Source organism: Oncorhynchus tshawytscha, linkage group LG13, assembly GCF_018296145.1.
Source record: "Oncorhynchus tshawytscha isolate Ot180627B linkage group LG13, Otsh_v2.0, whole genome shotgun sequence".
Classification (NCBI taxonomy): domain Eukaryota; kingdom Metazoa; phylum Chordata; class Actinopteri; order Salmoniformes; family Salmonidae; genus Oncorhynchus; species Oncorhynchus tshawytscha.
In genome coordinates, this window is record NC_056441.1 from 92,840,127 (window position 1) to 92,948,850 (window position 108,724).

At 45.0% G+C, this 108,724-nt stretch overlaps 2 protein-coding genes across 6 annotated transcripts in view; one reads left to right on the plus strand and one right to left on the minus strand.

The window, feature by feature from the left end:
* LOC112236611 (rho GTPase-activating protein 42-like) overlaps positions 1-20,626 on the plus strand; it is a 202,715-nt gene extending 182,089 nt beyond the window's left edge. For all 4 annotated transcript variants that reach the window (XM_042296537.1, XM_042296538.1, XM_042296539.1 and 1 more), the window contains 4 exons: positions 4,178-4,376; positions 7,958-8,023; positions 13,242-13,321; positions 19,928-20,626. In XM_042296537.1, coding sequence (XP_042152471.1) covers positions 4,178-4,376; positions 7,958-8,023; positions 13,242-13,321; positions 19,928-20,016 — 434 coding nt within the window. In that variant the 3' untranslated portion in view covers positions 20,017-20,626. The remainder of the gene's footprint in view (positions 1-4,177; positions 4,377-7,957; positions 8,024-13,241; positions 13,322-19,927) is intronic.
* Positions 20,627-34,597: 13,971 nt separating this feature from the next.
* pgr (progesterone receptor) lies at positions 34,598-91,587 on the minus strand. Of its 2 annotated transcripts, XR_002951249.2 has the most exons (10): positions 90,026-91,587; positions 89,665-89,774; positions 58,901-59,017; positions 57,654-57,880; positions 57,309-57,429; positions 39,913-40,057; positions 39,645-39,775; positions 37,589-37,746; positions 35,540-35,917; positions 34,598-35,499 (listed from the first exon to the last, which is right to left on the minus strand). XR_002951249.2 is itself a non-coding variant. In XM_024405203.2 (9 exons), the coding sequence occupies exons 1-9, from the start codon at positions 91,021-91,023 to the stop codon at positions 35,762-35,764; spliced, it is 2,163 nt and encodes a 720-aa protein (XP_024260971.1). In that variant the 5' UTR covers positions 91,024-91,587; the 3' UTR covers positions 34,598-35,761. The 2 variants fall into 2 exon arrangements, 1 of the variants encoding a protein (XP_024260971.1); XM_024405203.2 differs by having other exon boundaries at positions 34,598-35,917.
* Positions 91,588-108,724: the final 17,137 nt, after the last annotated feature.

The following is a 108,724-nucleotide window of genomic DNA, read 5'->3' on the forward strand; positions in this document are numbered from 1 at the left end:
CAGGTGGGCCTGAAGGAATGGGCCTGCTCCAGGACCGCAGAGCAGACAGCGTCAGGCACAAACATCTGGTTATCAGAGTTCGGTTGGGACCACTGCGCCTCCCGGACCTGTTTCCTGATACCCCAGCTGAGTGCCGTTGCCAGGCACGAGGTGGGAAGGATGGTCTCAGGCTCCGGGGTGGTAACCTTGGGGTTATAGCAGCGAGACAGGGCATCCAGCTTGACGTTCTTGGCCCCCGGCCAGTAGGAGAGGGAAAAGTTGAACCGGGTAAACAGCACGGCCCATCTTTCCTAACTGGAGTTGAGACACTTGGCGATGTGGAGAACCTCCAGGTTTTTGTGGTTGGTCCACACAATGAACGGATGTTCCGTCCCTTCGAGCCAGTGCCTCCATTCCTCCATTGCCATTGCGAGAAGCTCCCGATTCTCCACATCGTAATTTCTCTCCTTGGCGGTGAGGCGGTAGAAGAAGAAGGCGCAGGGATGCAGCTTAGGGTCCAGGGCAGAACGTTGGGACAGAACAGGCCCCACTCCGAAATCCGAAGTAACGGTCTCCACCACGAACTGACGGGAAGGGTCCGGATGAAACAGGATCGGAGCCGTGGTGAAGCGGTGTTTAAGGTCCTTGGTAGAGTTGAGGACAAACAGGGGAGAAGCCAAGGGTGATGATAACCCCAGATAAAGCAACAATAAAAGTTGACGAACCCCAAGAAGCGTTGCAGCTGCACCCTGGATGTAGGCTGTGGCCAATCCACCACCACTTACACTTTTCACCGTGATGCTCCCAGCAGAGAGGATGTAGTCCAGAAAGGGAATGATGGAGCGATGGAATTCACACTTTTCACCGTGATGCTCCCAGCAGAGATGATGTAGTCCAGAAAGGGAATGATGGAGCGATGGAATTCACACTTTTCACCGTGATGCTCCCAGCAGAGATGATGTAGTCCAGAAAGGGAATGATGGAGCGATGGAATTCACACTTTTCACCGTGATGCTCCCAGCAGAGATGATGTAGACCAGAAAGGGAATGATGGAGCGATGGAATTCACACTTTTCACCGTGATGCTCCCAGCAGAGATGATGTAGTCCAGAAAGGGAATGATGGAGCGATGGAATTCACACTTTTCACCGTGATGCTCCCAGCAGAGATGATGTAGTCCAGAAAGGGAATGATGGAGCGATGGAATTCACACTTTTCACCTTGATGCTCCCAGCAGAGATGATGTAGTCCAGAAAGGGAATGATGGAGCGATGGAATTCACACTTTTCACCTTGATGCTCCCAGCAGAGATGATGTAGTCCAGAAAGGGAATGATGGAGCGATGGAATTCACACTTTTCACCGTGATGCTCCCAGCAGAGATGATGTAATCCAGAAAGGGAATGATGGAGCGATGGAATTCACACTTTTCACCTTGATGCTCCCAGCAGAGATGATGTAGTCCAGAAAGGGAATGATGGAGCGATGGAATTCACACTTTTCACCTTGATGCTCCCAGCAGAGATGATGTAGTCCAGAAAGGGAATGATGGAGCGATGGAATTCACACTTTTCACCTTGATGCTCCCAGCAGAGATGATGTAGTCCAGAAAGGGAATGATGGAGCGATGGAATTCACACTTTTCACCTTGATGCTCCCAGCAGAGATGATGTAGTCCAGAAAGGGAATGATGGAGCGATGGAATTCACACTTTTCACCTTGATGCTCCCAGCAGAGATGATGTAGTCCAGAAAGGGAATGATGGAGCGATGGAATTCACACTTTTCACCTTGATGCTCCCAGCAGAGATGATGTAGTCCAGAAAGGGAATGATGGAGCGATGGAATTCACACTTTTCCACCTTAATGAACAACTGGTTCTCCAGAAGGTGCTGGAGAACCTGCCGGACATGGAGCATGTGTTCTTGGGGGAAGCGGGAGAAGACAAAGTCATCAATGTAGACCAAGACGAACCGGTTCAGCATGTCGCGGAGAACGTCATTCACCAGAGCCTGGAACACGGCAGGGGAGTTGGTGAGGCCAAAGGGCATGACCAGATATTCGTAGTGGCCGCTGGCCGTGTTGAAGGCGGTCTTCCACTCGTCCCCATCTCATATCCGCACCAGGTGGTAGGCGTTACATAGATCCAGCTTGGAGAACACAGTGGCCAGTCAGTACAGGATGGTACCTGGCAGGGTCATTGTAAGGCAGAGGTGGGTAATCCAGTCAGTACAGGATGGTACCAGGCAGGGTCAGGGTAAGGCAGAGGTGGGTAATCCAGTCAGTACAGGATGATACCAGGCAGGGTCAGGGTAAGGCAGAGGTGGGTAATCCAGTCAGTACAGGATTGTACCAGGCAGGGTCAGGGTAAGGCAGAGGTGGGTAATCCAGTCAGTACAGGATTGTACCAGGCAGGGTCAGGGTAAGGCAGAGGTGGGTAATCCAGTCAGTACAGGATGATACCAGGCAGGGTCATTGTAAGGCAGAGGTCGGTAATCCAGTCAGTACAGGATGATACCAGGCAGGGTCATTGTAAGGCAGAGGTCGGTAATCCAGTCAGTACAGGATGGTACCAGGCAGGGTCATTGTAAGGCAGAGGTCGGTAATCCAGTCAGTACAGGATTGTACCAGGCAGGGTCAGGGTAAGGCAGAGGTGGGTAATCCAGTCAGTACAGGATTGTACCAGGCAGGGTCAGGGTAAGGCAGAGGTCGGTAATCCTGAAGGGGACAAAGAAAAGTTTATCTTTGATGCAGAATTTGTAACAGGAATGAATCAGTGCCACCTGGTGAGGTTAGCATAGGGCTAAATGTGCCAGGTTATGTCATGGGAAAGGCTAACATGTAGCCTTTGATCATGTGCAACTATACGTCAACGACTTTAATCGGCTGATGTTGAATCTTTTTTCGAATGTTCTCAAGTGTGGCCCCTCTATGACTCTTTGAAGTAGGACATATCTCTGTGGAAGTTATATATTCCTCCATTGAGATACAGAGGGTTTTGACTTCTTTCACGGTTTTGTTTTCCATTATTCATTCAAGTGTTTTGCCTGCAGTAATATCATCAAATCTTCAAGCCTCGCATGCTACTACCATTAGCAATAGTACTATTTCAAAAACGCCTTTATAGCATTCCATTCTCTTCACGGTCCTTTGACTCATGAGGATTCATGCTTGCAGTCACTAAGATTAGTTTTTCTGTCCTGTTAGAAAACAAAAAAATGAAATTCCAAAGCAAAGGAAAACTATTCATATTCTCTTCACAACAGAGACAGCGGTCCTACATTATTACTGTACTCCTCCACAGATAAAGATGACCATCGTGTTCCCATTGAATACTCATCGTGATCAATATGATAAACCTTTCTTTGACAGTCTAGTGCTTGGCTGTGTCCCAAATTGCACCCTATTAGGGCAGTTAAAAACCTTGGGCCTATAGTAGTGTAGTAGACTAGGCCTATAGTAGTGTAGTAGACAGGGCCTGTAGTAGTGTAGTAGACAGGACCTATAGTAGTGTAGTAGACAGGACCTATAGTAGTGTAGTAGACTAGGCCTATAGTAGTGTAGTAGACAGGGCCTGTAGTAGTGTAGTAGACAGGACCTATAGTAGTGTAGTAGACAGGACCTATAGTAGTGTAGTAGACAGGACCTATAGTAGTGTAGTAGACAGGACCTATAGTAGTGTAGTAGACAGGACCTATAGTAGGGTAGTAGACAGGACCTATAGTAGTGTAGTAGACAGGAACTATAGTAGTGTAGTAGACAGGACCTATAGTAGTGTAGTAGACAGGGCCTGTAGTAGTGTAGTAGACAGGACCTATAGTAGTGTAGTAGACAGGACCTATAGTAGTGTAGTAGACAGGACCTATAGTAGTGTAGTAGACAGGACCTATAGTAGTGTAGTAGACAGGACCTATAGTAGTGTAGTAGACAGGACCTATAGTAGTGTAGTAGACAGGGCCTATAGTAGTGTAGTAGACAGGGCCTATAGTAGTGTATTAGACAGGACCTATAGTAGTGTAGTAGACAGGACCTATAGTAGTGTAGTAGACAGGACCTATAGTAGTGTAGTAGACAGGGCCTATAGTGTAGTAGACAGGGCCTATAGTAGTGTAGTAGACAGGGCCTATAATAGTGTAGTATTGCACCATAGGGAATTGGGATCCATTTTGGACTCACTGAGGTGCTTATCTCTTCCCCAAGGCCGTAGGAGTCTGGCAGGTTCAGTCCAGAGTCTGTCTGCCGTGACGCTGGACCAGAAAGACCAACAGAAGGATCGGAAGGAGAGTGTAGAGTCTACAGACCCCCCAGACCGCCCTCCTAAACTAGTCACCCGTCGGAGATTGGACAGACCGGACAAGATGGAGTCCTCCAGCAACGGATACCAGAGACCAGGATCAGTGTAATGGACATGACGCTACTACAATACACACACACACACACACACACACACACACACACACACACACACACACACAAAATAAACAGCCCTTAAAACACACAGTTTTTCTCTGCGAGACAGATCTTACTGTGAACCTTCCTCCTGCTGTGTGTGTGTGTGTGTGTGTGTTTGTGTGTGTGTGTGTGTGTGTGTGCTGTGAGATTTATGTGTTTTTCCTATCAGTTGGAGAGTCCGTCTGGTTTTGTTCCACTCTGCCTGCTGCTGGGTTGATGTGACCCAGCTCTCCCCCTCTCTGTCTTCTGCCTCCTTCTCTCTCTCTCACGGGGAGGGAAACATGGGAAGGGACACAGGGAGGGGCATGGGGAGGGACACAGGGAAGGAAACATGGGGAGGGACACAGGGAGGGGCATGGGGAGGGACACAGGGAAAGAAACATGGGGAGGGACACAGGGAGGGGCATGGGGAGGGACACAGGGAAAGAAACATGGGGAGGGACACAGGGAAGGAAAATGGGGAGGGACACAGGGAAGGAAAAATGGGGAGGGACACAGGGAAGGAAACATGGGGAGGGACACAGGGAAGGAAAAATGGGGAGGGACACAGGGAGGGACACATGGGGAGGGGCACAGGGAGGGGCATGGGGAGGGACACAGGGAGGGGCATGGGGAGGGACACAGGGAAGGAAACATGGGGGGAGGGACACAGGGAAGGAAACATGGGGAGGGGCACAGGGGAGGGGCATGGGGAGGGACACAGGGAAGGAAACATGGGGAGGGACACAGGGAAGGAAACATGGGGAGGGACACAGGGAGGGGCATGGGGAGGGACACAGGGAGGGGCATGGGGAGGGGGCACGGGGAGGGACACAGGGAAGGAAACATGGGGAGGGACACAGGGAGGGGCATGGGGAGGGACACAGGGAAGGAAACATGGGGAGGGACACAGGGAAGGAAACATGGGGAGGGGGGAGGGACACGGAGGGGACACAGGGAAGGGGGAGGGACACAGGGAAGGACACATGGGGAGGGACACAGGGAGGGACACAGGGATGGGCACGGGGATGGACACAGGGAAGGAAACATGGGGAGGGACACAGGGAGGGGCATGGGGAGGGACACAGGGAGGGGCATGGGGAGGGACACAGGGAGGGATACTGGAAGGACACAGGGGGGAGGGACACGGGAGAGACACGGGGAGGGACACAGGGAGGGATAGTGGAAGGACACGGGAGAGACACAGGAAGAGATACTGGAAGGACACGGGAGAGACACTGGGAGGGATACTGGAAGGACACGGGAGGACACGGGGAGGGACACAGGGAGGGTTACTGGAAGGACACGGGGAGGGACATGGGAAAGACATGGGAGGGACACAGGGAGGGATACTGGAAGGACACAGGGGGAGGGACACAGGGAGAGACACAGGGAGGGACACAGGGAGGGACATGGGAGGGACACAGGGAGGGGAGGGATACAGGGAAGGACACGGGGAGGGACACAGGGAGAGACACAGGGAGGGGGGAGGGACACAGGGAGGGACACAGGGAGGGACACAGGGAGGGATACTGGAGGGACACAGGGAGGGACATGGGAGGGACACAGGGAAGGGGAGGGATACTGGGAAGGACACGGGGAGGGACACAGGAGAGACACGGGGAGGGACACAGGGAGGGACACGGGGAGGGGCACAGGGAAGGAAACATGGGGAGGGACACGGGGAGGGGGATACTGGAAGGACACGGGGAGGGACATGGGAGAGACATGGGGAGGGACACAGGGAGGGATACTGGAAGGACACGGGGAGGGACATGGGAGAGACACAGGGAGGGACATGGGAGAGACACAGGGGGGGGGACACAGGGAGGGTTACTGGAAGGACACGGGGAGGGACACAGGGAGGAGACATGGGGAGGGACACAGGAAGGGACATGGGAGAGACACGGGGGGGAGGGACACAGGAAGGGATACTGGAAGGACACGGGGAGAGACACAGGGAGGGGAGGGACACAGGGAGGGACATGGGGAGGGACACAGGGAAGGAAACACAGGGAGGGACACAGGGAGGGACACAGGGAAGGACACATGGGGAGGGACACAGGGAGGGACACAGGGAGGGGCATGGGGATGGACACAGGGAAGGAAACATGGGAGGGGGCATGGGGAGGGACACAGGGAGGGGCATGGGGAGGGACACAGGGAGGGATACTGGAAGGACACGGGGAGGGACACAGGGAGGGATACTGGAAGGACACGGAGAGACACGGGGAGGGACACAGGGAGGGATACTGGAAGGACACGGGAGAGGGACACGGGAGGGATACTGGAAGGACACGGGAGGGACACAGGGAAGGACACGGGAGGGATACTGGAAGGACATGGGGGAGGGATACTGGAAGGACACGGGGAGGGATACTGGAAGGACACGGAGAGGGACACAGGAGGGGATACTGGACAAGGACACGGGGAGGGACACAGGGAAGGACACGGGAGGGATACTGGAAGGACACGGGGAGGGACACAGGGAAGGACACGGGGAGGGACACAGGGAGGGATACTGGAATGACACGGGGAGAGACACGGGGAGGGACACAGGGAGGGATACTGGAAGGACACGGGAGAGACTCGGGGAGCGACACAGGGAGGGTCACGGGGAGCGACACAGGGAAGTGTTCAGCAGTCTGATGGCTTGTACATTGAAACTGTGTCTGAGCCTGTTGATATCAAACCTCATGCTCCGAGACCGTCTGCCCCATGGTAAGGGAGAGAACAGCTCGTGGCTGAGGTGGTTGCCATCCCTGATGATGCTGTGGGCCTTCCTCAGGCACCTCCTAAGGGCCTCCTCTCCTGTGTCTCCAGTTGTCCTGTAGGGTAAAGCCTCCTCTCCTGTGTCTCCAGTTGTCCTGTAGGTTAAAGCCTCCTCTCCTGTGTCTTCAGTTGTCCTGTAGGGTAAAGCCTCCTCTCCTGTGTCTACAGTTGTCCTGTAGGGTAAAGCCTCCTCTCCTGTGTCTTCAGTTGTCCTGTAGGGTAAAGCCTCCTCTCCTGTGTCTTCAGTTGTCCTGTAGGGTAAAGCCTCCTCTCCTGTGTCTTCAGTTGTCCTGTAGGGTAAAGCCTCCTCTCCTGTGTCGTCAGTGGGTCGAGAGCCGGTTCTACACCTTGGAGGGGAAGGCAGAGGAGGGGGAAGGGAGGGGAGGCGGAAGGGAGGGGAAGGGAGGGGAGGGGAAGGAAGAGGAGGGGGAAGGAAGGGGAGGGGAGGGGAAGGCAGGCCTCTTGCCTGCCTGGTAACGGAAGGGAAGGAAGCCTCCCCTATTGTGTGTCTTATTGTGTAGCTGAAGCCGTTTCGCTGACTTCACACTTAACAATAAGACATGCTGTGACTTCACACTCAAAAATGAGGAACACTGGCCGCTCTGAATGAAAGTGCACTTACCCCTGTGTGCAGGGTCAAAATGACTCAAGACAACCTTTTGAACATAAAATAATTCACACACTTGCATGTAATTAGCATGAGATTTCAGGCCATTGGTATATAGATTTGAGAGATAATTGGCAAATGGGACTGAATTGTTCCTGTCTGTATTTCAGGGTTGCTGCAAGAGCCATGCTGTTCGAAAACTGCCCTTCAGCGGCTCAGACCACACCTGTTGGAAGGTAGAATGTCTTATCCCAAATGTCTGACCTACTCTATATGCAGCCTGCTCTCTCCTCCATTTGGTGGTGTAACCTACCTTTAAAACATGTTAAACTTCTGATTCCTCATTCTTCAATCTGTTCATTGTGTTATTGCCTGTTATTCACCTGTTATTCACCTTATTCACCTGTTATTCACCTGTTATTCACCTGGTATTCACCTGTTATTCACCTGTTATTCACCTGTTATTCACCTGTTATTTACCTGTTATTTACCTGTTATTCACCTGTTATTCACCTGTTATTCACCTGTTATTCACCTGTTATTCACCTGTTATTCACCTGTTATTTACCTGTTATTTACCTGTTAGTCACCTGTTAGTCACCTGTTATTTACCTGTTATTTACCTGTTATTCACCTGTTATTCACCTGGTATTCACCTGTTATTCACCTGTTATTCACCTGTTATTCACCTGTTATTCACCTGTTATTCACCTGTTATTCACCTGTTATTCACATGTTATTTACCTGTTATTCACCTGTTTGTCACCTCTTATTCACCTGTTAGTCACCTCTTATTCACCTGTTAGTCACCTGTTATTCACCTGTTTGTCACCTGTTATTCACCTGTTTGTCACCTGTTTGTCACCTGTTATTCACCTGTTATTCACCTGTTATTCACCTGTTAGTCACCTGTTTGTCACCTGTTTGTCACCTGTTATTCACCCGTTGGTCACCTCTTATTCACCTGTTGGTCACCTGTTGGTCACCTGTTAGTCACCTGTTGGTCACCTTTTGGTCACCTGTTAGTCACCTGTTGGTCACCTGTTGGTCACCTGTTAGTCGACTGTTAGTCACCTGTTGGTCACCTGTTAGTCGACTGTTAGTCACCTGTTGGTCACATGTTAGTCGACTGTTAGTCACCTGTTGGTCGACTGTTAGTCACCTGTTGGTCACCTGTTAGTCGACTGTTAGTCACCTGTTGGTCACCTGTTAGTCGACTGTTAGTCACCTGTTAGTCGACTGTTAGTCACCTGTTGGTCACCTGTTGGTCACCTGTTAGTCGACTGTTAGTCACCTGTTAGTCGACTGTTAGTCACCTGTTAGTCACCTGTTAGTCACCTGTTGGTCACCTGTTGGTCACCTGTTAGTCACCTGTTAGTCACCTGTTAGTCACCTGTTGGTCACCTGTTGGTCACCTGTTAGTCACCTGTTAGTCACCTGTTGGTCACCTGTTGGTCACCTGTTGGTCAACTGTTAGTCGACTGTTAGTCACCTGTTGGTCGACTGTTAGTCGACTGTTAGTCACCTGTTGGTCACCTGTTAGTCGACTGTTAGTCACCTGTTAGTCACCTGTTGGTCACCTGTTAGTCGACTGTTAGTCACCTGTTGGTCACCTGTTAGTCACCTGTTAGTCACCTGTTGGTCACCTGTTGGTCACCTGTTAGTCGACTGTTAGTCACCTGTTGGTCACCTGTTAGTCACCTGTTGGTCACCTGTTGGTCACCTGTTAGTCACCTGTTGGTCACCTGTTAGTCGACTGTTAGTCACCTGTTGGTCACCTGTTGGTCACCTGTTAGTCGACTGTTAGTCACCTGTTGGTCACCTGTTGGTCACCTGTTGGTCACCTGTTAGTCACCTGTTGGTCACCTGTCACCTGTCACCTGTTGGTCACCTGTTAGTCGACTGTTAGTCACCTGTTGGTCACCTGTTGGTCACCTGTTAGTCGACTGTTAGTCACCTGTTAGTCGACTGTTAGTCACCTGTTAGTCACCTGTTAGTCGACTGTTAGTCACCTGTTAGTCACCTGTTAGTCACCTGTTAGTCACCTGTTGGTCACCTGTTAGTCGACTGTTAGTCACCTGTTAGTCACCTGTTGGCCACCTGTTAGTCGACTGTTAGTCGCCTGTTAGTCACCTGTTAGTCACCTGTTGGTCACCTGTTGGTCGACTGTTAGTCGACTGTTAGTCGACTGTTAGTCACCTGTTGGTCACCTGTTGGTCGACTGTTAGTCACCTGTTAGTCACCTGTTGGTCACCTGTTAGTCGACTGTTAGTCACCTGTTGGTCACCTGTTAGTCACCTGTTGGTCACCTGTTAGTCAACTGTTAGTCACCTGTTAGTCACCTGTTAGTCACCTGTTAGTCACCTGTTAGTCGACTGTTGGTCACCTGTTGGTCACCTGTTAGTCGACTGTTAGTCACCTGTTAGTCACCTGTTAGTCACCTGTTGGTCACCTGTTAGTCGACTGTTAGTCACCTGTTAGTCACCTGTTAGTCACCTGTTAGTCACCTGTTGGTCACCTGTTGGTCACCTGTTAGTCACCTGTTAGTCACCTGTTGGTCACCTGTTGGTCACCTGTTAGTCACCTGTTAGTCACCTGTTAGTCACCTGTTAGTCACCTGTTGGTCACCTGTTAGTCAACTGTTAGTCACCTGTTAGTCACCTGTTAGTCACCTGTTGGTCACCTGTTGGTCACCTGTTAGTCACCTGTTGGACACCTGTTGGTCACCTGTTGGTCACCTGTTAGTCACCTGTTAGTCACCTGTTAGTCACCTGTTAGTCACCTGTTAATCACCTGTTAGTCACCTGTTAGTCACCTGTTAGTCACCTGTTAGTCACCTGTTGGTCACCTGTTAGTCGACTGTTAGTCGACTGTTAGTCACCTGTTGGTCACCTGTTGGTCGACTGTTAGTCACCTGTTAGTCACCTGTTGGTCACCTGTTAGTCGACTGTTAGTCACCTGTTGGTCACCTGTTAGTCACCTGTTGGTCACCTGTTAGTCAACTGTTAGTCACCTGTTAGTCACCTGTTAGTCACCTGTTAGTCACCTGTTAGTCGACTGTTGGTCACCTGTTGGTCACCTGTTAGTCGACTGTTAGTCACCTGTTAGTCACCTGTTAGTCACCTGTTGGTCACCTGTTAGTCGACTGTTAGTCACCTGTTAGTCACCTGTTAGTCACCTGTTAGTCACCTGTTGGTCACCTGTTGGTCACCTGTTAGTCACCTGTTAGTCACCTGTTGGTCACCTGTTGGTCACCTGTTGGTCACCTGTTAGTCACCTGTTAGTCACCTGTTAGTCACCTGTTGGTCACCTGTTAGTCAACTGTTAGTCACCTGTTAGTCACCTGTTAGTCACCTGTTGGTCACCTGTTAGTCACCTGTTGGTCACCTGTTAGTCAACTGTTAGTCACCTGTTAGTCACCTGTTAGTCACCTGTTGGTCACCTGTTGGTCACCTGTTGGTCACCTGTTAGTCACCTGTTGGACACCTGTTGGTCACCTGTTGGTCACCTGTTAGTCACCTGTTAGTCACCTGTTAGTCACCTGTTAGTCACCTGTTAATCACCTGTTAGTCGACTGTTAGTCACCTGTTAGTCACCTGTTAGTCACCTGTTAGTCACCTGTTGGTCACCTGTTAGTCGACTGTTAGTCACCTGTTAGTCACCTGTTAGTCGACTGTTAGTCACCTGTTAGTCGACTGTTAGTCACCTGTTAGTCACCTGTTAGTCACCTGTTAGTCGACTGTTGGTCACCTGTTCGTCGACTGTTAGTCACCTGTTGGTCACCTGTTGGTCACCTGTTAGTCACCTGTTGGTCACCTGTTGGTCACCTGTTGGTCACCTGTTAGTCACCTGTTGGTCACCTGTTGGTCACCTGTTGGTCACCTGTTAGTCACCTGTTGGTCACCTGTTAGTCGACTGTTAGTCACCTGTTAGTCACCTGTTAGTCACCTGTTGGTCACCTGTTAATCACCTGTTAGTCGACTGTTAGTCACCTGTTAGTCACCTGTTAGTCACCTGTTAGTCACCTGTTAGTCACCTGTTGGTCACCTGTTAATCACCTGTTAGTCGACTGTTAGTCACCTGTTAGTCACCTGTTAGTCACCTGTTGGTCACCTGTTGGTCACCTGTTAGTCACCTGTTGGTCACCTGTTGGTCACCTGTTAGTCGACTGTTAGTCACCTGTTAGTCACCTGTTGGTCACCTGTTGGTCACCTGTTGGTCACCTGTTGGTCACCTGTTAGTCACCTGTTAGTCACCTGTTAGTCACCTGTTAGTCACCTGTTAGTCGACTGTTAGTCACCTGTTAGTCACCTGTTAGTCACCTGTTAGTCACCTGTTGGTCACCTGTTAATCACCTGTTAGTCGACTGTTAGTCACCTGTTAGTCACCTGTTAGTCACCTGTTAGTCACCTGTTAGTCGACTGTTAGTCACCTGTTAGTCACCTGTTAGTCACCTGTTAGTCACTTGTTAGTCACCTGTTAGTCACCTGTTAGTCACCTGTTAGTCGACTGTTAGTCACCTGTTAGTCACCTGTTAGTCACCTGTTAGTCACCTGTTAGTCACCTGTTACGTGTCGTTGTATGTATCCGGTTTGTTTAATTTATCATCTGTTGTTGCAGAGATATTTAACTGTCATGTGTCAGTCTTTATCCCTCTTTATAGAGATGTATCTGTCTGTCTTTATCCCTCTTTATAGAGATGTATCTGTCTGTCTTTATCCCTCTTTATAGAGATGTATCTGTCTGTCTTTATCCATCTTTATAGAGACGTAGCTGTCTGTCTTTATCCCTCCATCCCTCTTTATAGAGATGTATCTGTCTGTCTTTATCCATCTGTCCATCTTTATAGAGATGTATCTGTCTGTCTTTATCCATCTTTATAGAGATGTATCTGTCTGTCTTTATCCCTCTTTATAGAGATGTATCTGTCTGTCTTTATCCCTCTTTATAGAGATGTATCTGTCTGTCTTTATCCCTCTTTATAGAGATGTATCTGTCTGTCTTTATCCCTCTTTATAGAGATGTAGCTGTCTGTCTTTATCCATCTGTCCATCTTTATAGAGACGTAGCTGTCTGTCTTTATCCCTCCATCCCTCTTTATAGAGATGTATCTGTCTGTCTTTATCCATCTGTCCATCTTTATAGAGACGTAGCTGTCTGTCTTTATCCCTCCATCCATCTTCATAGAGATGTATCTGTCTGTCTTTATCCCTCTTTATAGAGATGTAGCTGTCTGTCTTTATCCATCTGTCCATCTTTATAGAGACGTAGCTGTCTGTCTTTATCCCTCCATCCCTCTTTATAGAGATGTATCTGTCTGTCTTTATCCCTCTTTATAGAGATGTATCTGTCTGTCTCTCTGTCCATCCATATCCAAAGAGACACCAATGCCATAGACGTACAGTATGTCTGTTGACTTTGTAATGTCTCCTGTGTCTCCTGTGTTGGTTCCAGAGACGCCAAGGCCATGTACTCCTGTGAGGCAGAACACAGCCATGAGCTCAGCTTCCCACAGGGGGCTCTCTTCTCAAACGGTGAGACACTCACTCAGTTAACACACACACACACACACACACAGACAGACAGCTAATGCTGTGTGTCTACTGTTAAACAGAATGGGTCCATTTGTTCCTGTATACAGAAGATATTCCTCAGCTATGTATTTTGCCCAGGTCTGGTCTATAGAAGGAACCATCTGTAGGTTGTCCTGCATACAGACAGGGAACACCCCAACTTGGTAGGCCTCAGTGATGACTTGGCAGTTTCCAAGTGTTGTGTGTACAGACAGTGGAAGCATAGCGACCTTGCTTTTAGCTTGACGCTATCCTCTCTCTAAACACCAAGATAGCCTAGCCTCAGAGAGATGTTATTACCTATCCTCTCTCTAAACACCCAGATAGCCTAGCCTCAGAGGGATGTTATTACCTATCCTCTCTCTAAACACCCAGATAGCCTAGCCTCAGAGAGATGTTAATACCTATCCTCTCTCTAAACACCCAGATAGCCTAGCCTCAGAGGGATGTTATTACCTATCCTCTCTCTAAACACCCAGATGGCCAGCCTCAGAGGGATGTTATTACCTATCCTCTCTCTAAACACCCAGATAGCCTAGCCTCAGAGGGATGTTATTGCCTATCCTCTCTCTAAACACCCAGATAGCCTAGCCTCAGAGAGATGTTATTACCTATCCTCTCTCTAAACCCCCAGATAGCCTAGCCTTAGAGAGATGTTATTACCTATCCTCTCTCTAAACACCCAGATAGCCTAGCCTCAGAGGGATGTTATTACCTATCCTCTCTCTAAACACCCAGATAGCCAGCCTCAGAGAGATGTTAATACCTATCCTCTCTCTAAACACCCAGATAGCCTAGCCTCAGAGGGATGTTATTACCTATCCTCTCTCTAAACACCCAGATAGCCTAGCCTCAGAGGGATGTTATTACCTATCCTCTCTCTAAACACCCAGATAGCCAGCCTCAGAGGGATGTTATTACCTATCCTCTCTCTAAACACCCAGATAGCCTAGCCTCAGAGGGATGTTATTACCTATCCTCTCTCTAAACACCCAGATAGCCTAGCCTCAGAGAGATGTTATTACCTATCCTCTCTCTAAACACCCAGATAGCCTAGCCTCAGAGGGATGTTATTACCTATCCTCTCTCTAAACACCCAGATAGCCTAGCCTCAGAGAGATGTTATTACCTATCCTCTCTCTAAACCCCCAGATAGCCTAGCCTCAGAGGGATGTTATTACCTATCCTCTCTCTAAACACCCAGATAGCCTAGCCTCAGAGAGATGTTATTACCTATCCTCTCTCTAAACACCCAGATAGCCTAGCCTCAGAGAGATGTTATTACCTATCCTCTCTCTAAACACCCAGATAGCCTAGCCTCAGAGAGATGTTATTACCTATCCTCTCTCTAAACACCCAGATAGCCTAGCCTCAGAGAGATGTTATTACCTATCATCTCTCCAAACACCCAGATAGCCTAGCCTCAGAGAGATGTTATTACCTATCCTCTCTCTAAACACCCAGATAGCCAGCCTAGCCTCAGAGGGATGTTATTACCTATCCTCTCTCTAAACACCCAGATAGCCAGCCTCAGAGAGATGTTATTACCTATCCAGCCTCAGAGGGATGTTATTACCTATCCAGCCTCAGAGAGATGTTATTACCTATCCAGCCTCAGAGAGATGTTATTACCTATCCAGTCTGAGAGATGTTATTACCTATCCAGCCTCAGAGGGATGTTATTACCTATCCAGCCTCAGAGGGATGTTATTACCTATCCAGCCTCAGAGAGATGTTATTACCTATCCAGCCTCAGAGGGATGTTATTACCTATCCAGCTCCTACCTATCCAGCCTCAGAGGGATGTTATTACCTATCCAGCCTCAGAGGGATGTTATTACCTATCCAGCCTCAGAGGGATGTTATTACCTATCCAGCCTCAGAGGGATGTTATTACCTATCCAGCCTCAGAGGGATGTTATTACCTATCCAGCCTCAGAGGGATGTTATTACCTATCCAGCCTCAGAGGGATGTTATTACCTATCCAGCCTCAGAGGGATGTTATTACCTATCCAGCCTCAGAGAGATGTTATTACCTATCCAGCCTCAGAGGGATGTTATTACCTATCCAGCCTCAGAGGGATGTTATTACCTATCCAGCCTCAGAGGGATGTTATTACCTATCCAGCCTCAGAGAGATGTTATTACCTATCCAGCCTCAGAGAGATGTTATTACCTATCCAGCCTCAGAGGGATGTTATTACCTATCCAGCCTCAGAGGGATGTTATTACCTATCCAGCCTCAGAGGGATGTTATTACCTATCCAGCCTCAGAGGGATGTTATTACCTATCCAGCCTCAGAGGGATGTTATTACCTATCCAGCCTCAGAGGGATGTTATTACCTATCCAGCCTCAGAGGGATGTTATTACCTATCCAGCCTCAGAGGGATGTTATTACCTATCCAGCCTCAGAGGGATGTTATTACCTATCCAGCCTCAGAGGGATGTTATTACCTATCCAGCCTCAGAGGGATGTTATTACCTATCCAGCCTCAGAGGGATGTTATTACCTATCCAGCCTCAGAGGGATGTTATTACCTATCCAGCCTCAGAGGGATGTTATTACCTATCCAGCCTCAGAGGGATGTTACCTATCCAGCCTCAGAGGGATGTTATTCCATCCTCCTCAGAGGGATGTTATTACCTATCCAGCCTCAGAGGGATGTTATTACCTATCCATCCTCAGAGGGATGTTATTACCTATCCAGCCTCAGAGGGATGTTATTACCTATCCAGCCTCAGAGGGATGTTATTACCTATCCATCCTCAGAGGGATGTTATTACCTATCCAGCCTCAGAGAGATGTTATTACCTATCCAGCCTCAGAGGGATGTTATTACCTATCCAGCCTCAGAGGGATGTTATTACCTATCCAGCCTCAGAGGGATGTTATTACCTATCCAGCCTCAGAGGGATGTTATTACCTATCCAGCCTCAGAGGGATGTTATTACCTATCCAGCCTCAGAGGGATGTTATTACCTATCCAGCCTCAGAGGGATGTTATTACCTATCCAGCCTCAGAGGGATGTTATTACCTATCCAGCCTCAGAGGGATGTTATTACCTATCCAGCCTCAGAGGGATGTTATTACCTATCCAGCCTCAGAGGGATGTTATTACCTATCCAGCCTCAGAGGGATGTTATTACCTATCCAGCCTCAGAGGGATGTTATTACCTATCCAGCCTCAGAGGGATGTTATTACCTACCCAGCCTCAGAGGGATGTTATTACCTACCCAGCCTCAGAGGGATGTTATTACCTATCCATCCTCAGAGGGATGTTATTACCTATCCAGCCTCAGAGGGATGTTATTACCTACCCAGCCTCAGAGGGATGTTATTACCTATCCATCCTCAGAGGGATGTTATTACCTACCCAGCCTCAGAGGGATGTTATTTTGCCTCTTGCCATGTGTTTGGCTCAGTCCCAGGGCAGCAGCCTTACAGCAGGTCACAGTAACCTCGTAGTGATGGAAAGCTGTGGAGCAGCTTAGCTGGATCTCATCCGTTCAGCTGACAGAGCCAGCATATACTAGCAGTCGCCAGCAGAGATAAGGTTAACATTCGCAGCCTCTGCAGCAGTTATTTTACTGTGTAAGAGGATCCGTTCCTATTCCCTATAAAGTACGATGGGGAGGAGGTGGGGAAGAGAGGGGGAGGGAAGAGAGGGGGAGGCTGAGGAAAGAGAGGGGGAGGGAAGAGAGGGGGAGGCTGAGGGAAGAGAGGGGGAGGGAAGAGAGTGGGAGGCTGAGGAAAGAGAGGGGGAGGCTGAGGAAAGAGAGGGGGAGGGAAGAGAGCTGGAGGCTGAGGAAAGAGAGGGGGAGGCTGAGGAAAGAGAGGGGAGGCTGAGGAAAGAGAGGGGGAGGGAAGAGAGCTGGAGGCTGAGGAAAGAGAGGGGGAGGGAAGAGAGCTGGAGGCTGAGGAAAGAGAGGGGGAGGCTGAGGAAAGAGAGGGGGAGGCTGAGGAAAGAGAGGGGGAGGAAAGAGAGGGGGAGGCTGAGGAAAGAGAGGGGGAGGAAAGAGAGCTGGAGGCTGAGGAAAGAGAGGGGGAGGCTGAGGAAAGAGAGGGGGAGGGAAGAGAGCTGGGGAGGCTGAGGAAAGAGAGGGGGAGGGAAGAGAGCTGGAGGCTGAGGAAAGAGAGGGGAGGGAAGAGAGGGGGAGGCTGAGGGAAGAGAGGAGGAGGGAAGAGAGGGGGAGGCTGAGGAAAGAGGGGGAGGGAAGAGAGTGGGAGGCTGAGGAAAGAGGGGGAGGGAAAGAGGGGGAGGCTGAGGGAAGAGAGGAGAGAGGCTGAGGGGAGAGGGGGAGGCTGAGGAAAGAGAGGGGGAGGCTGAGGGAAGAGAGGGGGAGGGAAGAGCGGGGAGGCTGAGGAAAGAGAGGGGGGAAGAGAGGGGGCTGAGGAAGAGAGGGGGAGGGAAGGGAGGGGAGGCTGAGGAAAGAAGGGGGAGGGAAGAGAGGGGGAGGCTGAGGAAAGAGAGGGGGAGGGAAGAGAGCTGGAGGCTGAGGAAAGAGAGGGGGAAGGAAGAGAGGGGGAGGCTGAGGGAAGAGAGGGGGAGGCTGAGGGGGAGGGAAGAGAGGGGGAGGGAAGAGAGGGGAGGCTGAGGAAAGAGGGGGAGGGAAGAGAGGGGGAGGCTGAGGAAAGAGAGGGGGAGGGAAGAGAGGGGGAGGCTGAGGAAAGAGAGGGGAGGGAAGAGAGGGGGAGGCTGAGGGAAGAGAGGGGGAGGCTGAGGGAAAGAGGGGGAGGGAAGAGAGGGGGAGGGAAGAGAGTGGGAGGCTGAGGAAAGAGAGGGGGAGGGAAGAGAGGGGGAGGCTGAGGGAAGAGAGGAGAGAGGCTGAGGGGAGGGAAGAGAGGCTGAGGAAAGAGAGGAGGAGAGGGGTGAACCTGAGGGGAGATGGGGGAGACAGGAGGAGAGGGGTGAGGCTGATTGGATGGGGAGGAGAGGGGAGGAGAGGGAGGTTGAGGGGTGAACCTGAGGGGAGATGGGGGAGACAGGAGGAGAGGGGTGAGGCTGATTGGATGGGGAGGAGAGGGAGGTTGAGGGGTAAACCTGAGGGAGAGGAGCGGCGAAAAGAGGGAAGGTGAGGGGAGTTTGTGTAAATCAAAAATAACAGACTGACCTGGAGGCTGCCTTGATCGTTAATGCTAATTATTCTAGCCTAGTACTATAAGGGCACAGGGCGACACAGACGGTTTGAGTCTCTGATATTTATTATAATCCAAGTGGCAGGGAAGTGAATGGTCGTGGACAGGCCAAATATCATAAACAAGGTCAGAGTCCAGGAGGTACAGAGTGGCAGGCAGGCTCGAGGTCAGGGCAGACAGTATAGTCAGACAGGCTCGAGGTCAGGGCAGACAGTATGGTCAGACAGGCTCGAGGTCAGGGCAGACAGTATGGTCAGACAGGCTCGAGGTCAGGGCAGGCAGTATGGTCAGACAGGCTCGAGGTCAGGCAGACAGTATGGTCAGACAGGCTCGAGGTCAGGGCAGACAGTATGGTCAGACAGGCTCGAGGTCAGGGCAGGCAGTATGGTCAGACAGGCTCGAGGTCAGGGCAGACAGGCTCGAGGTCAGGGCAGGCAGTATGGTCAGACAGGCTCGAGGTCAAGGCAGGCAGTATGGTCAGACAGGCTCGAGGTCAGGGCAGACAGTATGGTCAGACAGGCTCGAGGTCAGGGCAGGCAGTATGGTCAGACAGGCTCGAGGTCAGGGCAGGCAGTATGGTCAGACAGGCTCGAGGTCAGGGCAGACAGTATAGTCAGACAGGCTCGAGGTCAGGGCAGACAGTATGGTCAGACAGGCTCGAGGTCAGGGCAGGCAGTATGGTCAGACAGGCTCGAGGTCAGGGCAGACAGTATGGTCAGACAGGCTCGAGGTCAGGGCAGACAGTATGGTCAGACAGGCTCGAGGTCAAGGCAGGCAGTATGGTCAGACAGGCTCGAGGTCAGGGCAGACAGTATGGTCAGACAGGCTCGAGGTCAGGGCAGACAGTATGGTCAGACAGGCTCGAGGTCAGGGCAGGCAGTATGGTCAGACAGGCTCGAGGTCAGGGCAGACAGTATGGTCAGACAGGCTTGAGGTCAGGGCAGGCAGTATGGTCAGACAGGCTCGAGGTCAGGGCAGGCAGTATGGTCAGACAGGCTCGAGGTCAGGGCAGGCAGTATGGTCAGACAGGCTTGAGGTCACGGCAGGCAGTATGGTCAGACAGGCTCGAGGTCAGGGCAGGCAGTATGGTCAGACAGGCTCGAGGTCAGGGCAGGCAGAATTATCTGACATTAATGCTAATTATTCTAGCCTAGTGGGGTTTTATCTGTCGTTAATGCTAATTATTCTAGCCTAGTGAGGTTTTATCTGTCGTTAATGCTAATTATTCTAGCCTAGTGAGGTTTTATCTGTCGTTAATGCTAATTATTCTAGCCTAGTGAGGTTTTATCTGTCGTTAATGCTAATTATTCTAGCCTAGTGGGATTTGCTCTCCATGTTTCATTGAACCTGGCTGGATCCAAGCAACCTTCCTCTCTCTCCTCTCTTTGACTGACAGATGCTCTCTCTTTGTCTCTCCATCCTCAGTGTATCCATCTATTGAACCTGGCTGGATCCAAGCAACGTTCCAGGGAAAGACTGGCCTGATCCCTGAGAACTATGTGGTTTATCTCTAACAACAAACTGACTGCTCCAAGACCTAAACATCCCAAACGAACCTTGATCATTTCATGGTATCCATGGTAACAATAATCTGTAACGTGATTGATGTGATTGTTGTGAAGGCCAAGTTTCCCCATTGATCAGACATGTAGATATGAGAACGTTGAGTATCGTTCATATGCAGTAGAAGGAGCAGATGTGTGTTTTTAATCACCTGAATGATATACCTACCTACCGTATCTACACCCTTATCAAGATGAATACTTCTGGTCATGTCATGCTGCTGGTCCTATTCTTATAGGTTAGTGTTGATATACTGTATGTTCCAGGTGGGATATGCAGTAAAAACATACATGATTGATAATATACACTGAACAAGAAATATAAACTCAACATGTAAAGTGTTAGTCCCGTGTTTCAGGAGCTGAAATAAACAACATCCCTGAAATGTTTCATACGCAAACACATTCTGTGTTTACATCCCTGAGCATTACTCCTTTGCCATGATCATTCACCTGACAGGTGTGGCATATCAAGAAGCTGATTAAACGACATCATTACACAGGTGCACCTTGTGCTGGGGGACATTAAAAGGCCACTCTAAAATGTGCAGTTTTGTCACACCACACAATGCCACAGATGTCAAAATGTTTGAGGGGGCATGCAAATGGCATGCTGACTGCAGGAATGTCCACCAGAGCGGTTGCCAGAGAATTGAATGTTAATTTATTTTTCTACCATAAGCCACCTCCAACGTTGCTTTAGAGAATTTGTCAGTACATCCAACCGGCCTCAAAACCGCAGACCACGTATAAGGTGTTTTCTGATGTCAGTGTGAACCGAGCGCCCCATGATGGCAGTGGGGTTATGGTATGGGGAAGGCATAAACTATGTACAACCAACACCATTGCATTTTATCGGTGGCAATTTTAATGCACAGAAATCCAGAGACGAGTACCTGAGGCCCATCGTGAGGCCCATTTTGTTAAGGTATCTGTGACCAACAGATGCATATCTGTATTCCCAGTCATGTGAAATACATAGATTAGGGCCTAATGGATTTATTTACATTAATTGATTTCCTCATATGAACTGCATGTTGCGTTTATATTTTTGTTCAGTATAATATGAAAAAACGTCCCGGATTTAATTGCGATTTTGTCGGCTATGCACCATATACAGTGCCTTGCGAAAGTATTCGGCCCCCTTGAACTTTGCGAACTTTTGCCACATTTCAGGCTTCAAACATAAAGATATAAAACTGTATTTTTTTGTGAAGAATCAACAACAAGTGGGACACAATCATGAAGTGGAACGACATTTATTGGATATTTCAAACTTTTTTAACAAATCAAAAACTGAAAAATTGGGCGTGCAAAATTATTCAGCCCCCTTAAGTTAATACTTTGTAGCGCCACCTTTTGCTGCGATTACAGCTGTAAGTCGCTTGGGGTATGTCTCTATCAGTTTTGCACATCGAGAGACTGAAATTTTTTCCCATTCCTCCTTGCAAAACAGCAGTTTTCAGTTCTTTCCACAGATTCTCGATTGGATTCAGGTCTGGACTTTGACTTGGCCATTCTAACACCTGGATATGTTTAGTTTTGAACCATTCCATTGTAGATTTTGCTTTATGTTTTGGATCATTGTCTTGTTGGAAGACAAATCTCCGTCCCAGTCTCAGGTCTTTTGCAGACTCCATCAGGTTTTCTTCCAGAATGGTCCTGTATTTGGCTCCATCCATCTTCCCATCAATTTTAACCATCTTCCCTGTCCCTGCTGAAGAAAAGCAGGCCCAAACCATGATGCTGCCACCACCATGTTTGACAGTGGGGATGGTGTGTTCAGGGTGATGAGCTGTGTTGCTTTTACGCCAAACATAACATTTTGCATTGTTGCCAAAAAGTTCAATTTTGGTGTCATCTGACCTTCTTCCACATGTTTGGTGTGTCTCCCAGGTGGCTTGTGGCAAACTTTAAACGACACTTTTTATGGATATCTTTAAGAAATGTCTTTCTTCTTGCCATTCTTCCATAATGGCCAGATTTGTGCAATATACGACTGATTGTTGTCCTATGGACAGAGTCTCCCACCTCAGCTGTAGATCTCTGCAGTTCATCCAGAGTGATCATGGGCCTCTTGGCTGCATCTCTGATCAGTCTTCTCCTTGTATGAGCTGAAAGTTTAGAGGGACGGCCAGGTCTTGGTAGATTTGCAGTGGTCTGATACTCCTTCCATTTCAATATTATCGCTTGCACAGTGCTCCTTGGGATGTTTAAAGCTTGGGAAATCTTTTTGTATCCAAATCCGGCTTTAAACTTCTTCACAACAGTATCTTGGACCTGCCTGGTGTGTTCCTTGTTCTTCATGATGCTCTCTGCGCTTTTAACGGACCTCTGAGACTATCACAGTGCAGGTGCATTTATACGGAGACTTGATTACACACAGGTGGATTGTATTTATCATCATTAGTCATTTAGGTCAACATTGGATCATTCAGAGATACTCACTGAACTTCTGGAGAGAGTTTGCTGCACTGAAAGTAAAGGGGCTGAATAATTTTGCACGCCCAATTTTTCAGTTTTTGATTTGTTAAAAAAGTTTGAAATATCCAATAAATGTCGTTCCACTTCATGATTGTGTCCCACTTGTTGTTGATTCTTCACAAAAAAATACAGTTTTATATCTTTATGTTTGACGCCTGAAATGTGGCAAAAGGTCGCAAAGTTCAAAGGGGCCGAATACTTTCGCAAGGCACTGTAGAAGTAAAATATCTGAACGAGCTGACAGGTTGACTGTGAATGCCATCTCAGCAGAAGAACATTGCCTTTAAAAGGTGCATAGCAGACACAGCGTGGACTAAATCCTACTAATAAATACCCACAGGTGTAAAGATATATAGGTATGTTACCCATAGACCTGCTGGTTGTCTGTCTGTAGTGTTGTGGTACTAGTTTAGTTCCAGTATTACGTCTGTCTCGTTTAGATGACAGGTAGGATTCCCTTCTTAGATCAAACCCACACATCTTTCTGAATCTCTAAACAAAATGTAGATATCGTACATTTCAATGTTCATGGCAATAGTCAGTGCGCCGGCTGTGGTTGTTGTTCCAACATAGAACCCAGAGCGCCTTGCTTCAAGGGCACATCGACAGGTGCTTTTACCCAGTTGGCTCGGGGATTCGATCCAACTGACTACGTGGCGCACTACTTTTGACCAGGACTCATTGGGGATGTATTTTCTACTAGTAAATCACTCAAGGTTTTTTCCTAACTAGTAAATCACTCAAGGTTTTTTCCTAACTAGTAAATCACTCAAGTGTTTTTCCTAACTAGTAAATCACTCAAGTGTTTTTCCTAACTAGTAAATTTTGTAAATCACCAGGTTTTTCCTAACTAGTAAATCATCAAGTGTTTTTCCTAACTAGGGATGTAGTGTTTTTTAACTAGTAAATCACTAGTGTTTTTCCTAACTAGTAAATCACTCAAGGTTTTTTCCTAACTAGTAAATCACTCAAGTGTTTTTCCTAACTAGTAAATCACTCAAGTGTTTTTCCTAACTAGTAAATCACTCAAGTGTTTTTCCTAACTAGTAAATCACTCAAGTGTTTTTCCTAACTAGTAAATCACTCAAGTGTTTTTCCTAACTAGTAAATCACTCAAGTGTTTTTCCTAACTAGTAAATCACTCAAGTGTTTTTCCTAACTAGTAAATCACTCAAGTGCACTTTTGTTTAAATATATGGTACCTGCATGTCCCACACCCAGGAGCTCTTCCTCTGTTTGGTACTAGTAATGTATTCAGCCTTTTAATCTTCACTGTGTAAAGAAATGATCACTTAAATGCCAGGATTCGATCCGATCCCTCTTTGTCAGCTATGCACATTTTAAAGCCAACGTTCCTGTGTTCGTAGAGACCACGGAAATGACCTTTAAATGGTGTATGATCCATATCGTCGATCGGCTTGAATCTTGTTTTATGTATCGTTACGTCTAAATGATGAATTAGAATACTGAATGTTTGTCTAATGTCCGATATATTACTCTCTAGTCTAGTACGCTGGTGTACTAGCAACGTCAGCGGTGAATTATATCAACTCAGACTAAACATGTATAATATGAGGCTACGTCCCAAATTGCACCCTTTAGCCTACATAGTGCACTACTTTAGACCAGAGCCCTATGTCCTATATAGTGCACTACTTTAGACCAGAGCCATATGGACCCTATGCCCTATATAGTGCACTACTTTAGACAGGAGCCCTATGGACCCTATTCCCTATACAGTACACTACTTTAGACAGGAGCCCTATGGACCCTATTCCCTATATAGTGCACTACTTTAGACAGGAGCCCTATGGACCCTATTCCCTATATAGTGCACTACTTTAGACAGGAGCCCTATGGACCCTGGTGAAAAGAGGTGCACTATGAATGGAAGAGGGTGCCATTTGGGACGTATCCTCCGATTCTATTTTTTATTAAAGATGGTGTTTGATATTTAATTTTGTCACAAAAAACTAAAGACTCAAGTAATAAATGTGTAACTTGTGTACAACAGAATGTCTTATTATTTCTCTTCAGTCTAACTGCACTGCAAAATAAATATAGATAAAAGATTTTCAATTGGGACGTTGTTGACCTAATATCTACTAAAGTAAAACTGTTTTTGAAGAAGTGAAAACAGAGAAGAGGAGATTGATTCAAATTCAACACAGGACTTTGTCAGAGTGAACCGAAAAGAGGCATAAAGAAGGAATTCACCACTGAGGTATTTGGGCTTCTAGTGGTTCAGTTGGCAAGATCTTGGTGTTCCTTTCCATTTAAAGCCATCAGGATGTTCAGTGACCTTGAACAATGGTTCTGGAATGATACTCCCTAACGTTAGAACAAGGAAATGATCGGAGCACTTCTCTGTATTCTCTAGTGAACACTCATGTTACATTTTAATAACCCACTGTCTAGTCCTCTAGTCAGGCTAACTGATACCTTTTAATAACCCACTGTCTAGTCCTCTAGTCAGGCTAACTGATACCTTTTAATAACCCACTGTCTAGTCCTCTAGTCAGGCTAACTGATACCTTTTAATAACCCACTGTCTAGTCCTCTAGTCAGGCTAACTGATACCTTTTAATAACCCACTGTCTAGTCCTCTAGTCAGGCTAACTGATACCTTTTAATAACCCACTGTCTAGTCCTCTAGTCAGGCTAACTGATACCTTTTAATAACCCACTGTCTAGTCCTCTAGTCAGGCTAACTGATACCTTTTAATAACCCACTGTCTAGTCCTCTAGTCAGGTCAACTGATACCTTTTAATAGCCCACTGTCTAGTCCTCTAGTCAGGCTAACTGATACATTTTAATAACCCACTGTCTAGTCAGGCAAACTGATACATTTTAATAACCCACTGTCTAGTCAGGCCGATTAATAACCCACTCTCTGGTCCTCTAGTCAGGCCGATTAATAACCCACTCTCTGGTCCTCTAGTCAGGCCGTCTGTTGCTTAAATGATAATGCCCTCGAAGCCAGTGTTTGGAAAATATATAGGCACTGGTGTTGTTTGTCCCAAGAGGGCCCGCAAACCGTGCCACTATATCCTCCAAACACTGGCTTCGAGGGCATTATCAGTTTTATTCAATAGGTTACCAACATATTTAAATAATGATTTACATATTTAATAAAACCTTGATTTTGATTAATTCATATAGATATAAGATATCGTTCTGACACAAATCTAGGGTTGATACCCAAGCCGTTTGGTTGTTCGTTCTATCGGTGCGATGGCCAGTGGTTCAGTCTTTTTGTTCTGCATCTATGGATTAGAACCAGTCGTTTGTTCTAAATGTTCCACACTGGCTGGCAAAGTTGTTAACCCTTTTTTGCTAGCCAACTACCGCTAACTTACAGTCACGTCAAACAATGCAGCCAGGATAACAGCAAAGTAGCTGCCTTTGCATTTTTTTGTACGTTGTTTTCTAGTGATTATTTATTAGGATACTTCCATAACAATGAGCTACGATTTCGCCTGACATAGAAAATGTGCTCCCTCGTCAGGACATTGTTGTTCAGAGGAGCTAGCCAACAGCACAGCTAACACAATCACTTCAAACTGAAGCTGGACACTGTTGTTCAGAGGAGCTAGCCAACAGCACAGCTAACACAATCACTTCAAACTGAAGCTGGACACTGTTGTTCAGAGGAGCTAGCCAACAACACAGTTAACACAATCACTTCAAACTGAAGCTGGACACTGTTGTTCAGAGGAGCTAGCCAACAACACAGCTAACACAATCACTTCAAACTGAAGCTGGACACTGTTGTTCAGAGGAGCTAGCCAACAACACAGTTAACACAATCACTTCAAACTGAAGCTGGACACTGTTGTTCAGAGGAGCTAGCCAACAACACAGTTAACACAATCACTTCAAACTGAAGCTGGACACTGTTGTTCAGAGGAGCTAGCCAACAACACAGTTAACACAATCACTTCAAACTGAAGCTGGACATTGTTGTCCAAAGGAGCTAGCCAACAACACAGTTAACACAATCACTTCAAACTGAAGCTGGACACTGTTGTTCAGAGGAGCTAGCCAACAACACAGCTAACACAATCACTTCAAACTGAAGCTGGACACTGTTGTCCAGAGGAGCTAGCCAACAACACAGCTAACACAATCACTTCAAACTGAAGCTGGACACTGTTGTTCAGAGGAGCTAGTGTAATGAAGTGTTATTTCCTATGCAAATGACCAGCTTACTGCTATTGCATTGCTATAACTGAGACAACACATAGCAACGTATTTTCACAGTAAAACATGGTAGGGTCCATACAGGATATCTCTCACACACACACTCACTGAAAAGACACACAGACTTGCCAAGACAGGAACGCACACACCTACACACACGCAGCCCCTCCCCTTCTGGATGGGCTCCAAAGACAAAGAACTCTGTCGAGAACCAATGGGATACTGACACCAGGCTGGAGGAGACTGTCTATCATCTACGAACAACCTACCAGGAGCCAGGACTACCAGAATCTACCTACGTCATTTCAATGTATAAAATGAACTGTACGATATGTGTCCGCCCTCTTTTTCCAATGGTTCGCTTGAGAACTTGACGAAATGGAGCCGTGCACATAATTGCCAGATATCATTACTCTTGAATAAACGGCCTTTACTATACCGTATCCGCCTTGTCCAGCGTCTCGACTTGGTCTCGTTTCTCATATACCTATTCATCAACACTAGCCAACAACACAGCTAACACAATCACTTCAAACTGAAGCTGGACACTGTTGTTCAGAGGAGCTAGCCAACAACACAGCTAACACAATCACTTCAAACTGAAGCTGGACACTGTTGTTCAGAGGAGCTAGCCAACAACACAGTTAACACAATCACTTCAAACTGAAGCTGGACACTGTTGTTCAGAGGAGCTAGCCAACAACACAGCTAACACATAACACAATCACTTCAAACTGAAGCTGGACACTGTTGTTCAGAGGAGCTAGCCAACAACACAGTTAACACAATCACTTCAAACTGAAGCTGGACACTGTTGTACAGAGGAGCTAGCCAACAACACAGTTAACACAATCACTTCAAACTGAAGCTGGACACTGTTGTTCAGAGGAGCTAGCCAACAACACAGTTAACACAATCACTTCAAACTGAAGCTGGACACTGTTGTTCAGAGGAGCTAGCCAACAACACAGCTAACACAATCACTTCAAACTGAAGCTGGACACTGTTGTACAGAGGAGCTAGCCAACAACACAGTTAACACAATCACTTCAAACTGAAGCTGGACACTGTTGTTCAGAGGAGCTAGCCAACAACACAGTTAACACAACCACTTCAAACTGAAGCTGGACACTGTTGTTCAGAGGAGCTAGCCAACAACACAGTTAACACAATCACTTCAAACTGAAGCTGGACACTGTTGTTCAGAGGAGCTAGCCAACAACACAGTTAACACAATCACTTCAAACTGAAGCAGGACACTGTTGTACAGAGGAGCTAGCCAACAACACAGTTAACACAACCACTTCAAACTGAAGCTGGACACTGTTGTTCAGAGGAGCTAGCCAACAACACAGTTAACACAATCACTTCAAACTGAAGCTGGACACTGTTGTTCAGAGGAGCTAGCCAACAACACAGTTAACACAATCACTTCAAACTGAAGCTGGACACTGTTGTTCAGAGGAGCTAGCCAACAACACAGTTAACACAATCACTTCAAACTGAAGCTGGACACTGTTGTTCAGAGGAGCTAGCCAACAACACAGTTAACACAATCACTTCAAACTGAAGCTGGACACTGTTGTTCAGAGGAGCTAGCCAACAACACAGTTAACACAATCACTTCACACTGAGGCAGGACACTGTTGTTCAGAGGAGCTAGCCAACAACACAGTTAACACAATCACTTCACACTGAGGCAGGACACTGTTGTTCAGAGGAGCTAGCCAACAACACAGTTAACACAATCACTTCACACTGAGGCAGGACACTGTTGTTCAGAGGAGCTAGCCAACAACACAGTTAACACAATCACTTCAAACTGAAGCTGGACACTGTTGTTCAGAGGAGCTAGCCAACAACACAGTTAACACAATCACTTCACACTGAGGCAGGACACTGTTGTTCAGAGGAGCTAGCCAACAACACAGTTAACACAATCACTTCACACTGAGGCTGGACACTGTTGTTCAGAGGAGCTAGCCAACAACACAGTTAACACAATCACTTCACACTGAGGCTGGACACTGTTGTTCAGAGGAGCTAGCCAACAACACAGTTAACACAATCACTTCACACTGAGGCAGGACACTGTTGTTCAGAGGAGCTAGCCAACAACACAGTTAACACAATCACTTCACACTGAGGCAGGACACTGTTGTTCAGAGGAGCTAGCCAACAACACAGCTAACACAACCACTTCAAACTGAAGCTGGACACTGTTGTTCAGAGGAGCTAGCCAACAACACAGCTAACACAATCACTTCAAACTGAAGCTGGACACTGTTGTTCAGAGGAGCTAGCCAACAACACAGCTAACACAATCACTTCAAACTGAAGCTGGACACTGTTGTTCAGAGGAGCTAGCCAACAACACAGTTAACACAACCACTTCAAACTGAAGCAGGACACTGTTGTTCAGAGGAGCTAGCCAACAACACATCTAACACAATCACTTCAAACTGAATCAGGAGACTGTTGTTCAGAGGAGCTAGCCAACAACACAGCTAACACAATCACTTCAAACTGAATCAGGAGACTGTTGTTCAGAGGAGCTAGCCAACAACACAGCTAACACAACCACTTCAAACTGAAGCTGGACACTGTTGTTCAGAGGAGCTAGCCAACAACACAGTTAACACAATCACTTCAAACTGAATCAGGACACTGTTGTTGAGAGGAGCTAGCCAACAACACAGCTAACACATAACACAATCACTTCAAACTGAAGCTGGACACTGTTGTTGAGAGGAGCTAGCCAACAACACAGCTAAACATAACACAATCACTTCAAACTGAAGCTGGACACTGTTGTTCAGAGGAGCTAGCCAACAACACAGCTAACACAATCACTTCAAACTGAAGCTGGACACTGTTGTTCAGAGGAGCTAGCCAACAACACAGCTAACACAATCACTTCAAACTGAATCAGGACACTGTTGTTGAGAGGAGCTAGCCAACAACACAGTTAACACAATCACTTCAAACTGAATCAGGACACTGTTGTTGAGAGGAGCTAGCCAACAACACAGCTAACACATAACACAATCACTTCAAACTGAAGCTGGACACTGTTGTTGAGAGGAGCTAGCCAACAACACAGCTAACACATAACACAATCACTTCAAACTGAAGCTGGACACTGTTGTTCAGAGGAGCTAGCCAACAACACAGCTAACACAATCACTTCAAACTGAAGCTGGACACTGTTGTTCAGAGGAGCTAGCCAACAACACAGCTAACACAACCACTTCAAACTGAAGCTGGACACTGTTGTTCAGAGGAGCTAGCCAACAACACAGCTAACACAACCACTTCAAACTGAAGCTGGACACTGTTGTTCAGAGGAGCTAGCCAACAACACAGCTAACACAACCACTTCAAACTGAAGCTGGACACTGTTGTTCAGAGGAGCTAGCCAACAACACAGCTAACACAACCACTTCAAACTGAAGCTGGACACTGTTGTTCAGAGGAGCTAGCCAACAACACAGCTAACACAACCACTTCAAACTGAAGCAGGACACTGTTGTTCAGAGGAGCTAGCCAACAACACAGCTAACACAATCACTTCAAACTGAAGCTGGACACTGTTGTTCAGAGGAGCTAGCCAACAACACAGCTAACACAATCACTGTTGTTCAGAGGAGCTAGCCAACAACACAGCTAACACAATCACTGTTGTTCAGAGGATCTAGCCAACAACACAGCTAACACAATCACTTCAAACTGAAGCTGGACACTGTTGTTCAGAGGAGCTAGCCAACAACACAGCTAACACAATCACTTCAAACTGAATCAGGACACTGTTGTTGAGAGGAGCTAGCCAACAACACAGCTAACACATAACACAATCACTTCAAACTGAAGCTGGACACTGTTGTTCAGAGGAGCTAGCCAACAACACAGCTAACACAATCACTTCAAACTGAAGCTGGACACTGTTGTTCAGAGGAGCTAGCCAACAACACAGCTAACACAACCACTTCAAACTGAAGCTGGACACTGTTGTTCAGAGGAGCTAGCCAACAACACAGCTAACACAACCACTTCAAACTGAAGCTGGACACTGTTGTTCAGAGGAGCTAGCCAACAACACAGCTAACACAACCACTTCAAACTGAAGCTGGACACTGTTGTTCAGAGGAGCTAGCCAACAACACAGCTAACACAACCACTTCAAACTGAAGCTGGACACTGTTGTTCAGAGGAGCTAGCCAACAACACAGCTAACACAACCACTTCAAACTGAAGCAGGACACTGTTGTTCAGAGGAGCTAGCCAACAACACAGCTAACACAATCACTTCAAACTGAAGCTGGACACTGTTGTTCAGAGGAGCTAGCCAACAACACAGCTAACACAATCACTGTTGTTCAGAGGATCTAGCCAACAACACAGCTAACACAATCACTGTTGTTCAGAGGATCTAGCCAACAACACAGCTAACACAATCACTTCAAACTGAAGCTGGACACTGTTGTTCAGAGGAGCTAGCCAACAACACAGCTAACACAATCACTGTTGTTCAGAGGAGCTAGCCAACAACACAGCTAACACAATCACTTCAAACTGGAGCTGGAAAGACTGTAAACTAGCTGCACTTTGTTTCGTTTTACCTGTTTTGTATTGATATTTCTTTGTATCCATAAACATTATGCTGATTCGTGAGAAAAGCTGCCTGCCTGTCGTCCCGACAACCGACGTGTTCATTACTATGGGACAGCTGGAGATCGAATTTGAATATTGAAACAATGTTGCAAATGTCGGAGAGACAGAAAGCGAGGTTTAAAGAAATCTCAGCTGTTGAAAACGAATTGTTAGTCTGAAAGAAATGTGAGATAATGTCTAGATTGTTTTTATAGTGGAGATCAAGTTTATACATTGCCTGGCTGGGCTGATGAGACAGTGGATTACAGTCAAATGGAACAGAGTAAATAGGCATTTTAACATCATAGATTTAGCCAGTGGTAACTTGTGGAATAGACACCAGCTGGAATGCAGTTTAAACCAATCAGCATTCAGGATTCTAACCACCCATTGTATAATTAAGAACAAAATAAAAGAAAGCACATGGAATGAGTGGAAATGTGTTGTATTAATTTAACATCTACAGTAGAGTATACGTTGAGAAGAAATTCACCAATACAAAAAAACAAACACATTTCTGTCATTGTACTGTATACTGTACTGGACACACAACACGACCTGACAATTCCCTACATAGTGCACTACTTTTGACCACAACCCATAGTATAGTGCCCTATAAAGGGAATGGGGTGCCAGTTGGGATGCACACTTGAATAATTCTACCTTTACGCTGGCTGGCTGCAGTTTAACATAAACAGATTCGGTCTGATATATTGGCACCCTAGCATAATGTTCAGTTTCCTCATTTTAAAACTGGTTGAAGGGCTCCTTTTACCCTGTAGGAACCTGCAACGTACCACAGGTTAGATCATTTGCACACTAAATGACAATCATTGCCTCCAACCAAATTCAAATGAATTTTACATTTCTAAAACTTCAACTTATTCCAGAAGAAATAGTGAATCATGCAAGAGTGCCAATATATTTGACCCCGACTGTAATACGTCATTAAAACCAGGATGGTTTGATGTCAGTGCCAACAGTATCAATGTATTTGATAGCACGTCATCAGCTGACGTAGTACCGTGGATGTCATAATAAATTAATGGAGGTTTAAGGTCAAGGAAAGCAAGGAGACCTGGCCATGAAGTTAGGGCCTCTGTACACTACACTACTAAAACTAGGTCCAGGATAGATAGTTGTGATCTGATGTTGATAGATCTCACCAGACATATTTTACTATAAATCCAACAGGTACAAATTCTCCTCCCTCTTTCTCTTTCTCTCTCAATTGATCCTTTCTCTCAGTGTCTCTCTTTCCTTTCTCACTCTTTCTCTGCTCTTCTTTCTCTCTCTCTCGCTCTCTCCTTTCTCTCTCTCTCTCTCTTTCTGTCTCTCGCTCTCTCCTCTTTCTCTCTCTCTCCTTTCCCTTTCTCTCCTTTCCCCTTCTCTCTCCCTCTCTCCTTTCTCTCTCTGTCTCACTCTCTCCTTTCCCCTTCTCTCTCCCTCTCTCTCTCCTTTCTCTCTCTCTCTCTCTCCTTTCTCTGTATCTCTTTCTCTCTCCTTTCCCTTTCTCTCTCCCTCTTTCTCACTCTCTCTCTCCTTTCATCTCTCTTTTTCTGTCTCTCTCTCTCTCTTTCTGTCTCTTTCTCCTCTCCACTCTCTTTCTTTCTCTTTCTCCTTTCCTCCCTCCTCTCTCGCTCCATTCCTCTCTCTCTCATTTCCTCTCTCGCTCTCTCTCTCCCCCTCTCGCTCTCTTTTTCTATCTCCTCCCTCCCTCCCTCTCTCTCCTTTCCTTCCTCTCTATTTCTCCTCTACTCTCTCTTGATCTCTCTCCTCCCACCATCTCTCTCTCTTTATCTCTCTCCTCCCTCCCTCTCTCATATCTCTTTTTCCTCCCTTTATCTTTCTCATCTCTCTCCTCTCTCTTTTTCCTCCCTTTATCTCTCTCTTTTCCTCCCTTTTTCTCTCTCCTCTCTTTTCCTCCCTTTATCTCTCTCCTCTCTCTCTTTTCCTCCCTTTATCTCTCTCCTCTCTCTCTTTTCCTCCCTTTATCTCTCTCCTCTCTTTTTCCTCCCTTTATCTCTCTCCTCTCTTTTTCCTCCCTTTATCTCTCTCCTCTCTTTTTCCTCCCTTTATCTCTCCCCCCTCTCTCTTTTCCTCCCTTTATCTCTCTCCTCTCTCTCTTTTTCCTCCCTTTATCTCTCTCTCTCTCTCTCCTCTCTCTCTTTTTCCTCCCTTTATCTCTCTCCTCTCTCTTTTTTCCTCCCTTTATCCCTCTCTCTCTCTCTTTTTCCTCCCTTTATCTTTCTCCTCTTTCTCTCTCTCTCTTTTTCCTCCCTTTATCTCTCTCCTCTCTCTCTTTTCCTCCCTTTTTTCTCTCTCCTCTCTTTTCCTCCCTTTATCTCTCTCCTCTCTCTCTTTTCCTCCCTTTATCTCTCTCCTCTCTCTCTTTTCCTCCCTTTATCTCTCTCCTCTCTTTTTCCTCCCTTTATCTCTCTCCTCTCTTTTTCCTCCCTTTATCTCTCTCCTCTCTTTTTCCTCCCTTTATCTCTCCCCTCTCTCTTTTCCTCCCTTTATCTCTCTCCTCTCTCTCTCTTTTTCCTCCCTTTATCTCTCTCCTCTCTCTCTTTTTCCTCCCTTGATCTCTCCCCTCTCTCTCTTTTCCTCCCTTTATCTCTCTCATCTCTCTCTTTTTCCTCCCTTTATCTTTCTCATCTCTCTCCTCTCTCTCTTTTTCCACCCTTTATCTCTCTCCTCTCTCTCTTTTTCCACCCTTTATCTCTCTCCTCTCTTTTTCCTCTCTTTTCCTCCCTTATCTCTCCCATCTCTCTCTTTTTCCTCCCTTTATCTCTCTCCTCTCTCTCTTTTTCCTCCCTTTATCCCTCTCCTCCCTCTCTTTTTCCTCCCTTTATCTCTCTCCTCTCTCTCTTTTTCCTCCCCTTTCCTCTCTCTCCTCTCTCTCTCTCCTCTCTTTTTCCACCCTTTATCTCTCTCCTCTCTCTCTTTATCTCTTTTTCCTCCCTTTATCTCTCTCCTCTCTCTCTTTTTCCTCCCTTTATCTCTCTCCTCTCTCTCTTTTTTTTTCCTCCCTTTATCTCTCTCTCCTCTCTCTCTTTTTCCTCCCTTTATCTCTCTCCTCTCTCTCTTTTTCCACCCTTTATCTCTCTCCTCTCTCTCTTTTTCCTCCCTTTATCTCTCTCCTCTCTCTCATCTCTCTCTTTGTCCTCCCACTATCACTCTCCTCTTTTTCTCTTTTTATCTCTCTCGCTCTATATGTCTTTATCTTGAGGATCGGGGAGGAGGTTCAGATGGTATTTCCTTATCGCAGCGCAATGGAACATTTATTTTTCCACATTTCTGCGAATAGCAATGGCATTGAAATAACATCATTCCCCTTGTGCTCAGGTCTCTCTTTTAAAATATATTTTAACTCAATGAGATAAAAAAATACAGTGGTTATGTAATTTAATGGTACATGAAATAGAATGGCATTGTGTATTTTGTACGAAAATGTAAGTTGCGGAACATGAGATATATAAGTGCCTGCCCAGCCATGAAGCAGGGAGTGTGACATGTACGTAACTGAAAACAAACGCAAAAAGCTAAACTTGGTATACCAGTTTTAAGGTTGCATCTCAAACAGCACCCTATTCCCTACATAGTGCACTACTTTCAACCAGAGCCCATGGCACTCTGGTCAAAAGCAGTGCACTGTTGGGAATAGGGTTCCATTTGGGATGTAACCTAGCTCTCTTACAAGTCTTGTAAAAACAGTAATTCTCACAAATTAAAAATGCAAACACAACTTCTATATATAAAATTCCACCACCTCAAAAGATAAGAGTGAATTGAAGGGAGGCACCGTTACAGTATCTTTGATGGATTCACCACAGAGGTCTGACTGGAGGACATATCTGGACTATTGGACATCAGACAGGGCAAACAGACCTTGGAGAAGGAATCATTCTGCCACAAACATAAACCCAACTAATTCCTCCCCAAAACCTTCACATATAAGTTGGTCCAAATATCACCTCCCCAAAACCTTCATGTTTAACTTGGTCCAAATATCACCTCCCTAAAACCTTCATGTTTAACTTGGTCCAAATATCACCTCCCTAAAACCTTCACGTTTAACTTGGTCCAAATATCACCTCCCTAAAACCTTCACGTTTAACTTGGTCCAAATATCACCTCTCCAAAACCTTCACGTTTAACTTACATTTTCTTAGTTTCAAAGATATGATACACCCACCGGACAAAGACCTATTTTCAAATCAACATAACATTTTCTCGATATTTGATTTGATATATGATGACGTTTATAAAATATTTATTCAACTCTTGCTCTTTGGGTATATTCTATTCTTCCATGGTGCTTTGCGCGGTGCAGGTTTGGTTGTCTCCTGTGATTGGTCACTTGGCGTGGAAGAGGAGGGTCTTGACCATGCCGGCCAGGACCTTGGGGAGCTGGGAGGAGATGACCTCTGACATCATTTCAGGGAACTCAACCTTCATGGCGTCAGCCTGGATGTAGGTACTAAGACAGTACAGGTTCACTTTCTTCACAATCTGGTGGAGGGGGAGAGATGGGGAGGAGGGAGAGATGGGGGAGGAGGGAGAGATGGAGGGGGAGGGGGAGAGATGGAGGAGGAGGGTGAGATGGGGGAGGGGGAGAGATGGGGGAGGAGGGAGAGATGGGGGATGAGGGAGAGATGGGGGATGAGGGAGAGATGGGGGAGAGATGGAGGAGAGATGGAGGGAGAGATGGGGGAGGGAGGGAGAGATGGGGGAGGAGAGAGAGATGGGGGAGGGGGGGAGAGATGGGGGGAGGAGGGATAGATGGGGGAGGAGGGATAGATGGGGAGGAGGGAGAGATGGGGGAGGAGGGATAGATGGGGAGGGGGGGGATGTGGGAGGGGGAGAGATGGGGAGGGGGAGGGAGGGAGAGATGGGGAGGAGGGAGAGATGGGGAGGGGGAGGGAGGGAGAGATGGGGAGGGGGAGAGATGGGGAGGGGGAGGGAGGGAGAGATGGGGAGGGAGGGAGAGATGGGGAGGAGAGAGAGATGGGGGAGGGGGAGAGATGGGGGAGGAGGGATAGATGGGGGAGGAGGGAGAGATGGGGGAGGAGGGATAGATGGGGGAGGAGGGAGAGATGGGGGAGGAGGGATAGATGGGGAGGGGGGATGTGGGAGGGGAATAGATGTGGGAGGAGGGATAGATGGGGAGGAGGGAAGAGGGAGGAGGGATAGATGTGGGAGGGGGATAGATGTGGGAGGAGAGATAGATGTGGGAGGGGGATAGATGTGGGAGAAGGGATAGATGTGGGAGGGGGATAGATGTGGGAGGAGGGATAGATGTGGGAGGAGGATAGATGTGGGAGGAGGGATAGATGTGGGAGGAGGGATAGATGTGGGAGGGAATAGATGTGGGAGGGAGAGAGATGGGGGAGGGGGGAGATGGGGAGGGGGATATATGTGGGAAGGGGGATGGGATAGATGTGGGAGGGGATAGATGTGGGATGGGATAGATGTGGGAGGGGATAGATGTGGGAGGGAGAGAGATGGGGGAGGGGGGAGATGGGAGGGGATAGATGTGGGAGGGGATAGATGGGGGAGGAGCATGTCAGCGTTTTGTCCTCAACAAATCATGGTCATCGAAAACAAGTTTCTGAAACGTTCATCCAGTGATTTACGAGTCGGTGTAATAGGTACCTATCCCGCTATCGTAACCTCAATTACAAAGCCGATAGCAAGACATATGGTCACATTATCAAAATGGATTAAAGCGTCAATCCATAAAAAGTGCTAAGGATGTAAAGCAGATGGCTTTATAAAGGAAAAACACCTGAAAGTAACCTAAAGAGACCTTCATATTAAAGCCTATATCATATTGGTTCATTATACTACATTACACCTTGATCTAAAGGCACAGGGGAATATTAAACTTCCACATCACACCTTGATCTAAAGGCCCGTGATTGTTGGCCAAAGTTATACGCTTTGGTTGACCGGATTCGTTTACACTTTAAGGATATCTGTACAAGGTGCGTCTCCGACTACCTCCGGAGACGGTCAGGAAGATGTCATCAAAATCAGATCACAATTGGTTGTCTACACCGGTTTAAAAATGTGTACACAATCACAATGTGGACAAGATCAGGACAATGGACACATGTTAGACGCAGGTATAAACAGGGCTTATGATAGAGCAGTGACTTCCTGTCCTGTCCTGTCCAGTACCTCATGCATGGCATCCATGAGCTTGGTGAGATGATAGAAGCGTTGAGAGGAGGCCACCATGCCTCTCTCCTTCAGATGGATAGCCTTGGTCAGCTCCCGAATGTAGTTCTGTCTCATCTCCTCAAACTGGGCCTGGCTCTTTAAACCCTCCAATGGAACTACGGAGAGAGAGAGAGAGAGAGAGACCAGGGACAATGGGTCATCAACCCGGAAACAAAATGTCTTCATCCAAATGGCACCCTATTCCCTGTATTGAGCACTACTTTTAATCAGGGTCCATAGGCATCCGGTCCATTATATAGGCAATAGGGTGCCATTTGGGATGTATCCTATATTTTAGACATGGAAGGTCAGACTGCTCTGAACTCTAATTCACAGAGATGTTACTGTAGGTCCAATGCAGCTGTTTTTATCTGAACATCAAGTCATTTCTGGGTAACAATTAAGTTCCCTACCGTGATTGTTTTCAATCTTAAAATGAACTAATTTACCACACGGCGATGTCAACATGGTGGGCCAATAATTCATCCCATCAAAACAGACAAGAATTCGAGGCAGTCTTTTCAAACAGCTCCTACCCTACAAGGGCATTTATTATCATGTTCACAATTTCACAGTATTATTCCAACATCATAGTGTTCAAATATACATAAAACACAGATAAATCACATGTTTGACTGCACTGGGCCTTTTAATAGTCTCGCATCATTTCAATATAAATGGACCATTAGACTAAGAATTACATTATATTTCTTGAGGTAATTTTATTTTACACATGAGTGAGCAAATATGCAGTGTAATTATGTAGTGTAAATATGCAGTGTGAAATATGTTGTGTAAATATGCAGTGTAATTATGCAGTGTGAAGATACAGTGTAAATATGCAGTGTAATTATGCAGTGTAAATATGCAGTGTAAATATGCAGTGTGAAGATACAGTGTAAATATGCAGTGTAATTATGTAGTGTAAATATGCAGTGTAAATATGCAGTGTGAAATATGTAGTGTAAATATGCAGTGTAATTATCCAGTGTAAATATACAGTGTGAAATATGTAGTGTAAATATGCAGTGTAATTATGCAGTGTAAATATACAGTGTGAAATATGTAGTGTAAATATGCAGTGTAATTATCCAGTGTAAATATACAGTGTGAAATATGTAGTGTAAATATGCAGTGTAATTATCCAGTGTAAATATACAGTGTGAAATATGTAGTGTAAATATGCAGTGTAATTATCCAGTGTAAATATACAGTGTGAAATATGTAGTGTAAATACGCAGTGTAATTATGCAGTGTGAAGATACAGTGTAAATATACATTGTGAAATATCCAGTGTAAATATACATTGTGAAATATCCAGTGTAAATATGCAGTGTGAAGATAGTGTAAATATCCAGTGTAAATATGCGTTCTCCTGAAGTACCAGGGAGAAAGTGAGAGAGACAGTGACATAAATAGTGACCATTTGTTTTTGTTTTTTTAGGCTTACAACATCACTGTCCGTGTGTCATGTGTTTAACATCTTTATCTTGATTTTACTTGAATTTAATAACTTTGTGGATATATCAACTACTCTCATAAAATGTGTTTTTACGTTTTATAGAATTAAAGTGGCTCCCTTTGGATTTCTTGAGACCTGACCATGAACTTGTTTTCCATGGCTTCAGTCTCTGTTCATGTAAAGGTCAATGTAGAACTGTTACTTAATAACAGCTGCTTCATAAATCTTTGTCCCAGTTCACCTTTTTCCCAGTTCAACAACACATTATGAAACACTGTATATTTCTACATCTGGTGGCAATATATGTGTCCCAGATGGAACTCTGTTCCCTATATAGTATGTTACTTCTGACCAGAGCCATATGGGCTATGTGGGACAGGGCACCATTTAGGACAGAGACAGTAGTGTAACCAAGACATTACCAACGGCTTCAGATGTCTTCTGTTTGTTCTTATTTGATCCTAACAGAAGTCTGTGGGCCAGAAGAGGTAGCGTAGGGTTCATCAGTCAATTGAATGTTTTAAAGAGGAAGTGGTAGTGTGTTGTGTTTACCAGTGTTGAGAATCATGATGGCTTTCATACAGAGGAACTCCTCTTTGGTGACTTGGAGGCTGGTAAACTCCTGAGGAATGAACTGCATGGCCAGACACAGGTCATATATGGGAGATCTCCTCATACGATCCCTGGGAGACAATTACAATATTCATATTCAGATATATCATAGTGGGATTTTATTGTTTTAACTAAATAGTTGGATAAGTGAAAACAAATTTGTTTGATTCAATGCCGATTTTAAATATAGAACATTAACACAACTTACTGGCTAAGGATAAGATCAGGAGCGAAGTATAAGTATTCACTGGTGACATTCTGGAAAGATCTCCAGCCCAGAGAGAACACCATTAGGTTCATCCAGGAGTATTGGATGAGTGTCATCTGGTCGTTGATGTGGAGGCTACGGAACCCTGTCAACAAACCAGAGAAAAGAATAGGTGAATGTTTTCAAGAAAGCTTGTTTTACTTGCAATGACCGTGATATGTGGTTGTTTTTGACCTGCCTTACTTGTGTTGTTTTTGACCTGCCTTACTTGTGTTGTTTTTGACCTGCCTTACTTGTGTTGTTTTTGACCTGCCTTACTTGTGTTGTTTTTGACCTGCCTTACTTGTGTTGTTTTTGACCTGCCTTACTTGTGTTGTTTTTGACCTGCCTTACTTGTGTTGTTTTTGACCTGCCTTACTTGTGTTGTTTTTGACCTGCCTTACTTGTGTTGTTTTTGACCTGCCTTACTTGTGTTGTTTTTGACCTGCCTTACTTGTGTTGTTTTTGACCTGCCTTACTTGTGTTGTTTTTGACCTGCCTTACTTGTGTTGTTTTTGACCTGCCTTACTTGTGTTGTTTTTGACCTGCCTTACTTGTGTTGTTTTTGACCTGCCTTACTTGTGTTGTTTTTGACCTGCCTTACTTGTGTTGTTTTTGACCTGCCTTACTTGTGTTGTTTTTGACCTGCCTTACTTGTGTTGTTTTTGACCTGCCTTACTTGTGTTGTTTTTGACCTGCCTTACTTGTGTTGTTTTTGACCTGCCTTACTTGTGTTGTTTTTGACCTGCCTTACTTGTGTTGTTTTTGACCTGCCTTACTTGTGTTGTTTTTGACCTGCCTTACTTGTGTTGTTTTTGACCTGCCTTACTTGTGTTGTTTTTGACCTGCCTTACTTGTGTTGTTTTTGACCTGCCTTACTTGTGTTGTTTTTGACCTGCCTTACTTGTGTTGTTTTTGACCTGCCTTACTTGTGTTGTTTTTGACCTGCCTTACTTGTGTTGTTTTTGACCTGCCTTACTTGTGTTGTTTTTGACCTGCCTTACTTGTGTTGTTTTTGACCTGCCTTACTTGAATGTAAGTCACTCCGGATAAGAGTGTCTGCTAAATGACCAAAACATCAATGGAAAAAGGGTCTGCTAAATGACCAAAACATCAATGGAAAAGTAGGAAGAATAACCTTTATATATCTACTGTCATTTGAGTTGAAATGGTTCATTACCTCTATTCATATATAAAGTATCTACTGTCATTTGAGTTGAAATGGTTCATTACCTCTATTCATATATAAAGTATCTACTGTCATTTGAGTCTACAACAAGTGTAGACCTTACCGTGAAATGCCGAACACAACAAGTGTAGACCTTACCGTGAAATGCCGAACACAACAAGTGTAGACCTTACCGTGAAATGCCGAACACAACAAGTGTAGACCTTACCGTGAAATGCTGAACACAACAAGTGTAGACCTTACCGTGAAATACTGAACACAACAAGTGTAGACCTTACCGTGAAATGCCGAACACAACAAGTGTAGACCTTACCGTGAAATGCCGAACACAACAAGTGTAGACCTTACCTGGAAATGCCGAACACAACAAGTGTAGACCTTACCGTGAAATGTCGAACACAACAAGTGTAGACCTTACCGTGAAATGCCGAACACAACAAGTGTAGACCTTACCGTGAAATGCTGAATACAACAAGTGTAGACCTTACCGTGAAATGCTTACTGACAAGCCCTTAATCAACAGTGCAGTTCAAGAAAAGTTAAGAGAGTATTTACCAAATAGACTAAAGTAAAAAATAATAATAAACAGTAACAAAATAAGAATAACAATAACGAGGCTATATACAGGGTGTACCGGTACAGAGTCAATGTGGAGGCTATATACAGGGGGTACCGGTACAGAGTCAATGTAGAGGCTATATACAGGGGGTACCGGTACAGAGTCAATGTGGAGATTATATACAGGGGGTACCGGTACAGAGTCAATGTGGAGGCTATATACAGGGGGTACCGGTACAGAGTCAATGTGGAGGCTATATACAGGGTGTACCGGTACAGAGTCAATGTGGAGGCTATATACAGGGTGTACCGGTACAGAGTCAATGTGGAGGCTATATACAGGGGTACCGGTACAGAGTCAATGTGGAGGCTATATACAGGGGGTACCGGTACAGAGTCAATGTGGAGGCTATATACAGGGGGTACCGGTACAGAGTCAATGTGGAGGCTATATACAGGGGGTACCGGTACAGAGTCAGTGTGGAGGCTATATACAGGGGGTACCGGTACAGAGTCAGTGTGGAGGCTATATACAGGGGGTACCGGTACCGAGTCAATGTGGAGGGGTACAGGCTAGTTGAGGTAATTTGTACATAGGTCGGGGTGAAGTGACTATGCATAGATTTAAAAAACAACGAGTTGCAGCAGTGTACAAAAGGGGTAGAAGCTGTTGAGGAGCCTTTTGGTCCTAGACTTGACGCTTCGGCACCACTTGTGTGTGGTAGCAGAGAAAACAGTCTATAACTTGGGTGACTGGAGTCTCTGACAATTTTAGGGCTTTCCTCTGACACCGCCTGGTATATAGGTCCTGGATGGCAGGAAGCTTGGCCCCAGTGCTGTACTGGGCCGTACGCACTACCCTCTGTAGCGCCAAATGGTCAGATGCCGAGCAGTTGCCACACCAGGCAGTGATGCAACCGGTCAGGATGCTCTCGATGGTGCAGCTCTAAAACCTTTTGAGAATCTGGGGACCTATGCCAAACATTTTCAGTCTCCTGAGGGGGAAAAGGTTTTGTCGTGCCCTCTTCACGACTGTCTTGGTATGTTTGGACCATGATAGTTTGTTGGTCATGTGGACACCAAAGGAATTTGAAACTCTTGACCCTCTCCACTACAGCCCCTTCGATGTTAATGGCGTCCTGTTCGGCCCGCCTTTTCCTGTAGTCCACGTTCGGCTCCTTAGTCTTGCTCATACTGAGAGAGAGGCTGTTGTCCTGGCACCACACTGCCAGTTCTCGGACCTCCTTCCTACATGCCGTCTCATCGTTGTCGGTGACCACTGTTGTGTTGTCGGCAAACTTAACGATGGTGTTGGAGTCGTGTTTGGCCACTGGGGATGGTCTGGTGGTGTAGATATGTAGGTATTACAGACTCGGTCAGGAAGAGGTTGAAAATGTCAAGACACTTGACAGTTGGTCCGTGCATGCTTTGAGTACACGTCCTGGTAATCCGTCTGGCCCAGCTGCTTTTTGAATGTTGACCTGTTTAAAGGTTTTGTTCACATCGGCTACCAAGAGCGTTATCACACAGTCATCCAGAACAGCTGGTGCTCTCGTGCATGCTTCAGTGTTGCTTGCCTCGAAGCGAGCATAAAAGGCATTTAGCTCATCTGGTAGGCACGTGTCACTGGGCACGAGCCTATACAGTATTTAAACAGTATCTTCGGTCATTCATACGCATCTGCTGTCGTTTCAGTTTAAATGGTTCATTACCTTTATTCATACTTACAATATCTACTGTCATTTTAGTTTAAATGGTTCATTACCTTTATTCATACGCATCTGCTGTCGTTTCAGTTTAAATGGTTCATTACCTTTATTCATACGTATCTACTGTCATTTGAGTTGAGATGGTTCATTACCTTTATTCATACGTATCTACTGTCATTTTAGTTTAAATGGTTCATTACCTTTATTCATACGTATCTACTGTTTTTTTTTATTTTTTATTTTTTTATTTCACCTTTATTTAACCAGGTAGGCCAGTTGAGAACAAGTTCTCATTTGCAACTGCGACCTGGCCAAGATAAAGCATAGCAGTGTGAGCAGACAACACAGAGTTACACATGGAATAAACAATTAACAAGTCAATAACACAGTAGAAAACAAAGGGGGAGTCTATATACAATGTGTGCAAAAGGCATGAGGAGGTAGGCGAATAATTACAATTTTGCAGATTAACACTGGAGTGATAAATGATCAGATGGTCATGTACAGGTAGAGATATTGGTGTGCAAAAGAGCAAGTAAATAAATAAAAACAGTATGGGGATGAGGTAGGTGAAAATGGGTGGGCTATTTACCAATAGACTATGTACAGCAGCAGCGATCGGTTAGCTGCTCAGATAGCTGATGTTTGAAGTTGGTGAGGAGATAAAAGTCTCCAACTTCAGCGATTTTGCAATTCGTTCCAGTCACAGGCAGCAGAGTACTGGAACGAAAGGCGGCCAAATGAGGTGTTGGCTTTAGGGATGATCAGTGAGATACACCTGCTGGAGCGCATGCTACGGATGGGTGTTGCCATCGTGACCAGTGAACTGAGATAAGGCGGAGCTTTACCTAGCATGGACTTGTAGATGACCTGGAGCCAGTGGGTCTGGCGACGAATATGTAACGAGGGCCAGCCGATGAGAGCATACAGGTCGCAGTGGTGGGTGGTATAAGGTGCTTTAGTGACAAAACGGATGGCACTGTGATAGACTGCATCCAGTTTGCTGAGTAGAGTGTTGGAAGCCATTTTGTAGATGACATCGCCGAAGTCGAGGATCGGTAGGATAGTCAGTTTTACTAGGGTAAGCTTGGCGGCGTGAGTGAAGGAGGCTTTGTTGCGGAATAGAAAGCCGACTCTTGATTTGATTTTCGATTGGAGATGTTTGATATGAGTCTGGAAGGAGAGTTTGCAGTCTAGTCAGACACCTAGGTACTTATAGATGTCCACATATTCAAGGTCGGAACCATCCAGGGTGGTGATGCTAGTCGGGCATGCGGGTGCAGGCAGCGATCGGTTGAAAAGCATGCATTTGGTTTTACTAGCGTTTAAGAGCAGTTGGAGGCCACGGAAGGAGTGTTGTATGGCATTGAAGCTTGTTTGGAGGTTAGATAGCACAGTGTCCAATGACGGGCCGAAAGTATATAGAATGGTGTCGTCTGCGTAGAGGTGGATCAGGGAATCGCCCGCAGCAAGAGCAACGTCATTGATATATACAGAGAAAAGAGTCGGCCCGAGAATTGTACCCTGTGGCACCCCCATAGAGACTGCCAGAGGACCGGACAGCATGCCCTCCGATTTGACACACTGAACTCTGTCTGCAAAGTAATTGGTGAACCAGGCAAGGCAGTCATCCGAAAAACCGAGGCTACTGAGTCTGCCGATAAGAATATGGTGATTGACAGAGTCGAAAGCCTTGGCAAGGTCAATGAAGACGGCTGCACAGTACTGTCTTTTATCGATGGCGGTTATGATATCGTTTAGTACCTTGAGTGTTGCTGAGGTGCACCCGTGACCGGCTCGGAAACCAGATTGCAAGGCTATCAAACAAGCTAAGCGCCAGTACAGAGACAAAGTAGAATCTCAATTCAACGGCTCAGACACAAGAGGCATGTGGCAGGGTCTACAGTCAATCACGGACTACAGGAAGAAACCCAGCCCAGTCACGGACCAGGATGTCTTGCTCCCAGGCAGACTAAATAACTTTTTTGCCCGCTTTGAGGACAATACAGTGCCACTGACACGGCCTGCAACGGAAACATGCGGTCTCTCCTTCACTGCAGCCGAAGTGAGTAAGACATTTAAACGTGTTAACCCTCGCAAGGCTGCAGGCCCAGACGACATCCCCAGCCGCGCCCTCAGAGCATGCGCAGACCAGCTGGCCGGTGTGTTTACGGACATATTCAATCAATCCCTATACCAGTCTGCTGTTCCCACATGCTTCAAGAGGGCCACCATTGTTCCTGTTCCCAAGAAAGCTAAGGTAACTGAGCTAAACGACTACCGCCCGTAGCACTCACATCCGTCATCATGAAGTGCTTTGAGAGACTAGTCAAGGACCATATCACCTCCACCCTACCTGACACCCTTGACCCACTCCAATTTGCTTACCGCCCAAATAGGTCCACAGACGATGCAATCTCAACCACACTGCACACTGCCCTAACCCATCTGGACAAGAGGAATACCTATGTGAGAATGCTGTTCATCGACTACAGCTCGGCATTCAACACCATAGTACCCTCCAAGCTCGTCATCAAGCTCGAGACCCTGGGTCTCGAACCCGCCCTGTGCAACTGGGTACTGGACTTCCTGACGGGCCGCCCCCAGGTGGTGAGGGTAGGCAACAACATCTCCTCCCCACTGATCCTCAACACTGGGGCCCCACAAGGGTGCGTTCTGAGCCCTCTCCTGTACTCCCTGTTCACCCACGACTGCGTGGCCATGCACACCTCCAACTCAATCATCAAGTTTGCGGACGACACAACAGTGGTAGGCTTGATTACCAACAACGACGAGACGGCCTACAGGGAGGAGGTGAGGGCCCTCGGAGTGTGGTGTCAGGAAAATAACCTCACACTCAACGTCAACAAAACTAAGGAGATGATTGTGGACTTCAGGAAACAGCAGAGGGAACACCCCATCCACATCGATGGAACAGTAGTGGAGAGGGTAGCAAGTTTTAAGTTCCTCGGCATACACATCACAGACAAACTGAATTGGTCCACTCACACAGACAGCATCGTGAGGAAGGCGCAGCAGCGCCTCTTCAACCTCAGGAGGCTGAAGAAATTCGGCTTGTCACCAAAAGCACTCACAAACTTCTACAGATGCACAATCGAGAGCATCCTGGCGGGCTGTATCACCGCCTGGTATGGCAACTGCACCGCCCTCAACCGTAAGGCTCTCCAGAGGGTAGTGAGGTCTGCACAACGCATCACCGGGGGCAAACTACCTGCCCTCCAGGACACCTACACCACCCGATGCTACAGGAAGGCCATAAAGATCATCAAGGACATCAACCACCCGAGCCACTGCCTGTTCACCCTGCTGTCATCGAGAAGGCGAGGTCAGTACAGGTGCATCAAAGCTGGGACCGAGAGACTGAAAAACAGCTTCTATCTCAAGGCCATCAGACTGTTAAACAGCCACCACTAACATTGAGTGGCTACTGCCAACACACTGTCAATGACACTGACTCTACTCCAGCCACTTTAATCATGGGAATTGATGGGAAATGATGTAAATATATCACTAGCCACTTTAAACAATGCTACCTTATATAATGTTACTTACCCTACATTATTCATCTCATATGCATACGTTGATACTGTACTCTATATCATCGACTGCATCCTTATGTAATACATGTATCACTAGCCACTTTAACTATGCCACTTGGTTTACATACTTATCTCATATGTATATACTGTACTCGATATCATCTACTGTATCTTGCCTATGCTGCTCTGTACCATCACTCATTCATATATCCTTATGTACATATTCTTTATCCCCTTACACTGTGTATAAGACAGTAGTTTTTTTGGAATTGTTAGTTAGATTACTTGTTCGTTATTACTGCATTGTCGGAACTAGAAGCACAAGCATTTCGCTACACTCGCATTAACATCTGCTAACCATGTGTATGTGACAAATAAAATTTGATTTGATTTGATTGATTTAGAAGGTACGGTGGGATTCGAGATGGTCAGTGACCTGTTTGTTGACTTGGCTTTCGAAGACCTTAGATAGGCAGGGCAGGATGGATATAGGTCTGTAACAGTTTGGGTCCAGGGTGTCTCCCCCTTTGAAGAGGGGGATGACTGCGGCAGCTTTCCAATCCTTGGGGATCTCAGACGATATGAAAGAGAGGTTGAACAGGCTGGTAATAGGGGTTGCGACAATGGCGGCGGAAAGTTTCAGAAATAGGGGTTCAGATTGTCAAGCCCAGCTGATTTGTACGGGTCCAGGTTTTGCAGCTCTTTCAGAACATCTGCTATCTGGATTTGGGTAAAGGAGAACCTGGAGAGGCTTGGGCGAGGAGCTGCCGGGGGGCAGAGCTGTTGGCCGAGGTTGGAGTAGCCAGGCGGAAGGCATGGCCAGCCGTTGAGAAATGCTTATTGAAGTTTTCGATAATCATGGATTTAGCGGTGGTGACCGTGTTACCTAGCCTCAGTGCAGTGGGCAGCTGGGAGGAGGTGCTCTTGTTCTCCATGGACTTCACAGTGTCCCAGAACTTTTTGGAGTTGGAGCTACAGGATGCAAACTTCTGCCTGAAGAAGCTGGCCTTAGCTTTCCTGACTGACTGCGTGTATTGGTTCCGGACTTCCCAGAACAATTGCATATCCCGGGGACTATTCGATGCTATTGCAGTCCTCCACAGGATGTTTTTGTGCTGGTCGAGGGCAGTCAGGTCTGGGGTGAACCAAGGACTGTATCTGTTCTTAGTTCTGCATTTTTTGAACAGAGCATGCTTATCTAAAATGGTAAGGAAGTTACTTTTAAAGAATGACCAGGCATCCTCAACTGACGGGATGAGGTCAATGTCCTTCCAGGATACCCGGGCCAGGTCGATTAGAAAGGCCTGCTCACAGAAGTGTTTTAGGGAGCGTTTGACAGTGATGAGGGGTGGTCGTTTGACTGCGGCTCCGTAACGGATACAGGCAATGAGGCAGTGATCGCTGAGATCCTGGTTGAAGACAGCGGAGGTGTATTTGGAGGGCCAGTTGGTCAGGATGACGTCTATGAGGGTGCCCTTGTTTACAGAGTTAGGGTTGTACCTGGTGGGTTCCTTGATGATTTGTGTGAGATTGAGGGCATCTAGCTTAGATTGTAGGACTGGCGGGGTGTTAAGCATATCCCAGTTTAGGTCACCTAACAGAACAAACTCTGAGGCTAGATGGGGGCGATCAATTCACAAATGGTGTCCAGGGCACAGCTGGGAGCTGAGGGGGTCGGTAGCAGGCGGCAACAGTGAGAGACTTATTTCTGGAGAGAGTAATTTTCAAAATTAGTAGTTCGAACTGTTTGGGTATGGACCTGGAAAGTATGACATTACTTTGCAGGCTATCTCTGCAGTAGACTGCAACTCCTCCCCCTTTAGCAGTTCTATCTTGACGGAAGATGTTATAGTTGGGTATGGAAATCTCTGAATTTTTGGTGGCCTTCCTGAGCCAGGATTCAGACACAGCAAGGACATCAGGGTTAGCAGAGTGTGCTAGAGCAGTGAGTAAAACAAACTTAGGGAGGAGGCTTCTGATGTTGACATGCATGAAACCAAGGCTTTTCGATCACAGAAGTCAACAAATGAGGGTGCCTGGGGACATGCAGGGCCTGGGTTTACCTCCACATCACCCGCGGAACAGAGAAGGAGTAGTATGAGGGTGCGGCTAAAGGCTATCAAAACTGGTCGCCTAGAGCGTTGGGGACAGAGAATAAGAGGAGCAGGTTTCTGGGCATGGTAGAATATATTCAGGGCATAGTGCGCAGACAGGGGTATGGTGGGGTGCGGGTACAGCAGGGGTAAGCCCAGGCACTGGGTGATGATGAGAGAGGTTGTGTCTCTGGACATGCTGGTTGTAATGGGTGAGGTCACCGCATGTGTGGGAGGTGGGACAAAGGAGTTATCAGGGGTATGAAGAGTAGAACTAGGGGCTCCATTGTGAACTAGAACAATGATAACTAACCTGAGCAACAGTATACAAGGCATATTGACATTTGAGAGAGACATACAGCGAGGCATACAGTAATCACAGGTGTTGAATTGGGAAAGCTAGCTTAAACAGTAGGTGAGACAACAGCTAATCAGCTAGCACAACAACAGCAGGTAAAATGGCGTTGACTAGGCAACGGGGCCGATAGATAAAACATAAACAAGCAGAATGGAGTACCGTGATTAATGGACAGTCCAGAGTGCATCAGCTATGTAGCCAAGAGATCAGTGTCCAGGGGGCAGCGGTGGATGGGGCAGGGAAGCTGGACTGGCGAGTGTTATCCAGGTTGGAAAAAAAAAAGTTAACAATGACTAAATAGCTTGTAGCTAGTTAGCTGGTTAGCTTCTGGAGGTTCTTGAGTGTGTTCTAAAAATTAAAAATAATAGCGATTCCGTATCACATTGGGTGAGGCAGGTTTCCGGAAAGGTATAAACAGATTAAAAATCAAGAAGAGATAGAAAGTAAATATGGGTCCGGTGAGTGTTTGGGACGCGGCGATTCAGACGGTTAGCAGGCCTGTGCTAACAAGCTAACAGTTCGTAGGCCCGGGCTAGACAAGCTAGCAGTTAGCAGGCCTGTGCTAACAAGCTAACAGTTCGTAGGCCCGGGCTAAACAAGGTAGCAGTTAGCGGACCGGGGCTAGACAAGCTAGCAGTTAGCAGGCCGAGTTTAGCAAGCAGGGAGATAGCGAGGGCTAGAGAGTTGGCCTTTAGGGGACGTCGCGATGGGGTGAGTCTGTTTATTCCTCTTCATGCGGTGACATCGATAGACCGGTCGTGGGCCCGGGTATTGTAGCCCAGGAGTATGCTACGGTGGTGGTACAGGTGCGCTGGCCGGGCTAGCTTCACGCTAAGTGGGTGGAAGCGCTAGCCAGGAGTAATCATCCGGGGTTGCGGTTTAGCTAGATAGCTAGTTGTGAAGATCCAGCTGAAATGTTCCGTTTGCGGTGGGAATCCAGGGATGAGTCCGGGGATGGAAAAATAAATAGGTCCGTTATGCTCTGGTTAGAGTCGCGTTGTTCGAGCTGGCGAGAGCTTTCCGAGCTAAAGGTTAGCTTAGCTGATGACCGGTTAGCTGAAGACCGCTAGCATAGCTGGTGGTTAGCCGGCTAGCTTCAGTTGAGGGGTTCCGGTTCCGAAGTAAATATAAATACTTTAGGAAAAATAGTTACATTGGGTGAGGCGGGTTGCAGGAGAGTATTTGGAAGCTTAGGTTTAGCAAAATGTTTTTGAAGAAAAATATGTAAAAATATGTAAAAAACGAAAAATAGACGATATATACAGGGACACGACGAGACAGGACGACTTACTGCTACGCCATCTTGGAACATCTTCTTCTTCATTTTAGTTCAAATGGTTCATTACCTTTATTCATACGTATCTGCTGTCATTTTAGTTTAAATGGTTCATTACCTTTATTCATACGTATCTGCTGTCATTTTAGTTTAAATGGTTCATTACCTTTATTCATACGTATCTGCTGTCATTTGAGGTCAAATGGTTCATTACCTTTATTCATATGTATCTGCTGTCATTTTAGTTTAAATGGTTCATTACCTTTATTCATACGTATCTGCTGTCATTTTAGTTTAAATGGTTCATTACCTTTATTCATACGTATCTGCTGTCATTTGAGTTCAAATGGTTCATTACCTTTATTCATACGTATCTGCTGTCATTTGAGTTGAGATGGTTTATTATGTAAATAACAACGTTATAATCTTATCACGTTATTAACAAGAACAAGTTGTTCTGCTCCATTTGAAGTACATCAAGTGATGTGTATCAGAATGTGAATGTAGTAACCTAGTGACTTAGTCACCCTAGTAACAGTCATACACCGTTGTAGACATATCACTACTGGTAGACATAATGGTAGATATATCACTACTGGTAGACATAATGGTAGATATATCAATACTGGTCAACCATAATGGTAGCTATATCTCCGGACAACCGTAGTGGTGGATATATCACTACAGGTCAACCATCATGGTAGAAATATCACTACTGGTCAACCATAATGGTAGAAATACCACTACTGGTCAACATAATGGTAGATATATCACTACAGGTCAACCATCATGGTAGAAATATCACTACTGGTCAACCATAATGGTAGAAATACCACTACTGGTCAACATAATGGTAGATATATCACTACTGGTCAACCATAATGGTAGAAATATCACTACTGGTCAACCATAATGGTAGATGTATCACTACTGGTCAACCATAGTAGTCAATATATCACTACTGGTCAACCATAATGGTAGATATATCACTACTGGTCAACCAGTAGGTAGATATATCACTACTGGTCAACCATAATGGTAGCTATAGCTCCGGTCAACCATAATGGTAGATATATCACTACTGGTCAACCATAATAGCTATAGGTAGATATATCAATACTGGTCAACCATAATGGTAGATATATCCCTACTGGTCAACATAATGGTACATACAGTGCCTTGCGAAAGTATTCGGCCCCCTTGAACTTTGCGACCTTTTGCCACATTTCAGGCTTCAAACAAAGATATAAAACTGTATTTTTTGTGAAGAATCAACAACAAGTGGGACACAATCATGAAGTGGAACAACATTTATTGGATATTTCAAACTTTTTAAACAAATGAAAAACTGAAAAATTGGGCGTGCAAAATTATTCAGCCCCCTTAAGTTAATACTTTGTAGCGCCACCTTTTGCTGCGATTACAGCTGTAAGTCGCTTGGGGTATGTCTCTATCAGTTTTGCACATCGAGAGACTGACATTTTTCCCATTCCTCCTTGCAAAACAGCTTGAGCTCAGTGAGGTTGGATGGAGAGCATTTGTGAACAGCAGTTTTCAGTTCTTTCCACAGATTCTCGATTGGATTCAGGTCTGGACTTTGACTTGGCCATTCTAACACCTGGATATGTTTATTTTTGAACCATTCCATTGTAGATTTTGCTTTTATGTTTTGGATCATTGTCTTGTTGGAAGACAAATCCCAGTCTCAGGTCTTTTGCAGACTCCATCAGGTTTTCTTCCAGAATGGTCCTGTATTTGGCTCCATCCATCTTCCCATCAATTTTAACCATCTTCCCTGTCCCTGCTGAAGAAAAGCAGGCCCAAACCATGATGCTGCCACCACCATGTTTGACAGTGGGTATGGTGTGTTCAGGGTGATGAGCTGTGTTGCTTTTACGCCAAACATAACGTTTTGCATTGTTGCCAAAAAGTTCAATTTTGGTTTCATCTGACCAGAGCACCTTCTTCCACATGTTTGGTGTGTCTCCCAGGTGGCTTGTGGCAAAGTTTAAACAACACTTTTTATGGATATCTTTAAGAAATGGCTTTCTTCTTGCCACTCTTCCATAAAGGCCAGATTTGTGCAATATACGACTGATTGTTGTCCTATGGACAGAGTCTCCCACCTCAGCTGTAGATCTCTGCAGTTCATCCAGAGTGATCATGGGCCTCTTGGCTGCATCTCTGATCAGTCTTCTCCTTGTATGAGCTGAAAGTTTAGAGGGACGGCCAGGTCTTGGTAGATTTGCAGTGGTCTGATACTCCTTCCATTTCAATATTATCGCTTGCACAGTGCTCCTTGGGATGTTTAAAGCTTGGGAAATCTTTTTGTATCCAAATCCGGCTTTAAACTTCTTCACAACAGTATCTCGGACCTGCCTGGTGTGTTCCTTGTTCTTCATGATGCTCTCTGCGCTTTTAACGGACCTCTGAGACTATCACAGTGCAGGTGCATTTATATGGAGACTTGATTACACACAGGTGGATTGTATTTATCATCATTAGTCATTTAGGTCAACATTGGATCATTCAGAGATCCTCACTGAACTTCTGGAGAGAGTTTGCTGCACTGAAAGTAAAGGAGCTGAATAATTTTGCACGCCCAATTTTTCAGTTTTTGATTTGTTAAAAAAGTTTGAAATATCCAATAAATGTCATTCCACTTCATGATTGTGTCCCACTTGTTGTTGATTCTTCACAAAAAAATTGTTTTATATCTTTATGTTTGAAGCCTGAAATGTGGCAAAAGGTCGCAAAGTTCAAGGGGGCCGAATACTTTCGCAAGGCACTGTATATCAATACTGGTCAACCGTAGTGGTAGCTATATCTCTGGTCAACCATCATGGTATATTTATCACTATATAACTGCTGGTCAACCATAATGGTAGATGTATCACTACTGGTCAACCATAGTAGTCAATATATCACTACTGGTCTAGCATAATGGTAGAAATATCATTAATGGTCAACCATAATGGTAGATATATCACTACTGATCAACCATAATGGTATATATATCACTACAGGTCAACATAATGGTAGATATATCACTACTGGTCAACCATAATGGTAGATATATCACTACTGGTCAACCATAGTGGTCAATATATCACTACTGGTCAACCATAGTGGTCAATATATCACTACAGGTCAACATAATGGTAGATATATCACCACAGATATATCTCTGGTCAACCATAGTGGTAGATATATCCCTGGTCAACCATAGTGGTGGCTATATCTCTGGTCAACCATAGTGGTAGATATATCTCTGATCAACCATAGTGGTAGATATATCTCTGGTCAACCATAATTGCTTTGCAGCTTTTGACTGGCTTGTATTTAATGGTGTGTGTTTCATGTTTCATAATAACATATGTCAAATTAACTCTCCTTATGGGAACTAGCCTTCCCTTCCTGTCAAATCATTACCTCTCCTTATGGGAACTAACCTTCCTTCCCTGTCAAATAATTACCTCTCCTTATAAGACTGGCCTTCCCTCCCTGTCAAATCATTACCTCTCCTTATGGGAACTAGCCTTCCCTCCCTGTCAAATCATTACCTCTCCTTATGGGAACTAGCCTTCCCTCCCTGTCAAATCATTACCTCTCCTTATAAGACTGGCCTTCCCTCCCTGTCAAATCATGACCTCTCCTTATGGGAACTAACTAGCCTTCCCTTCCTGTCAAATCATTATCTCTCCTTATGGGAACTAGCCTTCCCTCCCTGTCAAATCATTACCTCTCCTTATGGGAACTAGCCTCCCCTTCCTGTCAAATCATTACCTCTCCTTATGGGAACTAACTAGCCTTCCCTTCCTGTCAAATCATTATCTCTCCTTATGGGAACTAGCCTTCCAGACCCCTGTCAAATCATTATCTCTCCTTATGGGAACTAGCCTTCCCTCCCTTTCAAATCATTACAGTATCTTCTATATGGGAACTAGCCTCCCCTTCCTGTCAAATCATTACCTCTCCTTATGGGAACTAGCCTCCCCTTCCTGTCAAATCATTACCTCTCCTTATGGGAACTAGCCTCCCCTTCCTGTCAAATCATTACCTCTCCTTATGGGAACTAGCCTCCCCTTCCTGTCAAATCATTATCTCTCCTTATGGGAACTAGCCTTCCCTCCCTGTCAAATCATTACCTCTCCTTATGGGAACTAGCCTCCCCTTCCTGTCAAATCATTACCTCTCCTTATGGGAACTAGCCTCCCCTTCCTGTCAAATCATTACCTCTCCTTATGGGAACTAACCTTCCCTTTCTTTGTTTTCAATCTTCTACTTATATTGATCATTTCATAGAAAGCAGGTAGCCTGAAATCCAGACCTGTTTGGTGCTAACATGCCACTCCTTGTACTTTCAGGATACAAACAAGGTTTGTGACATATTACTTGTGTTCTTCTTACATAGGTATTCTGTCCACAAATATTATTTTAAATGACATGACATACAGTATGGATTCTATATGACATGACATAGGGTATGGATTCTACATGACATGACATACAGTATGGATTCTATATGACATGACATAGGGTATGGATTCTATATGACATACAGTATGGATTCTATATGACATGACATAGGGTATGGATTCTATATGACATGACATACAGTATGGATTCTATATGACATGACATAGGGTATGGATTCTACATGACATGATATACAGTATGGATTCTATATGACATGACATAGGGTATGGATTCTATATGACATGACATACAGTATGGATTCTATATGACATGACATAGGGTATGGATTCTATATGACATGACATACAGTATGGATTCTATATGACACGACATACAGTATGGATTCTACATGACATGATATACAGTATGGATTCCACATGACATGACATAGGGTATGGATTCTATATGACATGACATACAGTATGGATTCTATATGACATGACATACAGTATGGATTCTACATGACACGACATACAGTATGGATTCTATATGACATGGGTGTTTAGGAGGTTACCAGTAGTTATAAAGGGTGTTTAGCAGGTTACCAGTAGTGATAAAGGGTGTTTAGCAGGTTACCAGTAGTGATAAAGGGTGTTTAGGAGGTTACCAGTAGCGATAAAGGGTGTTTAGGAGGTTACCAGTAGTGATAAAGGGTGTTTAGGAGGTCACCAGTAGTGATAAAGGGTGTTTAGGAGGTTACCAGTAGTGATAAAGGGTGTTTAGGAGGTCACCAGTAGTGATAAAGGGTGTTTAGGAGGTTACCAGTAGTGATAAAGGGTGTTTAGGAGGTTACCAGTAGTGATAAAGGGTGTTTAGGAGGTTACCAGTAGTGACAAAGGGTGTTTAGGAGGTTACCAGTACTGATAAAGGGGTGTTTAGGAGGTTACCAGTAATGATAAAGGGTGTTTAGGAGGTTACCAGTAATGATAAAGGGTGTTTAGGAGATCACCAATAGTGATAAAGGGGTGTTTAGGAGGTTACCAGTAGTGATAAAGGGGTGTTTAGGAGGTTACCAGTAATGATAAAGGGTGTTTAGGAGGTTACCAGTAGTGATAAAGGGTGTTTAGGAGGTCACCGGTAGTGATGAAGGGTGTTTAGTGATAAAGGGTGTTTAGGAGGTTACCAGTAGTGATAAAGGGTGTTTAGGAGGTCACCGTTAGTGATGAAGGGTGTTTAGGAGGTTACCAGTAATGATAAAGGGTGTTTAGTTATAAAGGGTGTGAAAAGAGAAGAAAGGATTGGTCGTACTTTCCACATGGTCTCCCTGGCTGCATCTCTGCCTGCCAGCGTTAGGGAGTGAGACCTTCGCTGCAGAACGCTGGTGACTGTTGGTGGCCATGGTTAGAGTGTGGTGACCATGGAGACCCTGGTGAGTGTGTTGGCCCTGAGGAGGCCTAGCCCATAGGGCTCTGGTCAAAAGTAGTGCACTATATAGGGCATAGTGTGCCATAGGGCTCTGGTCTAAACTAGTGCACTATATAGAGAATAGGGTGCCATAGGGCTCTGGTCTAAAGTGGTGCACTATATAGGGCATAGTGTGCCATAGGGCTCTGGTCTATAGTAGTGCACTATATAGAGAATAGGGCTCTGGTCTATAGTTGTGCACTATGTAGAGAATAGGGTGCCATAGTGCTCTGGTCTAAAGTAGTGCACTATATAGGACACAGTGTGCCATAGTGCACTACTATAGACCAGAGCCCTATCTAGAGAATAGGGTGCCATAGGCTCCAGTCTAAAGTAGTGCACTATATAGGGCATAGTGTGTTATTTGGGAAGCAAACATAGACTTATAACATATCATAAGTCAACCCTGAATACAGTTATTCTGTTACCTGGCAGACCTGGCCAAGGCGACTGCATGCTACTACTGCTGTCTGTAATGTGGTACAGGTTGACTCCAGTAAAGGAACTCATATGGACCAATCCTAACTTGGATCCGCATGGGGGAAAACCTTCCATTTTACATCAGTTTAATGAAGTGTGAATGGGTTAAACGTGTGCAGATGTCAAGATAGGATATCAAACCAGTTGACATTCTTCCTGCTGTTACTTGATCACCAGATGAATCACAGTCTGTCTCTCAGGACATTCTAGGACATTGATAAACCACACACATCATTACACTGTTTTATTACCTGGCAGGGACTTGGACCACCGGACGATCCACAACAGCTGTCTATCGCACAGTCTGTTGAGACTGTTGAGGAGGAGGTGTGGCATGTCAGGCTGGGAGTTGTCATAGCCAGAGTACACCACCTGGTAGACGGACAGAGGAGTACATGATTGATCCCTGAATGTCAATCCATTGTCAGCAGCAGGACAATACAAAGCAAAAGGTGCCTATGATGAATATGAAACCTAACTTGTCCTTGAGTCATATTTTCCCTTAGTCTCTTATTGACTTCAATGCATGACTAAGTTACAATTAGATTTAGGTGGAGGTTAGGATTCCCCCCCTGAATCAGAAACTCCGACCCCACCTCAGGCTCAATGCTCTCCAGAATGCTGATGATCTGAGGGGAGAGCTGCAGCTCGTTGAGGCCAGGCATGCATGGTAGAGAGGCCAGGGTCTGACCATCTCCCAGGGCTGACAAGGGCCCCTGGAACATCAAGGCTGGGGCCAGACCATCTCCCAGGGCTGATAAGGCCCCCTGGAACATCAAGGCTGGACCTGCCTTCAGGGCCCCAAAACGCTTCAGCTTCCGCCCTGGGACAATAATTACCACAAGGGTCAGTTAAAACATGTGAAGAGTACAAGGAACACTTGTTATTCACATACTGTATGTAGACATTGGCACGGGGCTGAATGAAATGAAGACGGGGTTCAACATCTATGAAATGCTTCATTAAGAAGCCTCATTAAGATGTGATGTGTCGGCTGACATAAGATATTCTGTCTGAGGCCAGAGTTAAAAGATATAATTATTTTTTTAAAGAATATTGTTTTCAGGTTTAGTTAGTCTGGATTTAAAAAAAATGCTACTAAATAATTACTGTAATGCATTTATTTTTCTGTAAGTTGTAATTTTGGATGACTGGTACGGCCTTGAACAGTTGACTGATTAACAACCCGTAATATAACACCTCCTCCTCAATAACCCATGACCCATAAAATGTTTCAAACAAAAGGTCAGACAGAGGCTATTACAAGAGCACTTTAGTTTTTGAATAAACTGTTTTTACCATACAGATGTAGGATCTTAATTTGAGCCAAATTTGCTACAGCAGGAAGATAATCCTGCAGCAACAGGAAATGTGAATTATTATGTAGTTTATAATTAATTTACATTTTTGTAGGAGTTAATACATTTTCCGTTAGGGAAAATCAAGCCTGAACATTTCAAAGTGGAAATTACAAACTTTTTTAAACTACAACTACACTACAAGTTTAAAATGTCATGCATTGTGGGAAGGTTCTCCTGCAACAGGGTGATCAAATTAAGATCCTACATCTGTAGTTCATTAAACATCCAAAAGGTAATATCCTAAGGGAAAGAACATAGTAATGACAGGGTGTGATGATTTTGTTTGGTCTCTGTGTGTTATCTGAAAGGCCATTTCAACATTCTCCTTGACTGGAAATGATGATTTCAAAGTGTGTGACTCCTGCTTGAGATGAGAGAGTGTTCATTTGTAACCCCTTTAATGTGATGTTCTCTAGATAATTGGTGAGGAGGGCATTCATTTAGTAGAAGAGGAAGACAGAGAGACATGACCACAAAGGTACCTCCGAGCATCATCCCAGCTTGGTAGCACTTCCTCAGGCGACACGCAGGGCAATTCTTTCTCCGTATCTTATCCACGATGCAGTCATTTCGACCGGCACAGAGATAGTTATGATGTCCTGTTGAAAAGAAGAACAGAATACAGCTAATGTGGTTTAAAGTGTGTTTTTAGAATTACTTTTCAAAGGCAATCATCTCAGAGAGAGGTGGGTTCTCTAAGGCTCTCAGTAATATTGTCTAATGGAGATGGGTTCTCTAAGGCTCTGTGTATTATTGTCTAATGGAGATGGGTTCTCTAAGGCTCTCAGTAATATTGTCTAATGGAGATGGGTTCTCTAAGGCTCTGTGTATTATTGTCTAATGGAGATGGGTTCTCTAAGGCTCTGTGTATTATTGTCTAATGGAGATGGGTTCTCTAAGGCTCTGTGTATTATTGTCTAATGGAGATGGGTTCTCTAAGGCTCTCAGTAATATTGTCTAATGGAGATCGGTTCTCTAAGGCTCTGTGTATTATTGTCTAATGGAGATGGGTTCTCTAAGGCTCTGTGTATTATTGTCTAATGGAGATGGGTTCTACTCGGCTCTCAGTATTATTGTCTAATGGAGATGGGTGCTCTAAGGCTCTCAGTAATATTGTCTAATGGAGATGGGTTCTACTAGGCTCTGTGTATTATTGTCTAATGGAGATGGGTTCTCTAAGGCTCTGTGTATTATTGTCTAATGGAGATGGGTTCTCTAAGGCTCTGTGTATTATTGTCTAATGGAGATGGGTTCTCTAAGGCTCTGTGTATTATTGTCTAATGGAGATGGGTTCTCTAAGGCTCTGTGTATTATTGTCTAATGAAGATGGGTTCTACTCGGCTCTCTGTAATAATGTTTAATGGAGATGGGTATTGTACTCCGAAGATTGAGAAGAGTTTTTGAGAGCGAGAGAGAGGGGGGTGAAAGGCAGGGAGAGAGATAAAGAATGAGAAATGGGGGGAGTGAAAGGCAGAGAGAGAGATAAAGAACGAGAAATGGAGGGAGTGAAAGGCAGAGAGAGCAATTTAGTGTCTGAAAGAGATGGAGAGAGAGCAACTGAGTGTCTGCGAGAGATCGAAAAAGAACACAAAAAAAGAGCAGAGAGACATGACCATGGTCAGACTGAATGAAAATGACCAGGGTCAGATCGAGTGAAATGACCAGGGTCAGACTGAATGAAAATGACCAGGGTCAGATCGAGTGAAATGACCAGGGTCAGACTGAATGAAAATGACCAGGGTCAGATCGAGTGAAATGACCAGGTCAGACTGAATGAAAATGACCAGGGTCAGATCGAGTGAAATGACCAGGGTCAGACTGAATGAAAATGACCAGGGTCAGATCGAGTGAAATGACCATGGTCAGACTGAATGAAAATGACCAGGGTCAGATCGAGTGAAATGACCATGGTCAGACTGAATGAAAATGACCAGGGTCAGATCGAGTGAAATGACCAGGGTCAGACTGAATGAAAATGACCAGGGTCAGATCGAGTGAAATGACCAGGGTCAGACTGAATGAAAATGACCAGGGTCAGATCGAGTGAAATGACCAGGGTCAGACTGAATGAAAATGACCAGGGTCAGATCGAGTGAAATGACCAGGGTCAGACTGAATGAAAATGACCAGGGTCAGATCGAGTGAAATGACCATGGTCAGACTGAATGAAAATGACCAGGGTCAGATCGAGTGAAATGACCAGGGTCAGACTGAATGAAAATGACCAGGGTCAGATCGAGTGAAATTAATATCGTCAGATTTAGTGACATGACCATGGGCAGAGAGTTCTATTACCATGATCAAACTGATTGACATAACCATTTTCAGACAGAGTGACATTACCATGATCAAACTGATTGACATAACCATTTTCAGACAGAGTGACATTACCATGATCAAACTGATTGACATAACCATTTTCAGACAGAGTGACATTACCATGATCAAACTGATTGACGTAACCATTTTCAGACAGAGTGACATTACCATGATCAAACTGATTGACATAACCATTTACAGACAGTGACATTACCATGATCAAACTGATTGACATAACCATTTACAGACAGTGACATTACCATGGTAAGACTGAGTGACATGACCATTGGCAGAGAGAGAGAGATCATGACCAGGGTCAGAGTGAGAGATCCATGACCATGGTCAGAGTGAGAGATCCATAACCATGGTCAGGGTGAGAGATCCATGACCAGGGTCAGAGTGAGAGATCCATGACCAGGGTCAGAGTGAGATATCCATGACCAGGGTCAGAGTGAGAGATCCATGACCAGGGTCAGAGTGAGAGATCCATGACCATATTCAGACTGAGAGACATGACCATGTTCAGACAGAGTGACATGACTATTGTCAGACTTAAAGTGACATGACCATGGTTAGACTACGTGGCAGGACCATGTTCAGACTGAATGACATGATAATGGTCAGACTGATTGACATGACCATGTTCAGACTGAATTACATGGCAATGGACAGTCTGAGCAAAATGACCATGGTCAGACTGAGTGACATGACCATGGTCAGATTGAGAGTGACATGGCCATGATCTGAAAGAGAGACATGGCCATGGTCAGAAAGAGAGACATGGCCATGGTCAGAAAGAGAGACATGGCCATGGTCAGAAAGAGAGACATGGCCATGGTCAGAAAGAGAGACATGGCCATGGTCAGAAAGAGAGACATGGCCATGGTCAGAAAGAGAGACATGGCCATGGTCAGAAAGAGAGACATGACCATGGTCAGACTGAGTGACATGACCATGGTCAGACTGAGTGACATTACCATGGTAAGATGGAAATTTACATGAAATTTACCATTCTAAGACCTAGGGTAAAATGACTATGGTCAGACTGAGTTATATGACCATGGTCAGAATGAGAGTGACATGACCATGGTCAGACTGAGTGACATGACCATGGTCAGACTGAGAGACATTACCATGGTCAGACTGAGAGATATTACCATGGTCAGACTGAGTGACATGACCATGGTCAGACTGAGTGACATGACCATGGTCAGACTGAGAGATATTACCATGGTCAGACTGAGTGACATGACCATGGTCAGACTGAGTGAAACGACCATGGTCAGACTGAGAGTGATATTACCATGGTCAGACTGAGTGACATGACCATGGTAAGTCTAAGTGAAATGACCATGGTCAGACTTAGTGACATGACCTGGTCTGACTGAGGGACATGAACATGTACAGATTGAGTGATAAGACCATGGTCAGAATGAGGGTGACATGACCATGGTCATATTGAGAGTGACATGTCCATGGTCAGATTTATAGACATGACAATGGCCAGACTGATTATCATGACCATCGTCAGACTGAATGTCAAAACCATGGTCAGACTGAGTGAAATGACCATGGTCAGGCTGAGTGACATGTCCAAGGTCATACCGATTATCATGACCATAGTCAGACTGAATGACAAAACCATGGTCAGACTGAGTGAAATGACCATGGTCACCTTAAGTAACATGGCCATGGTCAGACTGAGGGTGACATGCCCATGGTCAGATTTATAGACATGACCATGGTTACACTGACTAACATCACCATGGACATATTGAGTGACATGACCATGGTCAGACTGAGTGACATGACCATGGTCAGACTGAGAGATATTACCATGGTCAGACTGAGTGACATGACCATGGTCAGACTGAGTGAAACGACCATGGTCAGACTGAGAGTGACATGACCATGGTCAGACTCAGAGTGACATACCCACGGTCAGACTGATTGAAAGGACCATGGTCAGACTGAGAGTGACATGACCAAGGTCAGACTAAGTGAGATGACCATTCTCAGACCTAGTGTAAAATGACCTTTGTCAGACTGAGTAACATGACCATGGTCAGACTGAGAGTAACATGACCATGGTCAGACTGAGAATGAAATGACCATGGTCAGACTGAGTGACAAGTCCATGGTCAGACTGAGGGTGACATGACCATGGTCATATTGAGTGACATAACTATGGTCACATTGACTGACATGACAATGGTTAGACTGATAATCACGACCATAATTAGACTGAATGACAAAACCATGGTCAGACTGAGTGAAATGACCATGGTCAGACCGAGTGACATGACCATGGTCAGACTCAGAGTGACATAACCATGGTCAGACTGAGTAATATGACCATGGTCAGACTGAGTGACATAACCATGGTCAGACTGAGTAACATGACCATGGTCAGACTGAGTAACATGACCATGGTCAGATTTATAGACATGACCATGGTTACACTGACTAACATCACCATGGACATATTGAGTGAGATGACCATGATCAGACTGAGAGACAATGCCATGGTCAGTCTGAGAGAGATGACCATGGTCAGACTAAGTGATATGACCATAATCAGACTGAGTGTGACATGACCATGGTCAGACTGAGTGAAACGACCATGGTCAGACTCAGAGTGACATACCCACGGTCAGACTGATTGAAAGGACCATGGTCAGACTGAGAGTGACATGACCAAGGTCAGACTAAGTGAGATGACCATTCTCAGACCTAGTGTAAAATGACCTTTGTCAGACTGAGTAACATGACCATGGTCAGACTGAGAGTAACATGACCATGGTCAGACTGAGAATGAAATGACCATGGTCAGACTGAGTGACAAGTCCATGGTCAGACTGAGGGTGACATGACCATGGTCATATTGAGTGACATAACTATGGTCACATTGACTGACATGACAATGGTTAGACTGATAATCACGACCATAGTTAGACTGAATGACAAAACCATGGTCAGACTGAGTGAAATGACCATGGTCAGACCGAGTGACATGACCATGGTCAGACTCAGAGTGACATAACCATGGTCAGACTGAGTGACATGACCATGGTCAGACTCAGAGTGACATAACCATGGTCAGACTGAGTAATATGACCATGGTCAGACTGAGTGACATAACCATGGTCAGACTGAGTAACATGACCATGGTCAGACTGAGTAACATGACCATGGTCAGACTGAGTAACATGACCATGGTCAGACTGAGTAACATGACCATGGTCAGACTGAGTGACATGACCATGGTAAGTCTAAGTGAAATGACCATGGTCAGACTTAGTGACATGACCTGGTCTGACTGAGGGACATGAACATGTACAGATTGAGTGATAAGACCATGGTCAGAATGAGGGTGACAAGACCATGGTCATATTGAGAGTGACATGTCCATGGTCAGATTTATAGACATGACAATGGCCAGACTGATTATCATGACCATAGTCAGACTGAATGTCAAAACCATGGTCAGACTGAGTGAAATGACCATGGTCAGGCTGAGTGACATGTCCATGGTCATACTGATTATCATGACCATAGTCAGACTGAATGACAAAACCATGGTCAGACTGAGTGAAATGACCATGGTCACCTTAAGTAACATGGCCATGGTCAGACTGAGGGTGACATGCCCATGGTCAGATTTATAGACATGACCATGGTTACACTGACTAACATCACCATGGACATATTGAGTGAGATGACCATGATCAGACTGAGAGACAATGCCATGGTCAGTCTGAGAGAGATGACCATGGTCAGACTAAGTGATATGACCATAATCAGACTGAGTGTGACATGACCATGGTCAGACTGAGTGAAACGACCATGGTCAGACTCAGAGTGACATACCCACGGTCAGACTGATTGAAAGGACCATGGTCAGACTGAGAGTGACATGACCAAGGTCAAACTAAGTGAGATGACCATTCTCAGACCTAGTGTAAAATGACCTTTGTCAGACTGAGTAACATGACCATGGTCAGACTGAGAGTAACATGACCATGGTCAGACTGAGAATGAAATGACCATGGTCAGACTGAGTGACAAGTCCATGGTCAGACTGAGGGTGACATGACCATGGTCATATTGAGTGACATAACTATGGTCACATTGACTGACATGACAATGGTTAGACTGATAATCACGACCATAATTAGACTGAATGACAAAACCATGGTCAGACTGAGGAAATGACCATGGTCAGACCGAGTGACATGACCATGGTCAGACTGAGTGACATGACCATGGTCAGACTGAGTGACATAACCATGGTCAGACTGAGTAACATGACCATGGTCAGACTGAGTAACATGACCATGGTCAGACTGAGTAACATGACCATGGTCAGACTGAGTAACATGACCATGGTCAGACTGAGTGACATGACCATGGTAAGTCTAAGTGAAATGACCATGGTCAGACTTAGTGACATGACCTGGTCTGACTGAGGGACATGAACATGTACAGATTGAGTGATAAGACCATGGTCAGAATGAGGGTGACATGACCATGGTCATATTGAGAGTGACATGTCCATGGTCAGATTTATAGACATGACAATGGCCAGACTGATTATCATGACCATAGTCAGACTGAATGTCAAAACCATGGTCAGACTGAGTGAAATGACCATGGTCAGGCTGAGTGACATGTCCATGGTCATACTGATTATCATGACCATAGTCAGACTGAATGACAAAACCATGGTCAGACTGAGTGAAATGACCATGGTCACCTTAAGTAACATGGCCATGGTCAGACTGAGGGTGACATGCCCATGGTCAGATTTATAGACATGACCATGGTTACACTGACTAACATCACCATGGACATATTGAGTGAGATGACCATGATCAGACTGAGAGACAATGCCATGGTCAGTCTGAGAGAGATGACCATGGTCAGACTAAGTGATATGACCATAATCAGACTGAGTGTGACATGACCATGGTCAGACTGAGTGAAACGACCATGGTCAGACTCAGAGTGACATACCCACGGTCAGACTGATTGAAAGGACCATGGTCAGACTGAGAGTGACATGACCAAGGTCAGACTAAGTGAGATGACCATTCTCAGACCTAGTGTAAAATGACCTTTGTCAGACTGAGTAACATGACCATGGTCAGACTGAGAGTAACATGACCATGGTCAGACTGAGAATGAAATGACCATGGTCAGACTGAGTGACAAGTCCATGGTCAGACTGAGGGTGACATGACCATGGTCATATTGAGTGACATAACTATGGTCACATTGACTGACATGACAATGGTTAGACTGATAATCACGACCATAGTTAGACTGAATGACATAACCATGGTCAGACTGAGTGAAACGACCATGGTCAGACTGAGTGACATGTCCAAGGTCAGACTGATAGTGATATGTTCAAGGTCAGACTGAGTGAAATGACAATGGTCAGACTTAGTGACATGACCATGGTCATACTGAGTGACATGTCCAAGGTCAGACTGAGAGTGATATGTTCAAGGTCAGACAGAGTGACATTACCATGGTCAGACTGAGGGTGACATGCCCATGGTCAGATTTATAGACATGACCATGGTCAGACTGAGTGAAATGACAAGGGTCAGACTTAGTGATATGTTCAAGGTCAGACTGAGTGAAATGACAATGGTCAGACTTAGTGACATGACCATGGCCATACTGAGTGACATATCCAAGGTCAGACAGAGTGATATGTTCAAGGTCAGACAGAGTGACATTACCATGGTCAGACTGAGAGCGACATGACAACAGTCAGACTGAGTGACATGCCCATGGTCAGATTTATAGACATGACCATGGTCAGACTGAGTGAAGTGACAATGGTCAGACTTAGTGAATTGACCATGGTCAGACTTAGTGACATGATCTGGACAGACTGAGGGACATGACCATGGTCAGACAGAGATTCCAAGATGGCGTAGCAGTCAGACGTCTTTGTCTTTGTCCTGTTGTGTCCCTTGTATATATTTTTTAATATATTTTTCTTCACATATCTTTTTTCAATATTTTCCTAAACCTCAACTTCTAAATCCTCTCCTGCAACCCGCCTCACCCAATGTGGCCCGGATCTGGTTTTTCTAAAGTATTTCTACTTACTTCGGATCTGGAATCCCTCAACTGAAGCTAGCCAGCTAACTAGCTACCAGCTATCAGTCAGCAAACCACTGCTAGCGGTCATCAGCTAACCTTTAGCTCGGATAGATCTAGTCAGTTCGTACAACATGACTCAAACCAGAGCATAACGGACCTATTTTTCTCCATATCCCCGGATTCCTACCGCAAACTCTGAACCCTTTCATCTGGATCTTCGCAACTAGCTAACCACAATCCCGGGTGACTACTCCTGGCTAGCGTTTCCATCCCGGAGCAAGCACCAATTAGCCTGAAGCTAGCCCGGCTAGGGCTCCTTGGCTACCACCGAAGCCCACTCCCAGGCTACAATATCCGGACCCCTTCTACTGCTGGTATGGGACACGGAACTCCATACCGATCCTCTATGACTGGAATACCGACATAATCTACCCGAGGATTCCAACAGGCCTCTCAGGCGAGACGTCCGCTGACGGCCCATTCTGCTAACCGCGGCCTGCTAGCTATCTAGAGCTACTTGAAACCCTACTAATCCATGACTGGTCTATCGACGTCACCGCACGAGGTGGAAAAATCAGACTTACCTCCATTGCGATGTCCTCCAAAGGCCCTTTTGCTAACTTGCTAGCCCTGGTCTGCTAATTGCTAGCTTGCTAGCCCCGGTCTGCTAACAGCTTGCTTGCTAGCCCCAGTCTGCTAACTGCTTGCTTGCTAACCCAGGTCTGCTAACTGCTAGCTTGCTAGCCCCGGTCTGTTAACTGATAGCTTGTTAGCCCCGGCCTGCTAACTGTCTGAATCGCCGTGTCCCCAGCCAGCCCAACCACTCACTGGTTGCAGGAGAGGATTTAGAAGTTGAGGTTTAGGTTGCTAGCCCCGGTCTGTTAACTGATAGCTTGTTAGCCCCGGCCTGCTAACTGTCTGAATCGCCGTGTCCCCAGCCAGCCCAACCACTCACTGGACCCATATGCTCATGCCTCTCTCTAATATCAATATGCCCCGTCCATTACTGTCCTGGTTAGTGATTACTGTCTTATTTCACTATAGAGCCTCTAGTCCTGCTCAATATGCCTAAACCAATCATGTTGTTCAACCTCCTACATATGCGATGACATCACCTGTTTTAAAAGTCTCTATAGACTATATCTGTCTCATCATTACTCAATGCCTAGGTTTACCTCCAATGTACTCACATCCTACCTTACCTTTGTCTGTACACTATGCCTTGAATCTATACTATTGTGCCCAGAAACCTGCTCCTTTTACTCTCTGTTCTGAACGCACTAGATGGCCAGTTCTTACATCCTTTAGCCGTACCCTTATCCTACTTCTCCTCTGGCGATGTAGAGGTGAATCCAGGCCCAGCAGTGCCTAGCTCCACTCCCACTCCCCAGATGCTCTCATTTGTTGACTTCTGTAACTGTAATAGCCTTGGTTTCATGCATGTTAACATTAGAAGCCTACTCCCTAAGTTTGTTTTACTCACTGCTTTAGCACACTCTGCCAACCCGGATGTCTTAGCCGTGTCTGAGTCCTGACTTACGAAGACCACCAACAACCCTAAAATCTCCATCCCTAACTATAACGTTTTCCGCCAAGCTAGAACTCCTAAAGGGGGCGGTGTTGCAATCTACTGCAAAGATAGCCTGCAGAGTTCTGTCTTACTATCCAGGTCTGTACCGAAACAATTCGAGCTCCTACTAAAAATGCATATTTCCAGAAACAAGTCTCTCACCGTTGCCACTTGCTATACACAGGCAGTTAGGAAAGCTAAGGCTAGCTTTTTCAAACAGAAATTTGCATCCTGTAGTACAAACTCAAAAAAGTTCTGGGATACTCTAAAGTTCATTCTCCTCCCAACTGCTCTAAGGTTAGGAAACACTATTACCACCGTTAAATCCACTACAATTGAACATTTCAATAAGCATTTTTCTACGGCTGGCCATGCTTTCCACCTGGCTACCCCTACCCTGGTCAACTGCCCGGCACCCTCCACAGCAACCCGCCCAAGCCCCCACCATTTCTCCTTCACCCAAATCCAGATAGCTGATGTTCTGAAAGAGCTGCAAAATCTGGACCCCTACAAATCAGCCGGGCTAGACAATCTGGGCCCTCTCTTTCTAAAATGATCTGCCGAAATTGTTGCAACCCCTAATACTAGCCTGTTCAACCTCTCTTTCGTATAGTCTGAGATTCCCAAAGATTGGAAAGCTGCCGCGGTCATCCCTCTCTTCAACAAAGGGGGCAAAACTCTAGACCCAAACTGCTACAGACCTATATCTATCCTACACTGTCTTTCTTAGGTCTTTGAAAGCCAAGTCAACAAACAGACCATTTCAAATCCCACCTTACCTTCTTCACTATGCAATCTGGTTTCCGAGCTGGTCATGGGTGCACCTCAGCCACGCTCAAGGTCCTAAACGATATCATATCCGCCATCGATAAGAAACATTACTGTGCAGCCATATTCATGGACCTGTCCAAGGCATTTTACTCTGTCAATCACCACATTCTTATTGGCAGACTCAACAGCCTTGGTTTCTCAAATGATTGCCTCGCCTGGTTTACCAACTACTTCTCTGATAGAGTTCAGTGTGTCAAATCGGAGGGCCTGTTGTCCGGACCTCTGGCAGTCTCTATGGGGATGCCACAGGGTTCAACTCTCGGGCCGACTCTCTTCTCTGTAGACATCAATGATGTTCCTCTTGCTGCTGGTGATTCTCTGATCCACATCTACTTTGGACACTGTGTTAACTAACCTCAAGACGAACTTCAATGCCATACAACTCTCCTTCCGTGGCCTCCAACGGCTCTTAAATGCAAATAAAACTAAATGCATGCTATTCAATCGATCACTGCCCGCACCTGCTCGCCCGTCCAGCATCACTACTCTGGACGGCTCTGACTTAGAATACGTGGACAACTACAAATACCTACAAATACCTAAACTCTCCTTCCAGACTCACATTAAGCTTCTCCAATCCAAAATGAAGTCTAGAATCGGCTTCTATATGCAACAAAGCATCCTTCACTCATGCTGCCAAACATACCCTCGTAAACTGACCATCCTACCGATCCTCGACTTCGGCGATGTCATCTATAAAATAGCCTCCAACACTCTACTCAAAAAATTGGATGCAGTCTATCATAGTGCCATCCGTTTTGTCACCAAAGGCCGATATACTACCCACTACTGCGAACTGTACGCTCTCGTTGGCTGGCCCTCGCGTCATACTTGTTACCAAACCCACTGGCTACAGGTCATCTACAAGTCTTTGCTAGGTAAAGCCCTGCCTTATCTCAGCTCACTGGTCACCATAGCAGCACCCACTCGTAGCACCCGCTCTAGCAGGTATATCTCACTGGTCACCCCCAAAGCCAATTCCTAATTTGGTCACTGCACCTGTACATAGCCCATCTGTAAACAGCCCATCTATCTACCTCATCCCCATACTGTATTTATTTATTTATCTTGCTCCTTTGCACCCCAGTATCTCTAATTGCACATTCATCTTCTGCACATCTATCACTCCAGTGTTTAATTGCGATATTGTAATTACTTCGCCACCATGGCCTATTTATTGCCTTAACTCCCTTATCTTACCTCATTTGCACTCACTACATTTGGACTTTTCGTTTTATTTTTTCTACTGTATTATTGACTGTATGTTTTGTTTATTCCATGTGTAACTCTGTGTTGTTGTATGTGTCAAATTGCTATGCTTTATCTTGGCCAGGTCGCAGTTGCAAATGAGAACTTGTTCTCAACTAGCCTACCTGGTTAAATAAAGGTGTTCTCAACTAGCCTACCTGGTTAAATAAAGGTGAAATACATTTTGTATTTTTTAAATACATGACCTCAGACTGAGAAGCATGACCATGTTCAGACTGAGAGATATTACCATGGTCAGAGTTAGAATGACATGACCGTGGTCAGACTGAGAAGCATGACCATGTTCAGACTGAGAGATATTACCATGGTCAGAGTTAGAATGACATGACCGTGGTCTTACTGAGACACATGACCATGTTCAGACTGAGAGATATGACCATGGTCAGACTGAGATACATGACCATGGTCAGACTGAGAGACATGACCATGGTCAGACTGAGAGACATGACCATGTTCAGACTGAGAGATATTACCATGGTCAGACTGAGATACATGACCGTGGTCAGACTGAGAGACATGACCGTGGTCAGACTGTGTGACGCAGCCATGATCAGACTGAGAAACATGACCATGGTCAGACTGAGAGACATGACCATGGTCAGACTGAGAAGCATGACCATGTTCAGACTGAGAGATATTACCATGGTCAGACTGAGTGAAATGGCCATAGTCAGAATTAGAGATTTGACCATGGTCAGACTGTTAGTGACATGACCGAGGTTTGACTAAGAGTGACATTTCCATGGTGAGACTGAGTGACATGACCATGGTCAGACTGAGAGTGATATTTTTTTTTTTGGGGGGGGTATTTTATTAGCATCGCTGTTAGCTGTTGCAAAAGCAGCAGCTACTCTTCCTGGGGTTCCACACAGAACATGAAACACAATACAGAATGACATAATACAGAACATCAATCGACAAGAACAGCTCAAGGACAGAGCTCCATACAGTTGAAGTCAGAAGTTTACATACACCTTAGCCAAATACATTTTAAACTCAGTTTTTCACAATTCCTGGCATTTAATCCTAGTAAAAAAAAAATCGCTGTTTAAGGTCAGTTAGGATCACCACTTTATTTTAAGAATGTGAAATGTCAGAATAATAGTAGAGAGAATGATTTATTCCCAGTGGGTCAGAAGTTGATATACACTTATTTCTTACATTAGTACCCCAGGTCATCTTAGGTTTCATTACATACAGTTGAGAAGAACTACTGAATATAAGAGCAGCGTCAACTCACCATCAGTACGACCAAGAATACCAAGAATATGTTTTTCGCGATGCGGATCCTGTGTTCTGCCTTACAAACAGGACAACGGAACGGATCCCATGCAGCGACCCAAAAAAACGACTCCGAAAAAGAGGGAAACGAGGCGGTCTTCTGGTCAGACTCCGGAGACGGGCACACCGTGCACCACTCCCTAGCATTCTTCTTGCCAATGTCCAGTCTCTTGACAACAAGGTTGATGAAATCCGAGCAAGGGTAGCATTCCAGAGGGACATCAGAGACTGTATCGTTCTTTGCTTCACGGAAACATGGCTCACTGGAGAGACGCTATCCGAGGCGGTGCAGCCAACGGGTTTCTCCACGCATCGCGCCGACAGAAACAAACATCTTTCTGGTAAGAAGAGGGGCGGGGGCGTATGCCTTATGGCTAACGTGATATGGTGTGATGAAAGAAACATACAGGAACTCAAATCCTTCTGTTCACCTGATTTAGAATTCCTCACAATCAAATGTAGACCGCATTATCTACCAAGAGTGCTGTGCTGAATTCTCTTCGATTATAATCACAGCCGTATATATCCCCCCCAATGCAGACACATCGATGGCTCTGAACGAACTTTATTTAACTCTTTGCAAACTGGAAACCATTTATCCGGAGGCTGCATTCATTGTAGCTGGGGATTTTAACAAGGCTAATCTGAAAACAAGACTCCCTAAATTTTATCAGCGTATCGGTTGCGCAACCAGGGGTGGAAAGACCTTGGATCATTGTTTCTCTAACTTCCGCAACGCATATAAGGCCCTGCCCCGCCCTCCTTTCGGAAAAGCTGACCACGACTCCATTTTGTTGATCCCTGCCTACAGACAGAAACTAAAACAAGAGGCTCCCACGCTGAGGTCTGTCCAACGCTGGTCCGACCAAGCTGACTCCACACTCCAAGACTGCTTCCATCACGTGGACTGGGAGATGTTTCGTATTGCGTCAGATAACAATATTGACGAATACGCTGATTCGGTGTGCGAGTTCATTAGAACGTGCGTTGAATATGTCGTTCCCATAGCAACGATTAAAACATTCCCTAACCAGAAACCGTGGATTGATGGCAGCATTCGCGTGAAACTGAAAGCGCGAACCACTGCTTTTAATCAGGGCAAGGTGTCTGGTAACATGACCGAATACAAACAGTGCAGCTATTCCCTCCGCAAGGCTATCAAACAAGCTAAGCGTCAGTACAGAGACAAAGTAGAATCTCAATTCAACGACTCAGACACAAGAGGCATGTGGCAGGGTCTACAGTCAATCACGGACTACAGGAAGAAATCCAGCCCAGTCACGGACCAGGATGTCTAAATCCAGGCAGACTAAATAACTTTTTTGCCCGCTTTGAGGACAATACAGTGCCACTGACACGGCCTGCAACGAAAACATGCGGTCTCTCCTTCACTGCAGCCGAGGTGAGTAAGACATTTAAACGTGTTAACCCTCGCAAGGCTGCAGGCCCAGACGGCATCCCCAGCCGCGCCCTCAGAGCATGCGCAGACCAGCTGGCCGGTGTGTTTACGGACATATTCAATCAATCCCTATACCAGTCTGCTGTTCCCACAAGAGGGCCACCATTGTTCCTGTTCCCAAGAAAGCTAAGGTAACTGAGCTAAACGACTACCGCCCCGTAGCACTCACTTCCATCATCATGAAGTGCTTTGAGAGACTAGTCAAGGACCATATCACCTCCACCCTACCTGACACCCTAGACCCACTCCAATTTGCTTACCGCCCAAATAGGTCCACAGACGATGCAATCTCAACCACACTGCACACTGCCCTAACCCATCTGGACAAGAGGAATACCTATGTGAGAATGCTGTTCATTGACTACAGCTCGGCATTCAACACCATAGTACCCTCCAAGCTCGTCATCAAGCTCGAGACCCTGGGTCTCGACCCCGCCCTGTGCAACTGGGTACTGGACTTCCTGACGGGCCGCCCCCAGGTGGTGAGGGTAGGCAACAACATCTCCTCCCCGCTGATCCTCAACACTGGGGCCCCACAAGGGTGCGTTCTGAGCCCTCTCTTGTACTCCCTGTTCACCCACGACTGCGTGGCCACGCACGCCTCCAACTCAATCATCAAGTTTGTGGACGACACAACAGTGGTAGGCTTGATTACCAACAACGACGAGACGGCCTACAGGGAGGAGGTGAGGGCCCTCGGAGTGTGGTGTCAGGAAAATAACCTCACACTCAACGTCAACAAAACTAAGGAGATGATTGTGGACTTCAGGAAACAGCAGAGGGAACACCCCCCTATCCACATCGATGGAACAGTAGTGGAGAGGGTAGCAAGTTTTAAGTTCCTCGGCATACACATCACAAACAAACTGAATTGGTCCACTCACACAGACAGCATCGTGAAGAAGGCGCAGCAGCGCCTCTTCAACCTCAGGAGGCTGAAGAAATTCGGCTTGTCACCAAAAGCACTCACAAACTTCTACAGATGCGCAATCGAGAGCATCCTGGCGGGCTGTATCACCGCCCGGTACGGCAACTGCTCCGCTCTCCAGAGGGTAGTGAGGTCTGCACAACGCATCATCGGGGGCAAACTACCTGCCCTCCAGGACACCTACACCACCCGATGTTACAGGAAGGCCATAAAGATCATCAAGGACATCAACCCTCCGAGCCACTGCCTGTTCACCCCGCTATCATCCAGAAGGCGAGGTCAGTACAGGTGCATCAAAGCTGGGACCGAGAGACTGAAAAACAGCTTCTATCTCAAGGCCATCAGACTGTTAAACAGCCACCACTAACATTGAGTGGCTGCTACCAACACACTGACACTGACTCAACTCCAGCCACTTTAATAATGGGAATTGATGGGAAATGATGTAAATATATCACTAGCCACTTTAAACAATGCTACCTTATATAATGTTACTTACCCTACATTATTCATCTCATATGCATACGTATATACTGTACTCTATATCATCAACTGTATCCTTATGTAATACATGTATCACTAGCCACTTTAACTATGCCACTTTGTTTACATACTCATCTCATATGTATATACTGTACTCGATACCATCTACTGTATCTTGCCTATGCTGCTCTGTACCATCACTCATTCATATATCCTTATGTACATATTCTTTATCCCCTTACACTGTGTATAAGACAGTGGTTTTGGAATTGTTAGTTAGATTACTTGTTGGTTATTACTGCATTGTCGGAACTAGAAGCACAAGCATTTCGCTACACTCGCATTAACATCTGCTAACCATGTGTATGTGACAAATAAAATTTGATTTGATTTGAATTAGTATTTGGTAGCATTGCCTTTAAATGGTTTAACTTGGGTAAAACGTGTCGGGTAGCCTTCCACAAGCTTCCCATAATAAGTTGGGTGAATGTTGGCCCATTCCTCCTGACAGAGCTGGTGTAACTGAGTCAGGTTTGTAGGCCTCCTTGTTGGCACACGCTTTTTCAGTTCTGCCCACAAATGTTCTATGTGATTGAGGTCAGGGCTTTGTGATGGCCACTCCAACACCTTGACTTTGTTGTCCTTAAGCCATTTTGCCACAACTTTGGTAGTATGCTTGGGGTCATTGTCCATTTGGAAGACCCATTTGCGACCAAGCTTTAACTTCCTGACTGATGTCTTGAGATGTTGCTTCAATACATCCACATAATTTCCCTTCCTCATGATGCCATCTATTTTGTGAAGTGCACAAGTCCCTCCTGCAGCAAAGCACCCCTACAACATGATGCTGCCACCCCCGTGCTTCATGGTTGGGATGGTGTTCTTCGGCTTGCAAGCCTCCCCCTTTTTCCTCCAAACATAACGATGGTCATTATGGCCTAACAGTTCTATTTTTGTTTCATCAGACCAGAGGACATTTCTCCAAAAATAACAATCTTTGTCCCTATGTGCAGTTGCAAACCGTAGTCTGGCTTTTTTATGGCGGTTTTGGAGCAGTGGCTTCTTCCTTGCTAAATTGCCTTTCAGGTTATGTCGATATAGGACTTGTTTTACTGTGGATATAGATACTTTTGTACCTGTTTCCTCCAGCATCTTCACAAGGTCCTTTGCTGTTCTGGGATTGATTTGCACTTTTTGCACCAAAGTACGTTCATCTCTAGGAGACAGAATGCATCTCCTTCCTGAGCGGTATAATGGCTGCGTGGTCACATGGTGTTTATACTTGCGTACTATTGTTTGTACAGATGAACGTGGTAGCCTTCAGGTGCTTGGAAATTGCTCCCAAGGATGAACCAGACTTGTGGAGGTCTACAAATGTTTTTCTGATGTCTTGGCTGATTTTTTTTTTTTCCAATGATGTCAAGCAAAGAGGCACTAAGTTTGAAGGTAGGCCTTGAAATACATCCACAGGTAGACCTCCAAATGACTCAAATGATGTCAATTAACCTATCAGAAGCTTCTAAAGCCATGACATCATTTTCTGGAATTTTTCAAGCTGTTTAAAGGCACAGTCAACTTAGTGTATGTAAACTTCTGACCCACTGGAATTGTGATACAGTGAATTATAAGTGAAATAATCTGTCTGTAAACAATTGTGGGAAAAATTACGTAGATGTCCTAACTAACTTGCCAAAACTATAGTTTGTTAATAGGAAATTTGTGGAGTGGTTGAAAAACAAGTTTTAATGACTCCAACCTTAGTGGATCTAAACTTCCGATTTCAACTGTAGCTCTGAATCCACATTATGGCAGAGGATGAAAAGCCATAGCACATACGTTTTTCAACAACAGGTTACAGTCACCTAATAATCCCCAGTTTACAGTTTACAATCCTCCTCCTCTCCCCTGTAACTATTCCCCAGGTCATTGCTGTAAATGAGAACGTGTTCTCAGTCAACTTACCTGGTAAAATAACAGATACATAAGAATAAAAAAATAAAAAAATGGTCAATAATATCAAAGGCTGCACTGAAATCTAACAGTACAGCTCCACAATCTTCTTATTATCGTTATCTGTCAACCAATCATCAGTGATTTGTGTCAGTGCTGAACATGTTGAGTCCTCGTCTCTATGCTGAAAGTCTACTGTTCATTTGTTTACAGAGCTTGTCATTATTTTTCCACCTCTCCCACACTAATAACAAAATTTAAACTTTCCATGCTTTTCTTTCATTATGTGTTTTTTTATGCATGAATACAATTGCTCACTGTTCGTTGTTGGCATTCCCTGCCTAGGATTGCCCACATTGCCAATGAAATAATCATTAAAATAATTGGCAACATCAAATGGTTTTGTGATGAATAAGCCATCGGATTCGATGAAAGATGGAGTTGAATTTGTCTTTCTGCCCATAATGTCATTTAAAGTACTTTACATCATTGATCATAAAGTTTTACATCATTGATCTTCCTTCATCATAAAGTTTCTTCCTCTGTTGAGTTTAGTCACATCATTTCTCAATCTGCAGTAAGTCAGCCAATCAGATGTCCAGCCAGACTTATTACCCACTCCTTTTGCTCCATCTCTTTCAACCATACAGTTTTTCAATTCATCAACCCATTCCAACAGTCAGTTTCTTAACAGGTGCATGTTTAGCATCATCAAATCGGAAGAAGCATTTTCATCAATTCATCAAGTGCAGCGTGTCATGACTTCCGCCTATGTCGGTCCCTCTCCTTGTTCGGGCGGTGTTCGGCGGTCGACGTCACCGGTCTTCTGGCCATCACTGATCCATTTTTCATTTTCCATTGGTTTTGTCTTGTCTTCCTTCACACCTGGTTCCAATCCCATCAATGACCTGTTGTGTATTTAATAGCCCTCTGTTTCCCCTCATGTCCTGGTCAGAGATGGTTTGTTTTGTATGTTTGTGTATTATGTATTGGTGTGCGGCGGGTTCCTGTACACACTTTAATTTATCATGTCATTTTGGTTTTGGAGTCATATTAAGTCTGTCCCTGCCACCTACACACACATTACATAGCGTCTGGATGCTCCTCATTAATCACATCAGACCAACTAATATTTTTTAACTTCATCCACATAAGAGTCACAGCAAAACCTTTTGTATGAACCCTAATACACTATTTTAGTCAGACACTGGTTACAGTGAGAAGCTTCCTCTTGAGCGGACAGCTTGATGAAAACCAGTCAATATTCAGGTCCCCAAGAAAGTAGACCTCTCTGTTTACATCACATTCACTATTAAGCATTTCACATATATTATTTAGATACTGACTGTTAGTACATGGTGGCATATTGCAGCTCCCCAAAAAAAAAGGCTTTAGATGAGGAAGGTGAACCTGCAAACACAACACTTCAATACCACTTGAAATTAGATCTTCTCTAAGTATTACAGGGATATGACTCTGAATATATACAGCAACACCTCCCCCATAAGCATTACAGGGATATGACTCTGAATATATACAGCAACACCTCCCCCATAAGCATTACAGGGATATGACTCTGAATATATACAGCAACACCTCCCCCATAAGCATTACAGGGATATGACTCTGAATATATACAGCAACACCTCCCCTATAAGCATTACAGGGATATGACTCTGAATATATACAGCAACACCTCCCCATAAGCATTACAGGGATATGACTCTGAATATATACAGCAACACCTCCCCATAAGCATTACAGGGATATGACTCTGAATATATACAGCAACACCTCCCCCATAAGCATTACAGGGATATGACTCTAAATATATACAGCAACACCTCCCTATAAGCGTTACAGGGATATGACTCTAAATAAACAATACATTCGGAAATAACTCTGGAGCTCTGTCAGAGTGACTCTGAATATATACAACACCTCTCCTATAAACATTACAGGGATATGGCTCTGAATATATACAGCACCTCCCCCATAAGCATTACAGGGATATGACTCTGAATATATACAGCAACACCTCCCCCATAAGCATTACAGGGATATGACTCTGAATATATACAGCAACACCTCCCCCATAAGCATTACAGGGATATGACTCTGAATATATACAGCAACACCTCCCCTATAAGCGTTACAGGGATATGGCTCTAAATAAACAATACATTCGGAAATAACTCTGGAGCTCTGTCAGAGTGACTCTGAATATATACAACACCTCTCCTATAAACATTACAGGGATATGGCTCTGAATATATACAACACCTCCCATATAAACATTACAGGGATATGGTTCTGAATATATACAACACCTCCCCTATAAACATTACAGGGATATGACTCTGACTATATACAACACCTCCCCTATAAACATTACAGGGATATGGCTCTGAATATATACAACACCTCCCCTATAAACATTACAGGGATATGGCTCTGAATATATACAGCAACACCTCCCCTATAAACATTACAGGGATATGGCTCTGAATATATACAACACCTCCCCTATAAACATTACAGGGATATGGCTCTGAATATATACAGCAACACCTCCCCTATAAACATTACAGGGATATGGTTCTGAATATATACAACACCTCCCCTATAAACATTACAGGGATATGGCTCTGAATATATACAACAACACCTCCCCTATAAACATTACAGGGATATGGCTTTGAATATATACAGCAACACCTCCCATATAAACATTACAGGGATATGGCTCTGAATATATACAACACCTCCCCTATAAACATTACAGGGATATGGCTCTGAATATATACAGCAACACCTCCCCTATAAACATTACAGGGATATGGTTCTGAATATATACAGCAACACCTCCCCTATAAACATTACAGGGATATGGTTCTGAATATATACAACACCTCCCCTATAAACATTACAGGGATATGGCTCTGAATATATACAGCACCTCCCCTATAAACATTACAGGGATATGGCTCTGAATATATACAACACCTCCCCTATAAACATTACAGGGATATGGCTCTGAATATATACAGCACCTCCCCTATAAACATTACAGGGATATGGCTCTGAATATATACAACACCTCCCCTATAAACATTACAGGGATATGGCTCTGAATATATACAACACCTCCCATATAAACATTACAGGGATATGGTTCTGAATATATACAACACCTCCCCTATAAACATTACAGGGATATGACTCTGACTATATACAACACCTCCCCTATAAACATTACAGGGATATGGCTCTGACTATATACAACACCTCCCCTATAAACATTACAGGGATATGGCTCTGAATATATACAACACCTCCCCTATAAACATTACAGGGATATGGCTCTGAATATATACAACACCTCCCCTATAAACATTACAGGGATATGACTCTGAATATATACAACACCTCCCCTATAAACATTACAGGGATATGACTCTGAATATATACAAAACCTCCCCTATAAACATTACAGGGATATGACTCTGAATATATACAACACCTCTCCTATAAACATTACAGGGATATGACTCTGAATATATACATCACCTCCCCTATAAACATTACAGGGATATGACTCTGACTATATACACAACAACACCTCCCCTATAAACATTACAGGGATATGGCTCTGAATATATACAGCAACACCTCCCCTATAAACATTACAGGGATATGACTCTGAATATACACAACAACACCTCCCCTATAAACATTACAGGGATATGACTCTGAATATATACAACACCTCCCTATAAACATTACAGGGATATGACTCTGAATATATACAACAACACCTCCCCTATAAACATTACAGGGATATGACTCTGAATATATACAACAACACCTCCCCTATAAACATTACAGGGATATGACTCTGAATATATACAACAACACCTCCCTATAAACATTACAGGGATATGGCTCTGAATATATACAGCAACACCTCCCTATAAACATTACAGGGATATGGCTCTGAATATATACAACACCTCCCCTATAAACATTACAGGGATATGGTTCTGAATATATACAACACCTCCCCTATAAACATTACGGGATATGACTGAATATATACAGTAACACCTCCCCTATAAACATTACAGGGATATGGCTCTGAATATATACAACACCTCCCCTATAAACATTACAGGGATATGGCTCTGACTATATACAACACCTCCCCTATAAACATTACAGGGATATGACTCTGAATATATACAACAACACCTCCCCTATAAACATTACAGGGATATGGCTCTGAATATATACAGCAACACCTCCCCTATAAACATTACAGGGATATGGCTCTGAATATATACAACACCTCCCTATAAACATTACAGGGATATGGTTCTGAATATATACAACACCTCCCTATAAACATTACAGGGATATGACTGAATATATACAGTAACACCTCCCCTATAAACATTACAGGGATATGACTGAATATATACAACACCTCCCCTATAAACATTACAGGGATATGGTTCTGAATATATACAGTAACACCTCCCCTATAAACATTACAGGGATATGGCTCTGACTATATACAACACCTCCCCTATAAACATTACAGGGATATGGTTCTGAATATATACAACACCTCTCCTATAAACATTACAGGGATATGGTTCTGAATATATACAACACCTCCCCTATAAACATTACAGGGATATGGCTCTGAATATATAGAACACCTCCCCTATAAACATTACAGGGATATGGCTCTGAATATATACAACACCTCCCCTATAAACATTACAGGGATATGGCTCTGAATATATACAACACCTCCCCTATAAACATTACAGGGATATGACTGAATATATACAACACCTCCCCTATAAACATTACAGGGATATGGCTCTGAATATATACAACACCTCCCTATAAACATTACAGGGATATGACTGAATATATACAACACCTCCCCTATAAACATTACAGGGATATGGCTCTGAATATATACAACACCTCCCCTATAAACATTACAGGGATATGACTGAATATATACAACACCTCCCCTATAAACATTACAGGGATATGACTGAATATATACAACACCTCCCCTATAAACATTACAGGGATATGGTTCTGAATATATACAACACCTCCCCTATAAACATTACAGGGATATGGCTCTGAATATATAGAACACCTCCCCTATAAACATTACAGGGATATGACTCTGACTATATACAGTAACACCTCCCCTATAAACATTACAGGGATATGGTTCTGAATATATACAACACCTCCCCTATAAACATTACAGGGATATGGCTCTGAATATATACAACACCTCCCCTATAAACATTACAGGGATATGGTTCTGAATATATACAACACCTCCCCTATAAACATTACAGGGATATGACTCTGAATATATACAACACCTCCCTATAAACATTACAGGGATATGGCTCTGAATATATACAACACCTCCCCTATAAACATTACAGGGATATGGCTCTGACTATATACAACACCTCCCCTATAAACATTACAGGGATATGGCTCTGACTATATACAACACCTCCCCTATAAACATTACAGGGATATGACTGAATATATACAGTAACACCTCCCCTGTAAACATTACAGGGATATGGCTCTGAATATATACAGTAACACCTCCCCTATAAACATTACAGGGATATGGCTCTGACTATATACAACACCTCCCCTATAAACATTACAGGGATATGACTGAATATATACAGTAACACCTCCCCTATAAACATTACAGGGATATGGCTCTGACTATATACAACACCTCCCCCATAAGCATTACAGGGATATGGTTCTGAATATATACAACACCTCCCCTATAAACATTACAGGGATATGGCTCTGACTATATACAACACCTCCCCTATAAACATTACAGGGATATGGCTCTGAATATATACAACACCTCCCCTATAAACATTACAGGGATATGGCTCTGAATATATACAACACCTCCCTATAAACATTACAGGGATATGGCTCTGACTATATACAACACCTCCCTATAAACATTACAGGGATATGGCTCTGAATATATACAACACCTCCCCTATAAACATTACAGGGATATGGCTCTGAATATATACAACACCTCCCCTATAAACATTACAGGGATATGGCTCTGAATATATACAACACCTCCCCTATAAACATTACAGGGATATGACTCTGAATATATACAACACCTCCCCTATAAACATTACAGGGATATGACTCTGACTATATACAACACCTCCCCTATAAACATTACAGGGATATGACTCTGAATATATACAACACCTCCCCTATAAACATTACAGGGATATGGCTCTGAATATATACAACACCTCCCCTATAAACATTACAGGGATATGACTCTGACTATATACAACACCTCCCCTATAAACATTACAGGGATATGGCTCTGACTATATACAACACCTCCCCTATAAACATTACAGGGATATGGCTCTGAATATATACAACACCTCCCCTATAAACATTACAGGGATATGACTCTGAATATATACAACACCTCCCTATAAACATTACAGGGATATGGTTCTGAATATATACAACACCTCCCCTATAAGCATTACAGGGATATGACTCTGAATATATCCAACACCTCCCTATAAACATTACAGGGATATGGCTCTGAATATATACAGCAACACCTCCCCCATAAGCATTACAGGGATATGACTGAATATATACAGCAGCACCTCCCCCATAAGCATTACAGGGATATGGCTCTGAATATATACAGCAACACCTCCCCCATAAGCATTACAGGGATATGACTGAATATATACAGCAGCACCTCCCCTATAAACATTACAGGGATATGACTGAATATATACAGCAACACCTCCCCCATAAGCATTACAGGGATATGACTGAATATATACAACACCTCCCCATAAGCATTACAGGGATATGACTGAATATATACAGCAGCACCTCCCCTATAAACATTACAGGGATATGACTGAATATATACAGCAGCACCTCCCCATAAGCATTACAGGGATATGGCTCTGAATATATACAGCAACACCTCCCCCATAAACATTACAGGGATATGACTGAATATATACAGCAGCACCTCCCCTATAAACATTACAGGGATATGACTCTGAATATATACAACACCTCCCCTATAAACATTACAGGGATATGGTTCTGAATATATACAACACCTCCCCTATAAACATTACAGGGATATGGCTCTGAATATATACAGCAACACCCTCCCCATAAAGCATTACAGGGATATGACTGAATATATACAGCAGCACCTCCCCTATAAACATTACAGGGATATGACTGAATATATACAGCAGCACCTCCCCTATAAACATTACAGGGATATGACTGAATATATACAGCAGCACCTCCCCCATAAACATTACAGGGATATGACTGAATATATACAGCAGCACCTCCCCTATAAACATTACAGGGATATGACTGAATATATACAGCACACCTCCCCCTATAAACATTACAGGGATATGACTGAATATATACAGCAACATGACTGAATATATACACCTCCCCTATAAACATTACAGGGATATGACTGAATATATACAGCAGCACCTCCCCTATAAACATTACAGGGATATGACTGAATATATACAGCAGCACCTCCCCTATAAACATTACAGGGATATGACTGAATATATACAGCAGCACCTCCCCATAAACATTACAGGGATATGACTGAATATATACAGCAACACCTCCCCTATAAACATTACAGGGATATGACTGAATATATACAGCAGCACCTCCCCTATAAACATTACAGGGATATGACTGAATATATACAGCAGCACCTCCCCTATAAACATTACAGGGATATGACTGAATATATACAGCAGCACCTCCCCTATAAACATTACAGGGATATGACTGAATATATACAGCAGCACCTCCCCTATAAACATTACAGGGATATGACTGAATATATACAGCAGCACCTCCCCCATAAGCATTACAGGGATATGACTGAATATATACAGCAACACCTCCCCTATAAACATTACAGGGATATGACTGAATATATACAGCAGCACCTCCCCTATAAACATTACAGGGATATGACTCTGAATATATACAACACCTCCCCTATAAACATTACAGGGATATGGCACTGAATATATACAGCAACACCTCCCCCATAAGCATTACAGGGATATGACTCTGAATATATACAACACCTCCCCCATAAGCATTCCTGTCTCTTCTGTAGATGTTATATCCTTGTATTGCTGCTGCTGTATCGTCAAATGAATTATCTAAGTGAGTCTCAGAAATGGCTGGTATATGAATGTTATCTGATGTTTGCAAATGATTGATTTCATGAACCTTATGTCTACGGTTACATATATTTGTCACGTATACTCCCTCTCCGGCCTCTAGGTCATCAGGCTGCTGATTATTCCGCACACCTGTCACCATCGTCTCACGCACCAGCGCCTCATGACACTCACCTGGACTCCATCACCTCCTTGATTATCTTCCCCATATATCTGTCACTCCCCTCGGTTCTTTCCTCAGTCGTTATTGACTCTGTTTTCATGTTGGTGCGTTGTTTGTGGTTTATGTTCATTGTTTATTTTATTTATTAAAACACTCACTCCCTGAACTTGCTTCCCGACTCTCAGAGCACTTGTTATAGAATGACGCCTCACCTTTGGTTTCGGTGGGAATGACGTTGGGTCCGGGAGCTGCTACAGGCTCTCATGCCTCAGACAGATCGCCAGGCTCCCCTGCTACAGCCGGCTCATCAGGCTCCCCTGCTACAGCCGGATCACCAGGCTCCCCTGCTACAGCCGGCTCATCAGGCTCTCATGCCTCAGACAGATCGCCAGGCTCCCCTGCTACAGCCGGCTCATCAGGCTCCCCTGCTACAGCCGGATCACCAGGCTCCCCTGCTACAGCCGGCTCATCAGGCTCTCATGCCTCAGACAGATCGCCAGGCTCCCCTGCTACAGCCGGCTCATCAGGCTCCCCTGCTACAGCCGGATCACCAGGCTCCCCTGCTACAGCCGGCTCATCAGGCTCTCATGCCTCAGACAGATCGCCAGGCTCCCCTGCTACAGCCGGCTCATCAGGCTCTCATACATGATCGCCAGGCTCCCGTGCCCCAGCCAAGCGACAGGTTCCCGCGCATCAGCAGGGGTGACAGTTCCCCTACTGATCCCCAGGATCGTCCTTTTGGTTGGCGTCCTGCGACTGGAGCCGAACGCACAGGGGAGGGGGTAATGTCACGTATGCTCTCTCCGGTGCTCTAGGTCGCCATGCTCCCCCATCTCAGCAGGACTGACAGGCTTCCCGCGCCTCAGCAGAGGTGACCGGTCCCCTCCTGATCCCCGTGATCGTCTTTTTGGTCGGCGTCCTGTGGCTGGAGCCGCAGGTCTGAGAGGGGGTACTGTCACGTGTGCTCCCTCTCCGGCCTCTCACTCTCTCGTTATGGCACACACCTGTCACCATTGTTACGCTCACCTGCGCGTCATCAGACTCATCTGGACTCCATCACTTCCCTGATTACCTTCCCTATATATGTCACTCCCTTTGGTTCCTTCCCCAGGCGTTATTGTTTCTGTTCCTGTGTCAGTTCTGTTATTTGTGTTTCTTGTTTTGTGTTATGTTGTGTTTATTTATTAAAACACTCACCCCCTGAACTTGCTTCCCGACTATCAGCGCACATCGTTACAATATTAACATGGGCTAATTTCAGCCCTTTCCTGGGTATCTTATCAGAGATAGACATAATACTGAAAAGAGCAAAATAAAAAAATATACATTCAGCAGTCCATTAATCAATTGGTGTGTGTGCTGTGGGGTTGTCGCTATGAACCCACAGGCTTGGCTCTCTCATCCCTTCCAGGCTTCTGGGAGGGAGGGTGAACAATGAGTCTGTCATAGCGGATGTAAGCAATGTCCTCACGAGCTCTGGCAGCTTTCATGTCAGGGATCAGTTCTTTCCTCTTCTGGCACACAGCTTCAGGATAGTCCTCGTTGAGGAAGATGTACATTCCTCTCAAGTTCTTGGCTCTTTCCAGAAACGCTACCTTGTCCTTGAACCTCAGGAACTTGACGACCATCGCCTGGGCCTGTCACCTGGGCCTGTCACCTGGGCCTGTCACCTGGGCCGGTGGAGGGTTTTCCAGTCCTGTGGGCGCGCTCCACCTCAATCTTCCTGTGGTCCATCTTCAACTACTCAGAGATCATTTCTCTAACTTTGTCCTCAGACTTCATCCAGGTCTCAAGTGGAGATTCTGCAATCCTGTCCACAACCATATTTCACCTTGATTTTCCCACAAGTCTGATGTATCTGCCATTGTTATCATGGGTTCACACACAGAACTGATGTCCTCTATCAATGGCTTACAGATTGCTGTCATCTTGCCGTTCAACTCTTTAAACTCATTGAGCTGACACTGGGAGAACTGCAAACTGTTCTTTTATCAGACTGAGAGACATGACCGTGGTTAAACTGAGAGACATGACCATAGTCAGACTGAGAGACATGACCATGGTTAAACTGAGAGACATGACCATGGTTAAACTGAGAGACATGACCATGGTCAGACTGAGAGACATGACCATGGTCAGACTGAGAGACATGACCATGGTTAAACTGAGAGACATGACCATAGTCATACTGAGAGACATGACCATGGTCAGACTGAGAGACATGACCATGGTCAGACTGAGAGACATGACCGTGGTTAAACTGAGAGACATGACCATGGTCAGACTGAGAGACATGACCATAGTCAGACTGAGAGACATGACCATGGTCAGACTGAGAGACATGACCATGGTTAAACTGAGAGACATGACCGTGGTCAGACTGAGAGACATGACCATGGTCAGACTGAGAGACATGACCATGGTCAGACTGAGAGACATGACCATGGTCAGACTGAGAGACATGACCATGGTTAAACTGAGAGACATGACCATGGTCAGACTGAGAGACATGACCATGGTCAGACTGAGAGACATGACCATGGTCAGACTGAGAGACATGACCATGGTTAAACTGAGAGACATGACCATGGTCAGACTGAGAGACATGACCATGGTCAGACTGAGAGACATGACCATGGTTAAACTGAGAGACATGACCATGGTTAAACTGAGCGACATGACCATGGTTAAACTGAGAGACATGACCATGGTCAGACTGAGAGACATGACCATGGTTAAACTGAGAGACATGACCATGGTTAAACTGAGAGACATGACCATGGTCAGACTGAGAGACATGACCATGGTCAGACTGAGAGACATGACCATGGTTAAACTGAGAGACATGACCATGGTCAGACTGAGAGACATGACCATGGTCAGACTGAGAGACATGACCATGGTTAAACTGAGAGACATGACCATGGTCAGACTGAGAGACATGACCATGGTTAAACTGAGAGACATGACCATGGTCAGACTGAGAGACATGACCGTGGTTAAACTGAGAGGCTCCAATAAATCTCTAAGATTACGAGACCAAAACAAGTCAGAAAAGAAGAACATGGTGAACACTAGTTACTGTGATACTGTGTGATACTGTGTGATACTGTGTGATACTGTGTGATACTGTGTGTGCTTTGCTTTAGTTTTGTGCCATTCGTTTATAAAAAGGCACAAATGGTGCTTAGTAAAAACTGTTCTGTCGTGTCTGGTGTCAATGTCTGAGGATTAGGGCTCAAAAGGCCACAATAACCCTCAATATTTATAGTTTTTTTAACCACACATGTTCAACCACATGCTACTCCCATGTACCATGACAGTGTTCAACCACATGCTACTCCCATGTACCATGGCAGTGTTCATCCACATTCTACTCCCATGTACCATGACAGTGTTCAACCACATGCTACTCCCATGTACCATGGCAGTGTTCAACCACATGCTACTCCCATGTACCATGACAGTGTTCAACCACATGCTACTCCCATGTACCATGACAGTGTTCAACCACATGCTACTCCCATGTACCATGACAGTGTTCATCCACATGCTACTCCCATGTACCATGGCAGTGTTCAACCACATGCTACTCCCATGTACCATGACAGTGTTCAACCACATGCTACTCCCATGTACCATGGCAGTGTTCAACCACATGTTACTCCCATGTACCATGACAGTGTTCAACCACATGCTACTCCCATGTACCATGACAGTGTTCATCCACATGCTACTCCCATGTACCATGACAGTGTTCATCCACATGCTACTCCCATGTACCATGACAGTGTTCAACCACATGCTACTCCCATGTACCATGACAGTGTTCATCCACATGCTACTCCCATGTACCATGACAGTGTTCAACCACATGCTACTCCCATGTACCATGGCAGTGTTCAACCACATGCTACTCCCATGTACCATGACAGTGTTCATCCACATGCTACTCCCATGTACCATGGCAGTGTTCAACCACATGCTACTCCCATGTACCATGACAGTGTTCATCCACATGCTACTCCCATGTACCATGACAGTGTTCATCCACATGCTACTCCCATGTACCATGACAGTGTTCAACCACATGCTACTCCCATGTACCATGACAGTGTTCAACCACATGCTACTCCCATGTACCATGACAGTGTTCAACCACATGCTACTCCCATGTACCATGACAGTGTTCATCCACATGCTACTCCCATGTACCATGACAGTGTTCAACCACATGCTACTCCCATGTACCATGACAGTGTTCAACCACATGCTACTACCATGTACCATGACAGTGTTCATCCACATGCTACTCCCATGTACCATGACAGTGTTCAACCACATTCTACTCCCATGTACCATGGCAGTGTTCAACCACATTCTACTCCCATGTACCATGGCAGTGTTCAACCACATTCTACTCCCATGTACCATGACAGTGTTCAACCGGTGGTCATTCTTTAAACGTCCAAGTCAAAGCTCCACACCATATACTGTTACAATCCTCTGATATGGTGTTGCTTACCTTCGACCGCTCGTTTAAAGAACACTTTGCAGCTTCCACATGTGAGGACCCCATAGTGACACCCTGAGGCCTCATCTCCACAGATCATACATAGTCTCTGGGGTGGAACACTGCAGAACCAGGGAATGAGCCATTGGTTATTTACACTGACAACATTGGCACACTGATATCACAGCAATTGGCTGATTGAGGAATAATAAAACAAGCTCATCAAATCAAATCAGATTAATTTTGGCAACAAACAAACAAAAGCGAATGCATGAATATGAAACCACATTTAAATGATCTGAAAGATGCCAAACTGCTGAGACTTTTACAAAGGTTATGGTCAGCTATACTTTAAATAATGCGTCAATCTTACCCGCCATATCCTGAATAGGTTGGGGACCTCTGGAGCAGGGCTGAGGTGTGAATTCCATCTGGGGAGGAGTAGCCATGGTGTGGGTACTGGTCCTCGGAGACCCCGCTGGACTGGCACCAAAACGAGGAATGAGTAGGAGAGGTCTGAATGGACCATCTGGGCATTTCACTCTTATAAATCATCAAATGCTGCTGTGGACCCTGTCCGTTACTGCTCATTACATCAAAACTCAGCATGCCCTTACCGGGATGAGTAGGAAAGGGAACACCACGTGAGTCTGCACGGACCTGGGGAACCGTGGACATCTGGTCGTTCTGATTCAAGTCGACTAGAAAGTTCGGTGAACAGTCCAATAGTACTTGTTGTCCAGGCGCGGAGGTGGGGAAAGACGCTGCCGAATCATCCAGAAAACCTAACGGTTGTTGTTTCCTCTCACTCTCATAACAGGTCTCGAGGGTAGGGATGTTGGCCGTTAGGTCAAAATCGGGACACGGTGTTTCCATGATTAGTGACGGCTCCTTCTCATCTTTGATGATCCTACAAACCCCGGTGGCTGTGGTTGAACTGGGTGTCGATATCATGTTCGTCGCCGCTCTCTGCAAACTTTCATGAGTTACTGTTGGGATCGGCTGCGGTAACGTGGAATCCTTCACTCCCTCTATACCACGCACCTCTGTCCAGCGCACAGGGTCAGAGCGGTCATAAAACGCTTTATTGATAAGTGAGGCGTTATCTCTGACAGTACAGTCTTTGAACATGGCACTGTTGTTGCTTGAGCCAGGAGGCGCAGCGCCTAAAGTGCCAACGTTTCCAAAACTACGCACTACGGAGGACATGCAGACTTGAGACTGTGGCTCCTTAGAGAATTTCCGAGGCTGACCAAATCCTACATCTTTATACTTCTCAATCAAATAACTTGCTCTTTTACTGGAGTCTGTGACGTCTGAGCTCAATGTGTTCGCTGAGTCCATCCTGTCTGCTGTGTGTTCATTTTCCATTCTGTTGTCAAAGCTACAGAAATCACGACGACGACAGTCAGTCAAGAGTCCCTGTCAGTCGGTGAGGAGACTAGAGTGGGTGGTGTCTCTTGGTGCAAAGAAAACTTCCCAAAATGCTTTTCCGCGTTGTGACAGGCTGTGCCTTTAGTGTTCGACCCTTTCAGATTTGCTGTGCAGCTACCACTGGCTTGCTGTATATATAGAGGAATACAATGGTACAACCCATACGCCTGTGGCTCAATCAATGTTTAAAAGGGGTTTGAAGTCCAAAACACGCCGGTAATGCGGTAGGACTCATTAGGTTAATGACTGGCATGACAATGGTCATAGAAGCTGACGAGACATTACGAACACATTTGGGACCAGACTACACTGGATGGTTAGCAGCTACAGATGATGTGCAATAATGATGAAGTCTCCATGTCCTATTTCAATAAACAAGTGGTTGGCCAGGGTAAGAGGGTAGCATGAGAGAGAGAGAAAGAGAGAGAGCTCAGCCAAGGATAACAGGGTAGCACAAATTAATTGAATGGCGAAATTATGCCTTGTGGCACTTCACAGAATATCCATGGTTCATAATTAAAACACATAGTTACACATCTCTATTTCTGTGTTAAAACTGACCATGCTTAAGGTCAAATAGGCGCAGCTCTTACCCTTCAAGTAAAGAAGAATAGGATCAAATGACCTTTTGATGCTGAGTTGTAATAATATCAAAGTTGTAACACATTACTTTAATCAACTTTCTTTGGGGAATTTGTATTTGTATAAAACAGCCAACTAGACTTTTGTAAGAACCCATGTTCTTTGTTTAAGTGTAGCTCCTGTAATTTACGAGGGCTGGTGTTTGACTGTATCTAGGAGACAGGCTGAGAGCAAGAGGGGGGGGACCCTCCTTCCACTCAGAGACATCATCTCATCTGAGGTTTTAGTATTACCAGGGAGGACAGAGACATCATCTAATCTGAGTTTTAGTATTACCAGGGAGGACAGAGACATTATCTAATCTGAGGTTTTAGTATTACCAGGGAGGACAGAGACATCATCTAATCTGAGGTTTTAATTTTACCAGGGAGGACAGAGACATCATCTAATCTGAGGTTTTAATATTACCAGGGAGGACAGAGACATCATCTAATCTGAGGTTTTAATATTACCAGGGAGGACAGAGACATCATCTAATCTGAGGTTTTAATATTACCAGGGAGGACAGAGACATCATCTAATCTGAGGTTTTAATATTACCAGGGAGGACAGAGACATCATCTAATCTGAGGTTTTAATATTACCAGGGAGGACAGAGACATCATCTAATCTGAGGTTTTAATATTACCAGGGATTGGTAATATTACCAGGGAGGACAGAGACATCATCTAATCTGAGTTTTTTTACCAGGGAATTTTGAGTTTTTAATATTACCAGGGAGGACAGAGACCAGGGATTGGTTTTAATATTACCAGGGATTGGTAATATTACCAGGGAGTATTATTCAGGTAAAAAGTGAAGTAATTCGTATTTCAGATCACTTTATATGACTCTCCACTAGCCTACTGTACAAAAAAACAACATCTCAAAAAGGATATCTTGACTTTTTTATGATGATATATTATAATATCTCTTTAAGCAACCTCTGCTGTTCAGGGTTGGAGAAGATTGCTTTGAAAGATGTATACCGCTGTTGCCTTTGTGTAGCGTGAAACCCCCTGTTGGCTTTGCCATGTCAATGGCTCTACCTGTGTCGCTGTGAGCCGGTGGGTCTGACTCTCTTTGTATCCATGCTGATTGTGGTTCTGATGGCGTCACAGGGTTGCAACTTTCTCTGGTGACAGGAGGGTCATGACCCCCAACATTCTGAAATTGCATTTTCGTCTCCCCCAGTTTTATCTTCGCACTGTGATAGAAAAAGAGCTTTAGGACCTTGCGGACACCACATAGCAGGCTGTGTGAAGGCAAAGCTTCTGAAAGGCTAGCTGGACCGGCACGTGAGAGGAACGGAGCAGCTGCTGTCAGTGTGTATGTGTTGCACTCTTTCTCTGAGTTGTAAAAGCAAGCAGAGCAGAAACTGGCTACTCTTTAGTTGACTGATGTAGCTGGCAAGGTAACTGCTGTTTGACTTATTAGAAAAATTAAGTCAAAAGAAAATGGTAAAATGCTTCATTGTGAAGCTAAATACACTTAATGTACTGGGAAATATTTTTTGTAAAATCTATTTTAATGTAATTATGTATTAATGTTATTTTATTTTATATAAATTACTGCCTTAATTTTTTCTGGACCCCAGGAAGAGTAGCTGCTGCCTTGGCAGGAACTAATGGGGATCCATAATAAACCCCAGGAAGAGTAGCTGCTGCCTTGGCAGGAACTAATGGGGATCCGTAATAAACCCCAGGAAGAGGAGCTGCTGCCTTGGCAGGAACTAATGGGGATCCATAATAAACCCCAGGAAGAGTAGCTGCTGCCTTGGCCTAATAATGAAGGATCCCCATTTGTTCCTGCCAAGGCAGCAGCTACTCTTCCTGGGGTTTATTATGGATCCCCATTAGTTGGGGTTTATTAGGGATCCCCATTAGTTCCTGTAAAGGCAGCAGTTACTCTTCCTGGGGTTTATTATGGATCCCCATTAGTTCCTGCCAAGGCAGCAGCTACTCTTCCTGGGGTTTATTATGGATCCCCACTAGTTCCTGCCAAGGCAGCAGCTACTCTTCCTGGGGTTTATTATGGATCCCCATGAGTTCCTGCCAAGGCAGCAGCTACTCTTCCTGGGGTTTATTATGGATCCCCATTAGTTCCTGCCAAGGCAGCAGCTACTCTTCCTGGGGTCCAGCAACATTAAGGCAGCAGCTACTCTTCCTGGGGTCCAGCAACATTAAGGCAGCAGCTACTCTTCCTGGGGTCCAGCAACATTAAGGCAGCAGCTACTCTTCCTGGGGTCCAGCAACATTAAGGCAGCAGCTACTCTTCCTGGGGTCCAGCAACATTAAGGCAGCAGCTACTCTTCCTGGGGTCCAGTAACATTAAGGCAGCAGCTACTCTTCCTGGGGTCCAGCAACATTAAGGCAGCAGCTACTCTTCCTGGGGTCCAGCAACATTAAGGCAGCAGCTACTCTTCCTGGGGTCCAGCAACATTAAGGCAGCATATTTACAATTAAAAATATTACGACATTACATTTCACAACACATTCAATGTGTTCCCTCAGGCCACTACACTACTGTCACATATTTTCAGGACAACATCCATGTGTACGTGTGCGTAGAGTGCTTGTCTTATCACGTGTGTGTGTCTGTGTGTGTGTGTGTGTGTGTGTCTGTGTGTGTGTGTGTGTGTGTCTGTGTGTGTGTCTGTGTGTCTGTGTGTGTGTGTGTGTGTGTCTGTGTGTGTGTGTCTCTTCACAGTCCCCGCTGTTCCATAAGGTGTATTTTTTTGATATCCGTTTATTACATCTGATTCTGCTGCTTCCATCAGTTACCTGATGTGGAACACAGTTCCATGGAGTCATGGTTCTATGCAGTGTGTTTCCTGATACACCTGTAGATGGACTGGAGCTGACTAGGGAAACCTCTGGGCCCTAACCATGACATAATCAAGTCATTACGAAACTCACTCTCTTTGCTTTAATGTGATCTTCCTGAACATTATCATGCTGTTATTATGTCTTTGGTTTTCAAAAAAAATGGTGGTTTTTCAACGACAGCAGATACTGGAAGTGGGCTGTAATGACTCAGAGGAAGGCATATCATTTAAGTTTGAATATTGTTGCTGGCGTTTGTGATGCGAGCCTTGAGACTATCTCCTGCGTCATGTTACACAAATACTATCAGAACGGATAGTCACAGCAACTTACTGTTTATTAAAATGTTCTCGGATCAGAATTGTTCTCATTATGGGATGTATTATTCCTACCCCCCTTAGTAAAGAATGTTTCTTTTCTCTGATAGGCGAATCCCGAGCTTTCAACGGTCGAGGTGACCAAAGACGGTATTTTCTTCTCTCGTAGCATGTTTTGGCACTATATCTGGTTTCCTTGGCAACCGGACTTCCATTTGATAACCATTCATGTGTTAGGGAGAACGGTGATCCCAGGTTCACACCCCCACAATAAAGCTCCACATGTCATATCATAGATTAGTCCCAAATGGCACCCTCTTCCCTGTATAGTGCACTACTTTAGACCAGGGTCCATAACACCCTCTTCCCTGTATAGTGCACTACTTTAGACCAGGGCCCATAACACCCTCTTCCCTGTATAGTGTACTACTTTAGACCAGGGCCCATAGCACCCTCTTCCCTGTATAGTGCACTACTTTAGACCAGGGCCCATAACACCCTCTTCCCTGTATAGTGCACTACTTTAGACCAGGGCCCATAGCACCCTCTTCCCTGTATAGTGCACTACTTTAGACCAGGGCCCATTGGGTGCCATTTGGGACATATCCTATACTATCTTTGCTTTAGATATAAAGTTATATTGAATTGACAAAAACACACTGACCGTACGTAAGAACAGTGTAACCCGGAAGTCTATAAATATCACTGGATCTTTCTGTGAGAGTCTGTGGGAGTTTGAATCAACATGCGGAAGTGTGTTCTTCCTTTGAAAATAGAAGACAAAGTACCGTAGAGAAATTAGATATGGATCCACTTGTGCTTTATTGTGGTTGATTGAGTAATGATGGTTTATTTATGAATCATCTTTAGAACCAAAAGGCCTTCTAAAAGGTCAAACCATGATCACATGATTTCTTGATGACCTCATCCCTTTGTTACAATGCACATTTCCCGATGTGATATAGTATTCTGTTCTACTGTATTCTACTGTATTTGATTGTGTTCTACTGTATTCTACTGTATTTGATTGTATTCTACTGTGTTCTAGTCTATCCCATGTCTGTCTGTCCATTACATCTGTCACCAGCCAGCCACACTGGCTCTGTCTGCACTAAACACTACCTAGCGTCCTGTCTGTCTGCACTAAACACTACCTAGCGTCCTCTCTGTCTGCACTAAACACTACCTAGCCCCATGGAATGTTATTGCTCAGACAAGGCAAAGGTCATCCCGGACAGACATAGGTCAAAGTCATCCCATCCATGGGTCAGTCTGTCAGCCACACCTGTCATCCACACTGGTTGCATACTAAATGCCACTCTATCCACAGCACTACTTTAGACCAGGGCTTCACTCTAGCATAACGGTCTCTGCTGCTGCCTGACAGAGCTGAGGAAATAGAGCCTTGTGGGTGACCTCTAGTCTTGATGACCTCATCCCTCGTGGTTGTGTTTCAGGGCTGGGGTCAAGTTGAATTGACAGCTGTCAATTCTGGAAGTGACTTTAATTTAATATTGAAAAAAAATTCAAAAACGTTTGAAATAAATAGCTTCTACTTCTTAGTTTATTGAGTTTATTGTGTGTGTGTGTGAGTGAGTGTGTGTGTGTGTGTGTGTGTGTGTGTGTGTGGATGGATGGAGGGGGAGTATGGGGTGAGCTGTTAACCACCTGAGAGGTCAGGGTGATCTGTGAGGCTTGTGTTACAGCTAAGTATAATGGGCCGTGGGAACAGAACAGTATATCTGGGGCAGAAGATGAACGGAAGACTGTAGATGGACGTGGGAATAGAACAGTATATCTGGGGCAGAAGATGAATGGACGACTGTAGATGGAGGTGGGAATAGAACAGTATATCTGGGGCAGAAGATGAATGGACGACTGTAGATGGAGGTGGGAATAGAACAGTATATCTGGGGCAGAAGATGAATAGACGACTGTAGATGGACGTGGGAATAGAACAGTATATCTGGGGCAGAAGATGAATGGACGACTGTAGATGGACGTGGGAATAGAACAGTATATCTGGGGCAGAAGATGAATGGAAGACTGTAGACGAACTTAATACAGTTCTATTAGAATAGTTTTGTCTTCTACCCTGTTTCTGATGATGTAATAACATGTGTTACAGAACGGCAAGTGTGTGAGGTAAAAAGGAGAAGTGGGAAGGAGTAAAATATGTCCTCACTGAGGTAACCATACAGAGACATGCCTCACGGAGATGAACGACGTTCACATTACACCATGTCTGACATTTCTTTTCCCTAGAAAGTGAATTAACTTTGAAGAAACTACTATGATTCAGCTTTAGTTTTTTCCCACTGTTCAGGATGAATGGATGAGCTGACAAACTGAGGTTGAGCTCGACAACAGTCACAGCAGTGCCACCGTGTGGCCAACATAGATGGTTTTATTTTGAAGACAATTAACTACATTTTAGTAAAGACAGATGTCGAGACAATTCTATTTCATTTAAAAGGTTTATTCTTGTTGAGAATTTAAACAATGATAATAGTGTTTGTTGTTGGTGTTTGTTGGACTAATTTCGCTACGAATGACGTGTTGGAAATGACAAAGGGCAATGATTATTAGCAACAGCTGAATATGTCCTAGTTCTCCTCATCCCAGGTGTTGGCAGACTGAACATGTCCTAGTCCTCCTCATCCCAGGTGTTGGCAGACTGAACATGTCCTAGTTCTCCTCATCCCAGGTGTTGGCAGACTGAACATGTCCTAGTTCTCCTCATCCCAGGTGTTGGCAGACTGAACATGTCCTAGTTCTCCTCATCCCAGGTGTTGGCAGACTGAACATGTCCTAGTCCTCCTCATCCCAGGTGTTGGCAGACTGAACATGTCCTAGTCCCAGCAGGTATACTCTCTGACTGGTATATCTACCCAGCAGGTATACTCTCTGACTGGTATCTCTACCCAGCAGGTATACTCTCTGACTGGTATCTCTACCCAGCAGGTATACTCTCTGACTGGTATCTCTACCCAGCAGGTGTACTCTCTGACTGGTATATCTACCCAGCAGGTATACTCTCTGACTGGTATATCTACCCAGCGGGTATACTCTCTGACTGGTATCCTCTCACACTATTATCTCTACCGAGCAGATTTCTTCTCTCACTGGTGTCTCTACCCAGCAGGTATCTCTACCCAGCAGGTATATCTACCCAGCAGGTATACTCTCTGACTGGTATCTCTACACAACAGGTATACTCTCTGACTGGTATCTCTGCCCAGCAGGTATCCTCTCTCACTGGTATCTCTACCCAGCAGGTATCTCTACCCAGCAGATATCCTCTCTGACTGGTATCTCTACCCATAGGTATCTCTACCCAGCAGGTATCTCTACCAAGCAGATATCCTCTCTGACAGGTATCCTCTCTGACTGGTATCTCTACCCAGCAGGTATCCTCTCTCACTGGTATCCTCTCCCAGCAGTATCTCTACCCAGCAGATTTCTTCTCTCACTGGTGTCTCTACCCAGCAGGTATCTCTACCCAGCAGGTATCTCTACCCAGCAGATATCCTCTCTGTCTGGTATATCTCACACAGGTATCTCTGACTGGCAGATATCTTCTCTCACTGGTGTCTCTACTGACTGGTATCTCTACCCAGCAGGTATCATCTCTGACTGGTATCTCTACCCAACAGGTATCCTCTCTGACTGGTATCTCTACCCAGCAGGTATCCTCTCTGACTGGTATCTCTACACAACAGGTATACTCTCTGACTGGTATATCTACCAAACAGGTATATCTACCCAACAGGTATACTCTCTGACTGGTATCTCTACCCAGCAGGTATCCTCTCTGACTGGTATATCTCAGCAGGTGTCCCTCTGACTGGTATCTCTACCCAGCAGATATACTCTCTGACTGGTATATCTACCCAGCAGGTATCTCTCTGACTGGTATCTCTACCAAGCAGATATCCTCTCTGACTGGTATCCTACTCACACTGGTATCTCTACACAGCAGTTCTTCTCTGACTGGTATCTCTACCCAGCAGGTATACTCTCTGACTGGTATATCTACCCAGCAGGTAGACTGGTATCTCTACCCAGCAGGTATCCTCTCTGACTGGTATATCTACCCAGCAGGTATACTCTCTGACTGGTATCTCTACCCAGCAGGTATCTCTGACTGAGCAGATTTCTTCTCTCACAGGTGTCTCTACCCTGACTGGTATATCTACCCAGCAGGTATCCTCTCTGACTGGTATCTCTACCCAGCAGGTGTACTCTCTGACTGGTATATCTACCCAGCAGGTATACTCTCTGACTGGTATCTCTACCCAGCAGGTATACTCTCTGACTGGTATATCTACCCAGCAGGTGTCCTCTCTGACTGGTATCTCTACCCAGCAGGTATACTCTCTGACTGGTATATCTACCCAGCAGGTATCCTCTCTGACTGGTATCTCTACCCAGCAGGTGTACTCTCTGACTGGTATATCTACCCAGCAGGTATACTCCCTGACTGGTATATCTACCCAGCAGGTATATCTACCCAGCAGGTATCCTCTCTGACTGGTATCTCTACCCAGCAGGTATACTCACTGACTGGTGTCCTCTCACACTAGTATCTCTACCGAGCAGATTTCTTCTCTCACTGGTGTCTCTACCCAGCAGGTATCTCTACCCAGCAGATATCATCTCTGACTGGTATCTCTACCCAACAGGAATACTCTCTGACTGGTATCTCTACCCAGCAGGTATCCTCTCTGACTGGTATCTCTACACAACAGGTATACTCTCTGACTGGTATCTCTACCAAACAGGTATCTCTACCCAGCAGATATCATCTCTGACTGGTATCTCTACCCATAGCTATCTCTACCCATCAGGTATCTCTACCCAGGAGATATCATCTCTGACTGGTATCTCTACCCATAGCTATCTCTACCCAGCAGGTATCTCTACCCAGCAGGTATCTATACCCAGCAGATATCCTCTCTGACTGGTATCTCTACCCATAGCTATCTCTACCCAGCAGGTATCTCTACCCAGCAGATATCCTCTCTGACTGGTATCCTCTCACACTAGTATCTCTACCACAGGTATCTTCTCTGATCTCTGGTATCTTCTCTCACTGGTATATCTATCCAGCAGGTATATCTACCCAGCAGGTATCATCTCTGACTGGTATCTCTACCCAGCAGGTGTACTCTCTGACTGGTATCTCTACCCAGCAGGTGACTGGTATCTACCCAGCAGGTATACTCTCTGACTGGTATCTCTGGTATCTCTACCCAGCAGGATATCATCTCTGACTGGTATCTCTACCCAGCAGGTATATATACCCAGCAGGAGATATATCTCTGACTGGTATATCTACCCAGCAGGTATCTCTCTGACTGGTATCTCTACCCAGCAGGTATCTATACCCAGCAGATATCCTCTCTGACTGGTATCTCTACCCATAGCTATCTCTACCCAGCAGGTATCTCTACCCAGCAGATATCCTCTCTGACTGGTATCCTCTCACACTAGTATCTCTACCCAGCAGGTATCTTCTCTGACTGGTATCCTCTCCCACTGGTATATCTATCCAGCAGGTATATCTACCCAGCAGGTATCCTCTCTGACTGGTATCTCTACCCAGCAGGTGTACTCTCTGACTGGTATCTCTACCCAGCAGGTATATCTACCCAGCAGGTATACTCTCTGACTGGTATCTCTACCCAGCAGGTGTACTCTCTGACTGGTATCTCTACCCAGCAGGTATATCTACCCAGCAGGTATACTCTCTGACTGGTATATCTGCCCAGCAGGTATCCTCTCTGACTGGTATCTCTACCCAGCAGGTGTACTCTCTGACTGGTATCTCTACCCAGCAGGTGTACTCTCTGACTGGTATATCTACCCAGCAGGTATACTCTCTGACTGGTATCTCTACCCAGCAGGTATATCTACCCAGCAGGTATCCACTCTGACTGGTATCTCTACCCAGCAGGTATCCTCTCTCACTGGTATCTCTACCCAGCAGGTATATCTACCCAGCAGGTATCCTCTCTGACTGATATCTCTACCCAGCTGGTATACTCTCTGACTGGTATCTCTACCCAGAAGGTATCTCTACCCAGCAGGTATCCTCTCTCACTGGTATCCCTACCCAGCAGGTATCTATACCCAGCAGATATCCTCTCTGACTGGTATCTCTACCCATAGCTATCTCTACCCAGCAGGTATCTCTACCCAGCAGATATCCTCTCTGACTGGTATCCTCTCACACTAGTATCTCTACCCAGCAGGTATCCTCTCTGACTGGTATCCTCTCCCACTGGTATATCTACCTAGCAGGTATCTCTACCCAGCAGATATCCTCTCTGACTGGTATCCTCTCACACTAGTATCTCTACCCAGCAGGTATCCTCTCTGACTGGTATCCTCTCCCACTGGTATATCTACCCAGCAGGTATCTCTACCCAGCAGGTATACTCTCTCACTGGTATCTCTACCCAGCAGGTATATCTACCCAGCAGGTATCCTCTCTGACTGATATCTCTACCCAGCAGGTATACTCTCTGACTGGTATCTCTACCCAGAAAGTATCTTTACCCAGCAGATGTCCTCTCTGACTGGTATCTCTACCCATAGGTATCTCTACCCAGCAGGTATCTCTACCCAGCAGGTATCCTCTCTGACTGGTATCTCTACCCAGCAGGTATACTCTGACTGGTATCTCTACCCAGCAGGTATCGCTACCCAGCAGGTATACTCTCTGACTGGTATCTTTAGCCAGCAGGTATCCTCTCACACTAGTATCTCTACCCAGCAGATTTCTTCTCTCAACTGGTGTCTCTACCCAGCAGGTATCTCTACCCAGCAGGTATCCTCTCTGACTGGTATCTCTACCCAGCAGGTATACTCTGACTGGTATCTCAACCCAGCAGGTATCTCTACCCAGCAGGTATACACTCTGACTGGTATCTCTATCCAGCAGGTATCTCTACCCAGCAGATATCATCTCTGACTGGTATCTCTACCCAGCAGGTATCATCTCTGACTGGTATCTCTACCCAACAGGTATACTCTCTGACTGGTATCTCTACCCAGCAGGTATCCTCTCTCACTGGTATCTCTACCCAGCAGGTATCTCTACCCAGTAGATATCCTCTCTGATTGGTATCTCTACCCATAGGTATCTCTACACAACAGGTATCTCTACCAAGCAGATATCCTCTCTGACTGGTATCCTCTCACACTAGTATCTCTACCCAGCAGGTATCCTCTCTGACTGGTATCCTCTCACACTAGTATCTCTACCCAGCAGATTTCTTCTCTCACTGGTGTCTCTACCCAGCAGGTATACTCTCTGACTGGTATATCTACCCAGCAGGTATACTCCTCGATTGGTATATCTACCCAGCAGGTATACTCTCTGACTGGTATATCTACCCAGCAGGTATCCTCTCTGACTGGTATCTTAACCCAGCAGGTATACTCTCTGACTAGTATCCTCTCACACTATTATCTCTACCCAGCAGGTATACTCTCTGACTGGTATCTCTACCCAGCAGGTATCCTCTCTCACTGGTATCTCTACCCAACAGGTATCTCTACCCAGCAGATATCATCTCTGACTGGTATCTCTACCCAACAGGAATACTCTCTGACTGGTATCTCTACCCAGCAGGTATCCTCTCTGACTGGTATCTCTACACAACAGGTATACTCTCTGACTGGTATCTCTACCAAACAGGTATCTCTACCCAACAGGTATAGTCTCTGACTGGTATCTCTACCCAGCAGGTATCCTCTCTCACTGGTATCTCTACCCAGCAGGTATCTCTACCCAGCAGATATCCTCTCTGACTGGTATCTCTACCCATAGCTATCTCTACCCAGCAGGTATCTCTACCCAGCAGATATCCTCTCTGACTGGTGTCCTCTCACACTAGTATCTCTACCGAGCAGATTTCTTCTCTCACTGGTGTCCCTACCCAGCAGGTATCTCTACCCAGCAGGTATACTCTCTGACTGGTATCTCTACCCAGCAGGTATCCTCTCTCACTGGTATCTCTACCCAGCAGGTATATCTACCCAGCAGGTATCCTCTCTGACTGATATCTCTACCCAGCAGGTATACTCTCTGACTGGTATCTCTACCCAGCAGGTATCTCTACCCAGCAGATATCATCTCTGACTGGTATCTCTACCCAGCAGGTATCTCTACTCAGTAGATATCATCTCTGACTGGTATCTCTACCCAACAGGTATCTCTACCCAGCAGATATCATCTCTGACTGGTATCTCTACCCAACAGGTATACTCTCTGACTGGTATCTCTACCCAGCAGGTATCTCTACCCAGCATATATCCTCTCTGACTGGTATCTCTACCCATAGGTATCTCTACCCAGCAGGTATCTCTACCCAGCAGATATCCTCTCACACTGGTATCTCTACCCAGCAGGTATCCTCTCTGACCGGTATCCTCTCACACTAGTATCTCTACCCAGCAGATTTCTTCTCTCAATGGTGTCTCTACCCAGCAGGTATCTCTACCCAGCAGCTATCCTCTCTGACTGGTATCTCTACCCAGCAAGTATACTCTGACTGGTATCTCTACCCAGCAGGTATCTCTACCCAGCAGGTATACTCTCTGACTGGTATCTTTAGCCAGCAGGTATCTTCTCTCACTGGTATCTCTACCCAGCAGGTATCCTCGCTCACTGGTATCTCTACCCAGCAGGTTTCCTCTCTGACTGGTATCTCTACCCAGCAGGTATCCTCTCTGACTGGTATCTCTACTCAGCAGGTATCCTCTCGGACTGGTATCCTCTCTCACTGGTGTCTCTACCCAGCAGGTATCCTCTCTCACTGGTATCTCTGTGAAGATGCTGGAGTAAACTGGTACAAAAGTATCTATATCCACAGTAAAACAAGTCCTATATTGACATAACCTGAAAGACCGCTCAGCAAGGAAGAAGCCACGGCTCCAAAACCTCTATTGAAAAGCCAGACTATGGTTTGCAACTGCACATGGGGACAAAGATCGTACTTTTTGGAGAAATGTCCCCTGGTCTGATGAAACAAAAATTGAACTGTTTTTGCCATAATGACCATCGCTATGTTTGGAGGACAAAGGGGGAGGCTTACAAGCCGAAGAACACCATCCCAACCGTGAAGCACAGGGGGCAACATCTCAAGACATCAGTCAGGAAGTTAAAGCTTGGTCGCAAATGGGTCTTCCAAATGGAAAATGACCCCAAGCATACTTCCAAAGTTGTGGCAAAATGGATTATGGACAACAAAGTCAAGGTATTGGAGTGGCCATCACAAAGCCCTGACCTCAATCACATAGAAAATTTGTCGGCAGAACTGAAAAAGTGTGTGCGAGCAAGGAAGCCTACAAACCTGATTCAGTTACACCAGCTCTGTCAGGAGGAATGGGCCAAAATTCACCCAACTTATTGTGGAAAGCTTGTGGAAGTCAACCCGAAACATTTGGCCTAAGTTAAACAATTTAAAGGCAATACTACCAAATACTATTTGAGTGTATGTAAACTTCTGACCCACTGGGAATGTGATGAAAGAAATAAAAGCTGAAATTAATCATTCTCTCTACTGTTATTCTGACATTTCACCTTCTTAAAATAAAGTGGTGATCCTAACTGACCTAAGACAGGGGATTTTTACTAGGATTAAATGTCAGGAATTGTGAAAAACTGAGTTTAAATGTATTTGGCTAAGGTTTATGTAAACTTCCGACTGTATCTAATCAAGATATTATTTAGTATTTTATTATTTGTTTTACCTATGTTCCATTTTAACATCAGAGTATTTTGTGCTTCAGTTTCAACTGTTCTGCCTGCGGCTGTGGAACCCTGCCCTGTTCACCGGACGTGTTACCTGTCCCAGACCTGCTGTTTTCAACTCTCTAGAGATACGCGGCAGGGTAGCCTAGTGGTTAGAGCGGTGGACTAGTAACCGGAAGGTTGCAAGTTCAAACCCCCAAGCTGACAAGGTACAAATCTGTCATTCTGCCCCTAAACAGGCAGTTAACCCACTGTTCCTAGGCCGTCATTGAAAATAAGAATTTGTTCTTAACTGACTTGCCTATAAATAAAGGTCAATTAAAAAAGCCAGAAGAGGACCCCTCATAGCCTGGTCAGCTGATGTATAAGGACTATATAAATACATTTGTGTAGATTGTTGCCAAAAAAATGACATTTTATTCCCACTTGGTGAATACTTTCTGAAAAAGTCAGATCAGCCCTCCTTTACACTACAACCCTGTCAATGTTAATGGGGGCCTGTTCGGCCCCACTTTTCCTGTAGTCCACAATCATCTCCTTTGTCTTGCTCACATTGAGGGAGAGGATGTTGTCCTGGCAACACACTGCCAGGTCTCTGACCTCCTCCCTATAGGCTGTTTTATCGTTGTCGGTGATCAGGCCTACCACTGTTGTGTCGTCAGCAAACGTAATGATGGTGTTGAAGTTGTGCCTGGCTGTGCAGTTGTGGGTGAACAGGGAGTACAGGAGGGGACTAAGCAGCGTGGCAAATGTGTTGTTGCCTACCCTTACCACCTGGGGGCGGCCCGTCAGGAAGTCTAGGATCCAGTTGTAGAGGGAGGTGTTTAGTTCCAGGGTCCTTAGCTTAGTGATGAGCTTTGAGGGCTCTATGGTGTTAAACACTGGGCTGTAGTCAATGAACAGCATTCTCACATAGGTGTTCCTTTTGTCTGGGTGGGAAAGGGCAGTGTGGAGTGCGATTGAGATTACAGACTCGGTCAGGAAGAGGTTGAAGATGTCAGTGAGGACACATGCCAATTGATCCACGCATGCTTTGAGTACACATCCTGGTAATCCATCTGGCCCCGCAGCTTAGTGAATGTTGATCTGTTTAAAGGTCTTGCTCACATCGGCTATGGAGAGCGTGATCACACAGTCATCCGGAACAGCTGGTTCTCCCATGCATGATTCAGTGTTGCTTGCCTCGAAGCGAGGATAAAATGCATTTAGCTCATGGCTGGGTTGGTGTAGTAGGATTCAATCTTAGTCATGTATTGATGCTTTTGCTTGTTTGATGGTTCGTCTGAGGGCATAGCGGGATTTCTTATAAGCGACCGGATTAGTGTCTCGCTCCTCGAAAGCGGCAGCTCTAGCCTTTAACTCGGTGAGGATTTTGCCTGTAATCCATGGCTTCTGGTTGGGAAATGTGCGTACGGCCACTGTGGGGACAACGACGTCGATACCCTTATTGATGAAGCCAATGACTGAGGTGGTATATTCCTCAATGCCATTCGATGAATCCCGGAACATATTCCAATCTCAATCTGTGCTAGCAAAACAGTCCTGTAGCATAGCGTCTGAATCATCGGACCACTATCTGGCACTTCCCACTTTAGTTTTTGCTTGTAAGCAGGAATCAGGATGATAGAATTATGGTCAGATATGCCAAATGGAGGGAGAGCTTTGTATGTGTCTCTGTGTGCGGAGTAAAGGTGGTCTAGAGTTTTATTTCCTCAGGTTGCACATTTAACATGCTGATAGAAATGAAGTAAAATAGAATAAGTTTCCCTGCATTGAAGTCCCTGGCCACTAGGAGCGCCGCCTCTGAATGAGCATTTTCCTGTTTGCTTATGGCCCTATACAGCTTGTTGAGTGCAGTCTTAGTGCCAGCATCGGTTTGTGTTGGTAAATAGATGGCTAGGAATAATATAGATGTGAACTCTCTTGGTAGATAGTGTGGTCTACAGCTTATCATGAGGTATTCTACCTCAGGCGAGCAATACTCAAGACTTCTTTAATATTAGACATTGCGCACCAGCAGCTTTTGACAAATAGACACACTCCCCATCCCTCGTCTTACCAGACTTAGCTGAGCTGTCCTGCCAATGCACTGAGAAGCCAGCCAGCTCTATATTATCTGTGTCGTCATTCAGCCACGTCTCAGGGAAACATAAGACAATACCATTTTTAATGTCCCGTTGGTAAGATAGTCCTAATCGTAGATCTTCCAGTTTGTTTTCCAATACTGTGCAGGGAAGTGGTGGTTTACCTAGTCGTCTGCGAAGTCACCCTCCTCCCCCTCCTCCCCCTCTTCCTCTGTCTTTTCTTCCCCTCGGATGACAGGGATTTAGGCCTCGTCTCAACAAAGCAGTACATCCTTCGTGCCGGACTCATTAAATATGATTTTTTTCCAGTTCGAGGTGAGTAATCCCTTTTCTGATGCCCAGAAGCTCTTTACAGTCATAAGAGATGGTAGCAGCAACATTATGTACTAAATAAGTTACAAACAATGTGAAAAAAACATACAAAATAGCCCAGTTGATTAGGAGCCGTAAAACATCCCCTCCAGTCACATTATATTTATACAGTTGTCTTATGTTTTTTAAGCTCATAACCATATGTGTGACGTGTATACCTTTGTTTCAAGGGTAGATTTGTTTCAGACTACCAGGAAACACTGTGTGGTACAAATAGCACACAGTGCAAAGCATCAATACATGTCTAAGATTGAATCCTACAAAACAACTCTGACGCTCGTCGTATGTGCTATAAATAGCACACAGTGCACACCGTAATGAGATACAAGTTTCAAGTATATTTACCATATTATGACTGCAAAATGACTACCAAAATGACTACCAAAAGGACTATGATAATGACTATGATAATGACTACCACAATGACTACCAAAATGACTATGATAATGACTACCATAATGACTACCATAATGATTACCAAAATGACTACGATAATGACTACCACAATGACTACCAAAATGACTATGATAATGACTACCATAATGACTACCATAATGATTACCAAAATGACTACGATAATGACTACCACAATGATTACCAAAATGACTACAATAATGACTACCACTATGACTACGATAATGACTACCAAAATGGCTGCGATAATGACACCAAAATGACTACCAAAACGACTATGACAATGACTACCACAATGACTACCAAAATGACTACCAAAATGACTGCGATAATGACTACCAAAACGACTACCAAAACGACTATGATAATGACTACCATAATGACTACCAAAATGACTACCAAAATTGCTATGATAATGACTACCATAATGGCCACCAAAATGACTACCAAAATGACTGTGATAATGACTACCCAAAATGACTACCAAAATGACTACGATAATAACTCCCATAATGATTACCAAAATGACTATGATAATGACTACCAAAATGACTACGATAATGACTCCCATAATGATTACCAAAATGACTACGATAATGACTACCAAAATGTACCGTGATGTATGTTTCTAACTGTCTTCCTTGTCCCTCCCCTAAAAAGTCCCGCCCAAGAAAGGCCGTATCACATCCCTTCCTGAATCACACCTCTTGCATCTTCATCCCCTTTCTAACCTCTGAGTCCACCGGTCCCTTACGTACTAGGTTTGTACTCCGACGCCCCCCAGCTAATGGTCATTATAGCTGATTTTACTGGTGTTTCTTCATGTTCTATAGGACTCCCAGGCTTTATCCCTTTGTCTGAACAGATGTGTTAAGGCAGCTCCTTTAACTTTCACTCCACGGTGTTCATTACATACCATTGTGAATTCAGTGAGGAAGTAATCCCATGTATTTTAGTTAGAATCTTTGACAGTTTCTGGATATCAAGTCATTGATGAAAGAATATATATATATATCTACATTTGTACATTGTTTGAAATGAATCTATGTGGGTGGTACTTTAGGTATGTTCATTATCCAATCCCAGGAGATGATGGATCACTGAAACAGGAAGAGCACCTGCATTTAGAGTCCTGTCAGGACGTGTCACCAAGAGACAATCCAGCAAAATCCCATTATGAGTTTCTGGGTTACTCACCTAAAATAATTCATTCATTTGACCATTGCATTGAATAAACAG

Coding starts and splice junctions, on each gene's coding strand:
- pgr (XM_024405203.2), bottom strand. CDS start 91,023: ATGGAAAATGAACACACAGCAGACAGGATGGACTCAGCGAACACATTG. Junction 57,430..57,653: donor TGGAGAGCATTGAGCCTGAG/GTGGGGTCGGAG, acceptor TCCGTCTACCAG/GTGGTGTACTCTGGCTATGA. Junction 35,918..37,588: donor TCATGGATGCCATGCATGAG/GTACTGGACAGG, acceptor CCCCTCCACCAG/ATTGTGAAGAAAGTGAACCT.